The sequence below is a fragment of the Ixodes scapularis genome, unplaced genomic scaffold (genome assembly GCF_016920785.2).
Source record: "Ixodes scapularis isolate PalLabHiFi unplaced genomic scaffold, ASM1692078v2 PGA_scaffold11__112_contigs__length_91849675, whole genome shotgun sequence".
Lineage (NCBI taxonomy): Eukaryota > Metazoa > Arthropoda > Arachnida > Ixodida > Ixodidae > Ixodes > Ixodes scapularis.
Genome location: NW_024609837.1, coordinates 26,692,123 through 26,816,325, shown reverse-complemented (window position 1 = coordinate 26,816,325; position 124,203 = coordinate 26,692,123). Strand labels below are relative to the sequence as shown.

Below are 124,203 nucleotides of genomic sequence, written 5' to 3'. Positions count from 1 at the left end.
GCATGCCGAGCCTTTCGTTCGTTTTCATCCATGTCAGAAAGAGAATGTTATAGGGAGTATTCACTGGCGGCCATATCCGTGTGCGCTGCTGTTGAGCGCGGGCTGACGGCGAGCTTCCGCAGTCCTTTTGGAGCGTGCCTTTAGCACCATCAAGGTCGCCGGTCTTAGCAGGCTATTAATGTGAGCTCGTTTTGAGCATGCGCTCTAAACATCGCCCTCAAATATGGCGTCCAGTGAATACCTCCTATACGCATTTGAGCATTTGATCGCAGCGTGACATGGATGAAAACGAGCGAAAGGTTCGGCATGCTGCGGCTCAGCGTCTACGCAGACAAGCACCGCCAGAGCTTCGCCCCAATCAACATCATTCGCCACGTGGAGATGCGTTTTTTTTTTTTTTTTGTTTTGTTTTTTTTAACGGTCAAGGCTAAGTTAATTTGACGCCGACTTGGCTCTCGCGAATACCAGCCTCATTCGGTGCTAGATAAGTCATACTGAGAATTTTACGTACGCATGAAAATAAATAGTAAAAAAAATCGCTTGATAAAAAAAAAAAAAAAAAACGGATTCCTTTGGGGTAACGTTACCGACCGCGGCGGATGTCTGGGTGCGAGGTTGAAGCGATAACTACGGAAGTAATTACCTAAAAAACAACAGCCGTTCTTTTTTAAATAGTATTTGCCTTAGCTATCGCATTTAAATTAGTTACTCGTTGGCCCTCGTCATAACATACCATAACAATTCTCATCATAAAAAAAAATTCTGTTTCGCGTAATGACGTGGTAAAATTAGGCTGCAATAATAAAGGGTGCCGTAAAAAAAAAAACATTGTTTTTTGTTTTGTTTTTTTCTTTTCAGCGCCAAAATAAAAAGCGCATGCCGAACGCTTTGTCCCCCCCCCCCCCCCCCCCCCCCCCCCCCAAATATAGAGCTAACGGTTAGGACCAGATGCCAAAGTTTCAGAGCTTGCCGTTATTAGATTCAGAAGTTATAAGCAATTGTTTGAAATGTTCACTGGGAAGATGACAGCCGATGAAGCGCACGACGGTTACATGGAGACGAGCGTCACCTACCGGGAGGCTGGCGGGAACGGGCCTCATTTTCCCATGGAAAGTTTCAGAGAATAACTTATAACCAGGCCATACACTTTCCCGTTTTAATCGAAAAAAAACAAAAAACGATAAACATCCGTTGGGGCAAAAGCCCTGAATAAATTACCCCCCCCCCCCCTTAAAGAAAAAAAAAGAAGAAAAAAAAGAAAAAGCACCGATAAACATCTGTTTGTGTAAAAATTACACCCAATTAGATTTTAAAAATAAGCACCCATTTCTGGAGAAGTTTTGTTCCAGCTAAAATAGTTTTTCTCCAAACCGTACCCGCCTTAAACCGCAACTCGCATTTTTTAAATTTTTTTATTGATAATTACCGTTTTTAGCGTCCGCCAGAGACAAATAAATATACGCAAAGACTAAAAAATAAACACCGAACAACTTATAAACTTTTTTTATATATATAAATATAAATAAACACAGTAAAATCTGCGCCCTGCGTATGACTAGTGGCGGGGCGAAACTTTTTCTGAGACAGTTTTCGGACCCAAAACAAGGTTGCGTAAAGTTTCAGAAGTACGGCCGAACCGGTGTGTTTCGGATAGGTTCGGATAGTTTCGGAGCGTTGCCAGAGTGGCCAGACAACATCATTGAGCGTTGACACTTTTTTTTTTAACGAAACAATCTTTTAAAATTACATTAAATAAATAAAATTTAAAATATAATTACTTATTCAACCAAAGTAGGCTCGTTCAGATAAAATCTAAAATACGGAGAAATAAAATAACGGACAACGCGATACAAACTATCGACATCTTTGGTGTCGTTGAGGGTCAAAATGGTATCGATTTCACAACTTCCAGTCACATCGTCACGTGACCAAAACAAAGCGGGCAGGTTTACGTGAAATCGATTATCACAAATCGCAACGCTCGTTCCCATCCGCGTGTATCGTGTTTATACGGAGTGCAAGTTCGTCTGCTTCGTTTGCAGCGAGTTGTGATGACGTCAGAGTGACGCAGAGCTCTGATTGGCTCTGATTGAAGGATAATGGGTAGACCTCGAGGCAGAGCCAATCAGAGCTTGGCGTCTTTATGACGTCACCGCCACCCCTGTTCAAGAAGCAGACGAACTTGCTCTCTGCATAAGATATACTAGACACATGTAGATCTAAGTATGCAGTTGGTTCGAGAAAACTTGATAAGTGTCTCTACTCGTATGTCATACATACCGCATTTTCCGGACTATACAGTCCGCACCCGGCGTATAAGTCCGTAGGGGAAAATGTGGGATATAAAAGAAAGGTTTCGTTAGACAACCCGCACCCGGTGTAAAATTCGTGACCCGTGCATAGAGCCCGGACGTAAAAGCTTATGCGCCGTACAAAATTCGTTCACAAAATCCGTCACGTCTCGTCGATGAACGAACCTGTATATAGTCTGTGACCGAAACGTTCGGGAGGACTACATACTGCACCCGGAGCTTCGACACTTGGACACGCACAAGCTACCATAGGGTTTTGCTCTTTGAACTCCTGCTGTAAGTTTGGTCGACACTTCGAGCATCGGATCAAGAGCACGTTCCATGGGTCGACCGCAAGCCTCGGCATGGGATCGTAGGATCTACGAAGATCCCCACAGAGCGCGGGCAACCTAGTATCTATTGCTATAATGCACAAAATAAAGAAAACAAAAGAGATTGAGAGAATTTCTGTCTCATCTTTTCCTGTTTTGGTGTGGTCGAATAAACTCAGCTATTCTTCGAATTCCGTGTTGTGTTGTCCATTTCTTTTTCTTTTTAGTCTTATGGTTTTATGTTATGACGAATTTCCACACTGCAATAGAGCAATCTACACCATAGTACACACTTTCTCGGTCATAGAGAGTATCTTTTTGGAGCCGACGTCGCGCGGCAAAGGCCCTATAGCGAAGGCAAGCTAGCGCGATTTGAGTGAGCGTTTGTTGTCGGTTTTCTCGACTGGAGGTCATATATGCTACTCAGTCTCTTGCCAGCACAAGTTAGATCAAGTTACTGCAAGGAGATAAGGAGAGTTTAAAAGAAATAAGAGGTGGAGGGATTTAAAAATTGACTAGCTATTTTGCTAAGTTTTAGAGAAACAACACGTTTCTGAATTCATAACAAAACTACAATGATGACTAAGCAAATCTCTTTATATATTCGTAAACTGCATTTGAAGACAAACATTTTGATATATTTCGCGCCGTTTTGCAAGACGTTTAGGGACCAGTTTCATAATATTTTTACCAACAAACAATGTTGTTTGTTGGTAAAAATATTATGAAACTGGTCCCTAAAACGTCTTTTTTTTTTTTAGGTGCTACGTTTTTTTTTTTGCATATAATATATATAATTATAATTTTTTAATATTTGGTGTGCATGTTGTAAATTGCCTATAAAAAACATGATTTTTTTTTTTAACTGCGTGCCTGTTTTGATGTGGCATTGGCGGCTTTGAAAATTCCCTTAGTGAAACCTCGGCCATGTCCACGCCAGCTTCTCAATTTTATATCTCTCGGAAACAGTTAGCTACAGCGTTCAAATAAAGCCGAACGTTCCTCCCAAGAACATGGCTTTCCCATATATTTATTACCGAAATATAAAAATAAATATGACGATCTGATGTGGAAACACCCCAAAGTAACCAAATAGCGGAGTCAAAGTGTCACAATCCTTTTTCTTTCGCCGTTATCTCGTCGGTGGTGGCGGAGAAGGGACCACGTGCTCCGGAACGCAGAGCTGCGGGGAGGCGGCTTTGCAGAGCGCCGAGTGCACATCTCGCACGGAAGTGTGCCGAGAAGAAAGCGAGATGCTTGCATGCCTCGTCCTAGGGATTTTAGTCCTAGGGAGAGCCGCGGGCCGCGTGTTTCAGATCTCTGCTTTATAGACGTTTCCTACTGTTCGCAAAAATCACAGTCCCCACGTGCTAAATCAAAGCCTAGCCAGCGCTGGGCCAGCCAGAAAGTGCGCGTGCATAACACACAAACACGGCAGTGTGAACGCGCCCTCGAACGTTTTTATGGAAAGGTGTATAGGAACAGTTCATTGCCCACATTTGAGAATCGATGAACGCTGTTTCCCTGGAGTTGGCTATTACTTCCTGGTTTCTTTTTTCCCGTAGAAGTCCTACTGGCCCGGATAAATAGCCGCCCTGCGCCGGTGAAGCAAGTTTCTTATCATTTAGAGGCTTAAAGAGCGCCGACTGAAACACGAACAGGGTTTCCTTGTCGTACCCTTTTTTTTTATTTTTCATTTCGTCCGTGTTTTAATTCGCACTTTTTAACCCTTTAAATCGTATGAGCGAACTAGACAAAACCAAATATTTGTTTGCAAGTTCCTTGTCTTTTTGTCTAAAACTCTAAAGTTTCGCTGACGTCAAGCAGTTTACGCACAGTACCACCTCCTTCACGCATGATTCTTAAGTTTACTTGCTTACTGACCTCACGTTTTCGTGAATATACGCCCCTGATACTTTGGCTCCAAATCTTTCATGTTTCATTCGGAGAACAGAAGATGCTATGACAAAACCCAACATGTCCTGGTCTGGTGCAAAGCGTCTGCGACTGTACCGTCCTAAATCAGGTGAGAGTTCCGTTTAAAGGGGCGACGCAACAATTTTTCTACTTCGCGCAAATACCGCTTAAAACGGATCCCTGACATTAATAACCTATGAAACACGCGTTCGTTTTTCACCCCACGCCCAATGGAAGTTCCAGAAAAAAATTAAAGAAAAACGAGCAGCGTTCACCCCCTCAACTCGCAGCCAGAACAAGCGGCCACGTGATCTGGAGCCGATTATATGCCGCCAATGTAGATCATAGCCACGCGCTGGGGTTGGCAAGGCACAGGACACGCGCTGAGTTCCAGAAATTGTTATGGCTCGGCTATTGTCGTCGTTGCGGCGATTGGACACGGGCCACTACCCGAATGCTTCTCGAGCTGGTAATTATCACGAGCCCAAATCGAGTGCCCACGCAATGCTCGGGTCCAATCTATGAACAGCATTCAAATATCGTCACATGGGTGTACTGCGATCCCCACGTTACGTCATCAAATTTTGCCAAGGAGAGATTGAATGAAAGTGATTGCTTTTGTCCTTGAAATTACACTGCAACAAAGGAGTTTCTTGGCCAGCGGAGTTGCGTGCGAGTATCCTCGAGTCTCACTAGTGCCAGTAAGCTCGTGTAAAGTGAAAAACATTCCAACTGAATATCGTTGCACAGCTCCTTTAAAGGAGCTGTGCAACGATATTCAGTTGGAATGTTTTCCACTGTACACGAGCTTACCGGCACTAGTGGGACTCAAGGATACTCGCACGCAACGCCACTGGCCAAGAAAATAATTTGTTGCGGTAAAATTTCAAGGACAAAAGCAATTATTTTCGTTCAATCTCTCCTTTGCAAAATTTGATGACGTAACGTGGGGACCGCAGAACACCCATGTGACGATATTTGAATGCTGTTCATAGATTGGACCCGAGCATTGCGTGGGCACTCGATTTGGGCTCGTGATAATTACCAGCTCGAGAAGCATTCGGGTAGTCGCCCGCGTCCAATCGCTGCAACGACGACAATAGCCGAGCCATAACAATGTCTGAAACTCAGCGCGTGTCCTGTGCTTTGCCAACCCCAGCGCGTGGCTATGATCAACATTGGCGGCATATAATCGGCTCCAGATCGCGTGGCCGCTTGTTCTGGCTGCGAGTTGAGGGGGTGAACGCTGCTCGTTTTTCTTTAATTTTTTTCTGGGACTTCTATTGCGTGAAGTGAAAAACCAACGCGTGTTTCTTAGGTCATTAACGTAAGGGATCTGTTCTAAGCGGTATTTGCGCAAAGTACAAAAATTGTTGCATCGCCCCTTTAAGTAATGCTCTTGCTTCGCCGTACACCGAAGATTCCAGTGAATCTGTATCTCAAACGAAATGGGACTTTAAAAAAATAGACTACGACCTATACTGCGTTCCGTCCATAGTGTCCCTTACCATCATGCTTTTTGCTTCGTGATCAGCTTTTCGGCGTTTGAAAGAGACATAACTTTACACTCCCGCATTTGCCCAAATTAGAGCTTACTTAGTGGCACTAGCCTAGAGCCACTAAATGAGCTGCGCTTAGAGTATCGGCACTCTGTTCCCAGGCATTGTTGTGGGCGCCGCCATTTTGGGGCCTGTGCAGAGCAGACGCAACTGCCGATCGTCATGATTCAAAATTGCGACTTCCTCAGCATTAGATTCGGTGTAAGGAAGCTCAGGTAATATTGACTCTCTCTGTTTCAAATAACTGGGAAACATGATTTTAAGCCACAATATGGCCGAGTGTCGTTACTTTGAAGCGTGGCTTATTTAGTGTCACTAACCCACACCCGATGGAGGCACTGCACGTGAACAGAAACCAGACTCGCGCCAGGTAAAGCACAAGCGTAGGCGCATGCCCCGGCAGTGACGTCACCACAATGGAGTGACGTACGTCAGAGGGTTGCGTTGGCGTATGTGGGAACCCTCGGTACGGATCTTTCTTGCTCGTGTTTGCATGACGTCGCAAGGTGACCTGCAGTTCCATGGTGTCACGCAACATTGATTTTCCCGCTAAAATTAACGGGGATACCATCGTGGTGTTACGTGACCTCAGGATGCCTCACGACATCGATTTCTCCGCTAAATTTAGCGGGAAAATATTTCCGCTAAATTCCGATAGGAAACATTGTTCTCGTCTCAAAAAGCCACTCAAGTCAACCTTCATTGCAAAAAAAAAAAAAAAAAAAAAAAACAGTCGAATTAATTTTTATCGCGTTCGACAGAATGTCTATACCGTGCAGGTTTACCCTTAGAAGGGTGCTGAACCAAACATTTCATCGTCCTTAATAAGTGGCGCACGTTCTTTCCCCAAGCTAGCAGTCGCCGGCATGCGCGAGCACATGCAAACAAATCGATGCAACGAAATCGATGTCATAGCTCCCCATTCACGCTTAAGATGACAGTGGAATGTACGGCCTCCAGGGAAAAGCAAAGTGATGACAAGCTTTTCATCTGCACAGTGGGGTCTGGTATAAAACGGAAATGATCAATTGGTCTAACAAGCACGTAGCTCTTACTTGTGGAGATGAAAAGCCTGGCTTTATTCTCCTTTGGCCCGAAGCCCATACATTTCACTCTCAACATGAATGGGGGACTATGACGTCAGTTTTGTTGCGTTTTCTCGCGCAACACCGGCGGCTGCTGGCTCTTGGAAGGAACGTGTGCCACTTATATTGTGGACACTAAATTGTTTGGTTCAGTATCCCTTTAAAAGGGTTTTCACACGAGGGAGAAATCCCGCGGATTTCTCCCCGGCGAGCGCGCATCACGAGACGAAAACGCGAGGCTTTTGCACATCGCAAAAGTTTCGCGTTTTCGTCTTGTGATGCGCGCGCGCCGGGGAGAAATCCTCGGGATTTCTCCCCCGTGTGAACACCCTTTAAAAGGGCCCTGCAAAGCGTTTCTGGCCATTTTTTTTTTATTTGCATCGCGTTCGCTTGATTTAGTGGGTGGGACCCCAGCAACGCATTAAAAACAAAATAAGAAGAAATCGGATGGATTTTGAACATAATAGGCGAAAGAAGTTCAGAACTTTGAGCACATTTTCTATTGTTGACGACGTCCTTGGTCTGAAGCAATAAAGAACCGAAACGATCAGAGCGTGCAACATCCATGTGCGATCTTCCTATTTGTTGTAATTATCATGGAGTTGTGAAGATGTGAACGTCCCACCAATTTATGAGTGTTCTAAGCAAAGAATGACGCGCCTGAAAGGAACAGAATGAGTCACGCGCACCTATTCAGCTAGTCCTACCTCTAGAATTCTATGTCGTCATTATACGACGCTTTAGACTAATGTCACTAAACGCTAGTGTTTGACACTGATAGGCACGCCCTTCGACGCAGCATTTGGTTTTCTTCGGCCCTTTGCAGTGCCCCTTTAAGCTGAGACTAGAAGCTCCGTCTTCAGCGCGAGCTCGCCGGCTTCCACAGTGCTTTGGTTGCGAGTGCCTGCGCCTTCACACTTGTGTTAGCAAGGGCAGAAAGCTGGCTCTGAAGGCGAGGCTTCTAGTCTCAGCCTACTTTGAATGGGCGACTGCCGCCATTACAGTGGCTGCGTTGCGGTACTAGGGTGCTGTCAGGGACTAAAAGTTTTGAGTGGCGGATCTGGACTCTAAATTCATTCTTTACTTCTCGTCATTTGGAGACGGGAGGCATTGGCGACGTGCGGTGCGACCAAAAGCGTCGCTGTGATCGGCCTTCCACGGTTGGCCCAACGCCCTCCATGGCGTCTTGAATTTGACTATTTCTGCTTTCATCGACGGAAGTAAGAGCAAAGTCAGATCCGCGTCTTCTACGGTGTCGACTTAGGAACGTGGTGACTGGGCTTCCGCCGTGCTTTTTACGCACCATCGAACGTGTCGCTCCCTACTAATAATCTTGGCTGTGGCGTCGGGAATAATAATAATAATAATAATAATAATAATGATCATTATCATCTTCTTTATTTTCTCAGGAGCAGAAAGGCAACAACCCGTAACAATTAAGAGGGCGCAGCTGCAACATCTCGTCGCCAATAGGGAGAGGCAACTCGGGTGTTGCTTGACAACCCTACGTCTCCCCTTGAGCAACAAAGAGAACAGCGAAACTATGCGGAATATTCGTAATAATAATGCTAACGACAGAAAAACATACAAAGTACCATAGTTTTCTACGCCGACTATTTGCGGCGAAAAGCTCGCTAGGGGAGCTTTCGCTTTCTTCACTGTGGGTAGTGCGCGTGCTACCCACGCGGTTATGTTTTACCTTGCATAGTGCGTAGACACTTGGCATTGAACGTGCTTGCACCAGCAGATAAAGTTGAAGTATCCTCAATTCTACCAGGTGGCGATATCCAAACTTCTCGCCGAGAAGACATGTTCAAAAGTTGAAATTTTACGAGGGGAGGAAGACTATCTACATCCGCGGACTATACAGTACTTTTGTTTTTCTAGATCGTTCATTGTGACGAGACATGACAAATTTTGTTACTGAAAGGGTGTGTTAATGATGATTTACGCATTATACAAGGTTCTTTGTGAACTGAGAAAGCAGCAGTTTGTCAAGGTGTGGTGCGCATGAGAAGTGTTTGCTGTGTCAACCGGTCTGCTGGAACGCTACCAAGCAGCTGCATCTCTGGATGAAGAAGCGTCAGGCGGGAAGCATTGATAAAAACCAGCACCGAAAGATTCGGAATACACCAGGCACTTTAAAAAAAGGTGTCATCGGGCACTTTGGAAGACCACGACAAGGACATAAAGAGTCACCCGTGGAAATTGTTGGGTTTTCAGTTTTACATAATTAATTTTTTTTTCTTTTTTAATATTTTCTCATTAGGTAGATATATCTACCAAAAGGTTCACTTTTACGAGTGATTAAAAAACGCGCATCTAGCTTGGGACCTTGACCCTACATAGGAGCACTTTGCTAAACTCATATGTATTTTCGTAACTTAATATTGCACTAAAAGTTTTTTTGTTTTTTTTTTGTCTGGAAAAGAAAAAGTTTGATTACAGTTTTTTTTTTTTTTTGAAGGGTCAGGCTTCGCGTCTGCTTTGATAATTTCCACACCAAAAACACCATATCCTCTCCTCCGAGAACACCATCTCACTTTGCATATGTGCAAAGTGAGATGGTATACATAATACTTAGCGGACAAAATCTCAAAGCAGGCCATGAGAAGAGGGGGGGGGGGACATTTGATAGGAAACTGTAACAAAACCACTGTGTAATAAAACTCCGGAACGAGTCTTTCGAGTCTCCAAAGACATCCAACAAACCCGGTCAACGACCGCCGAGATTTTTTTTCTTCTTTTTTTCTTATCAGCATATGATTGCAATTGTCGTGCTCGGGTTGTCGTCCTACATTGGCACGACATTTGCGAGTTCCCGAGTAGTTCCTGGGACACATACGTTATGGTCACCGACGGCTTAACAAACCCGAGGGCGTGGCTTATTGCGTTGGAAGTTCTTGCCTCGTGATTGGTCCTTTGGCATTCTTATCCTCAAATGCCGCAATCTGATTGGCTAAGGAGCGATATAATGAGATTCTCGGGGCCTCGACACGCCCTGCGTTACTCAAGTTGTCGTTGACTCTATAACGCTTCATGTGGCACTGTTGAATGGTGCTCGCTAACCGCAAAAGTTGCAGAATCGCGTATGGAACAGCCATCCTGGTTTACACGGAGCAGAGATATTGCTGTCGCACTTATATACTTTGTTGCGCATTTAGGCTTATACCCGTGCCACACGGGCCACTCGAATGTCATTTACAACGAATGACATTTGAACGATCGGCCAATCAGCGCGCGACACTCCGAGCGTGGGGCGTTCCACGCGCGACAGATCGCGAGCTGATTCGTCGATCACACGAATGTCATTCGTTGCAAATGGCATTCGAGTTGCCCGTGTGACACGGGTATTATATAAACCATATCGTTATACTTGTGGCTAACATCTGCGCTTCATCGTCCTCCTGTCGTTTTAATTGGGTTATGGGGTCATTTGTATGAAGAGCACTCCGACACGCAGTAGATATATGTGGGACGACGGTCCAGGCCTTAGCTGATTGTTTCGTTCTTGATGTCACTTCGCGATAGTTCGGCTATCCTGTTTCCAGGGCCGCTTCGCTTCAACAAAAATTATCATTTGAAGCGGTTTCAAGAACGCCGCAGTCACGTAGCTCACGCATCGTACAAAGAACAGCCTGCAGACAGGAGGGAGTTTTAGGGAACCGTTTTTGCACGTCCCATATGGTATACGACGGTCCCTCCGGTACGCACTGCGCATGCGCCACAACGGAAGACTCGCGCATGCTCAGTGTGTACCGGGGGCTCATCGTACAGCATCGGACGTGCGAAAACGGTTCCCTAACCCCCTACTGTCTGAGACGGGTTTCTTCGTTGTAAGACTCTCAGATTGGTAGTATACAAAGTAGGGATGTCGCGAACCACCCTAGGTTCGATTTCGAAAGGTTTCGATATTTTCGAAGCGAACTGAAGTTCGAAATCGAAAATTTTCGATATTTTTGTACCGACCGAGTTTCGAGTTCGAAAAATTCGCGGCTTTCGATCGCAATGGAGTTTCGATATTGAAAAGTTCGAAGCTTTCACGGTTAATAAAATTTCGGGGTCGAATATTTCGAATTTTGTGTTACTTGAGGTTTGATAAATTCGGAGATTTCGAACTTTCCTAACATAAATTTCGAGATATTCGAAAAATAAAAATTTCTTGGGATCTGAAGTTCGGAAAATCCGAAGATTTCGATATCCTCTGGATATAAAATTTGAAAACTTCGAACGCTTCAAATTTTGATAGACATAAAGTTTGAAAAATCGGAGATTTCCAATTTCTTTCTACATAAAGGTCGAAAAGTTCGAAGGTTTTGATTTTCTTTTATTGCTAAATTCGAAAAAAAAAAAAAAGCTTCGAAGATTTTGATTTTTTTTTTTTTTTTCAAGTCCAAGTTTTCAAAGTTCGAAGTCCGGTTTTCATGTTCCTCCACAGTTTCAGTTTTAAATAACGTTTTCACGACTCACTGGTTTTCACGAAATCAGGTTTAGGAAAGTTAGGGTGTTATATTTAGACTCCGCGAAGTTGGTCAGGCAATTAAATGAGGCAACGACTGTCCCGGATGTGCTGGAATATTTGCCAGTGCAGAGTGACGTGTGACCATAGATCACCCGGAGGGGTCATTAAAGGTGTATCCACACGACGGACCAAATCGCTGTTTCGGTCCGCGGGCCGCGCATCACGTGATCTTACGTCACCGCTTTTTGAGGTCCGCCGGCGGTCCGCGGCCCGAGCTTCTGAAAAATGCCAAGTGACTTTTCTCGCCCGGACCTTGGCGGCGGACCGCGGTGTTTTTAGCATAATTGAACCTCTAAGTCTGGCAACAAGTTGACTTTTCTTGTTCGGATCAGAATCCAAATCGAAAGTCGTGTTCTTCTGGCACCAACTGCTGAAGACGAAGAGGAAAATTTTGTTGTTCGACGATGGCGGCATGGTGCGACGACGCAACTTTTTACTTCATCGCGCTCGTGGAGCAATTCCCCGCTCTTTGGGACAATAGATGCCTGCCCTTTTCGGTTCACTTAAGTCCTCCTCGTCCTCAATAGTCAACGCCAGGGCCACCGCGGCCAAAAGTCGCTTTCGTTCAACCTCCATCTTGGCTCCTTACAAATAGCCTCAAAGCAGCTCGTTGCATGCGTTTGGCGGAGCTGTGAGATCGAGGGTTAGACCGGCCCGTTCACTCTGTCGTCTGCTCTTTTGGTCCGCCGTGTGGATGCTCATTGCAGCCGGGCGGCCCGCGGGCCGCGCATCACGTGATCAATCGGTCCGCGGCCCGGTCCGTCGTGTGGATACACCTTAACGTGCATCACGCAGTAGTGATCACACGAACGCACTGTTTTACGATACTCATCCAGTTCGAAACGGCCAGGGGCGAGCAGGAGGTTGAGGCTCATAAAAACCTTGCAGCGACCTGGCAAACTACCTCCCCTAATGCGATCGAACGCCGCCCGAGTGACGCTCGCATATAGTAAGTTTAGTTTGTAGTTGTACTGGAGGTTTATTTTCCGGGACGGAGGAAACGCTTCGCAAAAAGCACAGAAGCCGACACAACTCGAGGTCGAGGAGCGTTCTACTATAAAAGTGGCGTCGGAAAGGAAAAACGGGAAAAGAAAAAAAAAAAAAGGGGGGGGGGGGGGGGGGGCTTCTTTTTCAGATATTTCGGACTGTTAAAGAAAACAATACGGGCAAAGAGGGCGTGGTCGAGCTTATTTTAATCTGACATTGTTTATGCATATGTATAGCTACTGTCGCTCATCACTGCATAGATCGCGTAGATGGTCATTGTCGGAAGCTCGTTGTCAGAAGGCACTTTTAAGCAAAAGCCTAAAACAGCGGGCATCTTGCACGCACGTTCGTCAACGCCTCATTTTGGTTATTTACTTTGAATATTTTTTTACGGGAAAGGCGTGCGGGCGTGCGGCTCGTGCGGCGGTGAAAGCGTAGAGTTCTTAGTGACTGCACACGAAAAATTCGTGGAACCCTAAAGCCGTAAACAGCTTCCCCGTAAAAAGAACTCTTTCGTTTGGCTGGTAAAATCGTTTTTCACACGGATGAGGCATTTAGGGTAGTATGTCTTTCTACACTATCCGGAGGGACTTTTTCAAGAGGAACTATGAAAGGCACTGGATCGTTGACCAAAGCAAAGGTCGTACTTGTATAGCACCTAATATGGAATCATGTGAACGCTGACGCGTTCACTCTACATATGAATGCGGCAACGGAATCGTAAGAAATTCTATAGGGATAAATTTGAATACTGCAAGGATACGACCCGGCTCTCTTGTCCGTTGGCATTCTGTTTTTATTGAACCAAGCAGTTGGACGGGTTTCTTCACGAAGTCCTTTTCTATCGCGGAGGTCTATTTCTTTGCTGGCCCTTTTCGAAGAAGAGGATCACATGAAAACGTTCTGAATCTCAGTTCTTAAAAAAGCGTAGTTATACAAAACCCGGAAATATCTTTTTTTTTTTTTCTCTCATTGTTGACGACAACAGCATGTTTTCAAGAAACAAACCGACTAATCCAGTATGGAAAGTACCCCAGGAAACTCGTCAACGCGATACCCTGCCGCCAATACACAATAAAGAAAAACAAGAATGTTGCGTACGAACTTATACGACAACATACATTCGATCAAACGATTTTCACTTTCTGTTTTACTTGTCGCAATAAGAACAGCTTCGCTGCAAAGTTTATCGAAACGCTCTCTCGGAATTTCTCATCTTGATTGATACGGGAACACCGAAGTTCAAACTGCGACGCGTAATCTTTTTCCTTGCATCCTAAAGGAGCGACAACAGCGCACGGTCAACAGCGCGGCTCTCAAGTTCGGCTGTCCTCCTCTCGTTACCTTCCCCCGTCGAGCAAAAAGCAACACTGAGGGTCCGTGGCATCAGTTTCCTTTTATCAAAACCCTCCACCGATCTTCCCTCGCATAGAACTCCTCCGGACCGACACACCTTCTCGCCGCCCGGTCTAGTTATCAGGCGCGCGGGAAACCGGACCGCGACCATACACTTCAGTGTATCAGCTGCTGGCAGCAAAGACGCAAGGAGGTCCGTTCTGCAGAGGTGGACAGAAGAGCATACCGGTCAGCGTCCATGAACGGCCACGAGCCAGCTTCTTTTTCCACCGATGGCGACCAAGGAGTCGCGGGTGGTACGGCGACGTTCCAGCACCACGTGTCCTCGATGGCCCAGTACCAGAAGATGTACCAGGAATCCGTAGAAGACCCTGCCGGTTTCTGGGGACGGCTGGCCCTCAAGTTGGACTGGAAGGTTCCGCCGCCCAGGGATCGGTTCCTGGGTTACAACTTCGACCCGAGGGCGGGACCCGTGAAGGTCTGCTGGATGCTGGGCGGCGTCACCAACGCGTGCTACAACTCACTCGACCGGCACGTCATCGCTGGTCATGGCGCCAAGGTCGCCTATTACTGGTGAGGGTTGTTTTTGTCTGTTCGATTGCTGAGTGGGGTAACCTGACGCTTTACCTGCTATCTTGACGGAACGAGGCGCGACTAAATAAATCCTGATGGTAGTCGAAGTTGGTGAGAAGGATCCTTTAGGAGGGTAAGGATTGTACTGGAGGCCTCCTAGTCACACACGATACTAAACCGGAGGCGATCGGATGACTAGGGGGCAAACGCACAGTCATTGACTGTCAGCGGGAAACTTATTATTTTCTTATTACTGGTGTTTTCTTCTTTTCTCTTTTTTTCTTATCGATGAATGAGGTAACAGACACTTTACCGGCTATCCCTAGGAATGTAAGGATTGCACTGGAGGCCTCCTAGTCACACATGGTTCTAAACCGAAGGCAATCGGATGACAAGGGGACAAACGCACAGTCATTGACTGTCAGCGGGAAACTTACTATTTTGTTATTACTGGTGTTTTCTTCTTTTCTCTTTTTTTCTTATCGATGAATGAGGTAACAGACACTTTACCGGCTATCCCTAGGAATGTAAGGATTGCACTGGAGGCCTCCTAGTCACACATGGTTCTAAACCGGAGGCGATCGGATGACAAGGGGACAAACGCACAGTCATTGACTGTCAGCGGGAAACTTATTATTTTCTTATTACTGGTGTTTTCTTCTTTTCTCTTTTTTTCTTATCGATGAATGAGGTAACAGACACTTTACCGGCTATCCCTAGGAATGTAAGGATTGCACTGGAGGCCTCCTAGTCACACATGGTTCTAAACCGAAGGCAATCGGATGACAAGGGGACAAACGCACAGTCATTGACTGTCAGCGGGAAACTTACTATTTTGTTATTACTGGTGTTTTCTTCTTTTTTCTTTTTTCTTATCGATGAATGACGTAACATGACACTTTACCGGCTATCCCGATGTGACAGGGTGCGACTAACTAAACCCAGAAGGTAGTCTAATATAATGAGAAGGATTCTCAACGAGGATAAAAATAGTCCCTCAGAGTTATCGACTGTCGTAGCGGGCAGATTACATAGTACTGGTGAATGTTTTCTTCTTTTTTTTCTCTTTCGACGGGGGAGGCTATTTGACACTTCACCAGCTATCTTGATGTAATGAGATGCGACAAACTAAAACACAAAGATATTCGAATCTGTAAGGAAAAAACTTTGGAAAAGTCCGCCTGAAGCTTCAGGGGCATTGGCTCTCATATCTTGAGAGTTGCTTATTACTGGTGAGCGGTGTCTGCTGTTTTAATCGCTGAGCGGAGTGACCTATTTACTGCCAGCTAGGATGTAAGATCTGAGTGTCTAAAAAAAAAATATGAAGGCAGTCGAATCTACTAGGTTCCGATTTCTGGTTGGATGTCGGACTGGAAAAACTCCCATTTTAGGCTGCCAAAAAACATCTTTTCAAGATTCGACAAAAAAAAAATATTAGAAGCCCGATTTCTTTTTTTTTTTTTTTCGGGGCACGTAGAAGCTTGGAGGGAAACTAAAAAAATTCCCGTGTGTCTACTTTCCTGCAAAGCGCTTATAGAGCTAATCACTGATGCCTACAAAAGGAGCTCGGAGACCGACGAAACATAAAACACAAAAAAAAATACATTGCGACCTTGGGTTGAAGTTTCCGATCTGACACTAGCCAGACGTGAGCATGTGGAACCTTATGCTCAGTACCATACCTCAGATGTATGTTTTTGTTTTTATTTGCCTAAATGTATTTCCACCTAATAAATTGCCTACCTTGCTTCGTAGACCGCAGTAGTTGCACATATGTGGTAATGTAGACTTAATAACATTTTTTTTTAAGTGTAGGTGTACAAGGCGTAAAATATTCTAAGGAAAATAGCCAAGACCGCCTTATTGTCGGGCTACTTTGCACTGACCTCGAGGGAATAAGGAACTATGACTGCGACAGAAGTTTAGATTAAATAGATATTGGGTCTTGGCATGAATTAAGTATAAAAGTACGTTTAGAACCAAATTATTGATCGTGTTTTGTACGTTACATGAATAAAAATGCACATGACGTGAAACGCACTTCAACTAAACTGCTTCAAGCACATTCCGTTTTCAAGTTAATTTACAATTATTTTTTAAACAATCCAAGTACCTTCTTTATCCAGCGAAACAGCAGTGTGAAATATGGCATTGCCTGAAAAACAAAAACTAAATCGAAATTTGGCTTGAGAGGCAAATGCTGCTCTTCTGATAGATTAATTAGCAAGGGCAAAACTGGAGAGATCTTGCTGGAGGTCAACAACAGTAGTTGTTTTGAAAACTATCAGGAAATTGAACTTCCAGGCACATGGAGTAACACACAATTACTCAGAGCCTACTTTGAGGACTACTTCAAGTACATCCTCATGCAGCGCTTCTTGTCGATATCACATCTGTTAAAGGTGCCTACCATATCTGTTAAGAATGCTCCCGGAAAGAGCGCATCTGATAAGAGTGCATACAGTGGTAAGAGGGCATGCCTTTGTTCAGTCGGCTGCACAACAACGTGAACTCCGTTGCAAGTCTACAATTAGCTCACACAATACTTGCATGAATCTTATATAAAATAAAACCAACACACAGCCTATATTACTAGAGTGTTCGTTTCAGTGAGCATAGCACACCAACAACTGTGACAACAGGAAGTAGTGACGACAGAAACAGCCAGCTTCTTAAATCCGTTTCACGCGCATTTAACACGTTGCCAGTTTCTCTCGTCACTATTGCCTGTGCACACTGAGAATATTTGTCATGAACGAAAGTTGAGCAGTAAGAGTAATTTTCAGCGCCCTTGCGTTGAGAAATTATAAGATGCTCGAATTGGGTCACTCATTCCCGCAAGATAGAGGGATGTGGTGTCGTTTTCTAGCCGCGGTCTTGGTTTTTCTTTTTTTTAATTAATTATGCCCCATTTACATTAGCTCGTTCGCACCCTCACTTTTTGTCCAATGAGGAACGGTGCCGTTTCTCCGTCATTTCGCCGGACAGCAATTAATGAAACGAGCGGAAGCAACGACCGCATTTATTCGGCCATCTTGCTGTGGCCCCACGTGTTTGTTCTGCGTCCTATCGTTGAAAAATATCTCGTTATGAGACCAGCGTTTATCTCTCTCGAAGGCTCACGCCATTTTGCCGTGTCTTATGATGCCTCGAAAGAGTCTGTCGCTTGAAACGCGAGCCTATCTGGAATTACGTCATTTTCATTTCCTCCGCTGCACGGAGTACGCTGTCTTAAGATACGGCCACACTGCACATGCATCATAAAAAGAACAACAAAAAGCATGACGGCAGAAACAGATTTCTTCTCTTCCAAGACTAAATTTGTGAATAGCGTTGATAGGGTAATATTTTCTGAGCATTCCTTTGAGTCCTGTGGGTGGCTAGCTTCGAGATATTTCTCTGTCTCAAAGCAGCGGTGTGCACACGGAACAACAGGGGGGGGGGGGGGGGGGGGGAATCCCGGGGATTTCCCATTGTGCCTAAGAACTCTGCACAGTTTATTTCATTCATTTTATTTCACGTGCATTGAAGGAACAATAAATTTTTTTCAAAACGGATCTTCTCCAAGAAGCATACCCCCACCTAAATATTCCACCGTCTAAAAAAAAATTGGGTTGTGTGTATGTTTATACAGCCTAGAAGTTGGTCTGCCTCACAGTGGCGACGAGTCTCCCAGCTGTAGATGAGCAATTTAGCCAGTGCAGTACAACCGCTATGCTGGGGTCTTTAACGTGCACCACGCAGTAGTGATCCACGACCGCACGCCGGTACGATGCTCATCCAGATCGAAACGGGCAGGGGTGGGGATTGAACCGAGGATCACTGGGTCCTGCAGCGCTTCACCTTCTCATCCACGTGCAGATGTGTTTAAATACATTTTGTTTCCTCGTGCGAGTGAAATTCGTAATTCGTAGCCAGTCGATGTCCGTTTATTACCATTGCAAGAAGTTTGTATGCTGCCATTGATAAATATTGACTATGTTTTGGATTAATTAGTGTTTTTTTTTTTAAAATTGCCATTTATCTTTCGGCATTTTGTCCTTGTGGGCGAGGAAGCTCAGAAAGCAGTTGCGCTTGCTCATGACGTCACGCAGATGTCTCCGCGGATTTCTTCCCCGTGTCAATACCACCTGAAGCTCCAGTCACGCTCCTCATACATCCTTCAAAGGACCCGCGGAGTCTCTCCGCAGACATGATCACAGATTTATCTGCGGTCACGCGTCAGGCGTCTTCGGAGCTCGTTTGTTTCATGCGCATGTACGCATGTGCATGGAACATGCATGTTTGTTTCATGCACATGTGCATACATGCGTGTTTCATGAGTGTGTGCACATATATGCGCATGTAAGAAACACTCCTCGGACAAAGTTTGCAGATTACATTTTGAATGATGTACTGATAGTGTAGCCGCGGCTCAAAGGACGGAATCACACTGTTCCGGTTATTTTTTTTTTTTCGCTTCTTTCGTCACTTACTGCACCGTCTTATTTTTGCGTGAATAATGTTTCGAATGAACCGTTGTGTGACGCCCATTACATACAATTCACGCTCTATGAATCGCGTGAAAATTTTAAAGACAAAAAGAGTCACCCTTTTAACTCGCATCCGGAACGAGATGCCACGTTATCTGATGCCGTGCTGACAATGTTGATCGTTGCCATACATAGGCTGGGGTTTCAAGTGCCCAGGGCGCGTGCTGCTCTCAAGACATTGTTAGAGCACGGATATTTACGGCACCGTGATGATTACACGAGAACCATTTCCCGAGTGTCAATTGAGGCATTGATTGTATATCGAGCCCACGTCGAGTGCTTCTTTCCTGAGCATATGAGCCGCATTCGACGACCCCGCGATTATATTAGCAAGCTTTGCGAAGGAGGGAGTAAGAGATATAGTTCGCTTTTATTCGTGAAATCACTTAATGACAAAGAAGCTTTCGGCCGAGTGTATCGGAAGTATTTTCTAGAGGCCATAGCTGCGTGTGCAACTGATGAGCGCGTGATGACAGCGAGCTTCCGCAGTTCTTTTACAATGTGCATACCGGACCATCAAGATTACCGGTCTTAGCAGCCTATTAATGTGAGCTCGTTCTGAGCACGCGCTCTTAACATCGACCTCAAATATGGCGTCCAGTGAATACCCTCATACTTGTGTCAGCACGACTGCGTAGAGTGCATAGCATTTAAACACAATATCGTTTTAATGCAGCAGTATAATTTGAGACGCGAAGAAGCTTATCTGTGTATTGCTTGGCAAAGTTCATCCGACTCTACTGAACCGGCGTTGATTGATGGTTCCATGAAAGTGCTTTCCAACCGCCATTCATTACTTTATGTTTTGGCCGCCAGGGGTTCCGAAACTTTGAGGCTGGTTTTGGGGATAATGATGATGCAAATGATTTGCGAATGACAGCGCAACGAGAGAGAGTGTTAGAGGAGAACTGGTTTCGAAAAAAGGGCCCTTCTGCGGTAATCCTGATTTAACTGTCTTAAATTAGTTTAGTGTAGCCCCAGGGATGCTGTTTGGCTACTGGCGCAAACTACCGCTCAATTCAAAGGAAACAGCAACCACCCATCTATCCATCCATCCACGCCGGGCCTCTGCCCTTACATGGCTGGCCAAAAGCACCGTGATACGTTGGGGGACGTGCTTGTCTCTGTCACATCGCTCTTCGTCTGCCAAGACAGACACAGCGAGACCTCGACAATCATATAAGAGACGTTCCGGTGATTGTGAATGTTGCTGCCACAAACAAAAGAAGAAGAAAAGTGCGTCAATGAAGTGGCAACGACCCGATACGTTCCTCCTATCAGCAAAGGCCAATACACGCCCGTATCTTTGTGCACACGACTTCCTCACACGGAAAAAAAAGAAAAGAAGTAGTTCGGGAGATATGCGTGACGCGTTCGCCCACATGGACACCGCACCGTCGTCCGTGCACACTTCTGAGGCCGGTTCACACATTTGCGTTTGGCTCTTAACAAGTGCGTCGCATTTCCTTACAACTATGTTATAACCGCAGTCAGTCAGTGAACGTTGTATTCTACCCTCGTGGCACAAACATATCTAACCGCAACTAAGTCATCCTTGACTGCAGTTACGCTTCACCGCAGCTAGCATACTGTGCGCTCGGACAGATATTTTAGAAGAAAGAAAGAATGTGCGTCCACAGCTATGATGTTAAAGGCCGACCAGCAATCAGAAAAGAGAAAACTCTCCATCACTTCATTTCCTTTCGAGAAAGGGGGAACCCTCCTCCTTTCTGCAGGGAGTAGCTGAGAGAGCCGCTCCTGTGGGGACAGAAGTATGCGAGAGGGAACGGAGAAAAGGGAACTGGGAACCGGCTTTCTTCCCGGCAGAGGACAATTCTGTAGGTCGGCCTTTAAGATGAAAGCTTGGGCGGTTTGGGGATAAGAGTTCATACTAGCAGCAACGGCGCGTTAGCAACAAGGACAGAAGGAGAGGACACGGGTTTGTCCTTCTATGTATCCTTTCATTTTGCCCTTGTTTGTAACGCGCTTTTGCTGCTAGTGTGAACAGCTTTGATGGTCTCTCAAAATGCGGAAGCGCGCGTACATCCATGTCTTTGACTGCATAGTCACAAAACGTTGTCCAAGGGTATAGCGTAGTAACTGTGGCTTAGTGTTACGGCAGTTAAGTGTGGCCGTGTAACAAGGGTATTTATTACACGGGCACACTTAACGGGAATTACGCTAAGCTACAGTTACCACACTACACTTTAGGAGAAGATTCGGTGACTGTACAGTCATAGATGTGGGTGCACGTACGCTTGAGCGTCTTCAGCGACCGTCAAAGCTGTGCACGCGCGCTTTTCACTTCTTGTGAAATAGCTCTCTGAGATGCAACACCAACTAGCCCAACTAACTACTGTGCTTTCTGAGAGTTTAGTAATATAGTGTGATAACTATAGTAAAGCGCATATGCAGCCAGGGGTGGCTTAACTGCGGTTAAGGGTGGTGGTGTAACAAGGGTATAACTAGGGTATCGGAGGGTACATCATAGCTATTTGATATGTATCGTAGAACTATATGATCATTAGTATGTAATCGGGAAATTAGAATATATAGCCGTATAATTAGGAATACATAACCATATAATCATTGCTGATTGTTAGCTGTGTCGGTGCTATATTGGGTACTACGTTGCTACAGAGAATACAGAAAATACCTGTCTTCGAACGCTACCATGCACTCTCATATAATCATGTAACCCGTTTAACATATTAGAATATTGACGCCATATATCCTGTGGCCCTTTAACACTTTCGATTTGTGTGTAGAGTGACTAAAGGTTTTACAGTATTCGAGAAATAAAATCTACGCACCATCTACGAGAACAAGCCGCTTATAACTTCGTCAAATTTAGTTCCACCTTATAGTGAAAGAACAATGCGAAAAAAATTAATAAAAATAATATACACTTATCTCGGAAGTGTTCCAGAACTAGCAGATGGCTGGCGCCAGTGTGTTACAAGGAAATGCGACCCCTCTCTCGATCAGTCAGACGCAAACGTGTGAACCGGCCTTAACGAACGCCGTCGTCGAAGGCTCTCCTGAAGTTCGCCGTGGCATACGAATCTACTACACACATCATGACCGCTAGGCTGGCATGGCGTTGGAAGGTACACGCTCGACGAAACCAATCGATCGCTTTCAATGAAATCACTCGACCCCGCTCATGCAAAGAGCGCACGATCACGTGACCCGAGACTGGCGGTTGGCTGGTTCAACGAGCGTGTACAGCTTCCGCCGCCCCTCTAGATATACAACCCTACGTTATATACATGTAAAAAAAAAAAAAAAAAAAAACACTGGCTAGGTGGCGCAAGCTGCCGCCCGACTCAAAGGGTTCGGCCCCATATATCCACTCATGCATGCGCAGACGGTTGAGATCGAGTGATTCCGGTTTTGTGCGCATGCGCGGTGCCCAGACACTTGGTGTGGGCGAACGCAGACTTGTTTGTCAACAGCGTGTTCTATACAAACCGAGTTTTGCGGAATGATAAGGTAAGCTCGCTTAGCATAAAAACGCTGCAAAGGGAACGGCAAATGCAAAGCGCTTGATACTCCGACTTACCCAAGTACCGTCAAGCTTTGTTCGCGGCGCTGGCGCTCTTATATTCAATGCGGATTTTGAACCTGCTGTTTTGCACGCTAATTTTTTTTTTTTTTCCGATGAAACCTTCTCTTTTTTTCTTTTTGGTATTATCACTTCGACTTCTCTATGCGTTTGAGACAGTAAAAAAGTATGGGCGTTGAGGTTGTCAGTGGCCCTTTGATAAGAGACAGAGAGGAAGCGAGAACGAGAGAGAGTCTCTGTTGCTTATATATAATCAAGCGATAATAATTAACTTCAAGCACTGATTACCATCGTTCTTCTTTTAAGTGTTTTGGGTAATAAGCGTTTTTCGTCGATAAAGTCGCAGTTTGTACTCAAAGGTCCGAGGAAACGTTCAACGTATTTAGTGCTAGCAACTATCGCATAATAATAACAGTAAAAGGCACCGCGAATGTTGTATGAAGTCAGAATATTGAACGATCCCAATTCCTGGGAAGTTCAAATCTCTCAGTCTCGAACCACTGCGACACCATAACAGGAAACATTCACAGCAACAACGACGCAAGCGTGAGAAAGGTTAAAAAGGGTGCATGCTCTTCTCCTATGTTTCTGTAGTCAGTAGTGCATCTTTCCGTTGTGCTGTGACTCTACTCTCTTCACCCTTAATCTGAGGTTAGAGGCTCCGCCTGCAGCACAAGCTCGCTGGCTTCCACAGTGCTTTGGTTGCGCATTCCTTGCGTCATCGAGGGCAGAAAGCTAAGCTGTTTGTAATCATCACCATCCTCATCGTCATCATTTACTAAACCATAAAGGCCGTTACGGGCATTACACAAGACGGGAGTACAAGCTGAAGAACGTTATATAAAGCTAAGAAACAGGAAAAATACTCAAACACTTTTAGGAAAAAAACAAGTAATTAAACAGAAGAAAGGCACAAATAAAACATTTCTACAAACACAAATCGAAATCGCTGTTGATGCAACTGCAAATGGGTGGTTAGTTGGGATATTTATTTATTTATCTATTTATTCGTTTACCCTAAAGGCCTTTCCGGGCATTACATAGGGGGGATGGTAGGAGCTATCGTACCATAATATGAATGTGTTATGACCTGTCTAAGTCACGATACTGTTAGGCAGGTTATTCCAGTATGTCATTATTAATGGCAAGGTGAAATTAAGGAACGAGACCGATGAAGCGAAAATTAGACGGTCTTTACAGACATCATCAATCTGAGAAAATATGCGAGTGGGTGGGAATAACAATGAAGTTCCGTTGTCGTGGTTATGATAGTAAATCTATCGTGGTAAATCTTCTAGACGAGAGCAGATCAAGGTCAGATTTCATTCGTAATGAAGTAATGCTGGCGTCTCGTGAGTAATCCGAAAATCTGAATCTGATTTTGCGATTCTGAAGTGCCTCTATGTTTGTTATGACTCCATGAATGTTGCCAAGAGAACCAGATGGATGACGCGTAGTCATCTATCTGGTACCCTTTCTCCTTACGTTGAACCGCAGCGGACTCTACGAGCCATTTCCGGCTAACCCAGAGCAGCAGATGCATCACGTGACTTCGTTCGCCGCGCGTCACGCTGCGCCTGTCCGGAAGGTTACGTGATGCTCACAAGGCATTGGATTGGCTGGAATGGCTCGTAGTGTTCACTGCGGTCCATCGTAAGGTGAATAGTAGTTTTACTTATGATGGTGCCAGTTTTTGGATTCCATCGAAGAGAGGTAAGAGCGCGGCTAACGTTTGACAGGATGTGAACACCAATGTACTTCTAAGATGGACACCCTGTAATTTCCTGGCTGCACATGGTGTGAGTAAAAGAGAGAGGAATACGAGCATGCGTGAAGGAAATGACTTGCGTTTTAAAAGAGTATTGACATTTTCTACTTTTTACAGCAGTCGGCTACTAGGTTAAGGTCGGCTTGTAGTGTTACATTATCATGCAGGTTGCAAGCAGATCTGTTAATTACGCAGTCGTCAGCAGAGAGTCGAATACAGTATGTTATGTGATCAGGGAGGTGATTTACAAATAGTAACAAAAGCAGAGGGTCAAGAACACTGCCCTGGTGCACTCCGGTTTATACAAAAGAATATTATGTCGAGTACTTATTAATTATAGTGTGCTGAGTGCGATTGGTTAAAAATTGTCCGGTCCATGATGTCACTGATGGACAAATGTGAAGTTGATTTAGTTCGAACATTAGTAAACTATGGGACACCTTATCAGATGCTTTAGGAAAATCGATAAATATGGCAGGAGAATGAGGGCCCGATCTCGTGCTGGTCTGAAAAGGGATGTGGTTATTTTCGAGATGCTTCGTAACATTTGCATATGTTATATGTTCAAGAAGCTTGCATGGAACACTAGTTAGAGAGATAGTACTATAGTTTGATGGTGATATTCTATTGTCTGACCTGTGTATAGGGACCAATCTGCCGATTTTCCAGCCTGTAGGGAGTTTGCAAGAAGACAAATATTGCTGTAATATAATTAACTAAAAACAGGCTAAGTGTGGTTTAGTGTTTTTCAGTAATTCGGAGTTAACTTTGTCGTCCCCAGAACTGGAAAAGAGCTGTAACCTTTTTATTGATCTTAAAATACCTGAGTAAGTAATTTCAATGACAGCTATGGGAGAGCGATGTAAGTTGTTAAGATGAGTCATGCTACTCTGGTCATCTGTCATAAACACTGAGGGGAAATAATGGTTTAAGATTGTTGGCGCTTTGATCGTCCAATAGTGGCAACCGATCATCACTGATTAGTTAATCTTTTCTGGCTAGTGGTAGTGTTGTGACTTTCCGTTTCTGTTGTGACTGCTGCGTCCACACTAGGTATACCCGCGCAAGTAATTGCAAAATAAAAGGAAAAATTTGCTTTGGCTACAAATTGGCAAGGAAGAAGAATGGGAGTGAGAACTGAAATATAACGCAATAAACATATGAATTGATGCTAGAGTTGTCAGCAAGGCAGCGATATCTGAGAAATAAATCAGACAAGTGAATCAGACAATTTGCAGAAGAGAAGTAGACGTTGACTTTCCATCTTAAGTATTGCCAGCACGTAACAGAGCACTACCAGGGTTCTTTCTTTTTCAGTTCAAAGCCTTGTCGAACGAAGACCATTCCCAGGAATTGTTTCTTATAAAGATGCCTGCCGGTGCAGAGCTTCGTCGGCTGCTTGCATTATAAAGTCAGTGATATAACAGTAGCACTGGAGCAGATGGCTTGTTGTTTCTTTGGGTTAGCAGATGGCTTTTGTGAGTACAGAGATAGCGGTTGATAGTCTCGTCACATACGAAACCGCCTCCGAACTTATAGGTTAGATTTCAAACAAGAAGGACTGCCCATATCCACGAAGGTATCTCATCAGATTGCAGCATTTACCTTGCCGTTACAGACTCGACTCCACTGAACTGCGACCGAAATTACTGATTAAAAATGGTTACTCTCAGATTTTACAAAAATGTACCTTTATTTACCTGGTTTGAGAGCAGTAATTAAAAATTAACATTCTACTTCTGACTGGATGAAGGTCGTAGAATGAATATTCTAGTATTTTCTCAGAACAGCCGTTGATTCGTTTGCTTGCTCTGCGAATCAAGAAGTCTCGACAATGTAGCCTCTTCCATCATACGACTTTAATATTCCTTTTACGAAACAGAATCGAAAAAGAAGTTCCATCCCCGATTGCTGTTTTCCTACAGGGCTCGATGGTTTGCAATTAAGGCATTGTGTATGGTGCCCCAACACGCACACAAAAACCGATATGTGCTGCGTCCTATTATTCGGTTCTCTTGTGGCCCGCTAATCATTATAACAAAACAGTTCGATCTCGTCTAGGCAAACAGATACTTATTTGTGACTTTTTTTTTTTAATTTGTAAGCGTGTGTCAAAGAGGAAAAAAAGAATGATTGATTGTGACATTGTTCGGAACAGGAATCATATCTGGGTGCCACTTATTAGTTGACGCTATGGCGGGAGATGAAAATTACTCCTCTTTAATTATCCATTGGCACTCTCGTTGTTGACAGAACATTAATTGTTGCTGCTAATAATATAGCAACGAGCGAATTGTGACAACCGCCATGGGTCTATGAGTAAAAGCAAACAGTTTAGCAGCTTTCTTACTAAAATGTGATAATATCATACTAGGCATTTCTATAACGAGGAAACGTCCACACCGATACGCTTTTACATGTGAGAAGAATTCAATTGTTCTGTGAATTCTGCTATACTGTTTTGGTACTTTATGACCAGATAGAGATTAACTAGCAACTGATTTAAATGGGAAACAATATTTAAATCGAATAATTTGGAAACTTAACAACTCATTGACAGCTCAAGGCGCGGCTCAATATCCTATCTCGCCTCTTGATCGGCAGTTTGTTCTTCAAAGTTTATGCTGTTGTTGGGTTGGTAGGAGGTTTGTGTATTCATAATAAAATTAGCGTTCTTTATGGCGCAATAAAATAGACTTTAGGGTAAGGTTTCTTCCAAACCCTATATGTGTTTCATTTTTTTTTTCACATAGATCAGAAGAAAAATCAATGACTTTGCAGACGTTTTGACTTTCCAAAATGTCTCTGCGTTAAATTTGTGAGAGGAAAATCTTTACAATGGTGGGCGGTTGGACAAAACGTAGTTTGATCGACGTGAAAATGTAAGCTGAAGATAGAAGTGCCGCGTGAAACACTTCGCAGTGTTGTTTACAAAAACAAGGTTACTTGAGTTTCCATCTAACTGTACACCCTTAAGGCTGGTTCATACATTTGCGTTTGAGTGCGTTGCGACTGACACAACCAGCTTTTAAGCCACTTACAACCGCCATACCTTCTGCTGCGCTGCCTGTCGAAGCACTCGCAAGAGGCTTCAAAAACAGGTTTATCGGAGTCGGTCGCAAGTGTGTGAATCATCCTTTAAGGCTGGTTCACAAGTTGCCACTGCTTACGATCGGAAAGGCTAAAGGCTTGCTTATACATTTGCGCACAAGTGCGTTGCGACCGACACAAACAGCTTTTAAGCCGCTTACGACCGTCATCCCTTCTGCTGCGCTGCCTGTCCTAAACGCTCGCAAGAGACATAAAAACAGTCTTTGAGGTCACAGACAGTCACAAGTGTGTGAATCAAGGGAAATTCACACACTTGCGTTGAGACCGGCTGAGTGTCAAGGTTGCTATGGCAACATCTGCGTCGGCTCGAAGCAAACGAAGTAAAAACCGGATTTGTTGGAGCTGACGCAGCTGATTCCACAGCAACCCTCGCGCTCAGGCGGACTGAACGCAAGTGTGTGAATCGTCCTGCAGCCTCAAAGGCCCGTTTACACACGTGCATTTGACTACGACGTTCCGAGACAAGGCCGGTTCTTAAGCCTCTTGCGACGGCTTACGACCGCTGCACCTCTGCGCAGCCGGTCGTAGTAAAACTGGCCTTATCTCAGTCGATCATGGTGAAACGCAAGTGTGCGAGCGGGCCTTTCAATCTAGCCGTACGACTGCTTACTACCGTTGCGCAAACGGTTGTAAGCAGACAAAATAGGTCCACAAACCACACACCGGTTTTTCGCATATCCCATCGTAAGCCAGTGTGTGAACCTGCCCTCATACAATGTTAGCTAAGATCGTGAAACGGTGATTTGAGTTGTCTCCGTCTGGTCGCTTAGCAATTTATTGTGACCGCTCAAAGCGCCCCCTGAATTCCGATGAAAATATAATAATAATAAAGCGTTATCGGCTGTTTCAAAAACAAATCAGAGGAACAAAGCGGTCTTCATACTCCAGTATCATGGAAACGACTCCCTCGTTAGTGCCCTCTCAGTAAAGTGAACTGTAGTCCCCGACAACATTAGAAACGCAGTGTGTGGTCCATTATGATTATTTCTCCGTGATAGGTTCTTGAGTGTACTCATCGGCTGATACCGCAATCTTATTGGTTACTGAGAGATAATGAGATGCGTGGGATTCCTAACGCCCAGCATTTGTTAGGCCGTCAGTGACTGTGAAATAAGGAGTATGGTGCCGGGACCTTCCTGGGTCGGCTGCTGGCGGCGCTGCAGTCGACATACCGGGCTAGGTGGCGTAAGCTACCGCCCGATTCAAAGGGCTCAGCCGGATTCATCCATCCATCCATCGGGCTATCGGAAGCAGGTGGTCAGCTCGCCAAGTTTGGCCGAGAGTTCGTCGGGGGTTGGCTAGTGTGTTGACCACACTGTAGCGTTGTCGTTATGCAAACTCTGTAGCACTTCGACGTATCGTTCGCGCGGTGCAGTTGCTCCCCTTGAGCAGTTCCCTCGCTTTCACCGGTATAGTTTTTGTGTTTGGGGTTGTTATGAGGAGTATGGTCGATTTGTAAACGTCACGTAGAAATGTCGTCAGCGAAACAAAGACGAACCTGTTGCAACGCGCCGTTGCTAACGAACTGGTATGCGGAAAGCAGAATGATGAATTAGCTTAGCGTCGTTGACGTCAGAACGACACCCAGCTCTGATTGGCTTTGATTGAAATGATAGTGGTTTGACCTATCCATGATTATAATGCAATTATTGGAAAGGGGCAAGCGAGCTGAACAAGAATGACAATAATGGTTCCCGGAGAAGGGGAACAAAGGGGACAAAGAACAAACACAAATCTTCAAACACCGCTAGGTGACTACGTGCGCGACTGAAAAAATCCTCCTGGTCCTTGTATCGAACCAGGGACCTCTCCATTTTCATTTGCGCACCAGGCACCTAGCTGTGTTTGGAGATTTGTGTTTGTCCTTTGTCCCCTTTTTCAGGAATTATTATTGTCAGACCTACCCACTATTTTCTTTTTCAATCAGTCAATAAGGGCTCGGAGTTCTGACATCCTCGCAACCCCAGTGCAAGAAGCAGACGAACTCTTGCTCCGCATAGCCTGAAGCCTGAAGCCTGAAGTTGCGGTCAAACCAATAATAAATCAAACAAAATAGCCATTCTGCAGACAGTGTATCAGGCGCGTTGCTTCTTTGTATGATAGTCCTGCCACCACTGGTTGTACATAAACCGCCTGCAGACATAGCACACGTATGTATGAAGCAAACGGGCTACGAACATGTTTCGGGCATTTCCGCAGGTAATTCTGGCATTATTGTCTGCAGCGAACGTCTTTTTAGTGATGAAGGAGCAGCGGCACTGTGGCTTAAGAAACACAAATTAGGGATTACTCTGCTCGTGCCTCTCACCTCGAGGTTGGTCCTCCGACATCGGCTAACGCCGCAATCCAGCCCTGCATTTCTTGTAGGTGACTAGATGTATATGCACATATACGCTGTTTACAAAGAAGCTGCGCTTGCGCAGAAACCAGATTCCTGAGAGATGAAGATCCTGCGCATGCGCCGTACCGACAGCAGCGCCACCGCAGCGAAGTGACATCCTTTGTCTTTTGTCCTTTGTCTAACCTCTGCTCTATTTAATTTTTATATCATGCATATCCAACTAGCCCACCTCAATATCTTAAGACGTGATGTCAGAGGACTGAGTTGGTGTACGAGAAGGGAGAGAGCAAGAGAGGTTAGGAAGAGGTGTTTCCATCGACGAAGCAGAAGGCTTACAAGAAGCACAGCCGGTGTCTGCGAGCTGCATTTCGAGCCTCGTTTTATACCTCGGGATTGCGTTCACAGAAATGGCGGAAAGGAAATGAGAAAGGAGCTCTTTTCAAAACTCAGTGCTTCTGGTGGTTCCAATAAAACAGTTTCACTTTTGACGAACTATAATGGCGGTCATCAGAACTGCATCGCCTCGGGTACTGTCACTTTCGCACATCAAAGGCAAATGACAACTGCTACTTGCATCACTGCAAAAGTTTTCTTGATTTGTTTCAGTTTTGATGGTGTGAACGTAAGAAGTGGCCAGTACAAAGCGGTGACCGTAAGCTCCTCAATTAAGATTCCGCCATCAAAAGCCTTAAGAGCCAAACTTGAGTGTAGAGATGATTGGGCCATACTCCGAAATAAGCGCTTACGTAGACGTTGTATCTAATTCGTGCGCCGTGTTGCACTGACGTCTCTAAGTGACAGGCCTCGTAAATCCTTGTCTTGGAAGTATCTTCAGCTTCTTCCTTCCCCAGCCTCAATAAGGACGCCATTAGTATGACACAAATGTTACGCACTGAGGCGATACTAGAGATCAAAGTTGCCAGATTAAATTTACAAAAGGGCTATTTCATCATGGCCGGTCCGTGCTGAGACCAGACGCACTGCCCGACCCTGCTACCGAATTTACCGCAGTACCTCAGAAACAAGACGCTCGCCGCACGAGAAGCAATGAAGCCGAAAGTAACTCAACCACAGTCCTCCGTTCCTGGGTGATCGGTGCTCGCTCAAGATTTTAAAGGGATACTACAACGAAATTTTGGCGCTTACTACTTGGTCTATTCGTGTTCAAGGGAGCAATATCACATCAGGCACACCGATCTTTCGTTAAAGAAGGCACGAAAAGAAATTTTAAAACGAACTAAACGATTAGCAAAGAGTACCAGGAGAATGTCGCTAAAGCCTCGTTTGTAATGCCCGTCTAGGAACCTTGACAGGTAGTGGCGACCCCTCTCTTCAGCCTTCAGCCTTCAGTGACGACGCCTCATATTCAGCCTATTTCTAAACACGACGGGTCTATTTAAAATTTCGTTGAAATATCCTTTTAACTCGTTGTCACTAGAAGTAGCTCTGGAAGCTTCAATCTTGGGCGACTTATCGTATGACATCAATATATATATATATATATATATATATATATATATATATATATATATATATATATATATATATATAGTCATCTCCTGACGAAGCCGAGTCTCTCGGCGAAACTGTCGATTAAACTTCCTCTGTTTGTTGTTTTTCACCGTGAGTTCTCCACTTCGTTATATATACGCCTTCGGCCCCTTGGCTCCTATGCCACCATGCCCACTATATATATATATATATATATATATATATATATATATATATATATATATATATATATATATATATATATATTTATATATATATATATATATATACGCAGACATTTCGGTCGTGATGTTCAAACGAAAACTTTATTCACGGTGTAATCATTCAACTAAAAAGAACTAGTGAATTCTCAGTGTAGACATCGCCTCCAATACATCAACAGATCACAATGTCACTGCACACGAAACATAAAAATTACAGTATTTGTTCACTGAGTCAGTCTCCGAAGCATGTTGAGATCCCAGTCTTCATTCTTGAAACCACTTATAAACAAATATGAAGGTGATTTTACTCCACATTATCTCCATCCTTTCTCCATTCAATATAATAGTCATTAGTTGCGAAAGAATAGCGTAAAATTCTCAAGACAATGAAATTAGAACATGCTACTTTTTATTCAGTTTCACGCACGACATTCCCTACATAAAAGAAAACATCATAACAATCACTAAACCAAAAGCATTAACTTAATGCTAGTACGGAGAAAGTTGCTAAGATTTCAGAAAAACACGGAGATATTGCCAAACTTGAATATGTCATGACAAAAGCAGACAACAACAAACATAACCAATATTATTCACGCTATAATATTTAAAGCTGAAAACATTAATTATGTTAAAGTCTAGTACCTGCAAGCTCAAATCGTACAAGGTCGCATCTCCGTTGGTTTTATTAGTGACATCAGAATAAACCACAAAAATACCACGAGCAGCTTAAAAAAAAAAAAAAAAAAGAATTAAAACGCCGAATTTGCCGGACGGCTGCTACTTGAACAAGGTAAAAAAAAGACAAACCAGGCAAGTATCAATACGTGAGATTGTTGCAAGATTAAACATTTTCAACCCGAGAAAGAATTAGAAACATGAGACAAACCCACAATGAGTGCGTTCAGTCTCAGACTCAAGATACTAAATTCCCGTCAACTCAGTTACAACGCTCGTCGAGCCAAACTTATATGTTCTCACAAAAGCACACACACGCGCAAAAAAACAACAAAAAAACACTGCTAAAATAAAAATTAAAAAAACGCAGGAAATACGCAGTTACAAAGAAGATTTTTACTTTTGATGTCATTAAAACGCTTTGACAAGCTTCGCTATTCGTGACATACGAAGATCTTGAAAAACACTAAAGGTGATAAACGAAGGAATGAAAGTTCACAGCACCAGAGTGAAATAGCCAACGACGACGAGAAACACTCGAAGCATACATAGGGAATGTCTGTAACACATCATGAAAGGAGACTATCACACGTTCGCAAATCCCGATTGGAGGGGCTAAACCGATGACGCACAGAACAAAACAACGTAGGATTCTGGGGCGTTTCATCTGTACATTATTATTTCATTAACCGTACAAAGAAACGACGAGCGCCATGACGGTGCACCTTGGATGCTGCTTGATTGGCTGTATCGCATCGCCTCAATGACTGGAGACGGACTTAGCGTGAAAATGGAGTGTAGTACAGTTGCCCGAAAATTAAGAATCTTAGAATCATATTATTTTGATTCTAGTGGCTTTATTTTGACCTTTACGCGTTGATTTCCGCTGCCTCCGGTGGCGTCCCTGATTAAGCGACCTCGATCTGGAGTAGCAAAACTGGGCCGCCTCGACCAAGAAAACCACCAGACCGAGTCCCATGCCCATCGCCCAAACGAGGAAATAGGGTCGGAGATCGTGGATGGTCAGCGTACTTTCTGTTTCGGGCCGGACAGAGTTTAGATTCCGATTGTAACCTTCTTTGAACTCCTCCAGGGATCCAGCTCTCGCATAAAGTCCGAACATCACCCCGTCAAAGATCACTCTGCCAAAGTCCTTAAAGTACGCTGAAGATGCCTGCATGAGGGGTCCCGCGAGCTCGGACAGAGCTTCGCGCCTGGTCTCGACGAATTTCAGACCATAAAGCTGACGGCGCAAAGCTTCGTACCGACCAAAAGGAAAATATCGGATAAGAAACGAGTCTCTCCCGTCGTCCAGGATATTGAACGCGCCGTTGGTAGTACAGTGGAGGTGCTTCTCGCCTTTCGGAAGCGTCCTTGGGAGGTAAGATTGATAAAAAAATCCCAGGTGGCTAGTTATTATGCACATTCTATAGCCTTGTCGTGTTAGAGTACTGATAGACCAGTAAACTGGAAGTTTCCCTCTGAGAGGCACGTCTCTGAGAAGAGATACCAGGCAACCCTTAAACGCGGTGGCCATAACTAGAACCACAATAGACCACACTCCTAAAAGTAGTCTAAAAGAATGCTTTTTCATCAGCTCCGATGAAGGCGGTTCGCTTTGCTGCAGGAGAGTTGAGAAGAATGGAGAAACAACATGAGAAATTTTGACAGAGGTGATGTGAAGCGCTCGGGTGACAACTGCTGCGCACAGGATATACAAGGCCATAGACAGCAGTAGGGCTGCCCAAACCTTTCCGGTGAAGGGCAGAATCAGAACTTCCTCTTTCGGTATTGGCTCCAGGCCCTTGACTAAGAAACTGTACCCGGTTGTGTCATAGAACTGCGGCATCCTGGTGTGAGCAAAGTCGTTCCAGAAGTGAAACTGCTGCGAAAGTTCCACGAACACATTGCCGTAGCTTAACGCGTCCATGGCGTGCTCTGTCTCGCGCCAGTTATCTTCAGCCTGAATAACCTTCACCGTAGCGTTCCTGTGCCTGAGAGTATCTAGTAAAGTTGTGAAGGTATACTTCGAGCATGTGTATGTCACGGTGCACCACCCAACAAGAACGGCCTGGTTCACTTTTAGATTTTTCCTCAAATCTGGAATCTGATGAAGGTATTCGCTCCCTGCGCAGTTTAAACATCCTTCCTCATACTCGTCTTTAAAGACAATCGTATTGTTAACCACGGTCAGGTTGATGCCTGGATGACGAATGATATTTGACGGAATCTTCAACCTCGGCTTAGTATTTCGGTTTACATACTTTTCTGGAATGACGTACAGTTTCATGAAGTGATGAAAAAGCGCGCGCTCCAATGAATCATCTGCCACATGAACACTCCACGGAGTCTGTTCACATACGAGTGCTACAAGGTTATACATTTTGAACTTAAGCGTGCCGTCTCTACCTCCGACGCTACTTGCCCTGATGTCAGTGAAGAACCGGACAGGGATGGGTAGGTTCTGGAGGAATCGTCGAATTGTTTCTTCATTTCTGCCGAAGCATTCTACCGGAACGAGGACGTCTAAATTGTTCTCGTGGGCAAACTTGGTCAAAACACCTTTGAAGAGTGGCGAAGTGAAAAGTTCTTGCCAGGATGAGTAGTGTCGCTGATTCTCCACTTCGAATGTCACTTGTCCAAAACAGAGCACAGCCAGAATCTTTACTACGTACATGCTGGTTTTCGAACAAGAGATGTGCTGCTTTGGTCGCTACTTCAGCTTGAACTTGGTGGTCGTTTTACTACACCAAGCTAGACCATTACCAAATCTCGATACCAAACAGAACACTAATGTTTTGCAGCTCACTTGTATTAAAAAATATGCTACCTGACCTTTTTTAAAATCGTTCGCCTTGAGGTTCAGATAAAAGACTGCGGCACTCGTTGCAGAATTTGTGGTTTTTGGGGATGTTCCCCTCTTTATCCTAGCCTGAAGCGTGACAAATAGAAAAGATTTGGGCGGGGCATCGGCATCTCCTTGGACTGTGATTGGTTGGACTCGCACTCATTGACGAGGAATAATGTTGTCACGTGACACGTTCTTAAGGTCTGATTGGATAAGACACCAGTTCTTCTGCTGTTTAATGTAATAGAAGGCTTACTATTGACCACCACCTGGTCAGCTCCTTAAGTGATTCACGCCTTAATTATACTCACCTAAACTTTGGAGGAGAGGTGCGGTTCGCACACGTGAGATCAAAATATAATCCATCGTCTGGTATGAGATACAATTAAACGGCAATTGGCACGAACGCTCCATATAATGCGGCGATCACTTCTTGGTCAATAAAATTGCATGCCTTCGTAAAATAAAAGACAAGTAACAGTCTTACATTGTGATGTGTTCGTCTTCATTAGTGTCGAAAAGAGGCAGCCAAAACTCCTGTTGCTTCTTTTTTTTTTTAAGGTGCTGTCTTTGTTTCTGGTGCTTGACTACAACGTTGATCTTATGCGTTCGGGCTGCTATCAACACTTCCAAACACCGCCCAAATTAATCTCCAGAAGACATCTTAAAAGTCTGTACACCCTAAATACATATTTTTGGTTCGATATATCTGATTGGTTGCAAATTAGGCCTTAGCTTCGTTTTTGTCGGGTGTGGCCACAAGATTAAGTCCGCCTTCCCTGGAGGTGGAACTCGCTCTAGGCAACGTGGCTTGGCTGATCTATTATCAGTTTTTGTTTCTGTTTAAGCGGAACTTCAACGTGACGCACGCTGCTGTTAGTCTAGAGTCTAGACAATAGCTAGTTGAGTGCGGTGGCAGGGAGGAACACATTAAAAACAGTTATTAAAAGCATTACTGTAAACTGTGAGCCGCTGTGAATTAATCTCTGGTGGTTTCGGAAGCTGTCTTGGTGTGAGGAAAGTGCAAACAGAACGCGACGCTGGTCGAAGCTGGCCTAAAGAACTTAGTAAACAAGTCTTAGGTTCCCTCACAGCGGCACAGCGTTTCGCGGTGAGACTTAGCTGCTCCAGAAGGTATGTCCCTCAGAGAAATGTCACAAGGTTTCTTTTTAAAGTTGGTAGGACAAGCCACGGAACCATTTGCGACCACCCAGGTAGCACATCAAAGCTAGAAACGCCTATCTTCGTACAAGCTACAAAATCCTAGGGGCCTACTTCTAAAAGACTAAATTACGTATACACAGAATTATGTTTGGCTTAAATGGCATTTTAGGAGCCCGTCTGATAGAGGAATAAATATTCGGTAACCGGACGAGAGCTCGCCGGACAAAGTTCCCAAGGACTAAAGCTCACCCATTCTTTCATTGACTCGCACAAATGCTCACCTTTCCTTTTGACTACTCGGCCCAGAGCTCTCCAAGCGAACCACATAATATAAACGAAATATAAAACATACATATGTTTTACATTTCGCAGGTTCGGATATCGGGTTTCTTGGAACAGTCTGAAGATCAACTTAGAAAACTGTGCGGAATGCTGGATGGCTTGGCGTTCCTCACTCAAACGTTTGAACGACTGAACTACACTAGGGATACCAACGACATCGGCGACATGATGGACTAGTTAGAGTCTACACATGCAAAGGGCCCGTACTACTACTGCTGAGGCACCTGCAACAAACGCTTCAGTGACCGTAACAATGCGCCGACGACGGGCGGAGTTTTTCAACAGAACTGTGAAAGGTGCTCCTGACCACACAGCCAGACGACGACCGAACGAACAACGCCTGCAAAAGTTGGAACAACAAACTCCTGAGGATTGTGGGACACGCCTAAGCAAGCGTCTGGAGGTTGATTGAGTGTCCTCAACAAGACCAGGCACTCGTTGCCACAGCTTTAATAGAAGCATAGAGAGGTGAGTCACCGGGGAGGTTGGTTCGATAAACAACTAAGCACGTTCAGAACCACTTGAAGAAGATGTGCGACCACTTTCTGTTCCACATGGAGCTTCTAAAATTGCTAAAGGCGGTATTCCTTCCTAAGAACAGATAAATGAACTTGGGTTCAATCCTATTAAGAAACTACGTGCATGTTAGCCATAGGCCTTAATTGCTTCTCGATGTCGACTACGTGCACCAAAGTGGTATTAGCTCTTGTCAGGACCAAGTAAAGCATTCTCTTGGTCAGCTTTTCTCTGGCCTCCTGGAGAAAATGGTGAGCATTTGTCCGGGTTTGTTGAAAAGCTGCTGAGCATTTGTCCCGTGAGCTCTCGTCCAGTTAGCTTTTGTCCAAGATTCAAATATTCGCCTGTAATTTTTTTATTGATGTGCGAATGCTAGTTTCACAAGTCTGTATGCGAAAGCAGACGATACGCGGTGTCGGACAGACGCTAAAGATGTACACATGCAAGTCTGTCTCCTGACTTGGAGAGGCCGTCTTCTTGTCTGTGAAAATAAGATAAGAAAAACATCCGTCTTTGATAAAAGGTGATACGCTCGTGCTTATCTCACGTCTGCGTAAATAAGGCGGTTTCGGCATTTTCCATTATCACTCAACAAACATTGCGTGACAACTAAGATAGCACGAAAATACCTACTAATAAAAACACTGAACGTGCTGTATGTCTATTTATTCATTTCAATACCTTCAAAGTCCAAAGCGCGTTACAAATGGGAGCAAACCGAAAATGCACGAATTACCAGGGTGCATTCTTGAAATAGCTGACAAACAAATGTGCAGGCCTCTTGTCCCGTATTCCTGCATTTTTTTCTATTTTGTTAATACAATATATGATATTTGCAAAGAACGGCCTGGTATGACATGAAAACGCGAATTTAAAATCTTATTTTTATTATTGTTTATTATGCTTCATTCATGAGACTCTTGGGACAAAAATATTCACAAAGTAATAACCTCACTCCACTAAAACCTTAAAACAGACATATAAGTTATAACCCATAAGCACAGCGGGAAAAGACGGACAAGACATAAACTCGGAGGGGGATCAAGTATTTCTTAAGCCAACACATTTCAAATAGGGTCACAAACCTAGCCGTAGTACACACTGAACGATTAGGGCAACAAGAGAATCCACGAAAAAACTAGGAACTAGCAGCCAAGAAACAAAGAGTATCAAGGACACCAGCACAGGTGCACAGCCTTCCAACCGAACAGAAACCAGCTTGGCGGCTACGCTACCGAACACAAGTTAAACGGATAAAAAAAAAAAAAAAAAAAAAAAAGAAAATCATTATGAGCACGGAAATGTTTTAAGAGGATAGTGAAGAAGCACTAAAAGGTTGATAAAACAATAATTCTTGTTTCAGCAACAGGTATGTTAGTGCCAAAGTCTCTCTAGTGAAACGTTTATGCTTTTTTTCTGTTTTTTGTTTGGCTTCCCATCGTTTCGTGGAATTACGTTTCGTGGAAAACTTTTTGTGCACACACGTTTCATGGACACACGTTTCGTCGACACAAACGTGTCATCGACACTCGTTGCGCGAATAGCACGTTGTAGGGACGTTTCGTCAAGCGTGTATCACTGGGGTGCGCGATAATCCCCCTCCTCTGGCCTGCATTCAAGCCCCTTCGCGGCGACGGTCTGCGGCGACTCATTACAAAAATGTTAACCCACCTGACCGACCCGTACACGACGCTTCGCGGCGACCGTCACAAGCAGCTTATTACAGAAAAAAAGCTAATCTCAGCTGTCGATGAAACGATTTGTCGATGAAACAACCTGTCGATGAAACATCGCGTGTCAATGAAACGATCTGTCGATTAAACGTCGTTCGATGAACTGATTGTCACTTGCTATGGCTGCCATGTTTGTTTCTGTTTAAGTTGCGAGTTTTATTTGTCTTGGTGTCCTTGGTTGTCTTCTTTCCTTTGTAGTGTCTAACGTTCGGTTTGAACTTCTGTCATAGGCGTATTTAAGAACGTTTTGGATAAATAGGATTTGAGTCGTGTCAGAGTTTTGTGTTCTCCGTCCCATTAGTATCCTTGAGTTCCAGCTGAGTTAATCTGTCTGGCTCAGACCAACTCGCCTGTGCTCTCGCTTTAGCATAAAGCATATTGACAGAAAGAACATGCACGCTTAAATTTGTCAAAGTCACGTACTTACTATTTAACCTGAGGGTGCCACGCAAAACTGCTGCGACAAACTGGAAGAAATGCCACACACTTCAAAATTTACCAATCTCAAATTTGGAATAATTATATGAAAATTCAAGTTTACAGTACACAATAGCATCGCCATTTTTATTGATTAAATACATCAAAATAAATGTAAGAAATAACAACACACTGCGCAGGTAGCATGACATCGTTGAACTCCTAAATCTACGAAATGCGCCCATTTTACTGACTATTGGACAATTCGGAAAGAAACAAACTGACAGCGAATATTACGCAAGGCAAACGATACACCGTTGCACATTTCACCCCAAAATGTAGGTACGAACATGAGGTGTAGCTGGAAATACCGCAGTCAATCTCAGATTCAAGACATTTAATTTGTCTCAACTCACTTACAAGGTTCACCGAGAGGAACTTAATCAGTTTTAGCAATAGCAATATCACCATAACATAAAAAAACGAACAAACATACCGAACAAATTTATGCTCCAGCTACATAGAAGAAAAATGTTTTTATTAACACTACAACACTTCTACAAGTTGCAACACTTATCATTATTTACTTTCAAATACTCCCAAGGTGATGAATCAATGCCTGTTTACACAACATCAGATCACATAGACCGCGACGATGAGAAACAAGCCAGCCATATACATAAAAATGTCTGTAATATAGCGAGTCCCTTACGCACGCAAGCACTGATGAGGGGACTAACTAACTTGTCTCTACCCTTAAAGTGAAGCTCGGTGTTATAATGAAGGAAGCTGGGAACCAGTGAATGGCCGTCAAGATAGAAGGTGCGGACGTTTCTTTCTTTATATATCTGCGAATGAACACTAAACGGTCCAATAGGGTTGCCGGTAAAGTCAGAATAAAAGAAACAGAATAATTTGATTCTTCCAGCTTTTATTCGCCTTCTATACTTTGATTTCTGCTGTCTTCGTGGCGTTATTGATTTCGCAACCTCGGTCTGGAGTACGAAAACAGTGCCGCCTCAATCAAGAAGACTGCCAGACCGAGCTTGATGCCCGTCACCCAGACGAGGAAATAAGGACGGAGGTCATAAAGGGTCTGCGTACTTTCCGTTTTAGGCAGAACAGAGCTTCCACTTCGGTTGAAAACTGATTTGAGCTCCTCCAGGGATTCTGTTCTCGCATAAAGCCCGATCATGACCCCATCCCTGACCCCTTTGCCAACGCCCTTAAAGTACAGTGAAGATGCCTGCATGAGGAGTACCGCGAGTTCGTTCAGAGCTTCGCGCCTGGTCTCAACGAACCTCAAACCATGAAGCTGACGGCGCAAAGCTTCGTACCGGCCAAAAGGAAAATATCGGATAAGAAGCGAGTGTCTTCCGTCGTCCAGGATATTGAAAGCGCCGTTGGTAGTACAATCGAGATGCTTTTCGCCTCTCCGTAGCGTTTGTGGGAGGTATGTCACATGAAAGAATACCAAGTGACTAGTTATTATGCAAATTCTATAACCTTGTTGTATTGTGGTGCTACTAGACCAGTAGTCTGGAAGATTTCCTCTCAGAGGCAAGTCTCTCAGAAGGGATACCAGGAAACCCTTAAACGCTGTGGCCATAACACGCCTAAAAGAAGTCTGAAAGAATGCTTTTTCTTCAGCTACGAAGAAGGCGGTTCGCTTTGCTGCAGGAGTGTTGAGAAGAATGGAGAAGAATGGAGAAACAATGTGAGACATTTTGACAGAGCTGTTCTGAAGCGCTCGGTTGACAACTGCTGCGAACAGGATCTACAAGGTCATTGGCAGCAGGCCCCAACGCTTCCGGTGAAGGGCAGAATCAGGAGTTCCTTTTTGGTTTTGGCTCTAGGGCCTTGACTAAGAACCTGTACCCGGTTGTGTCGTAGAATTGCGTCATCCTAGTGTGAGCGAATTCGTTGCAGGAGTGAAACTGCTGCGAAAGTTCCACAAACGCGTTGCCGTAGCTTAACCCGTCCATGGCGTGCTCTGTATCGCGCTCATTATCTACAGCCTGAATAACCTTCACCATTGCCTTCCTGTGCCTGAGAGTATCTAGTAAAAGTGTAAAGGTATAATGCGAGCATGTGTATGGTACAGTGCACCACCCAAAAAGAACGGCTTGGTTTACTTTTAGATTTTTTCTGAACTTGGCATTCTGACGAAGGTATTCGCTCCCTGCGCAGTTTAAACATCCTTCCTCAGACTCGCGTTTAAAGACAATTTTATTGTTAACCACGATCAGGGTGGTGCCTGCAGGATGCCGAATGATCTTTGACGGAATCTTCAACGTCGGCTCTGTATTTTGGTTTACATACCTTTCTGGAATAACGTACAGTTTCATGAAGTGATGAAAAAGCGCGCGCTCCAATGAATCACCTGCCACATGAACACGCCACGGAGTCTGTTCACATACAAGTGCTACAAGGTTATACATTCTGAGCTTAAGCGTGCCGTCTCTACCTCCGATGCTACTTGCCCTGATGTCAGTGAAGAACCGGACAGGGATGGGTAGGCTCTGCAGGAATCGTCGAATTGTTTTTTTTCATTTCTGCCGAAGCATTCTACCGGAACGAGGACGTCTAAATAGTTCTCCTAGGCAAACTTGGTCACAACACTTTTGAAGAGTGACGAAGTGAAGAGTTCTTGCCAGGATGAGTGGTGTCTCCGATTCTCCACTTCGAATGTCACTTGTACAAAACAGAGCACAGCCAGAATCTTTACTGCGTACATGCTGGTTCCCGAACAAGAGATGTGCTGTCCTGATCGCTACCACAGCCTTGAACCTGGTGGTACTTTTACTAAGTCAACCTAGTCAGCTTGCCTATCTCGATATCAAGCAGTATGTTAATGTTTTTCAGCTCACTTATATTTTAATTAATAGGCCTGACTTCTTTTATAAGAACACTCGCCATGACTGTCAAACAGCACACTGCCGCACCCATCGCAGAACTTGACACATTTAAAAAAGTACTCCTCTTCAGCTCAGGACCAAGCCTGAAGCGTAAGAAAGCTTTTGGGCTGTGTTTGACTTCCGCGCAGGGCTGTGATTGGATGAGGACACAATTACATATAGACTCATCTTGAAAAAATACAGTCACGTGGCATGTTCTTCATGCCGTTTACATAATACACGCTTTTTGTAGGTTAGGATAATAAAAGACGAACTACTGATTGCTCTTTGCCGTGTTATTGACTAAGAGGCGCGGCATGAAATTGGAAGATCAAAATATAATTTATCATGGCGTGAGGGGGCGCAATTAAACGACAATTGGCACATGTGCTCCACTTTAAGCGACAAACACTTCCGAATCAATAATTAATTAAGCGACGGTTTCATAAGGGGCGTGTAATGGTCTTACATCGTGATTAATTGTGATGACCGAAACTTTTCTTGTGTTTTGGAAATGGAGTCTGTCGCTAAGGGAGACGACACATCGACGTTCAATTTAATACGTCACTTGTGCATAAGAGGAACTAGCATTCTTTCTTATTTAACCCAAAAATGTCTAAAAAAGGTTTTATTTTTTAGGTAGGAGGGTGAGGGAAGCATAATTTTTGTAAAATATATTAGGTTAATCACATTGGCGACAGAGAAGCTTTTTTGGTCAGTGGCGTGGCGTGCGAGCATACCTCTGCACCACTGTTGCCAGTAAGGTTGTGTAAAGTGAGAAACACTCCTATCCAATATCGTTGCAGACCCCCTTAAGAGTTTGCCTTGATTTTTTAAAGATACGATTATCTCGACATGAGAGAACGCCTCCTCTAGGAAGATGCCTGTCGGTGACTCGCCTTCCCATAGTGGCCGGCCTGCCTTTGAGTTGCAGACAAGCGCCACGCGGTGGCGCCCGCCTCCGACACTGCTTAGAGAGCCTAAATTGTAGAGATTTCAAACCAAGGGGGAGCGTTTTCACATTAATGGCGGCCGCCTCGTGTGGAGATTGGTCGCAAGTGGGCATTCGATTCGTTTTCGTGTGACAAGAAGGAAAGCAGGTGGAAAGACGGAGACACACGCAGACGACCAATGCGTTAATCACCTCCACGCAGCCAGTATTGCAAACGCGGCTCATAATCATAATCCATGCGACTCCGATGGAACACTTGGACACTCGCTGTAATACAGGACCTCTAACTAAACCACGCTATATCCGCGCCCCGTTCTTAGGCGCCCGACGCGGCTTTTCGCTTGTACTCAAACCTGATGCGCGTTTTTTTTTTTTTTTTTTTTTAAGGGATCATGCACAATAGCTTTTTTCCGTGCTGACTAGATTGTGCTGGTGCAGCTGGTCGATTCTTAATGCTTCTGTAAACGATGTAATGTTTGCGAGTAGGTACTTTTCGCGACTTGGAAGAGCTCATATCTCTCTCTTAATGCCGAAATTGTGTGCCCGCGAAATATTTCCGAAACCCGCCCTTCGCAAAATGCTGAGCCTACCAAAAATAAGGTCGTTTACGATTTATCCATTCATGCGCCAATACTGACACGAGGGAATCGTTTATGAAAACGAGTTTTTAAAGTGTTGCAGCAACTATGCAAACTGTGTTTTAGGAACTACCGTTTACGGTGCGGTTTTCATTTCCGACACGGATTTTACATTAAAGAAGATGTCGAAAATACAAATTTACGCGCCTTGCAAAACTTTATCCGAGCATTTATGCAGTCAACATGTATAGACCATTCCATTTAGCGCTCTCTGGGCGGCACCATTTTGTTCGACCGCAGCGCCCTCTCCACACATCCGGGAAGTTCAGCGGGTTCGGCGGGGTAAAACGAGAGAGAGGGCACACCGCCGACTCCGCTAGCAGACGACAAACCGGGAGGTTGCCGTTCTCCATCTTTGGGCTGTATCGGCGGGCTCTACCGAACACCGAACTCTCGCTCGTGGCTGCCGTTGTGAAGTGGTTCGCGTTCTTAGAATAGTTGTGGCGACTCCAAAATCAGCCTGTAGCTCTCTGTTGTTCTATTTTGCTACATGATATACTAGCATATCTTTTCTCCGTTACTTAAATAGCAGTTGAGTCAGCCGGCAGTACTACCCTCAACTACTGCGTGTATTGCGGCAGGAGAGCACGTTTTTATTTATTATTTCAGACCTCCACTCATGGTCGCTAAAGGCCTACACCAGTACGAACTTTTGTATAGTAAAAAAGGTACAGCAACCGGATTTTCTTTTCGCCAAAGAGACCGGCTAATCTGACACAGTTTTCCCTATTTTTGCTTTTATTTGCACGCAGGTAACAGCGCAATTGGACCCTGTGAGTCTTTTTATCTAGCATAGCATTACACGATAACTGGCATACCAAAATCTGCGCATCTGCGCTTGAAAGTTCCAAAATGACGCGATTTTAAACAGAGTTTGCACGGCAGCCGGACGCTAGCTACAGCCCACTCGGCGGAGCGCACGGCTTGCGGGGGAGAGGGGGAGTGCATTTTTTTTAATCTTTTACCCTCTCTGCTATGACCCTAATGGAACGGTCTATAGGCGCCAGATGATTCCACAACTTCAACACTTTGCGGGATAGAGGTTTCTAGTCTAAAAGACTCACGGCAGCATTCCTGTCCGTCACTTCCAGGCCATAATTGCTGAAGAGGGTTCATCAATTTTTTGGTGGTGAGTTCAAGGAGGTACCAACCGGTGATCTTTGTCCTGATTCCCACAAAATTCGGCGTTGTCGCGGCGTCGCAAGTCAGCGCCTCTGGCGGCGGTTTCGGCTGTTTGGCTGAGGGTAAAGGTCTGAGACCACACAGGCGACAATGGCACCGCCGTCCGGCGTCCGAACACGAGGGGGCCACATTGGCCTCCGTTTTGCGCACATAGTTCATTTATACTAGCTCTAGAGGAAAAGGTCCGCCATTTTCCCATATGTTTTGGCTGCCTCAAGAGGCGGAACATGGAGGCCGACCTTTGGAGTTCCACACATGGTTACCAACTGCATTCGATTTCACGAATATAATTATAATTACAGAAGTCTCGTAAACTTCAACAATCCACGTAATTAACAGTGGAAAGATATTTTGCGTTCCTTTTGAAGCTTTCCTTTTGCGTAGCGCACAGGTATACAGCATCGCGTCAACGCAAAACTAAACCAGATTAGCAACTTCGCCCAATGGTTTTGATACGCGCACCCCAGGAAAAGGAAACCGCGTAACCACCAGATTTCCGAGATTTCAACAGGGGTGAAGTTAATGAAGCGTAATAACTATATCACTTTTTATAAGTATTAGAACAGCTCAGAATTTTGTTTACAACGTTAAACTATCACTGTTTTATTTGCTGAGAGATTTCAATCTTCGCGATTACCATTGCTACTGTAGTCCTTCAGCTGACAACATTGATTTCTTTATCTCGTGTTCTGTCGTGCTCTTTCGCGATCTTTCACTCGGGACTCCAGATGTCGACGCACAGGATTTGTCACTCATCCTCACCCACCTTTACCCTGCCTTGTTTTTGCGGGCGTTACAGTCGCGTGCCAGCACTGGCCCTCGCGATCGCGCGCGCTCCTTCCGCGGGATTTTTCGCTCTTTCGTTAGATTCTTCCGCTTCGACTCTCATCTTTTGCATATCTCAGCATCGAAACCGCACTTGCTGCCCACATGGTAGGTGTCCATGATGACTTGGTGATCAGCGTGAATGGGATCATCCTAGCCTGCTCGTTGATTTTGCAACGTCGCGGCGCTCAGAGGGGAAGGAGGCGCAGGTTTTGGGCCTGGCCGAGTTGGTGCTACCGAAACACCGAGGGACAGGTCAGTGCTTTGCTGCCCCGGCTGCGCGTCAGAGATGAAGGACACTTTCGAGAGTGTCACCAAATAAACACGACATCCGTCACAACACACGAGACATGCAACAAGTGACACGGAGAAATTCACCTGTAACCCTGAATTCCTTTCTATATTTTCCCAGCGGCTGTCCTTAGCGTCCTTATCGAGGTAGTCTGGCTGCCTCTTGCCATATAAAAAGGGAAACGGTCGCGCAGTTTTGGGGAACCACTCAATTGGGAAAGGCATTGGGGGAAATAGGGATAGCAGACGAAACGAAACCACGCTACGCCCCCTTGCAACGTGAGAGAAGGGGCTTACGTGTTGCCATGACATCGAAACGCCACTTTCTACGCCCCCTCCCATTGGCGCCTTTCTTCCGCGGCGAGGAACGGCGAGCTCTCAGCCGCATGGGCCGGTTGTCTTCGCGGTGCCGGCCGGCGCGCCTCTGCGGGCGAAAACTGGTCTTGGTCGGCAGCCCGCGGCGGCCAGCGGCGCGCGGCAAGCCGCCGCGACGCTAATGTGGCCGGGTTTTAAGCGTAGCGTCGGCTGCGGTTGTATTTAAATTATGCAAACGCATATTTTTCGAGGAAGCTACCACCACATAAATATTGGCACTTTTCGTCCACGTACAGGTTGGTTTAAATGCAGCTTTGTTTTCCCTCGTACCATTGAAATTTGGGATTTGTTGCCCGGTGATGTCCGCTTCTTTGTGAAACGGAATATTGAGACTGTTGAGAAGGCGTTCGATATAGTACATTAATAAATTAAAAAAATATGAAACTGCCTTATCGTGGGTTTTGGATGTTTTGACCCCTGTGATCCTTGACACGTACATTGCTGGATCGATAAGACTACATCTTCGCCATTAGGTACGATGCTATTTTGTATGAAACAATATAGCGCGAGTGCTATATTTGCCCAATATCGCAAAGATATCACTGCTGCTTTTTTTTCTCGACTGAACTTTCCTACATTGTTTTTGCCAGAAAGATAAGCGCCCCACTTAGAAAGCCAGGTCTCTCAGACGGAAACTGTGCCTTTCATACCCCAGTCTCACGGGCTAATTTAGTGCACTTCAACCGAGTGCACTTCGCTTTTAAGGCCCGTTCACACTCTTGCGACTGCTTGCGACCTCTTAAACCTGGGTTCCTTAAAACTTCTTAAACCAGAGAACACACTGGCGCCATCTATTGGGAAGCAGTGTAAACTCGGCGGTCCGGCATATTTTTTTTTTATTTCTCGCGCAATATCCTTTCTTTTTTGGCTCGAAAAACTTTTGTCAATGTTATAAACGAGCCTTTCTATGGGTATTACGCACATTTGACCTCGGAAATCCCGCAAAACCTTCGCTTTTGTGAAATGCAGTTCTAGGGTCACCGCATAGATGGCGCCACAATGTCAGTGTGTCCCCTCATTCTAGAAACATTTAAGAAGTTGTAAGAGATCTCGTCTCTCTCAGTCGTACTCGGTCGCAAGAGTGTGAACGGGCCTTTAGTGTCATTCGTGCAGAGTGCCACACGGCTTCTTTCTGAAGAACACACTCGGCTTCAATGAGTTTGACGAACTTCAGTCGATCGAGTGCGTAGCTTCGACACATCTAGGAAGACCTTTAGGGCGAAATGAAGGACGACGTTAGGGACGGCGTCTGGGACTACCCCTAGGACGACCTCGAGGACGCCGTCTAGGGCGACGTCGAGGATGACGTCCTACAGGAGACGTCAAGAACGACGTCAAAGACGTCGGGTTTTGTCCACTCCTATGGAAACGCAGCTAAGTCACCGGTCTTCAAACAATAGGGCGCACTATTCGCTGCGTTGCCATAGGAGTTAAGTCTTTTGTTTTTTTACCTTTTCCTCGGGTATGTTTGCTGTTTGCAGATTTTATAAAAAAATATGCATCATCTGTGGGCAACGCTGCACAAAGTCGTGACGCGATAGGTTGAGAAACTTGTTTTTGCGGTCAATTTAAAGAGCATGGCCGCTATTTGAGACACCCTGTACATCGTACAAAAGACGGTCTGCAGGTATTGTCTGATGCGTGTTTCTTCTTTGCATGACAGTCCGGCCACATTGGTTGTACATAAACTGCCTGCAGACATAGCACACGTATGTATGAAGCAAACGGGCTACGAACATGTTTCAGGCATTTCCGCAGATAATTCTGGCATTAGAGAGTTTTCGTAGACCGCGTTTCCCCCTCCGCTAAGCCCTCTGCAACGAAGCAGCGGCTACTGCGCCGGCGTACCGATGGCCTTGACTGTAGAGTTCCGACTAGCGTAGCTGGTTGCGGAGAGCGTTGCGGGACAGCGGAAACGATCTACGAAAACTCCCTGTTATTGTCTACAGCGAACGTCTTTTCAGTGATGAAGGAGCGGCAGGACTACGGCTTAAGAAACGCAGTGCAGGGCTTGTCAGTCTCATGCCTCTTGCTTCGTGATTGGTCCTCCGACGGGTGTAGCCCGAAACAACCAATTCCCGTTTGAACCCGTCCCATTTTGACCCATTCCCGAAACGACCTTCCTGTTTGAACCCGTCCCGTTTCGACCCATTCCCGAAACAACCTTCCCGTTTGAACCTGTCCCGTTTCAATCCGTTCTCGAAACGCCCTTCATATTTGAACCCGTAGCCAAGACATATTTTACGTTTGAATTCGTCCCGTTTGAACCCGTTAATTGGTATAAAACCCCGCGCATCTCATCCTCGTCACAAAAAGTGTCCATCGTTCTAATCCTGGTTTGCGCAGTTTTTCTGCTTAAGAATATGTCCCGAAATCATGTTAATGCAATTAATGCAAAGGTGCAGGCGAGCAATTCAGTTATGTTGTGAAATATTTTTGCTTGTAAACGTATTCTTAAAATATGCAATACTTTCAGACAAGCTTCAAGGAAATATATTTCTACTTGAACCACTTAAAATGTTTCTTTCAAGATGTTCCCCATACTGTGTAATTACGAAATGCTACGTACACTGCGCGACAACGTTACCACGAACACGATCTTGGCGATTTTTCGAATTTTACTTCGAAATGGTATTAGAAGGTACCACATTTTACCGCTTAGGTTAGTGGCCCAGATGAGCACTTTCAATCACATTATAATATTGATGGCAGTCTTCTGATAATTTTTTTTTAGACAAACAGCTAAAACCAACAATCGCTTGTTCGCGCTAACGGTTTCGCGCTCTGTACAATAACAGGGAGCTTTCGTAGACCGTTTTCGAAGTCACGCGATGCTCCTCCGCAACCCGCTACGATACTCAGAACTCTACAGTCAAGGCCATCGGCGCGCAGGCGCAGTAGCGGCTCCTTCGTTGCGGAGGGCTTAGCGAAAGGGGAAACGCGGTCTACGAAAACTCCCTAATAAAGTGTTAGAGTAACGCAGTCAAGCACTTTGAGTAAGCAAAAATTAGCGTTGCCTAAGTTTTCATATCGCGACGCTACTTTTAGGTTACCCAAAGCGCTTACGTACGTTATTCTAAAACTTCCTTATAGTGAACCGGATACTTTTTGAAAGTGATAAATCAGACAGGCTGACGGGCATATGATTGCGACTTCATTTCCTTACAAGTTCAAACACAGAACCGTCGCGTACACAGCCAAAAGTCATAAACCACAAAATGCTGTCGCCTTGGTTGAGGAATTCGAGAAGGAAAATCGCGCCATCAGAAAGGTGGCACTCCAATTGTGATAGTTCGCGGCGGTCACCTGGTCCGCACGGCACCACCATTTGCAAGCTGCTGCAGCGATATCCTTCTCACGGATCATCCCGTTTGCAGGTCGTTGAAGTTGTAAATGTTCGGGTGAGCCCTCCCTGACACAGCGTTTATCTTATGGTGCCATGTCTCCGAGGTTGTTTCGGGAGAGAGAGAAGTAATTTGAGCAAGGAGAACAGACACTGAACACTTGAACCTAATCAACTGTTAACGAACAATACAAACGAACCGAACGATGGCCGAAGCGGGAAGGTTGTTTCGGGGAAGGGCGAAATGGGAAAGGATGAAACGGGAAGGTCGTTTTGAGACGGGTCGAAACGGGAAGGTACAAACGGAAAGGTTGTTTTGGGAATGGGTCGAAACGGGAACCACCCCCTCCGACACCGGCTGACCTTACAATCCAGCCCTGCGTTTCTTGTCGGTGACTAGATGTATATACACCCCACACGCTGTATACAAAGAAGCTGCGCTTGCGCAGAAACCAGATTCCCAAGAGATGAAGGATCTGCGCATGCGCCGTACCGACAGCAGCGCCACCGCTGCGACGTGGCGTCAGAGAAATGAGCTGGTGTATAGACCTTTTCTGCAAGCGCGCCGCCATCTTGAATTGTCGTCACTTCCAGTATGGGCGAAAACATTGTTTTGCCGTCGCCACACCAGTAGAAGACACTTGGGATATAAGCGTAACCGTCACACATTATCGTTTTGCCTCCCCCTTATATTTTGACTAGTTACAGGTTGAAAGGTTTTAGTATTTTTTCGTCGCCCATACCGGATGCGCCTATTAGGCACCTGGGGACGAAAGTACACAGAAAAGGTATATACACGCACGTGAAGGGTGGGAACAGGAGAGGTGCAGTAGAGGAGTTTACATCGACGAGACAGATGCATATACGAGGAGCACAGCCGGCGTCTGCGAGCTGCATTTCGAGCCTCGCTTCATCTTTCGGGATTGCGTTCACACAAACGGCGGAAACTTGAAAATGAGAAATGATATATCTTTTCTTTTCTTTTAATTCAGTGCCGTCTGGTCGCTCAAATAAAACAGTTTCACTTTCGACAAACTATGATGGCGGTCATGAAACCGCATCGCATCGGGCACTTTCCTTTTCGCACGTCAAAGGCAGATTACAATTGGTTCTTGCATCGCTGCAAACTTTTTCTTGATTTGTTTCAGTTTCGATTGTGTGACCATAAGAACTGGCCAGTACGAAACGGTGACCATACGTCCTTCGATTAAATTTGCGCTATCAAAAGCCTTTAGAGCCAAACTCGAGTGTAGCGAATGATTACACCATACTCCGAAATAAGCGTTTAGGCAGCCGTTGTATTCAATTCGTGCGCCGTGTTGCACTGACATCTCGAACGGACAGGCCTCGTATATCTTTCTCTTGGTGGTATCTTCAGCTTCTTCCTTCAACAGCCTCAAGAGGGCCGACATTGGTATGGCAGATGTGTTAAGCACTGAGTCAATACTAGAGATCAAAGTTGGCAGATTAAATTTACAGAAGGATTAATTCTTCGTGGCAGTCCGTACTCATACTAGGCGCACTGCCGACCCTGCTACCGAATTTACTGCAGTACTTTATTAGCAAGACGCTCGCCGCACGACAAGCAATGGAGCCGAAAGTAACTCAACCACATCCCTCCGTTCCGGGGCGTTCGGTGTTCGCTCAAGACCTTAACTCGTCGTCACTAGAAAACAATCTGGAAGCTGCTATCTTGAGCGACTCCTCTGACGACATCAAAATATATATATAAAAATACAGACATTTCGAACGTAATGTTCACACAAAAACTTTATTCACGGTGTAAACATTCAACTGGTAAGAAGTAGTGTATTCTCAGACTAGACACCGCCGCCATAACATTAACGAACCACAGTGTCCTGCACACGAAATAGCAAAATGACAATATTTGTTTATTAAGCCAGTCTCCGAAGCATGGTGAGCTCCCAGGATCCATTCTTGAAACTAATTACAAATATATATGAAGGTGTTTTACTCCATATTATTTCCATCCTCTCTTCCTTTAATACTATAGTCATTAGTTGCAAAAGAACAGCGTGAGAGAATTTTAAGGACAATTGGAACTTGCTACTTCTTATTAAGGTTCACGCACGACATTCCCGACATAAAAGGCAACCTCAGAACAATCACTACACCGAAAGCCTTAACTTGATGCTAGTACGAAGAAAGTCGGTAAGATTTGTGTAAAACACGGAGCTATTATCAAACTTGAATGCGTCAGGACAAAAAATACCATAACAAACATAACAAATCTTTTACACGCTAAGCTTGTTAAAGTATAGAACTTTAATTAAGTTAGAGTGTAGTTCCCGCAATGTCAAAGCGTCCCAGGTCTCTCAGTCGTACTCAGTTTTAAGTGTGTGAACGGGCCTTTACACGTTTTTAACCCGAGAAAGGATTAGAAACATGAGACAAACCCGCAATGAGTGCGTTCAGTCTCAGACTCAAGATACTAAATTCCTGTCAACTCAGTTAGAACACTCGTCGAGACTAAATAACATGTTCTCTCCAAATCCAAATAAGTACTAACATAATAAAAAATTAAATACACAAACAACACACGCTCCAGCTACAAAGGTGATGATTGCTTTTGGTTTCATTAAAACGCTTTGACAAATGGCGATACTCGTGATATACGTACATCTTGAAAAACACTCAAGATGATGAACGAAGGACTGTACGTCTAGAGCTGCAGAGGGAAATAAACAACAACGACGAGAAACAATCGAAGTATACACAAGGAAGTGTCTATGCGTTCGCAAATCCCAATTTGGAGGCCGGGGGGGGGGGGGGGGGGGGCTAAACCAACAACGAACTGAATAAACCACGTAGGATTATGGGGCATTTAGTATGTACGTGATTGGTTTAGTTGGAAAAAACAAACGCTCAAAAATGACGAACGCCTTGACGAAGCACTTTTGGTGGTGCTTGACTGGCTTATCGGATCACTGCAATGACTCCAGACGGACTTAGTGGGAAAAGGGAGTGTAGTACAGTTGCCCGAAAATTAAAAATTTAAAAATCATATTAATTTGATTATTCATTTCGACCTTTATGCATTGATTTCCGCTGCCTCCGGTGGCGTCCCTGATTTCGCGACCTCGATCTGAAGTAGCAGAACTGGGCCGCCTCGACCAAAAAGACCACCAGACCGAGTCCCATGCCCATCGCCCAGACGAGGAAATAAGGTTGGAGGTCATGAAGGGTCAGCGTACTTTCCGTTTCGGGCAGGACAGAGTTTATACTCCGACTGTAACCTGCTTTGAACTCCTCCAGGGATCCAGCTCTTGCATAAAGTCCGAACATGACCCCGTCAATGATCACTTTGCCAAAGTCCTTAAGGTACGGTGAAGATGCCTGCATGAGGGGTCCCGCGAGCTCGGACAGAGCTTCGCGCCTGGTCTCGACGAATTTCAGACCATAAAGCTGACGGCGCAAAGCTTCGTACTGGCCAAAAGGAAAGTGTCGGATGAGAAACGAGTCTCTTCCGTCGTCGAGGATATTGAAGACGTTGTTGGTTATACAGTTGAGATGCTTCTCGCCTTTCCGAAGCGTTTGCGGGAGGTATGTCACATGAAAGAATCCCAAGTGACTAGTTATTATGCAGATTCTATAACCCTGTTGAATTATTGTCTGGCTGGACCAGAAGACTGGAAGTTTTCCTCTGAGAGGCAAGTCTCTGAGAAGGGATACCAGGCAGCCCTTAAACGCCGTGGCCAGAACTAGAATCACAATAGACCACACTCCTAAAAGTACTCTAAAAGAATGCTTTTTCATCAGCTCCGAAGAAGGTGGTTCGCTTTGCTGCAGGAGAGTTGAGAAGATGGGAGAAACAACATGAGAAATTTTGACAGAGGTGATCTGAAGCGTTCGGGTGACAACTGCGGCGAACAGGATGTACAAGGTCATAGACAGCAGCAGGGCTGCCCAAACGTTTACCGTGAAAGGCAAAATGAGAACTTCCTCTTTCGGTATTGGCTCTAGGCCCTTGACTAAGAAACTGTACCCGGTTGTGTCGTAGAACTGCGGCATCCTAGTGTGAGCAAAGTCGTTCCAGACGTCAAACTGCTGCGACAGTTCCACAAACACATTGCCGTAGCTTAACGCGTCCATGGCGTGCTCTGTCTCGCGCCAGTTATCTTCAGCCTGAATAACCTTCACCGTAGCGTTCCTGTGCCTGAGAGTATCTAGTAATGTTGTGAAGGTATATTTCGAGCATGTGTATGTCACGGTGCACCACCCAAAAAGAACGGCCTGGTTCACTGTTAGATTTTTCCTCAACACTGGAATCCGATGAAGGTATTCGCTCCCTGCGCAGTTTAAACATCCTTCCTCATACTCGTCTTTAAAGATAATCGTGTTGTTAACCACGCTCAGGTTGATGCCTGGATGACGAATGATATTTAACGGAATCTTCAACCTCGGCTTAGTATTTCGGTTTACATACTTTTCTGGAATGACGTACAGTTTCATAAAATGATGAAAAAGCGCGCGCTCCAATGAATCATCTGCCACATGAACACTCCACGGAGTGTGTTCACATACGAGTGCTACCAGGTTATACATTCTGAGCTTAAGCGTGCCGTCTATACCTCCGACGCTACTTGCCCAGATGTCAGTGAAGAACCGGACAGGGATGGGTAGGCTCTGCAGGAATCGTCGAATTGTTGCTTCATTTCTTCCGAAGCACTCTGCCGGAACGAGGACGTCTAAATAACTATCATGGGCGAACCTGGTCACAACATTTTTAAAGAGTGACGAAGTGAAGAGTTCTTGCCAGGATCTGTAATGTCGCTGATTCTCCACTTTGGATGTCCCCAATAGGAAACAGAGCACAGCCAGAACCTTTACTGCGTACATGCTGGTTTTCGAACAAGGGATGTGCTGTCTTGGTCGCTACCACAGCCTTGAACCTCGTGGTCCTCTTACTACGTCAAGCTAGTCCGCTTGCATATATAAAGATCAAGCTGTATGTTAACGTTTTTCAACTCACTTATAAATACTCTGCCTGATTTCTTTTTAAGAGCACTCGCCATGACGTCGAAACAGCAAACTGCCGGACCCATCGCTGAATTTGTGACATTTGGGAAAGTACTCCTCTTCAGCTCAGCACCAATCCTGAAGCATAGGAAAGCGTTTGGGCGGTGTATGGCTTCCGCGCAGGGCTGTGATTGGTTGAGGACAAAGTTACGTTCATTTGGAAAGAATACAGTCACGTGGCATGTTCTTTATGTCCGATTGTATAATACTCTTTTTTTTTTTAGGCTAAGACAGTACAAGACGAACTATTGATCGTTCATTGCCACGTAATTGGACCTTTAGGCGAGGCACGCTTTAAAGCCACTCCTAAAGTTTGATTAAGAGGTGCGGCATGGCAATTGGAAGGTCGAAATACAATTCATCATGGCGTGAGGGGGTGCAATTAAAACGCAATTGTCGCGTGTTTTCCATTTGGAGCGATAAACACTTTCTTATGAATAATATAATATGCCTCGGCTTCGTAAGGGCGTGTAATGGTCTTACATTGTGACAAATATTTCTTAGCGCCAGCGAAACGACCGAAACACTTTTATGTTATGGAAATGGAGGTAGTTGCTAAGGAAGACGACGCATCAATGTTCAATTTAGAAGGCCATTTGTGTACAACAGGAACTAATTTTTTTTTTTTTTCAAGTTAGAGAAACAAAGTTGTAATTTTTCTTTTTTTTTTTTAAATTAAGTAAATCTGATCGGTTTCGTTATTTCGAGCAGATTGGTTAGATTTAAAACACTGTAGCTATAAAATAGTAATTATCCCTGGATGTACTTTGAAACATGGCAGTCAATGTATCAGTCATTCCAACCGATCACTGAAAACAATAGGAAAGAAAATAATGACTAAATTTAAAGTAAGGTGAATTAATTTTGTACTGAGGAAACTCCGCAAAAGCACGAAAATAGCATTATTTGTTTTTGTTAGATACTAAAAAGCTGTATTTTGCCGCGTTGTGATTTGCTCTAATAGGATGTTATGGAACTGGCGAACCAAGAGAAGGTAGAAATATGGGTCATCGTTCCTATATGCTCAGAAGACCAATTAGCAATTAATTGGAATCGTGTTCAGCATGGGATAAATCTTTCCTGCTTTTTTATTATTTAGATACAAACCAGATTCACATAAAAAGTATTAAGTAATATACAAACGGTAAATATAGATATAATATATATTATGATTTTTTTTTTTTGCGATAAGGTTTGATTTAAATCATCATTATAAAGCCGATCGTATTTAACTCGTGATTGAAATTGTAAACTAAATCACGATTGAAATCATCTTGATTTGAATCCTTAGCCATGGAAATAGGCAACAGCTCTTCGCAACAAAACCGGTTCCTTGGTCGCCTTTTTTTTTCTTCTTCTTTTTATTGCTTTTTATTGCGTCGGTCAGAAGACAATCTTTTCCTTCAGCTTGAATACGAAAAAGGAGGTTGAGCTTCCTGGCTGAGATCGGCTTTAATAATTGTTTCTATTTTACGCCTCAAACTTTGAAAACAACGGAGAAACATACTTTTAGGGGAACTTTTCCTTGGATGTGGGTGGGTCAACATAGTTAGACATGAGGAAGATACATAGAAAGGGGGGACGGACAACGAAGACTTCCAACTAGCAACAACATTTATTGACCCGAAGTTTGCATATATAGGTGAAGGAGGGGAGGGTGAAAGACGCTACACTGGAAAGTGGGAAAGCGATGGGAGAGGGTGTAGAGCCAGGGAAATGAGGGACGATCCCGTGGGGTAGACATCTAATCGCTTGGAACCGCGGAAACGAGGGACGTCAGCTCTGGCCCCAGGAAGTTTATCTCCCTCCTGGATAAGCCTATGGACGGGGATCCGAAGTTGCTGTGACTGTGGTGCATGGCGAAGGCCTTCGGGTCAATAAATGTTGTTGCTAGTTGGAAGTCTTCGTTGTCCGTCCCCCCTTTCTATGTATCTTCCTCATGTCTAATTACCGTTACCAACACGCTCGTTTTGTTCTTAGGTCAACATAGGTTCTCACTTAAGTGTGAACTATACCAAACGTCCAACTTTCCATGGCGAGGCGCAGTGTACCTACAATCGTGGTTCTGATTATGCGCCGTACTTTTCAAGGACGGGCAGTTGTTGACCACTACCGGCTAATCTTTTCGTTTTAGAGCCTGGCTGACCGCACGCAAACTCAAACTTAGTTCTGAGCAGCTGTCGCCATGCCCCGAGCACTTCTTGGATAAAATCTCCTCGTAATCTAATCGTACCCTACAGTCGCCTCTCTTTCCTTTCTTTTCGTCTATCTATCCAGGGAGGGCAACAACCCCAAAGACCGAAAGACCATCACATATGAGGAGCTGTTGAACGATGTCTGCAAGTTCGCCAACGTGCTCAAACGAAAAGGTACCGTGAAAGACACCTCCCAGCATGCACGAGCCACCTCGCAACTGATGTCATCGTTACGTAGGTGACGGAAACGTAAAGTCCAAAAGAAGCACCAACTCGAGGAGGGCAAGAGATTTCCCTACCCCTGTTCTCTTGTGGCTATTGTTCACTTGTGAATAGGGCAGCGCTACGTCGACCAGTGCGCTGTATGACGCATCATAATTTTATTTCATACTTCCATTGGTCAAATACGTAAAGGCTTGTCCAGGGAGGGCCCTACTGATTTTTACTCGTAGGTTTGGACTGCCCTTCAACCCACTGAAAGCATAAGCCACCAACTGCCGAGCATATCGAATTCGGCCATGCATTAGACCGGCTGCGTCACTGATTTCCAACCCTCGTACGGATTTTCCAACCAATCCCTGAGGTTGTTCCAAGTGGAAAGAATATAAAACCAGTCATCCACTCATTTTATTAATTTTTTAGTAAATATTATTTTTTATTTTCTTTATATTTTTTATTTTCGTTAAGGAGGATGTTTTTGTGTGGGCGTGTTTGCTTTTATGTGCGTGTGATCTATATGTTCTTACGCAATACATGGCATGCACGTGACTTAATCGCCCCGTGCTGGTTGTCACTTTGGGTTATTCCTACTTGTTGTTACCGGGGAAAACAAATTCGGCGAAGTGTACGCTGCGGAAGGTACGCCCCGAGTCGCGAGGCCATTATATTGACCATCGATGAGCCGTCAATTGCAAGCCATGGATTTCTTTCGCTCATGGCCTGGTGCACGGCAAAGTTGACCGGCTGGGGACAATTGAGCACCATAATATTTCAAAATAAATGAATACATAAAGCACTTAGTTCAGTACAATAGCCCGCCATTTAAAGGGTGCTTGTATGTGCGCGGAGTACACATCATATGGCCTCACACGTGACTCCGTCAGAGGGCCTTGTGAAATGGACTTTACAACCAGAGGCGGTCCAAGAGGGAGGGGGGGGGGGGGGGGGGGGGCGAAGGGGGCGACCGCCTTCTTCAAAGCCTTTTGCTCGTTTTTTTGTTTTATTTAACATTTGTTTTCAAGAATACGGGAGCACTCTTGTTCACTGGAAGTGGCCAGTTGACTTCGACGATGTACACCAACTGCACCTCACAAGCACATCTAAAGTTGTGTCATCTTCCTTTAGAAGAAAATGTTAGCCGTCGCTTTGAAGTCACTTTGGTTTAGGCGACACCATGTGACACTGCGGCAACGGCCGTAACATAATCTCCTGGAAGCCGTCCGCCGCGACTTTCATGGTCCCTGCCGCCACCTAAATTATACCCCCCCCCCCCCCCCGTTTCCGCGAACCGATATCTGGAAATAGACCTGCCCCCCCCCCCCCCCCCCCCCCCCCCTTCCCCCTAGGACCAAGGTCTGGGATCGCCTCTGTGTACAACGCAGCTCGGTATAGATTCTGATACCATAAAGACGCACTCGGACTTTGTCGCAAAGAGTTTAGAACGCGTCTTTCATGTCGCCAAAGTTTGTGCTTGCGTCCTTGTTTGTGCGCCAACGTTCATCAGTTACAATGCATTTGCTTCCAAGTTCCCTTTCAATCGGAGACTTGGTGTCCTCACAAACTAATCTCATGTGATGCTTATCAAGATGGCGGACGCAGCGTCGTATCAAGTACGGAATTCCCACCACTGCTTTCAGGTGTCTGCCAGGGACACTTAGTCACCATTTATCTGCCCATGGTGCCCGAGCTAATCGTCGCAATGCTGGCATGTGCAAGGCTTGGGGCAGTTCACACTGTCGTTGTGAGTACGCTTTTTTTTTTTCTAGTTTCAAGCAGTTTGCCTGGAAAATATTATTAGGATTATTCCGCGTGTGCTTGTGGACTTTGCGGTGTGTAGGTTGGCGTGCCATGCTACGCCAGATTCTATACGATATTAGGATAAAAAGACACAAATAATATGAGCCTTAATTTCAGGGAATGCTGACTTACCTCGGAAACATAAATTGTCTTGAAATTTACATTGCAGACTTGGAAAAGTAGGTGCAAATATAAAGACACTTTTTTGTTTGGTTTTCAGCGAACATATGCGGTGAAGAGCGACGCATTTTGTTTCATTTAAATACCTTAAAAACTATCTTTGAGGTAGCCTTCGAGGTAATTAAACTCGTTCATGAATTGAAATGTATAGTTTTTATTTGCATTTATTGGCAAAAATACGTTGATGAATAAACATTCGGAAGAGCTGCCCATGATGACGGCACACTTGGTTAACCACAGATTAAAAAAAAAAAATATGTAACTAGTGATGTACACAGGTATGCACCAAGTATATCTAGGGTTTCACAAGACAGAAAAAAAAATTATTCTGACACTTGTGCCAGCGGATCGGACTGTCATGAGAAATGACGACGCAATGAATTTTCGGAGGGTTTTATACCACAATACTCTCAGGCGATTCCCGGGCTATGAAACACCTACAGTCGGCTGCAGGTTAAGAGTTCGGGGGAAGCTCCTCCCGCCCTTGTCAACCTTAGCAGATTGAACGCTGGAAAGAAGGCGGCCTCCTTTCCAGCGTTCTCTCTGCTAAATCCTACAGAACTAGGAAGAGCTTCCTTTAAAATCTCAACCTGCCGCCAATTATAAGTGTTTTCGACGAGGCGACGAGTGCGATATTTCAATTCGGCTCATTTGTGGCCCATGTTTTCACCTTATCTACCTTGTGTAGAAGTGAAAGAAAAGACTCGCTGATCTCGCAAAACGAACTTAATTAAATCCGTTCATGCAAAGGTCATCCGTCTTCTTGCAGTTCGCTGGTTACTCAGCCGAGTCCTTAGCCCAACGGATGTTCGACACGCAGTCAAGGATACTGGTCACCGCTGGTGAGCTTCCAACATTTGGTTGGGAATTGTTTATTGAGGAATACAGTATAAGCTAGACGAACTGGAACTTATCTCGGTCTTGCAGATGGATGCTGGAGAGGAAAGAAGCTCATTCTGCTGAAACCCATCGCGGATGAGGCCATTGCGATTTGCGCCAAAAAGTACGCAAAGACTTCTCAGAATCGGTGTTTGCTTTGGTCGTGTCGTTTGTGCCTAGCTGAGCCGAATTGCAGTAAAGGACGACATCTAACTTCGACCTTCTGCAAAGCAGAACATTGACGAGTTATGTCCTCACAGCTCTTCCGAGCTGTGAGGACGTAACTTCGCGCTCTCTCCCCGTGTAGGGAGGGATTTCAAATCTTGATACAAGAGGGCTGAAAAGAGAAAGATAATATTAGAGATGGGGAGTCCAGCATGTGGGAAAAGTACTAAGCCAACACTCCCTAGACAATACCGTAGTGCTGAATTTTACGCGCATCTACCGCAGGCCAGTGCGGGGCATATGTTGGGCACCAGTGCTATTTCAGTGTTCGGCTACAAATCGCGCTCATTCAATCACAACACGAGTTCCACCCTGACGATGACACAACACTCGTATCCAATATGTCACCTGCACGGGGACTCAGTATGTGATGTAGGGAATTCAGCACTATGGCTAAATTAACTATGATGGTGAAGTTGACCAAGTCCACGCGGCTCTATTTGAAAGAGCGGTTTCTGTCCATTGAGAACCCTAAGAACCACGACATCATACGGTTGTCTAAATTGTTCAGATGGACAATATACAATAGTGATATTTTTTTCGGACCAAGTCCCTGTTGAGAAAATGTGTTTTCTCATCCAGTTTTCTTCTTTCAGGGGTCATGCGGTGGAGTCTTGCATCGTTCTTCGTCATCTCATGTCAAGCGAGACCCGGTGTGGAGGCACTCTGCTCAATGGGGTATCGAAAGACTTCCTAGAAATCGTAAGTCAATTTAATCTCAATGTCACTCGCCAGGACCGCTCTTTTCATTCGATATCACTTTGGCATGGTTAAACTCCAGGTCTAGCAAAAGATCACTGAATGTGGAAAAAAAAAGTACTTTCACACTTTTTCGCATTATCGCAATACCAGGACACGACCACGGACAGCATCTACAGCTGGTGGCACGACGAGATGCAGGTTCAGTCCACAGACTGCGACGTCGTCTGGGTAGATTCCGAAGAACCGCTCTTTCTACTGTACACGAGGTAAATGTCCACCTGGCAAAGTGACCTCGAGGTTTAGTCCAGACACGCTTTGGTTCAGACCACGACATATTTAAACCACTAACATCCATACAGAACTACATAAGACACACACGAAAACAAAGTAAGATGATGCAACAACATTAGAGACAAACACCACACTTTTTCATTTTATTTATTTACACCCAGTTAGGCTTTACTTTTGTAACAATCCCCAATGGCCTTCATACAGTAAACCACGACGCTCTAAAAGAAGGAGGATTATCTACGTTTCCTTCCTGCTGCCCTTGTTTTATTATGCGATTCCCATCTTTAATGTTTTGAACTTTTCTTTACCGGTATACAAAAACAAGTGTTGCTATAGTACTTGCTTAAGGTCAATATATGTGCAGCACATATTTTTTAACTGGCTTTATATTCATAAGAACCTTAAGCATTGGGAAAACGATGGAAATATTTACGAGATTTTCGAGGACAAGCTAAAACATTTAGCGTTCCACTTGATAGCATATGAGTTAGTAAACACGGAAGTTATACTTACCATAAAAAGACAAAAGAACTTAGCTTTTTATTATTTCCTTGTCATTTTAAGATCTTTACTATGCCTCTCAGGTGTGTTTAACTATGTTAACCAAGAGCTTTTCTTTATTAATGTGTTCGTGCAGCGGTTCCACGGGACGACCCAAAGGCGTCATCCACACCACGGGAGGATATCTGCTGTACTCTCTGGCCACCGTGTACTACACCTTCGACTACCGGCCAGAGGACATCTTCTTCTGCTCGGCTGACGTGGGCTGGGTTACAGGACACACGCACGTCGTCTATGGCGTCTTAGCCAATGGAGCCACCAGCGTCCTGGTGGGTTGGACCATAGCTTCTATCTTCTAAGGACATCAGTGTATTTCACAGTTAAAAGTGTTTTCCCGTTGAATTTGTTTTGTTTCTTTACTGGTATGCGTCCCGGGTGTATCATCGCCGAATCTCTGATGCAGTTTCGTTTAAGAACAGGCTCTTGTTGTTGTCTTTTTTACAGCGACAGCCGTTTTTCGCGGGATTTCAGATCGGACCCTAGGGTTGGTTTTGTGTATGTCGTGGCATGACTTAACCATGACACGTGACCTCATGGTAAGTTTTCCCCCTAACTTTAGCGGGAAAAGTTGTGAGAAATTACCCAAGGAGCCACGTAACGTCACTTGAAGCCGTGACATCGCATGACACTGTGGCGTCAGATGACGTCATGGTCAGTGTGGAGTCTGCGTGCAGCAGAGTCTGAAGCGCCGCAGATGTCGCCACAGTTAATTCCCAGGACACGAGAGAAGGAATAGTGGGAGATTATACGCATGGTTTATGAATTGCAAGTACGCTTTCCTCAGACTTGCGTTCAGCGCTAAAACCTCGCACATTTAGGTTGCTCGAATCATTCCTGCTACATCGGTCTTCCAATCTGTATAAGCCAGATAATTGTTTGCCTCTTCATATAGTTTAAAACCAGCGATCGGTACGTAATAATTTAGACGGTAATGCAGTAATAAAATTGTAGACCGGAAACGTGTATGTTGAATTTTTTGTTCACGGCATCCCAGAAGACACTCCTTGCACATCATGGCATTCCCTTTGCCGTGCCTGGACCGTGGTCGAATCCTTTTCATTGTTTGGTGTTATTGCAGACTATCGTAGCAAATTTATATAGAGAGGTACGCCACGGGCTTAAATATTTTGATAAACCACAATTCCGCCATGTTTTCTAGGTCAGAAAGGAGTTGTAATGAACGTGCTAATCCTTGAGATATTAGTTTTCTCTTCTTGGCTGGGTGCTAACACAAGCCACTAAAAAATATTGTTCTTTCGTTTTGTTTTCAGTTTGAAGGTATTCCTTTTTACCCTGATCCCGGTCGCTTTTGGGAGGTTATCGACCACTACCAGGTGACCAAATTCTACACGGCGCCAACGGCGATACGGGCTCTTATGAAGTACGGTGATGCCTTCGTGAAGAAGTGAGTGCGTTTAACTCTTGTTAAAGACCGGTCAGAACACTCTTACTACTGCTTATATCACGTCCCATGGGAATCTATTTCGATTGATTTGGCATGCTCTGACACAACCAGGCACAGCCGCAAGTCCCTGAAGCTCCTTGGAATCGCCGGCGAGCCGATCGGCCCCGACGCTTGGTTCTGGTACCACCACGTCGTCGGAGAGTGCCGCTGCACAGTCCTCGACACCTACTGGCAAACCGAGACAGTAAGTCATATGGTTACCACTCCTCATAGCAACGCGTATGGTCTTAAGGGATAGTGGAATGACCCAAACGACACGCACACATTCAAGAGGAATTTTTGTAAACATATCCTCGAAGTAATCTTTGGGAAAGTCCTGTTCATGTTCAGAACCGAGGGGTATGGGTTTCTTATTCGGAAGCCTGTCCAGGAAAAAAAAAGGCTCCCGTGAATTTTCCAGTCAACACTTTTAAACACTGAGGAGACACCATAATAAAATAGTACAATATTGTTGTTCTTTTCTGAATTAGGTTAACGCAGTTGCGCTTCAGTACAACCGAGAGCGTCGTCATCGCTCGTGACCAATACCGACGAGCGGCCAATCACAGATAATTACAACACGCTAGCTTACTGGCGCAATCTTAGCCCTGGACCTGCCTATTCTAGACTGAAGGTTTCGCAGCATTGGCTGAGAAAATCTACGCAAGTATCTATTAGAAATGAAACAACGGTTAAGGTGCAGGCGAGCTAGAGTAAGCTATACATGATGATTGAAACCCGAGACAGTGGTTTGAAAAACGAAAACTCGTGAAGGAAGAAGAAAAATGGACAGACAACGTCTCAAACGAGACAGACAGGGTTGAGGTCTTGTCTGTCCCTTTTTCTTTCGCCTTAACGAGTTTCCGTTTTTCAAACTAGTCTCAGGTTTCGATGATCATGTATATCTATTAGAAATGGCCGCTTATAACATTGTCAAAAGTTTCAGGTCTACCAGACACATGGCACCAGTGTTGTTTCTTGTCGTTAGCAGCCATAAGCGGTTCTAACACACTTGGCCATACTTTGACGCTAATGGGGTACCAGCCTTGGGGGCTTCTAGGGCTGTTGAATAACAAGTGCAACTCTCGCGAGCTTTCTTAAACATGTCCTTTACGTATGACATCTTCGTTTCAACCAGGGTGGCCAGATGATCACCCCTCTGCCCGGGTGCACGCCGCTGAAGCCAGGAGCAGCTGTGAGTAAGCGGTGTTCCTTATTAGTCGCTCCCGCACTGCGGCTCTAATTCCCTTTCCTTCGCTTCACGTTTTGGCCGCCGAGCCGCGCCACTTTCCCTCATTAAAGCGTGTTCAGCCGTTCAAACACTTGCAACCGATTAAGACGGAGAGAAACAACACCGGTTTTTAAGCTTCTTGCGACGTCTTAGGACCGGATGCGGAAGAGGCTTAAAAACTGGTCTTGTCTCTCTCCATCCTACTCGGTTGCAAGTGTGTGAACGGCACACTCCCGCTTCTCTCCTTCGCGACCGAGTAAGACCGAGAGAGATTAGACCGGTTCTTAAGCCTCTTGCGACATCTTAGGACCGGATGCGCTGCAGCGGAGCTGGTCCTGAGAGATCGCAAGAGGCTTAAAAACCGGCCTGGTCTCTCTCGGTCTTACTTGGTCGCAGGCGTGTGAGCGGGGCCTTGAAGGTTGCAAATCTGTTTTCATCGGAGCTTTTTCAGCGTTAGGTGAACATCGGGGGAGGGGCGAGAGTGGTGAGCTTATTAACTCGGTTACTACGACGCAGACGCTGCCCTTCTTTGGCGTGATGCCCGCCATACTTGACAAGGATGGCAACGAAATCAAGGGACCCGGAGAAGGATACCTGGTGAGCGCGCTGCCGTCAGCGTACACGCCAACGCATCTCTCTGACGTCACGCGATTGCGGTGGCGCTGCTGTCGGCATTGCGCATGCGCAGACGCTTTTTCATTTGCGATTCTGGTTTGTGCGCAAGCGCGGTGCCCACGTTATGTGTTTGTGGGCGAACCCGCGAGCTTGTTTCTCAACAGCGTGATGGTGTGTTTCTGAATCAATTCCTGTCTGTCTCGCCCCGTTAATGGTTACTTAAGAGTGAAGTTGAAAATATTATTAAAAGAAAACTGGCGGTGGGGAAGCAGATAATCATATTTTTGGTGTAATTATCTCCATGTGACATCATTTAGACCTCAGTTCAAGTTATTGTTAAGGACCATTTCGATGTTTATTATGTGTGTGTGTGTTTTTTGCGTGCTATTTTGGTACGTTAAAGGTACACTGACAGGGTATTTATGCTCGCCTTGGGTTTTATTTGAACACGACCTATAAGGGCCCGACTACCCAGAACACAATTTGCGGCTCGAAATTCGTTCAAGCTTTGTGTCAACGCAACGAGCAATTTTGATAAGGAAAGAATAGCTAACTCTTTAGCGCAGCGTCCGATAGAAATCATGTAGGGGTCATTCCCACATTGACTCGCTTGTGCTGAAAATTCATGGGTTCAAAGGCACACATTTAATATTAAAAATAGAAAAGATTATGAACCCCAATTTTGTACCTCCAAAAAATTTGCAAATACGTTGATTGAAAAAAAAAAGTTTTACAGATCACAGGAAGTAGATGTACAAGTCATTCCCAACATGACGACATACCGCGGGCTGGACGACGCGATGGCGGACGTGGGGCCGCGACTTCGAAACTGTCGTTTGTGGTACCGGCCAATCGATCTTCAAGAGCAGAACATCGAGCGGAAGGAATATAATCGCGAAATAGTCGCACGACAAACGGTACACGCAACCTCGTCGATGTCGTCGTCTGCTTCAAATGCCGGAGAAGCGGAGAAAAAACATAAAAAAAGCTCGGAGGTTACATTTAAGCATTTCTTATGAGTTGTGAATGCGAAAGCATGCAAGCCGCTCGTCCGCTCCTTTTGTCGTCTGCTCGTCCGCTCTTTTAGTCGTCTGCTCGTCCGCTCCTTTTGTCGTCTGCTGCGTACCAGCGCGCGCGCGCTTCGGGATCTGGGAGGCCATGGCGCAGCGGCCAATGGGAGCCCCGTCGACGCGCGCCAGCCAATGGAACCGAAGGCGAATCGCTCCTTTTGGGATCGCGGAAACTAGGAGCCGCTTTCGCGCTTCACACTGATGACGTCAGCTCGCTCCATGAGACAGTTAATGCTTTCGCATTCAAAAAACAAACGCGGTCGGGTGTAGTTATCGTGACTTCCGGCCATATACTCTAAGAAATGCCTGCGCGTCTACTTACCCGCAAAACATTCAAAGAGCCAATCTCCGCAATCTACGAAATCAGCTCAGCGAATGAACATCAGTTAAGACCTAAAAATGAAGCCTGCGTTGTGGCATTACGCAATGCCAAGCGTCATGCTTGCAGTGCGTAATGCCACAGCGCAGACTTCATTTTGAGGTCTAAACGGATGTTCCACCTTATCATTCGCTCAGCTGACTTCGTAGGTCGCAGAGATTGGCTCTTTGAATGTTTTGCGGGTAAGTAGACGCGTAGGCATTTCTTAGAGTATATCGCTTCAATGCTCGTGTTTCGGTTTTGGGATCGAGCAGTTGATTTTTTTTTTTATTAAAAATATACGTGACCCTGTGGAAAAATATTAATTGGATAGTCTCCTAACAACCCTATTAAATCACTCAGCAAAAAACAAAATTGGGAAAAAGGGGTGTCAGTGTTTTTTTAGGGTGTTATTGTCTACTATACTTACGGCAAGCCGACGAACCGGATTATTAATGGCCAGAAGGTAGTACTTGTTGGACTCTTTTATAAGGGACGTCGCAAACACCACATGACTCTTCATTCTGAGAAAAGAGGGTTTAGTTGAGGAGAAAAAAAAAACGATTGGAGCCCCATGAACAGTTATGTGTAAACACCGTTTACACGGTGTTTACAGGACACATGCAAAAAGTCTGAAGTGTCGGTTTTTAGCACAAGTGAGCCAATCTGCGAATGACCCCTACATACTTTCGAATGCTGCGCTAAAGACTTAGCTATTTTTTAATCAAAACTGCTCGTTGAATTGATTCTATAGCTACTGAGAAATTAATAAACGCCGGGTGGGGCGAGCATCTGATTATCACTTTGCAGCGAATGAAATTGCAGTAATAGCCAATACGAACGCAAAAAAAAAAAAAAACGAATCGCGAATCTAAAAGGGATATTAACCGCCGAATTCAGAAAGCTCACTCAAACTACACTCAAACTGAAGGGCCCCTCCACTTCCTCGAGGAAGGCGCGAGGGCCGGCGCCGGCCAATCGCGAGGACGGATCAGCCGTCACGATTGGCCAGCGCCGGCCCTTGAGCCTTCCTCGAGGAAGTGGAGGGGCCCTTCAGTTTGAGTGTAGTTGGAGTGAGGTTTCTGAATTCGGCGGTTAGTCCCACCCTGCGTTACTTACGCTGAGACTTAAAGGAAAATTTTAGAACGCATTTTAATTTCGAGAGTTTCCTAACCCTGAGTTCTGACCTCGCAGGTGATCAAGAAAGCGTGGCCCGGGATAGCTCGTACCCTGTACAAGGACCACGACCGATTTCAGAAAAGCTACTTCACCAAGTTTCCCGGCTACTACTTTACGGGAGACGGTATGCAATGCCTGTTCTACAGTCCTTGGTGACGGCCGCCTGATGGCGGCTTTACACTTGCGGATTCACGGGCGGATCCGCACCAGCGGTGAGTGAATTTTCGGACCCGGGTGGCCAAATCCGCTCTTCGCTGGCGGAAACTCTGGATCGGTCCGAGACCGCATATCCAGATTTTCCGACAACGAAGAGTGAATTTCACCACCCGGCTCAAAAATCCGCTCTTCGCCAGCGCGGATGCTCCAGCGAATCCGTAAGTGTAAACGCGCCCTGAGGCGGGAGCGGAGTATTGTGCCAACCCCCGACCTAAAGGCCCGTTCACACACTTGCGACCTCTTAAAACCGAGTGTCTTGGAACCAAATCTCTTACGACGAGAGGACACACTGGCGCCATCTATTGCGTGGCAGTGTAAACTTGGCGGTCCGGCACATTTTCTATTTCCATCGCACATTATCCTGTCTTTCTTGGCTCGAAAAACTTTGCAAAAATCCCGCAAAACCTTCGCTATTTTGAAATGCAGTTCCAGGGTCACCGCATAGATGGCGCCAGCGTGCCAGTGTATTCTCTCCACTGATCTCTATGTCTATTTGCTGGATCGCGTTTGACCAGCTCCTCCTATGGACCGGAATGCGGTCACTGGCGGCCAACTTTAGGTAGAGTTATATCATCTCTAGCCATCATAGTAATATGGCGGACAGCGCAATGGCGGCAGGCTGCCATAAAATAGCCGTAGATCTAGTACACTGTACCGTGGGTGACATTTCGTGCTTGATTGAAGTTGTTCGACGAAGCAGATACTTGAAACCCGGCGTGAACGGTAGCCTCATCTTTGAGGACCCGGCAAAAGTTCTACGAAAGCGCAACACCTGGGGAAAGCAGCGCAGCTCGCATCAAAAGCAGACTCCGTACCGTCGTCTGCTTTCGATGCTTCTTTCGATGCGACTTTTGATACGTGCTGTGCTGCTTTTCTCCCGGTGCTGCGATTTTGTGAAACTTTTACCAAGTCCTCAAAAACCGGACTACTGTTCACGCCGGGTTTCAAAAACATGTTTCGTCAAATAATTTTAATCAAGCACGCAATATCACCCACGCTATTTTGACCGCAGCCTGCCAACCCACCTGCCAAAACGCTATCTGCCATGGATGGATGATAGCGGCTGCAGCAGCTTACATTGGCTAGAGGTGATATAACTCTACCTAAAGATGGTCGCCAATGACCGCATTCGCGGAGCGAGCAAACGCGATCCAGCAATTGTCATAGAGATCAGTGATTCTCTCGCCCTAAGAAATTTTAAGAGGTTTCAACAAGTCTCGTCTCTCTCGGTCGTACTCGGTTGCAAATGTGTGAACGGGCCTTAAGAGGTCATCCACGCCAATTCAGCATTGAAAAAGTAAAAGTAACACGTAAGCAAGTTTTGTTTTTCTCTATAGCTTCGTAGAACCGAAAGGTCACGTGATATGCGTCCGGGACAAGATTGGTGCGGGCAGTGAAGGTGAACATGTAAAAAAGGATGGCGCTGCTATTGTTGTTGTTGCATTTTCTATTTTCTTCTCTTTGTGATGTTGGTGACGGTGAATTTTTGCACCCAAGCCTTCTCATAAGGAGGTATACAACTCTTCCACAAGGGAGCAGCCATCTTGAATGTCGTCACTTCTGGTATGCGTCAAAAACATCATTTTGATATCTTCGCCGCTGGAAGGAGTTCATGAAAAATGTATGATTGTCACACATTCTTCTTTTCCCTCACCTATATTTTCTCGGATATTCCAGGTTAAAAAGTTCTATTATTTTTTCGTCCCGCATACCAGATACGAAACTCACGTGACCGAGTAGGCAATGCACTCTAAAAAAGTTACTGAGTTTATTTCCCTACAGAACTCAGAGGCAGCCAATCGAGTTGGACAACAGTACTGGCCCAGCGAACGACGGAGCTCACAATACGATTAGACTAAAAAACGCGACGCTCGCAGGGGTATTAGAGATTTTTCAGCCATCGGCGCGCAGGCGCAGTAGCGGCTTCTTCGTTGCGGAGGGCTTAATGAAGGGGGAAACGCGGTCTACGAAAACTCTCTACTATTGGGCTTGTCGTTTCACTCACCCGTTGTCCTTGCGCCCATCGCATTTTTTAGATCTAGTCGTATTCTGAGTTCTGTCATTCAATGGGATCACTTTATTGTTCACCTATAGATTAGCTTTCTCGTTGCTCTACTCGTAAGCTAACTCGCAGGCGTTTTATAGAGTATGATTATCTGCCTGCTCGTTGAGGACCGGGATTGCTTAATATTCAGCTATGCTGTCAGACACTGTTCGCTGGTCCATTCGACGTCATTGAGCCTGGGACCGTTTCCGCGGAGATGCGGGTGCTGGCGTCACTATCGCTTTTTCTGTTGTGGGTTCACACGGAGGTACGCTATAACATTCCCCTTATTTCATCACACGTCATCTAAAGGTACGGCTTACCTCTGCAGGAGCCAGGCGAGACGAGGACGGCTACTACTGGATCACTGGTCGTGTGGACGACATGCTGAACGTTTCGGGTCACCTGATTTCGACGGCCCAGATCGAGTCGGCACTTCTCGCCATTCCCGACCTTTCCGAAGCCGCCGCAGTGCCTCGACCCCACAAGGTCAAGGGGCAGTGCCTCTACTGCTACGTCGTTCTCAAGGAGGTGAGTACATCGAGTTCATTAATATGTTTTAACTTTAAAAAGAATATACCCAAGAGAACTTGCTGCTTCGAAGTCCATGGTTGCAACAGACCATTGGGGGATAATTGCTCTTTCAGCGTTCTGTTAAGCTAACGAGGATTCAATCATAAAAGGGGGCTTTGTTAACATCTTGGACAGAAAGAACGACGTGCTTCTCGTTGAACACTTGCCAGCTGGTCGTGTGGCCAAAATCCAGGGGTCGACTTTCAGAACAGGCCGTAAACATCTTTGATGATTACAAGCCTTTATGAGAGGCCCTGGGCGTTGTCGGGGCTGACAACAAGTTATTGCACAAATTAGACGTAGTTCAGTATATAAAAAGAATGTAAATTCACCCAATCAAACGAGAAAAAAAACATTAACACGTTCAAGCGATGTTGTCTGACCATACCCTGCACACGGGTCAGCACAAGATATTATAGTGAAGCTGAAGAAAACATGATGACAATCTGCGAGCCCCTAAGGTTTACACCTTGTTGTAGATAGTAACTACTTAATTGTAAACGGCTTGTTGAGGCTTAACATGCAGGTGACCTCTCTCTATTTTAAGGGCAAGACATTCACTGAGGACCTGAAGACACGGCTCAAGCAAAGCGGTATGTAAGCCATAGCTTTTTCATTAGGCTTATTAAATTTCCATTACGTCCGAGTTTGATTTCGAGTTGCCAAGCTCGCATAGGTATGCCCGGAACCTAAAGTATGTTTTCTACTCGATACCTTTAATAAACTATATGAAAACTGCGTTTTCAAAGACGCAAGGTGCTTGGAGTCGGAACGGAACCTCCAGCATACGATACTGATGGTTCTTTGAAAGCGAACTGAAAATTTGCCCGCTCTATAGTCTTCAAGTTCTTCAGGTCTTTCCACGCATTGTATCCTATAAATTAAGAACAAACTTACCGCATATAATTCAGAATGAACTAGTTTGTGAGAATGTCTACACATGCGGCTGAATCGACTCGATGAACGATTCCCTAAACGGTTGTTGCTCTTTGTTTACGATTGGAAGCCGCTTACTTCGTGGGACCCGTGTAGAATCCGCAACCCAGCAAATGGCCACCGCCGATAAAGCAAATCATTGCCGTTGATGTCTAATATTATTGTTGTAGATATAAGGGGCTTGCAGTATTATGTCATTCAGCGAATGTGACAACCAGGCGGCCGCTGTGTCACGTTTCGCCTCACAGTAGAACGCAGAAACACTATACGGGCCACCGGAGCCACTCGAAAGCCTTGGGACTGTCACGTGACATTCGTTGGGGCGCTTAGTCACGTGATGCGTTCCTAGCGATGGATTGGCTTGGGTTGGCTCGTAGTTTCTGCTGCTGTCCTTCACGCAGAAGACGCAGATATATGACCAGCGTTTCTGTTGCAGTGAGGTCCAAGATCGGCGCCTTCGCCGACCCCGAATACATTCACAGTGTGGAGCGACTCCCGAAGACCAGGTCCGGCAAAGTGATGCGTCGGATCCTCCGCAAGATCGCCTGCAACGAGCTCGAGTTTGGCGACGTGAGCGCGCTCAGCGAACAAGACGTCATCTCCGAACTCCTGCAGTCCAAGTGCTTCATCCAGAACAAAAACAATCGCTAGGTCGTTTTTTTTCCGCACTATTGCGCAACTTTGGGCTCGTTGGCACAGGGAATCGCAGCCGTCCTTTTTGACAATGAAGGCTTTTGGGGAACCCTTTTACGAACCCGTGATCGCTCAAAAACCAGGAACATCACTGGACATGCGCGGTTTATGCGAAGGTCATCGGGCGACGCGTGGTGACTGCGACTTAAAAGATGCACTCATTTGAATGGTTTGCGAAACTGTTCTCAGAAATTCGCTGTTCGGAATTTTAGGAAAATATGTGGTTGACGACGGCTTGGGTTGTGGCCCTTTAGATCTTCCATGGCCGATCGTAGCTTCACTCGGCGTCTGAGCGATGCAGAGCAACGGTGCCTTACCGGTCGTGGTCCAAGTTTGATCGTCTACAAAGTGGTTCCCCAAATTCCCTACTTGCTTCCGGCGACGCAGCTGGAATTAAGCGAGGCCTCATGGAAAAAGATATCTCAGTTCTAAAATTTGCAACTTTAATGGCAAGTTACCATCAATGCCGGATGTACTGAGTGGCAAAATGATGCCGCTATTTTTAATGCTGTAGCGTTTAAACGTTAGCCCTATCTGTTTCTGTGTAACCTAAACATGACAAAACGACAGTTTGAACATGAATCTATAGTGTTATTAAAATATTGTGTGAACCTTTCTAGGCCGCCATCATGGCAGTAAAATGTGGCTTTAGAGATGCACTGCAATTTTCAATGTGACTACATGCTACGAGAGAGCGTCACAATAGTGATAAGCCTCATTTCGTTATTTGCAAGATTAGGTTCTTCACCTCAATGTCAGTTTCGGGTGGTCACAACGCAATCCGAAGTGCCTTATGCAAATAACCATTGGGTTTCACATGTATTGTGTAGATGCGCTTCGCCAGGTGGCACCACGAGTGTCTTGCACTTCGTCTGGTCTTGCGAACCTACTAAACAAAAGATGTCAACATTTAAAAAATATATATTTACGAAATAGATTTTAGGTGTAAGAAAATACAAACTATATTCACGTATTGTCTTATATCTATACCTGCTGAACTTCATTTTAGATTGGTCAGTCGTTTGCTCGGAAGACAATGACAGTGCCAAATTGAATTAAGCTGTTTTATTTGGTGACCGTCTTGTGATGCCGACAGCTATGTGAAAGCCAAATAGCGATCTTTTTTTTTTTTTTTTTCTGGCAGACAAAAAGTACACTGCGCGTACTATGTCCTGTTAGATTAAACTCAAGGCACCCACAGTCGGACGGCCTTAACGAAATGAGGCGCTAATGTTGAATATTAAACATATCCAACATTCTGTTTAACCCGTCACTCCTATATTTGTTGCCTTTGAAACTAAACCACCTTTGTTTAACCATTGATGTATGATGGACAAGGTTAAATATGGCGTTTCTGTTCTCCTTGTAGCACCCTCCAAATATTTTTTTATCTCTTCATAGCAACTTTGTTAGTTTCCATGAAACGTTTTGTAGTTCTGTGTGTAATCACGTAATATTATCGCCTCTTGTTCCCTCTGCTTTCTGCTGTCTCTTTTCTCGAAAAGTACGCGGGCTGTGTTCAGATAAGATCATGCACGCGGGTCCGGACGTATTTTTTGTTTTGTTATTTTTTTTTTTATATGTTTCTCTTCAACATCTGTAGGGAACGTAATAAAAAGAGACTTATCGAAAAACATATTATTTAAATAGAAAAAGAAATGCCGATTTCGCCAGAACGACATATTCAATTTTTTTTTTCAAGTTTTCGTTTATGCCATGTTTAGTGACACCATGTAGAAAACTACAAATATCATAAATCTAAAATATTTTGCAGTTATAATAGGTTATGGAAACTATTGAGTAATATATGTACAGTATTGTGGAGGTCATATAATATCGCGTCAAAAATTCGCAAACGCGGCTCACGTTTCATCTCTAGATTCCTGAGCTGTTAGCCTTAGGAATTTAATATCTACAATATTAAAATGTATGTCAAATATTGCTTGTAAAACGTTCTTTCGAATGATATATATATATATTTTACGGGAAGTAGTTAAAAAAGAAGCCATTTTAGGTGCAAGAGTTTCGAGATTCTAGTTGAGCAAGAGTGCATGCCCCACGTTCTAATGCCTCATTCTCAAGATTGAGTGTTAATCGATAAATCGATAGGTTACTCAATGAGGTACCCACCCCTACCCTATATTAGGGATCAGTGGATTGAATCGATGCAAGCAGTGAGCACACTCCCTAACCAGGGAGTACAGAATGGATTGTCGATGATCTGAGCACATGTATACGTGCGCGTGACGTCATGAGGTCACATGACTGTGACGTCACACGCCGACAGGGTGACGTTTTACCTCACGGTGATATCATAATGACATTTGATATGTCACAGTTCTTCGGGACTGCTCTATAACAGTTCCAAGTGACGGTTCTTTATTACGATTTTCGAACATAATGCGACTGATAAAACAGATCCTGGGCTAAAAAAAACGTAGTTTCGAAATCAAAAGGTTAAAAGGGCGATGCCGCAATTCTTTGAACTTTTGGTAAGGACCGATTATAAGTATCTATCGGCATTTGTAACCTAATGTAACATGCGTTAATGTTTTCTCTATATGCAATTGCAGTCCCAAAAACAATGCGAGATAAACGAGCAAAGTCAGCCCTCCCCCCCCCCCCCCCCTTTTCAACTCGCAGTCAGAACAAGTGGTCACGTGATCTGCAACCGATAATATTCGCTCTTCCTCGCGTGAGTTCAAACGTGATGGCGCCAGTGTGCAAATAGCTCCCGACCCCTCCCGGTTCTGAATGAGACGGCGGGTTTTCTTAGTATTTGCGAAATCAAATATGCAATTGCTACCTTCCGGAAATGGCCACTTATAGCACCGTCAGGCATAATTCACTCTTGTGATAAAATAATGTTTTTTGTTTTTTTTTATTAGGAGATATACGTGAACCGGAAGTTTGCCTGGAATACCCAATAGATTGCGTTACTGAGTTTGCTGCTAAACAAAAAAGGGCGCCATGTTTGGGGGTGCTGTTTAGAGAGTTTAGTGGGTCGTCTAAAGCGCCGTTCACACTCTTGCGACTGAGTAAGACCGAGAGAAACCTGACCGGTTTTTAAGCCTTTTACGATTTCTTGGGACCGGATACGCGGCAGCGGAGCTGGTCCTAAGAGATCGCAAGAGGCTTAAAAACCGGTCTGGTCTCTCTCGGTCGTACTTGGTTGCAAGAGTGTGAACGGGCCTTAAGGCACACATTCAACATTCAAATAGAAAGGATATTACCCCCTTTTTTGTACCTCCAAAAACCTGCAAATACGTTGATAAAAAAAATGTTGCACAGGTCACAGGAAGTACTTGCACATGACCTTCTTAATATGGCGACGTACCGCGGGTTGGACGACGCGGTGGCTGCGCACGACGAATCATCGTGGGACCGCTACTTCGGAACTGTCCTTCGTGGTACCGGCCAATCGATCTTCAAGCGCAGAGCATCGAGCGGGAGGGATATAGGTGCGAAACAGTCGCACGACACACGGTGCACAGAAGTTCCTTGTCGTCGTTGTCTGCATTACACGCCGGAGAAGAGGAAAAAAAAAAAAAACGAAAAACGAGGTCGGGTGTAGTTACGTGATTTCCGGCCATGAGCTTCCGTGCTCGTGTTTGGGTTGCGGTTTTGAGCAGTTGAGCTTTATGGCTTCCATGTACGCAACTCTGCAGCAAAATGTTTATTGCGTGTTTTCCCAACACCCTATTGTATTTCCTGGCAAAACAAAATGGTTTGGGGGGGGGGGGGGGGGGTTCTCTGTCTCTTTAAGTGTCTCTTTAAGGTTCGGCTAATACCACTATCGCAGCGATTAGGCACAAGCCACCACCTTAATGCATGTTGAGACATTGGTTGTTATGAACCCAAATCGAACTATCATGCAGTGCTCCCGTTCTTTGATTGGGCCGCGTTTAAATATCCTCACGGCGCGTTTTACAAAGCTTGCAATCCTGAGGATCGCACTGCTGACAACGCCGAGAATGGGATTCCCATAACTTCGTCATCATGCTTTGCAAAGCAGAGACTCTAAGAAAACGCCCGCTTTTATCCTTGAAGTTACGCGGTGACAAAGAAGAAAGGTGCAGCTCGTACCAGTTGTTGGATACTGCGCTATCACGCTCAATAAAAGTCAGTTGTGAGTCAGCGCTGTCTGTGTCTCTCTTCGTCGAGTCTCTCGCCCTTTGCGCTGTTTTCATTCTCAAACAAGTAAGCTTTTTTGGTCGGTGGCATGGCGTGCGAGCATACTTGTGTCCCACTAGTGCCAGTTAGCTCGAGTAAAGTGAGAAGCATTCCTACCCAACATTGTTGCACGGTCCCTTTCAGAGGTTACCTTGACTTGTTTCAAAAGGAACATGAAACACATTTGGTCCTATAATAAAATTTTGATTATATTGTTCGCACATTGTTTAGTGGGGAAAAAGGAAACGATCACACGAGGTTAGAAAACCGAGAGTCTGTTTCTTTTTTTTTTTTTTGGTGCGTAAATTTGAAAATACTGTATAACGGGCTACTTCTTACCTCCTTTCATACGGAAGCTCAACGCCTTTTCATTGTGATGCATGAGCGGTGCCCAAGCGCATTAGCCGAACCCAGCCCACGCATCGGACACGCTCACTGCGTCACTCGGACGTATGCGCTCGTCAACAATCGATTCGTCGACGAAGATTTGAATTCGCGTTCGTGGCCAATCAGTGCCGTGTGACGGCACTTATCCATCACAAAAGCCGAATTCGGGGGTTTTACGTGCCAAACCAACGACGGGCATCTGGCACGCCCCAGCGGAGGACTGAGGATTAATTTGGACCACCTGGGGATCTTTTGACGTGCAACCGAAAGCTCGGTTACACGGCGCCTTCTCCGCAATAAGCCTCCGTCAGATTGCGGGCACCTCGGCCGGGATTCGAACCCGCCACATGGGGATCCGTAGGCCAGCGCTCTCGCCTCGGAGCCACCGAGGCGGCTACTTATCCATCACTTGAGAATGACAAGTTCCATGGCGTGCCTAAAAAGCAGAGTCGAAGCTCGGAGTCAACGTCTCCGGTGCCAATTCGCGTCACGACCACGTGCTTTCTCATTTCGGTTTTGAGTTGAGGAATAAAGCTAAGGAAGAAGTAGTTGAAAAATCATTTCATGGTCCCTTTAAGATATGATTATCTTGAAATGGGATTATAAAAAGCAGGTAGGTTGAACGTCGCAGCAGCAAAGCTTTGTAGAACGTAACAAATCGAGCGCATGGTAGGATTCAAGTATTTATAAAATAAACTGTTCAGCCGGAGTGCCATTCTCTCGTCGCTGGGGCTCGCGCTTGCGCTTGGATTTCGTGGCAGGATTGTCGTCCGTGGCGTTGGCCCGCCGGCGCCGGTCACATCGCTGCTGTTCTCGGCGTCGTTCCAGACGAGCGATCTGCTCTTCCTTCGCAAGGTATTCGGAACCACTCGACGCAGTGGAACTCGACGCGACAGTGGCTTCGCGGTGTTTGCGCGGCCATTCGCGCTGCTGCAGCACATAGCCGCTCCTTGCGCTCCCGCTCTTCCGAACGAACCGCACGCGGCCAACCCATCGTGAGTTCAAAGGGCAACTGATAAGAGCGCTAGCGCGATCTTGACGCCAGGGGACACAGGACACAGACCATTCGTAGGTGAGACGATGACGTAGGGTGACGGTGAACTGGCTCGAGTTTTGTGTCGACAGGCCGCTTGTCCGCGGACACGATATGGGAATTGCTAGTCCTTTAAGCCTGGTTCAGACAGTTGCGTTTGACTGCGTTTGACTGCGTTGCGGCTGCGAGAAACCAGAACATCCCTGCTGCTTATATTGCGTGCCAAGATGATTCCTTGAATTGGATTCTACGCTTCATACGAAGCATAGATGGGCCGGTGACTCGCTTTCGGTTCTCGACGCAACGCCGTCAAACGTACTCAAACGCAGGTGTCTGAACCGGCCTAAACAGCTTTGCCGTAAAAAGATATCTACCTAAGGCGAGAACACTTTGAAAGCCCAATTATCCAGCCGAGTAAACACGTTACCACTTGAAGAAAGCTCCTGACGTAAGCGTTTATATAAAGAAAACACACATTAAAAACGGAATTTTTACGGGGAAAAATACTTCAACAAAGTAAGCAACACGAATCACCTGAAAGGATAAACGTACCTGAAATTGCAGAACAAACCCACGGTCAAAATCTGACAGATCCTGATGACCACTATGAGAAGATAACCTTGTTAGAGAAAGATTCTAAAGTGTTTTCGGAAGGATGTCCCCAGGTGTTAATCAGACAAGTTTAATACCCATGAAGTTAAACTGAGGTTAACATGGGTCAGTTAATGCTTTCGGATTAATAAGAACAACATAACGAAAAACATCGAGCGCGAAGCAGCACCGTGGTAGTCACGTCTCGTGCGTCTCTCGCGCTAGGCACAGGCGGTACTGTTGTAAGCAACGCCACATACAGCACTCCTCCACGCTAGTTTAAACTACATTACATAATCGTGGTGCCGATTCGGAGTGCCCCAAATTTGTACCACGATTATGGTACAAGGATGGTCTGAAATAAATAGCGGACCATTGTCGTTACTATCATATCGGGTAGCCCAAAACAGCCAAACAGCTCTCTCAACTTGCCAATGGTGGCCTCTGCTGTGGTGTTGCTCATCCGACCTCTTCGGGCCATTTAGAATGGGGGTCGATGGGAGTCGATGGGAGTCGACACTGGTGATAAAGTTATGTCCCTGGAGCGGCCCTGCCAAGTCTAGGCGCAGGCACTGCCAGGGACGAGTGAACCAAGTCCAGGGTGAAAAGGAGCTGGTCCTGAAACACCCCTCTACTGCTGACAGGCGTCACAGAGCTTGACACACTGTTCGATGGCTGCATTTATTTCTGCCCACCAAACGTAACTGCGTGCGTCCTCTTTCATTCTGGGCGTCCCTGGATGCCCATCATGGAATTCGTCCAACACACGGTTACGCAAGGTTGGAGGTACTATCAGCCTCATTCACCACAGAAAACATCCTTGGTGTCGTAACTCCTGTCTTCGACGACGGATCTTGAAACTTGACTGATTGTTGTTGTTGTTGTTTTTTTTTTCTCGCGAGTCATTTCTTTGCTGTTTACTGGAAAAGAGCTGAGACGAAGGCTGTAAAATGTGAAAACGTCATCGTCGTTCTCTCTTGGTTCACTCCGGGGTGTGGGCACAGGGAGGCGTGTGGTCAAGAAGCGCGGTGGAGTGTGGGCAAGAAGCACCGCGTCCCGCGTCAACAAACCATTAGATTGTCACATTGTCCATGTCTGTGTGAGTCTCTGTACTCTTTTTCGTGTTAGAATTGTCGATTCTACGTCCTTGTAGCAATGTCTTACCACCTTAGTCATCTGAGCGAAATTATCACAGCTCGTTTACGCCGCGAACCATCGCGTAAATAATTTGACGCGGCGATTCATTCGCGTGAACACAGCAGAATGGACACCAAAACGATGATGAGATTCTTCTCACTATTTTCGGTCGCGACGTCGCTCGGGCTGCAAAAGTGTGGACCTTAGCTGAGATGGCCGACGTCGATACTGAAGATCGGAAGCGGAAACAGACCAAGTAAATCAGGCGTAACAAGTCGGTGAAAGCCACTGGTACTTATAATAAACGTCTTGTATATACTGTTTACACCGAGCCTATACACACAAGTCTTTTGAGGTCTGCAATTACTTCTTATTGCAATCACCTGGTTAACGTTTGATCTACGGGCCGCTTTTGTTTTAATGAGCAGACGACAGAAAGCAGACAAGTTTGAAAGAGCAGGCGACAGTTCAGACGATCAGGCTACCGTTTGAATTTGAAGAGGCACTGAACCCGCGGGTCCGGACAACTTCGCGGTTTTCTCTCGTTCATGTTGAAACAAAACAAATAAATCTGACGGCCGTAAGTATCCGTAAATTCAACCCAAAGTGTTTCCCGCACAAGCAATTGTAGTTCGTTCAGGGGATTTTGGCACACGGTTTGATTGTGTCTGACAATCGCATTTCCAGGAAAAACGGTGTATCATATTTTCCCGATATGTTTTAATGCGAAATCATTAACTGTTCCATTTCACGCCGCCGGCGTTGTTTGTGACCGCGGATAGCAGCTCTTTTCACGGCTACTGTCCACGTTCTCGGACAAAGGGAGGAGGCAAAAAAACACATGAAGACTGATCTTCAAACCTCTCCTGACTCTTTTGGTAAAGCCCCCACCGTGGCGTTTTGACGAGAAGGCAGGTTTTTGTCTGGTTTCTTCCAAAGAACTCAGGAATACATGCCTCGCATGGTTACTTCCGCCCACAGCCCCAGACCGGAAGTGCGCCCGACGCGCCACCACCGCGGCGTGACGTAACAGGGTTGAGTTCGTGTATAGAGAGAATTTGGCCATTCATCGGGAACTCTATATCCGCGCTGTTTCATCCAAGCATGAATTAACAACTAGCCCAAGCATCCACATTATCGAACTATCGGAGGCAAACGAGGAGTTGCCATTGGCCGAAAGCGGGCTGGGCGTGTTCCAGGCCTTCTTCACAAAGTCGAATGTGACCAACCAGAAGCCGGGAATAATACCCTGGCGGTGGTCGTAAGAAACGAAATTAATAAGTGCGTCAGAGTAACTCTCAGTGACTGAAAATATGGTACACATGGTGTTTCAATCACGTTCATCGAAAATCGTGGTGCAAGAGCGCGACTAGCGGAACAATCGGCTTAATCCGTACGCCAGGCGCCGAAGGCCGGGAATCTGCCGTCCGAGCGGTCACACCCTGCCCGAGCAAAACAGGGTTCGAGGCGGCACACTCGTTTCTTACATCTTTTTGCATTATCATAATCGAAACATCACATGCACCATAATTTCAACCATGAAGAGTTACTACATTTAAGTTTACGTATTTATTAACACTGTTTCTCGCTACCACCGCTAGGGGATTCTTTTCGGCTTATGGTTGTCCAAGAGAGCATTACAGGCACTCTGTCTAACTGCATCTGGTGCTCGCCCTGGCTCTGCCCGTTCCTATCATTGGCCACAGAGCCGTGTATGTGGAGAGTTCGGCCATTCGTTGGGAAGTATAGGAGACAAATGAGGAGGCGCCATTGGCCGAAAGCGGGCTGGGCGTGCTCCGGGCCGTCTTCAGAAATTCGAATGTGACCAACCAGAAGCCGGAAATAATACCCTGGTGGTGGTCGCAAGAAACAAACCTGATAAGTGCTTCGAAGTAACTCTCGGTGACTGAAGATATGGTAGACGTGATGTTTCAATCGCGCTCATCCATAATGATGGTGGAAGAGCGCGACTAGCGGAACGATCGACATAATCCTTACGCCAAGCGCCGAGGATCGGGAATCTGCCGTCCGAGCGGTCAAACTCTGTCCGAGCAAAACAGAGTTGAGCGGCGATTTCGTTTCTTCATCTTTCAGCATGATCATGATCGAAACATCACGCGTACCCTATTTTCAACCACGAAGAGTTAATACACTTCACTCTTACCCGCTTATTAAAACCATATACGAGCATATCCCTTTGATCAGAACTGTTTCTCGCTACCACCGCTAGGGGATTCTTTTCGGCTTCTGGTTGGTCAAGCGAGCACGCCAAGCCCTCTTTCCGAGTCTAATGTACGCCCTGGCTCTGCCCGCGTGTATACACTGCTCTGATTGATCACACCCTTCCCATACACGGCTCTGCCCTAACTTATTATAATATCTACCCACGGCATGTTAACGTTTAATACATTGATCTGTATTTCGCCTAAACCATCGCACGACCCCTCCGTTCTTCAGAGATATAAAAAAATACAGATATTTTCCGCGCTTATCACCCAGGCCAAAAGTGCCGACTCACAGGCGTTGTGGACGCATACGCTGCGTCTCGTGTTTCGTGGAAAAGGGCTACAGCGCACGCCCAAATCACGCTCAGCAGCGCAGTGGACAAAGATGGCGCAGTACCCAGAAGACGACTATTGGAAAGGTCCATAGTCGGTCACCAGTTAAGAATGCGACGCCAAACAAATACCACCCCGTATACCAGCAACCACCTTGAATCTCTTCCTCGTACCAACCAGGAAAGGTAGTCACCATGATTGTTTACGCGCGGAAGACAAATGCGAAAGATCAGTGCGTTAATAGCCTGGGCAGCGGACTATTTGCACATCGCGGAGGAGCAGTGGCTGGCGGTAATGAGGCTGTTGGAAAGGCATTTGGGAGAAACGAACCCATATAAGTTTCTGCTCCTTCTCTTATACCTTTGGCTCCAAGTGCGTCGCAAATGTACTACAATGTGCTTACAAGCGCAATTCGGCCGTAAAAAAACTGAAGAAAAGAATGGTAATTTTTTTTTTTCTGAAATCTACACTCATAAAATCTGAATACGATAAATGCACAACCTAAAGACACCTTGGCAAAAAGTTTCAATGCATTCCGTTCATTGGGTTATTTATACAAATTCTTTTTACACCCGAATATCGTACAGATACTCATAGACTCATATACTCAAATAGACTGCTTTAATGCGACGAAAATCAGGAGTGCCTGGGTTTTTACAACAACAATAAAAAAAAATCCCCACAGGCATCCATTAGTTAGTTTGCGCGTGTGTAGTAATAACGCGACGTATTATCTGCTTTTCTCCTTCATCGAGCGTAACTACCACCAGGGGGACCTAGTGACCGAGCTGTGATCGCAGGACCTCGTCGCCCACACCGGGGTGCCCGTCCACGAGAAGACACAAGATGAACTATTCCTTGCTATCATTCGAAGCACGTTTTTGGAGGTGTCCCGTTTGACGAGGACCAGAAGTCAAAGCGCAAGGACTCAAAGGTCAGGCGCTGGGAAGTGGCCACTTTCTGTCGGGACTTTGCTACATTGCACGCGACAAGTCCTTCGGAAAGCGCGTGCTTCATTTACCCGCGACAAGTAAACAGCATGCTTGGAGTGATGATTTATGTGGAACGCCCTTGTGTGCCAACGACGACCACCCACGACGTGACCGCCATGCTGATCGCTTCTTTTTCTTTTTTGTTCCGGTTTACGTGCACTTTCACCGCCGCGGTTCAAGCGGCGCCCCTGTTGCTCTCTTGGGCGTCGTCTTTCGTTGCCTAGATAGACGCGTGCAATTTATAAAATTAGCACGTATCTTTTTTTTAGCGCGTGTGTTTGTAGTGGATAGAGACAGTCAAGGTTTTCAGGATACTTCAGCTCATCCTCGCTGGACGGGTCCTAAACTGAGCTCTCAAACACCGGTAGCCAGCTGCGTATACTTACCTCACCGGCCGTATGCGGAAAGCGTACGGCCGGTGAGGCCGTACGCTTTCCAGGAGTTACGGTGAAGTCAGAACGACGCCGAGCTGTGATTGGCTTTGACTGAAAGGATAGTGGACGTAGACCTCAATGCTTGATGCCTTGAGGCCTACCCACTATCTTTTCAATCAGCCAATAAGAGCTTGGCGTTCTGACGTCATCGCAACCCTTGTGCAAGAAGCAGACGAACTTCCGCTCCGCGTTGTCATCATACAAAAGGAACGCGGCGTTCGCTGCGGACCTGGTGACGCGCCTCGCGCTCGTTCGAAGCACTCCTGCTTCATATACGCATCTACGCTTCGACCACGAACTATAAACTCGTCAAACACAAAGTTGGGGCCGAAGTTTACGGAGCGCACCCAGTGGACTATCACGACGATGACTTCGAGCTTTCGTTGCCGGCGTCCCATCGGCGCGCTCCACGAACTTTTGGCTCCAACTTTGTGTTTGACGAGTTTAGGGCCCCATGTGTGCTCGACTGTCTTTTGTGCGATTTGTTGGCGGTGTGATGAAGGTTCTAGAAATCTGAAGCGCCTATACTTTCCGGCGAAGCGCTAGGAAGAGCGAAAGGCGGTCTACAATCTATGGAGGGAAACATCGGCGAGGGACGAGAATGAATATGTGTTTAGACCTAAGAAACAGCCTACGCTGTGGCACTAAACAGGGTAAAGAGTCGTGCTTTTTTTTTTTCTTGCTTTTTTTTTTATAAAACAGTGATTTGTTTAGGTGCTATTTACAGGTGTATACTTCACTCCCAGCTGGTTTATCGAGTAGTAACACATCTCTGGATCAGTGTAGCAACTAGAAAATTACGTTGTGCCATAGCCTCCTCTTTACTGACAAAGCCTGGCAGATCGCCACGAGACGCGGCCGCCGAAAGTGAAAAGGTAGAGCAGCAGTCAAGAGGCACTGATCTCTATGACAATTGCTGGATCGCGTTTGCCCGCTCTGCGTATGCGGTCACTGGCGGCCATCTTTAGGTAGAGTTATATTACCTCTAGCCAAGGTACAGCTCCTGCAGCCACTGTTATCCATCCATGGCAGACAGCGTTTTGGCAGGTGTGGTGGCAGGCTGCCGTCACAATAGGGTGGATGATATTTCGTGTTTGATTGAAACTGTTTGACGAAACATGTTTTTGAAACTCAGCGTGAACGGTAGCGCGATCTTTGAGGACCCGGTGAAAGGTTCACAAAATCGCAGCACCGGGGGAAAAGCAGCACAGCTCGCATCGAAAGTCGCATCAAATTTAACATCAAAAGCAGACGCCGTTACGGAGTATGCTTTCGATGCGAGCTGCGCTGCTTTCCCCCGGTGCTGCACTTTCGTAGAACTTTCTCCGGGTCCTCAAAGATGAGGCTACTGTTCACGCCGGGTTTCAAGAGTCTGCGTCGTCGAACAACTTGAATCAAGCACGAAATATCTCCCACGGTACAGTGTACTAGATCCACGGCTATTTTATGGCACCCGGCCGCCATTGCGCTGTCCGCCATATTACTATGATGGCTAGAGATGATATAACTCTACCTAAAGATGGCCGCCAGTGACCGTATTTCGGTCCATAGGCGGAGCTGGTCAAACGCGATCCAGCAAATAGACATAGAGATCAGTGTCAAGAGGCATGTAACGAGCGCCCCGCTGCGTCGAGACGCCGAAACACACTTGCCCCGAGCGATGGAATGTACGCTCGTGCTTCTGGCGTTCCTCGGGCTACCGCTTCTTTTCTCGTCGGATTTGAAAACCTTGTTTCGGGTCCTCGCCGCTGCAAAAGCTGTGCGCTGAATACCAGACCCCCCGAGAAATGTTTTGTGCTACCAGATCCTCGCGCTCCAAATCTGCTACCGGGCACCCTATGGCTCCGTCGTCGAACTGCCAGGCTTTGTGCATATAGGGGAGGCTATGGTTGTGTGTATGTTTATACAGCCTGAACTTAGTCTGCCTCAACGGGTGGCTTGTCTTTCGGCTGTATAGATGAAAAATTAAGCCTGTGCAGTACAATCACTAGCCTAGGGGTCTTTAACATGCACCACGCGGTAGTTATTACATGTGCACGACTGCACGTCGGTTAACGATGCTCATTCAGATCAAACAAATCAGTCGTTAGTTGTTTATACAGCAGGAGTTTAGTCTGCCAGAACATGGCGACATTGTTACCCACTGTAGATAAGCAATTTAGCTAGTGCAGTACGACTCCTAGCCTGGGGTCTTTGACGTGCACCACGCAGTAGTGATACACGACCGCACGCCGGTACGACGCTCATTCAGATCGAAACGGGCAGGGGTGGGGATTGAACCCAGGATCCCTGCAGGTTCCGCAGCGCGAGCTTTCGCTCCACGTGATCCGAGCTGGTGTGCGCTAGCCCACCGGCAACTTACTCCTGCGCCTCTTGGACTGTCATATTTCCCGTATCTTTTTGTTCCGAAGTTTTCGCGCAGTGTTGGCAGGTTTTCTCTGACATATATCAATGGCTCACAAAAAAATGTGTGTTCAGGTTGAGCGTACTCGTGTACGGTTTTGTAATAGCGCATCTGTGTCAAGAATGAACTGCGGTTCATTCTTGAACCGCAGTTCTGGGGTTGGGGGGGGGGGGGGGGGGGTGGGGGGGAGTAATATAGTGTGACGGAGAGAAGAAAGAAGAGGTCTGTTTGGGTAGAGGCAACATGGCTAGGCAAAGGGAACAGGGGGCCGGAGGACACCGGGAATGAATGAATGAATGAATGAATGAATGGGATCAGGATGCATGGCGCTCTGGCCTATTTGGAGAAAAGGAAGGTGTAGGAGACCGTTTTCAACCCTCAGGTTTTGCTGACGAGTTCGGCCGCCTTCGCAAAGGTCCACAATGCGAGACTTCTTTTATTTAGTATTGTTCGTAGTGTATATTCAGTCTTGGAGAGTTTGGACTCCAGGTGGTTTGTGGTTGTTGCGAATGGCTTCCAGGGCCGGACAGAACCAAAGTAGATGGACTATCACATTAGAGGTTCTTGCCGACACTGCATGCAAATGAGTTGATCGGGACGGATGTGTGTGTTTTTAATGCTCCTTGCAACGTCCCCATCTTGCGATGATGTCCTCAGTTCGGTCATAGCCGGAGCGAGCTTTGGTAAGGAGGACTTGTGCCCCTCTTGGAATGTGTCTGGGTATGGGGCAGTGGCGTCACTATACTTCGTTTCAGCTTCGGTCCAGACGCAGCCGATGCTACAAGCGCGAGCATGTGGCCCAGAACACTGCTTGCACTGTACGAGCGCGCGTGCTTGGCAGGGACGCTGAGAGCCCGGAGCTCGCGCTTGTAGCTTTGGCTGCGTCTGGACCGAAGCTGAAACGAAGTATAGGGTCAGCGGCACCCGGGGCGGTGGCCTGCGAAGACACCCCCTACCCCCCCCCCCCCCCCCTGAGTGCTGCACCCGTGACGGTCCGCCCCCCCCCCCCCCCCCCCCCCCCCCGCACCCCCCTGTGACGCCACTGGTATGGGGTGTTGCAACCTAGGTACGGTATGTCGAAGCTTTTCCTATATAGTTCTTTTCTCTCGGTTTCGTTGCTCTTCCGGAGCTGGTTTGTATTGGAGGGCCACGATGCCTATACTTGTGAAAGTATCTACCAATAAACAGGCCCACCAACGAAGCACGTATGTACAAGTTAACTCCTGGGACATGCCCTGAAGAGCGGAAGATCTTCGTGAACGGATCATGACATGAGGGCGGCGGCTTTCTTGCTCTAGCTGCAGCGGACGCTTTCAGAATGAAACGTACATAGTGCCTTTTTATAACCGACAATCTCCACTATAGGCAGCTCGAGGTGCAGGCTGTCTTCCAGGGAATAAGGAGAGTGGCGGAACTCATGTCCTGCAAGGAGAACAACGGTACCACCTGAGCAGACAGACTGGAGGCTCCATAAGCACGACGAGGGCCCCGCACCGACGGAACTCCTCTCCCTACCTCACTAAAGTACTCAGCAAAAGAATCCGTAGGGACCACAACGTCGATACTCAACTTCAGTGGATACCAGGCCACACCGGGAACGTAGGCATCGAGGAGGCGGACAGACTTGCGAGGTTGACTCTTCCCAACCTCCTCCCGGACACTAGAAATAAAGCCTTACATTGCATTCCGTTTTCATTTTTTTTTTTTAGAAGCTCTTTTTCTGAATGCACACTGACTAGCACGAAAAAAGGAAACTTACAGAGCAAAACTTGCAAATAAAGTGTATTAAGGATGACTACTAGCATACATTGACGAGATCGAATTAAAAAAAAACTAATACGGAGATACATCTCAGACAAAACACACATCTCAAACGAAACACACGAAGTAAACATTATCAAAAATAAAAACTCGTCATAAGCGTCGCCACAGCAATGCTGTTGCTATGGCGACGGTTACGTCGAGCCAATCGGGAGGCGCTGTGCTGCAGCGCCTTCCACAGCGCGCAGCTCGCTGACAAAAACCCTACAATCATCAATCATATATACAGGATGTTTCAAAGAACTCAGGCCAAATCGCTCCTGCAAAAACTACTCATCGCAACGAAAAAAGGCTTGTGTCGTTTTGGGCCTGGGCCAGGGGCCCATTTAGGAAAATTATTAAAGTCCGAGATAATTAAGTTGTTATTAATTTTTGCGTAATTAATTGTTTTAATATTGTGTTTAAGGGCATGGTTTTGATTAGAAAATTGCTCAGCGTCGTCGAAAAACACTAAATCAACAAATTGCAGAACGATAGAAGGCACGCGAAGCATTTTACGGCTTTCTGAAAAACCGCTCATATTCGACGGGCTTTTAAGTTTCGGTTTGCTATCGGAGCGCATCTCAGCCCCAGCGGCACCGCGCCCCGTGGAGAGATAGTGCAACCAGGCTCTGCTGCGTCGCGCGATGACAGCGCAGCGGAGGTTGGTTGCATAGAGTAATTGTAATAAACGCTAGAGGCTCAGCTGGCGCTAGTGTCTACGGGACTTCCGGTTGCAAATCGAAGCAGACAGCATGCAGTCTACTTTTCCAGCCTCCCTGTGTATTCCTATGGGAAAACGCGCGTGAATTTTGTCTCTTCGCCGGAAAATAACATGAATAACGCTTGTCATTTCGATTGTACCGTATAGTATGCACCTTTATTACTATTGTGAAAGTGTAATTGCTTTAGTTACAGCATTTTTTTTTACCACTGAACGATGTTAAACGTCGCTGTTTTCAGGCCCAAACCTCTATTCCATGACAGGTATGTAGAAACGACCGACGATTCTAAGCAAAATAACGATCGAAAGTAATGTAGAGTGTGTTAAAAGTCCGCCAGCATTCCGTTGGTGCTTATATATTGCTAATATGCATGTCCTCTCACTATAAGAAAATGACCCCGTCGTGCATCTTTACGAGTGGCTAAAAGAACGTTCGAAACGTAAAGAATAAAGCACGGGCTACGAAAGTTATGTTTTCTTATTGATTCCTATGTCGGGCAGTTTTTATCGCGCACCTGTTCTCTGGCTTCTCCCTATTTGCAAAGATTTGGAGCGTGCGGGTGATGATTTGAGCACAGAACAAGCATCTTCGCACATATTCATGAGCAGAAAGAATAAAGCAGTACTTATTTATTGCAAATCGGACTATATTACGTGACTTTCAATTTATTTTGATCGTCTGCAAGCACAAGGAGTTACTTATCCAGTGTTACTGCGTAGTTCTTGCCGTCTCTCTTGGTTTTCCACATGTCCTTCGTTCGTTTGGCACGTATATCCCCCATGCTGGAAAGCGCCGACGCCGTGTTCGCGCTAACAGTGTCCGACAGTGCACATAAATACATGTGCCAAACAGTTTGAGCACCGTTTTTCATGCCACGATTTTAAAATAAACACGCCGTAACTGACTAATTATTTCATTTGCGTGACTGGGAAATGTTCCAATGTGCCTAGTCGGTACGAAATATTCGTGATATTTGCTCTTATAATCGAGCGCAGAGAGGAAATGCACTCGCTTTTTTCCATAGAAATACATTACCGGAAGTCAATTTCGGACTGCTTGCTGTCTGCTTCAATTTGCAACAGCACACTAGCGCCAGTTGAACCTCTAGCGTACATTATAATAACTCTATGGTTGGTTGCACTATCTCTCCACGGGGCGCGGTGCCGCCGGAGCTGAGATGCGCTCCGATAGCAAACCGAAACTTTAAAAACCCGTCGACTTTGTGCGGTTTTTCAGAAAGCCGTAAAATGCTTCGCGTGCCTTCTGTCGTTCTGCAATTTGTTGATTTAGTGTATTTCGATGATGCTGAGAAATTTTCTAATTGAAGCCATGCCCTTAAACACAACATTAAAAAAGTAATTACGCAAAAATAAATAATAACTTAAGTATCCCGGACTTTAATAATTTTCCTAAATGGGCGCCTGGCCCAAGACCAAAACGCCACAAGCCTTTTTTCGTTGCGATGAGTAGTTTTCGCAGGAGCGATTTGGCCTGCGTTTTCTGAAGCGCCCTGTATATATATATATATATATATATATATATATATATACATCGATTTGAGATGAAATCTCCCATGCAGGCTGAAAGGGTCCAATTTTTAATTTTCACGAAAAAAATATATGTTTTGTGGGCATTTCTCAAATGAATGAGGGCACAAACCGCATGTTCCCCAGATTTTTTGTTCTCGAGTTACGAAGCGTAGAAGCCGCAGTGGCAGAAACTATAGTCGGTTGCAAGCTAAGAAAAAACCGGAAATGCCTCTCAGAGCAAAATGTAATCCTACGCCGAAAAACGCCAGCCAATCGTTTTCATGACGTCACAAATCCGTGGACCAATCGCGATCCTTTTGAAAAAACAAAAAGCTCAACATGGCTGCTGGCCTTAGCAACGCGATGCTATAGTTTCTCGTGACAATTATTCTGCTTTTTTGCACCGTGTTTTACGTGCCCGAGGTTACGCCACGAAATCTTAATGGTATCGGCTTGCGTTTGCAGCAGTTTTTGCGCGACAACGTGAGAATCCAGCGACGCTTTCGCCAACGAAAATTTCGAAGCGGGCGCGAGGCTTAGCGCTGCTGAGAGGTATGTTAGACGGTATGTTAGACAGTATCTTAGACAGAAAATGAATTGGGAAGACGGTACATTGGACATGACTTTCTTTACTAAACAGCTATTTCGTTGACAAAAACATATTCCAACTTATTTAAATGTCCTGAATGAATTAAATAAATATTGTAGTAGTTTAAGACACGTTTCCTGGAGGAAGAAAAAGCAACGTTGCTAGCGAACTACTTTCTCGACGGCGGAGGCACTTCAGATGGGCGCAATGCGCTTGTGGGTGGAGCTAAAAGATTGTTCTCAGGTTGCATCCGACTATAGTGTTTTTGCCTACCGTCGCAGGTCGCGTGTTTGACACCCTCTGCTGGCGCTAGTGTTTTCCTACACCCGTTTAACTTGTCCCCCTCGTTTAATATGTACTATAAAGATACCTTCACGTATTCAAATATTTCAAATAATTTGATTTTCTGAAAAAAATGTCAAACGCGTCACTCAGGTCGAGTTTTGGTCAACTTTGACAGGTCATTACTTTGTCTGTACTTAAGGTACATTTTATTTCTTTGGCTCTATAGAAAGCCCTAAGCATGCCTAGTATAGATATAGTAATATCATTATTATCTGCTGAGTAGCCGCTCCGCTACCTTCACGTAAACGTTGTGAAAAATAACAAATGTTCACAGATTTCACGTGATTGCGGCTCAAATAGGGGACATACAACCAAAGTATTACAATTTTAGATTGTTTTTTCTTGTAATCGACTAATATATCTAAAAGTATTTTAAAAATAAAAATTTACAAAATTGGGGTTTTTGAGAAAATCGACCTCGAACTGTCAACATTTGTTATTTCTTACAACATTTGCGTGAAGGTGGCGGAGCGGCTAGTCAGCAGATCCTAATGATATTATTATATTTATAATGGACTTGCTTTGGGCTTTCTGTAGAGCCAAAGAAAGAAAATTTACCTGAAGTACAGACAAAGTAATGACCTGTCAAAGTTGACCAAAAAGCGACCGGAATGACGAGTTTGACTTTTTTTTCTTTTTTAGAAAACAGTCAAACTCCTAAAAATATTTGAAAACGTCAAGGTATCTTTATAGTACCTATTAAATGAGGGGGAAAGTTAAAAGGGTGTAGAAAAAACACTAGCGCCAGCAGAGGGTGTCAAACACGCGAACTGCGACGGCAGGCAAAAACACTAGTTTCTGCCACTGCGGCTTCTACGCTTCGTAACTCGAGAACAGAAATCTCGAGAACATGCGGTTTGCGCCCTCCTTCATTTGAAGAATGCCCCCAAAACACATATTTTTTCGTCAACATTTAAAATTACACCTTTTTAGCCTGCCCAATTTGAGATGAAACCACGCATATACATATTTCTTTCTTTATTTATTACCTCACATCCTTATAAAGTTTTTCCAATTTCTTTCCCAAGCTCTCTAGAATGGATCTAAATTGAAAACGCCTACTCGTGAAGATGCCGAAACTATTGAAAATCAAGGTGATTCCGGTTAAAAGGGTTACATTTATAGCATCCTTCAATCTGTACCGAACTGTCACTACCCACGCAGAAGCCCTTCAGCTTATGCGAATATCTCGTAGAACAAAGACAAAAAAAAAAAAAAAACGAAAGAAAGCGCATTCAAGTGAAACAATATACCAGCCGCCACCCGTTTCTCAATAGAAAGGGGGAGGCGGCGATAGAGAACAACGGTTGTTGTCGCTGCTTCGTTCCCCCCACGCCGAGAGAGCACGTCCGGCGACAAAAACCACAAAGACGACGCGAAACACCGCCGCGGCGCCGTTGCCGTGACTCCCACCGCTGACGTTCGCAGCCCTGCGGCGCATGCGGCATCAGCTTGCTCCGTATCACCTTGTCACGGCCCGTGCCAGGCGCCGCTGCGCCCCTATCGAAGAGCACGTGATACTCACGCGGCCTCCAATTGGCTGTAATGACTTGTAGGGTCATCTTTGGTCCATCGTGAGGTGAAACGAGCGAAGACACGGTAATACAACTAACGGAACAGACACAGCGAGCGATGAAACAAGGTTCTAGGCGGGCACTACGGCGTGTAGAGAGAGGTCTGCAATCCGGACATGTCGCTGCGGTGTTTCTTTGGTTACCCTGTTTTATAATCACCTCTCTCGCTGACCATCTCGTCTCTCTCTCCTTGGGTTCTACACCAGTCGCTTATGTATTATGTTTTTGCTGTTATCGCCGAGGAAGGAGTGTTATGTTTCCAACGTGTATTGCATGTTTTCCCCTTATTAGATTCCTCCGTTGAATAGGGGCGAACATTCCTTCGTGCCAAGATTCACCCCGTTTTTGGCTTCTGCCGGCTGCGGTGATTAATGCCGCCTCCGACAAAAAAAAAAAAAAAAGAAAACAAAAATTAAGTGGAGTTTGTTGCTACGGGACCTACAGAAAGAAGTGCCGACTTGCGCAAGCAATTCAAGAGCAGCTTACGACTCGAGGCTTATGGCTAAGACAGCAACAACACCATTCCCTCGTGTAAGCTGGACTCTAAAGCCAGAAAAAACAAACAAAAAAAAAAAAAAACAAGAGCGGCATAGAGTGGAAGCTGTATAGTGCCGCCATCTCTTGAAAGTACAGCGAATTGTGTGGCCTTACGTTTCCATCCCAGCCTTTCGTAAACAAGTCGTTTCGTACGTTCCGTGGAGCAGATAGTGGAAGATGTGAATGTTACCCTAAAGCCGTGCTTTGACAACCATCTTCGTTTGCTTCGTTTCTGCGTTGAAATCTCAGAATGATCTTTTAAGCCGTCGTTCACGCCACCGTTACGTAGGGAGATACTCGTGCCCGTATCATCTATGCCAGTATGTGCAATATCATCTCCCAAAGGTTCCGAAAGTCATGGACACGTGGAAAGTGCACCAACACGGTCGGGTTTTCTCGACAACAGCATATATAACAAGGCCGCGGTACCTCGCTACTACTCCTTCGAAATTTGCGCTAGCTTATCACATTATGTAAATAGCATGAGCTGAACATGGGATAACGCTACTTTAATACAAACAAGGAGAGTTCATTCCCTCTCAAGGTTAACGAAGATCTTTAAAATCCTAAATTGATCGTAAATTACACGTTGGAAATGCTATTCGCATCACGACGCTTTTTGTTCCAGCTTTTTGTTTTTCTCAATCTTTTGTTTTTGAAATAATTTTAGCATCAAACGTTGTAAATTTTCTCGCACGTGCGTGTCATCCGTTACATTCAGGTTTCTACCAGTTTTTGATATCGCGGATTATAAATTATATGTGCCCATAACTGGACACAGACCAAAAACAAAATGCTAGCAGACGACACGGTGTCGCTGGTTTGTGCGTGGAACGTGGCGCCACCTCGTATCACTCGCGTCAAACAACTTGGCGCTCGCCGCCGCCCTCGTCGTCCCAGCTGCGTCGTGGTATTTTTAGGTGCGTTTTTCCACGGGCGCTGTGGTCTGAGCCGCTCCCCTTGCCAACGTGCCTGCTTGTTTTGTTTCTTCTCTGTTGCTGTTTGTTCTCTTTGTGTTCTCTTTTCCTCTTGCGAGCTTTCTTTTTATTTTATTTTTTTTCTTCCGATCCCGACGGGCTCCCAAAAATAGCCGGTTGCTCCTTCGGCTCTCCGTCGGCTACGCATCGCTCTTCTCCATTGGGAAATTTTTGCCGGTCTTCCTGACTCCGCCAGGTAAGTAGAAAACAACTCGCATGTTCCGTCCATTCATACGATCTCCTTCGCGTTCCTCTCTCTCTCTCTCTAGCGACGTGGCGCTTCTTTTCGAGAGTATTATAGGAATGATGCGATATCGCGTCTGGCGTGTCTCTCGACTTGTGTCGACTGTCACGGATTTGTTTTCGAACTCTGCACGCGGTTGGCAACAGGTGAAAAGCGAGCGAGCGTTGTCGTCCCCGGTTTCGCGCCCGGCGTCGAAAAAAAAAATCGTATGTCTTTATTGACACTTGTGGGATTTCAGTTGTGGCATTCGTTTTAACAATCAAGTACCCGTATGACAGCCATCATAATACTAAATACGTGACACGAGGCGTGTCGAATTGACTCGTGTGGGACGTTAACGATCGCGAACGAAACTGAAACAGTAATATTATTCCCGGTTTCGCACGAGATGCACATTCCACTATGCCAACGGTTTTCCTTTTTTTTTTTATGTTTTGCGGTTATTTTTTACACAAGGGGTCTCCGAATTCCAGCCTGCGGAGACGTTCTGTCTGGTGGCCCTCGGATGTACGCGGTCTTTCGATTGACGCCTGGCCCGCGACCCGCTGCTACAAATGTAAAAATAAACGCGCTCAAAAAAAGAAAAAAAGGCATTGCGATATGCATTGAAAGCGCGCACGACGGTATCCGTAAGAACGAGAGAAAACTGCATCAAAACGCGGGATCTCTCGCCATAATATTGTACACTGTCATCCCCAGAATTACTCTTGTAGTTCTCTGCTTCGTGTCTGTGTAACTATAATACAATTCACTTGGCGTTCTCATGAATATCGGGCTTAATGTCCCGCGTATAACTCTCGCATATTGTCATCAGCAGATCTACCATTCTCACTAGTGTGGGCCCCGTGTGAATATATATAGTGAAGTTCCTACGCGCCTTGATTCATGCCTGGTGAGTTCTTTGGTTTACAGTTCTTTTGTAATATTATAATTAACAACATCTGAAAAAAAAAAAAAAAAAGTCTATGCGTTCATTCACCTTGCATTTCTTTTGGGATGTTTCCTCTAGTTTAAATTTCTGCATTTAAATGCTCCTTTAAACCTATTTTTTTTTTCGTTTTATTGTTATATATCTTCTGGCCCTCGAGACTGCCACAATCCGTTGGCCAACAGGTTTGGAGACACCTTTCCAACATTGTGGTCCGCGACGCGATCAGAACGACAGGGCGCCTCTTTCGAAAGGCCGGCCTCCGGCACCCGCTCGTCGCGAAGCCTGGCAGTTCGACGACGGAGACATAGAGTGGCAGGCCGCAGATTTCGAGCGTGAGGATCTGGTAGCACAGAGCATCAAAGAGTCATTTCTCGGGGAAGCTGGACGTCAGCCCACAGCTTTTGCAGAGGCGAGGACGCGAAATACAGTTCTTCGCTCGGGAGAAGTGCGTTTCGGCGTCTTGCCGTAGCGGGGCGCCAGTCACGTGGCTCTCCTCTCATCCATTGTCTGCCACTCCGCCTTTTCCATTTCGGTGGCCGCTTCTCGTGGCGATCTGTCAGGCTTGGTCAGTATAGGAGCCTATGCATCCACTCACTGCTGTTCTTATTTTGGCAGGTACTATTGATACGCTCTTCAATAAAAAGTCACCAACCTTCGTAATTTTTTATTTTTTTCTTTTAGAATTTGGGAAAAGCGAATTTTGGTTACTTCATTGGTTGCTTCAATATCTCTATAACTTGATCTGTATTTGCGCCTCCGGTACGGCGGCGAGATATATCTATGTTATTCTGGTGTTCGCCCTCATTCTCGTTTCTTTTGTCCTCGACTGTCCGTACCTCTCGTGTGTGATCACTGAAACAGAGGAAGCCGGAGTGCCTGTCCGTTACTTCCTTACAAAACATACCCGTTAAAAAAACAAAAAAACTTCTTACAAATAAATCTCCTATTGTTTTTAACATCCTTGCATTCTATTCACGCGTTGCATTAAAAAATTAAAAAGAGAAGTTGCGATATTGTGATAGTGTCTTTTTTAATTCCTGGCACTTTTTTTAACACTATTTTAGTTTTATTTCGAAACATAAAAAAAAGCGCGTAGACGAGGACAAAGTGTTAGGTAACCGATATACCACAGCCCTGACTCTCAAATGAAGTTTATTCATGTTGGCAACTACAGTCGGTGACAGGTTAAAAGCAAAGTGGAAGCTCCACCCACCTCTTTCACTTTAGCAGTGAGAACGCTGGAGAGGAGGGGTCGCGCTGTTTTTGTTCTTTATTATGTACGTAGTTAATCTGTTAGTTGCACTCACGTGGTGTAAGTGCGCCTTCTAGAGTTGTCTATTCGACATCTATCCCAAGAATCCTGCAATTTCCCTAGGAGCACTCGAAGAGAGCTTTCCCTGATTACTTTTTTTTTTCTTCATTTTTCTATTATCGAGTTAGCTATTATTTTCCTTGTGCATACTATCGCTTCCAGTTTCCGCAGGGGAAAAAATAGTTTGTGACGTTGTGGCGGCAAAATTTAATTCTCGGCAGCGTCGTAAATTCTGAGAACTTACCTCAAATTAAAATAAGTGTTCGTCTTCATTTTTTGTTTTTTTTTTATATACACCAGTTCTTGTTTTATTTGTGTGAATTTATCCAGCGCATCGGTAACTCTCTCAAACTACTTCTACGTCCACGAGATGATATCACACGTGTTTATCTATTTGTTTTTGTATTCGTTTATTCCAATTTCTCAATAGTCGCCGTAGCCCTTCCGATTGGTCTGTTTGTTAAAAGCGAATGAGCCAATGCAAACCCAGATAAATACCTTTGCAGTTTTTTCACTACGCTTAATGTCCTGTCTGCACGTTAGCACGCATTTGCGGGCCATTTTTTTATTTTTCTTTATTTTTTTTAAGCGCATGATATAAAGGTTTGAACATAAGAAAAAGACTGTGTGAGCCGTGACAACCAGCAACCACTGCTCACACAAACACTCAAATAAATTTTTTTTTTTTTGCTGGTGAGTTATTAATTAGACAAAAATTACTTTGTTGTAAAAATGAAGTACTACAAAAGGTTGCCCTTTATATCTAAAATGATTATTGTTGCCGTATCCGCGAACAACAACGCCTAACCGAATGTTTTGTCGTCTTAATGAGAGTATAGGCTCTCACTCTTCAAGCCCGCGGCCACGTCGCCGCTTTGGAGCTTTTGAGCCATTGATTTTCGTTTACCCCGAAATTCCAACGTGTGGATGATTCGGGCTTTCTCCTCTGCTTCTTCTCAGTTGTAATCGTCGCTAGGATTTCGCGGAAACGAGAAACGCTTCTTTCTTTCGAGGGGAGCTTCCGGGAAATCTGCTCCTGCACCCCACGTGACAATCGTTAACTGCCGCTGTCTTTTTCATAAATATTTTATCGTACTTTTTTTTTTTTTGCATATCATGGACGCGTTTGCGGGTCTTGAAACGGAAGCCCGTGAGCAGAGGCTAATCTCAAATGAGACCTTATCGCGTAGTCCCGACTTGGGCAGGGTCCAACGTGATATCAAGATGATCGGATAAGTCCACGCCGCAGTACGAAGAACGGGACTCTGTCCTGTTCATTGCGGTGCTTCTGTGCAGACAACGCCAAAATGCATCGATTTATTTTATCTCTTTTATGCGTTAGCCTTAAAACGTTTGTTTTCACCAAAACCCCGCCGGTGTCCGTCTGTTTGTCAGCGTCATGCATGGCGTCGCGAGGTGAGTGCGGTGGTGAGGAGGTATCGTGTTTACGTTTACGGATTCAATAGGTCTGTTCGATTCGGCCAGAAAGTTATGAACTAATAATGGTCCGAGTTTGTAGGAGTCTAGGAGTCGTGCAGCGGCGGTGCAGAACCAGTGCAGCCACCGCGCTAGGACCGGCGCTGTGATCGGCGTCCGGAGCGGAAACGCGGTGTGTCGTCTGCATCTGTTGGCTCTTGTTTCTCCACCCAACATCGTATGCTGCATTTAATTTATATTCGCAGTTTGATGAGGCAGTTCGCGTTTTCTTAGTTTTAAAATATATAAGAGAAATCTTTTCTGTGAATATTTCCTTATTCGAGCGCACTACATACGTTTTCTGCACGAAATGCGTTTCTGTCTGCATTTTTAACGACCGTCCTCTTCCTATCGTTTCTATAAGCATTGGTTTTCTTCACATTCGTTTAACAATGATAGATTAGTTTCAAGTCTTTAGAGTTTCGCATTTCGACGATATGTTCGCGGCATCAGGGTGATTTCACGTCGGGAGTTAAGGGCGGCAGCGCGCGGTATAGCGGTAGCGGTCACTTTGAAGACGAAGGCCTGGCGAGAGCGTATCGGCCAAAACAGTTATCGACCGTCACTTTGACGTCAAGTTGAAGCGTTTATTCTGATTTTCAAGGAATGTCCACGTGGAACAACCAAGTGAATGCCGATTCCCGGCGTTTTCTCCCAGGCCCGTTAGTGGTCGGCCACAGATGCAGCGGACAAAGCATGCTGTATTAAGCTCAGCTATACGGCGCATGCAAGTGCCAATGCACTAAATTTCCGACCTCTGCAAGGTATCGGGATAGTCAGCCTGCATTCAAAAGCTTCTGAAGGCGGGGGCTATCAAGAGTCTGATACTTTTCCTGTGTCTTTTGGGAAGAATATGAACGTGGTACCGCGTAGCATCAAAAGTAAACAATTTGCGTGAGCCAATCTTTCAATGCCTACCACACGGAGCAATACCCGCGCGAGCAGGTGAGTAAAACGTTTTTAGAATATCATAGTCGAGCAGATTTTTACAACAAGACTGGCAGATACGATTAAATAAGGCCCAGAGATTTGTGCATTAATTTTAACAGTCATAAAAACATTCTTTTGGCAATATTAAATGGGATTTGTGAAACAGGAGATATACGTAATAAGATGAAGGTGTCGGGTAGTGCGACCAATTTATAAAAAAAAGGAAACAAAAAAGATGTTTCCAATTACAGGCTCATTGCGTTGTTGTCGGCCATTCATCAGATAATGGAAAGATTTATTTTAAAAACTATGACCTCGCTCTGCGACAAATTCTCGTTAATAAATTACTCTTAGTATGGGTTCCGGAAAAATAAAAATGCGTCACTATCACGCGAAGACGTAGCGGATTTTATTAATGAGAAGATAGACAAGAATATCAAATTGTGCTTGTTTTGTTTTTAGATTTAACTAAAACATTTGATTCAATAGATCATGATATTCTACTAGATAAACTAGAAAGTCTGCGATTCAGAGGACCGTTCCTTAGATTTTTCAAAAATTACTTCACCGGCCGAACACAAAAAGTAAGAATTAGCAATAATATTAGTGATACCATCAACGGTGTACCCCAAGGATCGGTATTATGCCCCATGTTATTTAATATATACATGAATCACCTCGCTTCTTTGCCTTTAATATCAAATATATATCAATATGCAGCTTTAATTCTAGCAAACGAAAATTATAGTATTGCGGAGTCCGCTTTACAAGAGGGCATTAAACAAATAATGAACTGATCTGTAAAGAACTTCATTTTTGTAAATGAAAATAAGACTAGACTTATGTGCTTCAGAACCCATCAAACCCGTATTGACCTCACAGAACCCATCTTTGTTTCATTCGGCGGAATGCAGGAATTGTTGCTGTTCACCACTAGCATACGCAACAGCAACAAAATACCTAGTAATTTACTTTGACGAACATTTATCCTGAAATTAGCACACAGATAACCTGATAAAGCAGTTGAGGATGATTTCATCTTACCTATACAGACTTCGTAGTCACCCGGACATCATATTAAAGAAAAACAGTTTACCAAATGTTAGGTGAATCAAAACTAAGGTATGGAATAACGATCTACGGATTCTGTTCGAACACCAATAAGCAAAAAATCGATAGCATGATAAAACTAATGGTAAAGAACGTCACTTACAGAACCCGGCTCGAGCACATCCTATTCGAAGAACAGCTTACCGAACTTAATCTTCTGACGATGGGTAATCCGAGGAACTATACAATCACCACGTCAAACTACTTCACGACTGATTACAATTCAATTCAAATCAATGTTTATTTACCATTTTTTACAATGACAAGACAAGGTCAACTACACAAAAAAAGCTTAGGAGGACCGAGAAGCATAATATTCCGAGAACATATACGGATTATAGAACACGATCAAGAAACTATTATGTTCCAAATCGATCTTTAATCAACTTCCCGGCAATTTGCAGGAAATCAGTTATTACGTACAGTAAAAAAAGAAATATTGAAATGGTGTCAAAGCAGGTCGATTTTTAGATGGAAGTGTGCCCTTATATTTTATCCATGATCTCGCCTTGTCACTCATGTCAAGCAATTCTTGTCGCTTCTTTGCTTATTACTGATTCATGGCAATTCATGGCCGCTGCATGCGTGGGTTTTTGTTGTAATGACTTTGCTGTTCAATATTTAGTCTCGAATATTTTCTTGTTGCTTTTGCGTTTCATTATCTGCTTACTATATGGCTGATTTACGACCAATGTCTACAGTATTTTTTTTACATATTTATATATTGTAGCGGTGCTGCTGAGGCGCGTGCTAGAACCCACCGAGGACAAAGACGAAACACGTACAGACGGCTCGTGACACTTCTAATCTGGTCTAATTTGGCTGTGGACGTCCTCTTGTAAATTAAAACGCAACATTTGGTGTCAGAAGTGGGATTTCTGGAATAGCGCCTCAAGTTACCTGGAAATCCCCCTCTCGGGAAGATCATCCTCTGCAATGTGGTCAGCGCCGGCGTCTCATAGAGCCAATGGCTGGCGGCTGGATTGCCTCACGCCTCAACTCTTCATGCCGGAACCACCACGAACGATTTACCACTTCGCCATGTTCCCCATGACTATTATGTGGCCGTGCAATGAAGGTCCATGCGTTGGCCTATGGCCACATTAGCATCCCAAAGCATCAAGGCATCGAGGTGCGTAAGTGCGCGCCGGACTTAATGCTTTTCTGACTGTCGTTCTGGACATTCGGCGGATGAGGTCGTGAGCAGCAACGTTAACATAACGCTCCATCTTCGGGACTTTGGCCTTGCCGGCACATTTCATTTTCGCTGTTGGTTTTCAAAATGCGCAAATGTGCAGTGATGCTTTGCACCGATATGATGTGTGCCGGCATCAGAGTTCTGATCAGACATGTCACCAGGGGGGCTATGTTGCGCTTTTTGCACTCCCAGGAGACTAGGGAGAGGGAAGTGACGTCAACGACACAGCAAACGCAGATTGGGTGTTGATTTCGTTTTCTTCTGTCAACATCCAATCTGCATTTGCTTTGTCGTTGACGTCACTTCCCTCTCCCTAGTCTCCTGGGAGTGCAAAAAGCGCAACATAGCCCTCCAGGGGTGACGAAAACAGGAGCTAGCGGCGGCCAAGTGACAAGTCCCGGGCATCAACTGCAATAAGCGCCAATGTGCTGGATCTTGGTGTTGCGGAGGAACTGTCGCGATGAGCATCGGCGGCGAAACCTGCAAAAAGAACTGTCTTTCTTTAATGGAACTTGGCGAGGTTGTTTAGCAAAATGAACCAACCTAGGAAGAAACATCCCTAAAAACTCAGAGGGGAAATAGTGTAGCGTTGCTGCTGGGGCGCGTGTTAGAACCCACCGTGGACAAAGACGAAACACGTGCAGACCGCGCGTGACACTTCTAATCTGGTCTAATTTGGCTGTGGACGTCATCTTGTAAATTAAAACGCAACAATATTTTCCATGATTCTTTTCGGTCGGATAGAAATTTTTCGTGTTGAGCGTTACTTGTCTTTTTTTTTTTGGTTTTCGCTACTGCTGCATGCGGTGTTTCTTCTTTTTACGCGAGACAAATGTAACTGATACTATTTTATGACGACGTAAAGCTCAATCCGCAATGTCTTAATGATTGTTAGGCTACCGCATGACACACCTAGAGTACTTGCAATTTAGTTTTTGTTTTATTCTTGTTGTTTTCCTTTATTTTCCTTTATTGGACTGCCCGGTCTCACACACAAGCACATATGTGCTTAAGTGAGACGAATTTGGAAAGTGTATTTTGGAGGAAAGCCTTAATTAAACTATTCTATTTTATTCCGTTAAGATCTTGATTTGGCGTCCCCCACGGGTACATTATCTTAATGAATGAATGGAAATGCAACCTCCGTTTCTGCGTTATTGTGAAGCATCGCAGACATTTGAACAAGGGCTCCGAGAAATGGCACCGCGAGCAGAGACGGACGAGGAGTGTCGTCTACTCTTGTCTTCTGCTTCTGCCGGAACGCTGAACTGACTTTGGAGCCGGTGCAAGGTTTTGAGGAACTGGGTCTGAACTCGTTCAGAGCTGGGATGAATCGAACGTGCCAGTGCAGCGTCCGTGCAGCTTCCGGTTGAATCGAATACGCCAGTTCCTGCTCTGCTGAACTAGTTCAGCCAGTTCAGGCGAATCTAACAGACCTAGTGTCTCACCATGGCGGTGGGAGAGAGGGAGAAGGTGACGCCCACTGACTTCAGCGCTTCGGACCAATACGAGTGTCGCACAGCTGGCGCGGAGCCAGAGACGAACAGGAGGCGCGCCGCCTTGGAATGCGGCCCGGCTCAGTTGCCGCTCCTGCGACGGATGTGGTTCTTTCTTCGAGCGATATGGCTGACCGTATAAAAGAGCAACGAGGGAAGAAAGCCGAGGCCACACGTCGGCTTTCTTCCGATAAAAGAATCGTTTCCATCGTCGAACTTTTTTTTTGTCAATGAAGCAATTTGGCTTATTGATCAGCAATTTTGTTGATTAAATTGATAAGAACTCTAATGCTTTTCTAGCGCATACCACTCTAGCACAAAATACAGTGTTACTGGACTGTGGAAAACGATGATATTTTTATTTGTACTTTGAAGCATTAAAATCACTTTATCAGCAAAAAAAAAAAAAAATGTGCCGACAACTTCTTTTGTGTTTTTTGGCGTTCCGTTCACTTAAAGCACCGTTCACACTCTTGGAACCGAGTTCGACCGAGAGAGACCAGACCGCTTTTTAAGCCTCTTGCGACGTCGTAGAACCAGCTCCGCAGCAACGCATCCGGTCCTAAGACGTCGGAAGAGGCTTAAAAACCGGTCTGGTTTCTCTCGGTCTTAGTCGGTTGCGAGAGTGTGAACGGCGCTTAAGAATTTCGGCTAAACAATAACGCAGCCAGCGCTCATTTTAGGCTGTGCAATCTACTTATTTCGCTGAGCTCCTGGTATAGACGCTTTGCAGCAGCTGTGCATAGACGCCGCCATAACTGACCTTCAGTTTTTGTTTCCTCTTATTTCGTTTATTTCACTTCATCATTACCATAGCAGGCCAGGCTATTGCCAGATTAGATTCAACAGTGTCCTTTTCTAAAGCATCGGCCTTTGTAGAGGATCGTCAACTACCGTTTCAGTTTATTTATTTATTTATTGAAAGTACCCTCAGGGCCCGAAGGCATTACAGAGGGGGAGAGCACATACATGAAACAAAGATAGTAATATAGTAACAAGTCAACAATATTAAATATACAACAAACAAAGAATAATAATAATAATAGGTCATGGGTCACTGCTAAAATAGCTAGTGATGGAATTTCTGAACAAGTTAGTATCAGTTATAGTAGCAATCAAACCGGGGAGGTGGTTCCATTCTTCGGCTGTGCGGGGTAAAAAAGAAGATTGAAATGTTGTGGTAAACGAACTTGGAACTCCAACTTTATGCTGATGGTCAAGACGGGATGAAATGTAAAAGGGGGGAGTAATCATCCGATTGCGTAGGAGAGGGTTATGAAAATACATTTTATGAAATAGACATAGGCGTGAAATTTTACGTCGCAAGGAGAGAAGTGGTAAACATAAACTATTTTTCATTGATGTGACACTAGCAGTACGATGGTAGTTGGAAAGAATGAAACGGGCTGACCTATTCTGAATGGATTCCAATGCAGTGATTAGAGTATCGTGACCGGGATCCCAGATGGAGGCTGCATATTCTAATTTAGGCCTGATTAATGTTTTGTAGAGGATCAATTTTAGTGAAATAGGTGCCAATGAAAAGTTGCGTTTTAAGTAGCCCAACATGCAGTTAGCACGGGTAGTAACATACTGAATGTGGGGTTTCCATGAAAGGTTATTTGTTAAGTGAACACCAAGGTACTTGTACGTTGCCACTTGCTCCAAAAGGTTGCCATCTAGGTGGTAACAGGGGCTGTTGTTAGGCTTGCGGGACACTCTCATCTGTTTACATTTACTAGTGTTTAGTTTCATTAGCCATAATTCACACCAAGAAGAGACAGAGTTAATATCAGACTGAAGTGTAGACAGGTCAGAATCGTGACAGATTTCACGGTAAATTACACAGTCATCGGCAAAGAGACAAACGGATGAAGACACATTAATGGGAAGATCGTTAATATAGATTAAAAATAGTAGTGGGCCTAAAACCGACCCTTGAGGAACTCCAGAATTCACAGACACAGGAGGAGAATATTCGTTGTTAATTGTTACAAATTTTTAAGTATAGACAATTTGCTCGGTATCTCGGTAAGACAAGAGAAGGTCAGCAATGGCGGCTGTAATTTGGCGCGTGTGTAAAGCGTCTATACTTAATGTAGACGGTTAGATGAATGGATGGATGCATACGGCTAAACCCTTTTTATTGGGTGGTGGCTCGCGGCAGCTACCGCACGACAATAGCGCCGCCTTTTGTGTCTGCTTACGAGCGGGCATTCACTCGATGGTATATCGCTTAGATCGGGGCACAGTATAGTGCTCAAAGGAACTTGTAAGTCCCGCTTATTCGTTTTTTTTCCTATGCGCACGCTGTACGAGCGTGCAGCCGAATAACATCGTGCAAAGCCGTATGTTTATATCTGCCTTTTGGATACCCCAATGCTTGAAAAAGCGCCGTCACAACAATGATGGACCTAACCCTATACAAAACCATGACAACGACGACCCTTTTTTTTATATATATGGGGACAGCGTTACGTGTTTTTACGCAGGCTTGGAGAGTAATCCGTTACAAGTAACAGGTTTCTTATAACGGTTACTTTTTCAACTAATTTTGTAATTGCCACCTTACTTTTTTTCGGCAATAATTTGTAATGTAATTTCGCTAACAAATGTTGGTAACTGATTACTTTGAGTACTCGTTATATCTTTTTTTTTTAAGTATGAACGCAATACGAAATTGAATTAATACGAGCAGGCAATCCTACAGCATCAAAATTGCAAACTAAAAAGAAACAAAAAAAAAAGCTACGTTGAGCGAAAGCCATTGAGAGCCTCGTTCCTTGATGACGCGCGCCAGCCAATGGGAGCCTATCCATCAGAAATCGGCTTCACTTCGCTTCAATGGGAGAGGGGAGTTTAGGTGCCGTTTGGCGCGGCTTCAAAGCTGATGACGTCGGTTCGCTCCATGGGACAGTTAAATCTTTAGCGTTAAAAGGAACCTAACGCCACGTGAAGATGAAATTTTATAGACGGCAGGCGGCTCGCAAGTGGAGGGAAGCCAGACATTAGGTGCCGCGCAATCGGGCAACGTAGAAAGTAATTGGAAATGCGTCCGTCGGCGACCAGAATCTTTAGCGTTTTTGTGTGCGCGAATGTTAGGATCAATGCTTTGTTGTGTGCCGCGGTGTCGGAAAATTTATGCCGGAGAAATGAAGGGCCACATATTCTCCTTCCCAACCGACAAGCAACTGACGACCAATTCAATTAATTAAGGTAATTCCGGGGAAAGTAGGTCAAGTTGCGAGCTCTTCGAAGGTATGTTGGTTTGGGAGATTTTTGTTTTATCCTTGCACTATTCTACTTCCGAATTGTCGGTGTGCCCAGAAGAACGATAGTATAATAAATACCTCCGTTTTTTTTTTGTTTTTTTTTGTATTCTCATAGAGGCATTTGGTATTTATTTTTAGAGCGAGTTACCACTTCCAAAGCGTTTTGAAATATTTTGTTGGTTTTTGCATGCGAGTCACCCGCGCAGAGTATTTTGCTTTGTGTTCCAGCTTTTGCATTGGACATCACCGACTATGATTTAGCAGCGCTGTTTATCCAAGACTCCTATTCTGACCTACGTAGCTGGATACTTCGCCTCTGCGATCGTGAAAACATATAAGTCCGAATACCGCAGATGACTTTTGGTTTTGGACAAGATACTTTCTCTCGATGCATGCCGTAATTCGTCGTCTGACAGATGCTTTCAATTGAGGGGCACTGCGCCTTTCGACACATCAGGTCATCAGTGTGGTAATGCATGCTGAAGTTGTTGTGGACAAGCTTATATCGTCCCAGCACATCGCTTAGTTGTTGCGGTTACGTTATCAACGAAAAGTTGTCGGGGACCTGACACTATAGCTACGCTGCCCGAGTTCGAAAAGTTGGAGATTTGTACAAGGGAGTCGACAAACATTCTTTTCAACAATATCTGCAAATAGAAAAATGATGCCTTATGCAGGATGCAATGTCTGCTCCATCCAAAATGCAACTGTATGTTTTCCCAAAAAGTTAAAGTTGTTAAAAAAAAAAGTGTGAAGAAGCCACGACATTTCTGTAGACCGACATACTAAAACATGAAACGGAGGCAAAAAGGAAGTTGTCTCATGAGATGAACTATCTTCTTCAACAAAACAAATGATAATAATTGAAGTTGTGTGGATATTTCCACTGCGTGTAGTTGGGCAGCCATTTTAAAGTTGCGACGAGTCACTCGCTGTAGATTAGCAATTAGGCCAGTGCAGTACAACAGTAAGCCTGGGGTCTTTAACGTGCATCACGCAGTAGTGTTACACGACCGCACGCCGGTACGATGCTCATCCTGATCGAAAGGGGCGGGGATTGATCTCAGGATCCCTGGGTTCTGCAGCGCGAGCTTTCGCTCCACGTGCTCCGAGCTGGTGTGCGCTAGGCCACTCGGCCACCGATCCCCCTAAAACAGATGACACCTTAATGAGCGAGCCGTCACTTATTTTCGCACATTTAAAATACAAAAATGGCCGTCCAACCGTGTGGTGGGAGGTGGAGAGCGTGCTGTTTCTTTTATTTTATCTTCCAGAAAACTACCCGGAAAACGCTAGGCGTAAAATATTATTTCAAATACTTTCTAGTTGTTAGATGAGCGTGGACGTCAAAATTATGTTTCAAATTAAAACATTTGTGATGGCAGAGCAGCGCTTTAATTTTACGAAGGATAATAAGTTCAATAATCGTGGAAAGGGCGCAGTAGCTAATATTAATCATGAGCATTTTCAGTCATCGTAACTTAATAGACGAACTGTGGAAGTAAAGAGTTGTTACATATGATAATATAAACTTAAAAGTCTAATTCGATTAATTACGTCGTTGGCACGAGCGGGGTAAGTGACATTCGTACAATATTTTCAATCAAAGTTACAGGCTGCCCCGTCAGCGCGTTGGCACAGTGAAGCCCAGCGCCCAGCCGACTGTCGCTTTTCCGCTCGCCGGCCTAGCGACAGTGACGTCACGGAGGGGGTGCGCAGGCCTTAGTTTCTAGAAGGTGTTGCTCAAACTCGAATCCTCACTGACTGAACACGAGTTTCAGTCGAACGCTGACGCAGTGGAGCTCGTGCCGGCAATCTGTATTGCACGCTGGCCTCCGATAAGTGACATATACAATCTACGGCCTTAACTGCCGACGTTCAGCCGCAGTCGGATCATACGGGTGGACGGACGGGTGGTTGGCAAAGCCGTACATGTAGAGAGTTTGGTCAATGGGAGGCGCGGGTAGAGCCAGGGTGTGCACCAGACTCGGAAAGAGGGCTTGGCATGCTCTCTTGACCAACCAGAAACCGAAATGAATCCCCTAGCGGTCGTAGCGAGAAACAGTTCTGATCAAAGGTATATGTTCGTATATCGTTTTAATAAGCGCGTAACAGTGAAGTGTGTAACTCTCCGCGGTTGAAAATAGGGTGCACGTGTTGTTTTGATCATGATCTTGCAGAAAGATGTAAGAAACGAATGCGCCGCTCAACTCTGTTTTGCTCGGGCAGAGTGTGACCACTCGGACGGCAGATTCCCGGCCCTCGGCGCTTGGCGTAAGGATTATGTCGATCGTTCTGTAAAGTCGCACTCTTCCACCATCATTTTGGAAGAGCATGATTGAAACATTACGTGTACCATATTTTAAGTCACCGAGAGTCACTCCGATGCAGTTATCAGGTTTGTTTCTCGCGACCACCGCCAGGGTATTATTTCCGGCTTCTGGTTGGCCACATTCGAATTTCTGAAGCCGCCCTGGAACACGCCCAGCCCGCTTTCGGCCAATGGCGTTTTCTCATTTGCCTCCTATACTTCCCAACGAATGACCAAACTCTCTAAATATACGGCTCTGGTGGTTGGATGTATGATATTGACTGTACCGTCTGTAACAGGCGGTAGCTTGCGCCACCTAGCCGAAGAGGAGGAGACATGCCTTAGACAGTGTATGCAGACTGTCTTTGGTACGATGTATTCGAAGTGTGACCGCAATTTCAGGAAAGTTGTGAAGATCTTTTTTTTTTTTTTTTTTTTTTTCTCCGTCCCGCAACGCTTTTTTTTTTTTTTTGTGCAAAACCCTTACAAAGACCGGAACGCTGCAGACAGGGCTAGCGGCGCGCATGCGCAGTAGCGGCGTCTTCGTTCTGGAAAGCGCATAGCAGAGGGGAGAAACGGTCTATGATACCTCCCTAGAACCGTGGCATTTTTTATTTTTTATAGTTGGAGCTGCCGCTAGATGGCGTTCTCCTCTGACAAAAGGCCTCCATTCCTTCCACCAACTGACGAAACACAGTGTTGACAACGACGACCATACCATTACGAGCCTCCCGCCGACATATTCATTATAAGCGGAAGTTCGTTATACACGTGCGTGGTGCAGACGCGTTAGGTGCGCCATGATTACGGTCGTGGCGGCGTTCGCTCTTTAAAAACAGACGCTAAGCTGTTGTTCGCTCGCCTCACGAACAAGCCGCAGTGTAGTATTTCTCACACTAACCGCCTCCGTTCTTCTCTCTGGCCCCTCTTTGTTAATTAGGCGGCAGTTAATTGCACATTAGTGGCGGAGGCGGCGGTGCGAGCTTGCTCCCTCGGCAGCCAGGTGCCGCTGACGGCGTCCTAAGTGGCCGCCATTTGCTGGAGCGATGCTGGTGACACCTCTCGCCGGGTCCTTACACTTTTTGTGGGACTGAGGGAGGGGAATCGGCGAAGTCGGAAGGACCTTGATGCGGCGCAAACGCTTGCAAAAAATATTCAAACGCGTTTTTTTTTTTCTCTTTTTTTTTTTTTTTTCACGGGGAGTGAAAAAAAAAGGGGTTGGGGGGGTGGCATAGGTATGAATGTATGGCCAATATGTAAAAGTGTAATTAACTTGAAACTCGGGAATTTCGCTTGTGGAGTTTGTTGCGTCTACGCCGTTTTCTAAAATGCTTCACAACTGTGTAGATCGGGTGGCGGAGTAATGGTGTTACATGTAATACAGTGATAGTTACTTCACATATCTCAATTGCATGCTAACGGTTACTTTCAATTACTAGTTTGTCCCATATGATTTATTTAGCACTGAATTTATCACTGGCACAGTTTGTGCAGAGAGATCGCGCGGCAGGGCTACTTGACATAATTTGCTTTTAACTTGATTCGCAGAAATTGACCTTGCGAAGATTTTGAATGAGTGGGTCACTGAACGTCACTTTAATATTTGATCAGATGTTCAATGTAAAATTACGTATTATTTTTTTTTTGACGGGAGGAGGAGGAGGAGGAGGAGGAGGAGGAGGAGGAGGAGGAGGAGGAGGAGGAGGAGAAGAAGAAGAAGAAGAAGAAGAAGAAGAAGAAGAAGAAGAAGAGGGAGGAGGGTGGACGGGGCGGGAAGAGATTTCTATAATTTAATTCTGTCTTATGAAGAGGCCTTTTCGTGCATTACACCTAACTCTTAAATAGCCCGCGTGTTGCACCAAGCACGATGCCACAAAACTCTGCCGCGTCGCGCGCGACCGCTTCGTCGTGTTATCTTCCCGCACGTTATGTTCGGTACGCGTATTAGTTTGTTTCGTGCTTGTCTCTTATAATTGTTCGTTACTTTAGTTATGTTGAGAACATTGTACTCAAACCAAATTCGGGCACGGTGCGACGACAAAAAAAAAAAAAAATGCGCCACGCGTCGCACGTCGAGACCCACCATCGTCCCACGAAGCTGATTGTTTTTTAACACTTTTTTTTTCTATACTTGTATAATTGGGGACGCTAAGAGGTTTCCTCTTCTCCAGAGTTGGCTCTTCTAAAGTGGAAAGAGGTAGGAATAGCTTCCCCGAGCTTTTGGTCTGCCACAACTGACTATGTCCTAGACCTGCGAAAATTTACGCTTGCCCCTGTTTGTTTTAATGTAGTCAGTTGGGACTTAATAACGTAACTTCCTCCCTCCAGAAAAAAAAAAAGACAAAAAAAAAAAAGACGTGCACGCGGAAAGACGGCGGAAATGTATGACCCGCTCGCGCCTTGCTTTGGCGGCTGCACAGTATCCGCTCTATACGACTCATCCAGCTTCTCGGCGACGTATACCATTTACAACATCATGCGTCTTCTTTTTTGTTGTCGCTGTTGTTAGTATTCCTGGCGAGCAACACTGTGGCATCCAGCGGCGAGTGCCCAGAATGTGCGCGTTAAACGGTTCTTTTAATGAAAGCCGCGAGCAGCTAATGGAAAATGCCTCGGTTTTCTCCGTCTTAATTGTCTTTTTTTCCTAATCTTGCGTGGTTGTCAGCGTGGCGTTATGATTGTTCTCTTGTTGATCTTGTTTGCAGGCGGGAAGGCTCGCAGGTGGTAATCACAGAATCGATAATCGTTTACGCCCGTAATTAGCCGGCGGCCACCCGCGAGGTTCCGGGAAGAAAAATTGTGACGTCATGAATCAAGATGAAATGAAAGGCGAGTGGGAGAAGGCACAGAAAAGAGAGAGAATGAGAGGGAGAGGGGCGGAGAGTTTAGCCATGGCTATCCTGGATCGGGATCTCGCGAACTTCTGCCGAACCTCGAGGTTCGATCGGTTTCGGCAATCCTTCTAATTTATGGCAATGTACGGCGCAAAGTTCGATTTTATAACAGCGTTAAAGAAATTGTATTTGTATCAGAGTGCCGAACTTGGTTAGTTGGATTAATAGTTAAACGTAATAGAAATACCAGCTACAAAAAAAAAAAAAACGAAAAAAAAACGATTATTACAAAATCATTATTAGCGACGGGACACCAGCGTTCGCTGGTTTACCCCAGTTGCATTTGGAACTCCACGCATGATACACATGCGTAAGTAGTCGTTTGGTGAGTGACGTCACTGCGGACACCGAGCTATACGGGTTTTACCCACCCCCGCCTGGCTGTGCTTGGCATTCCGCGGCCGTGTCCGAGTCAAAGGACATCCTGGTGGTTGAGCCGAGCCTGGGATAGGTCTGGACCCTTCGGGGACTCCTGGGTGAAGCAATCACCACTTCGGCGCCCGCTTCTCGCAAATGGGAGTTCTGGTAAGGCCCGGACATAATGGTTCAGTCAGTCACCTTTATCCACCTCTCCCTTCTTTCAACTCTCTTCTCTTCTCTCATTTTGTTTTCACTTTCTTTGGCGGTGAGGGTTAACCTTAGGTGGCGATGGACCTCTGTCTGGAACCAGATGTAGTTGCTCACCAGCAGCTCTGTTAGAGTAACGTCTCCAGCAAAGCCTTTTCGTTATGGTGCGTTACCTAACACCTTGTTGGGCTCGGTGGTGGGCGATGCACCGCGGATTCTGAACACATTTTGCCCGCCTATAGCGCCCCACTGAATTCAATTCAGGGCAAACATTTAAAAGGGCCTGTCCTGAGCAACTGACTTTAGAAACAGATTCCGACTCTAAAACCGTCACAAAGTGTTTTAAAGCGCAGTTCTTAGGCGCCCGTTTTCGTGTTTCGCGGCGTCGGCGTTGTCGTCGGCGTAACCGCGCTAAATTTAGCAGAAAAATTTACATCACGTGACCTCAACAGCAACTCAATTCCCCGCTTAATTTAGGGGGGAATTGAATTGGTGTTGAGGTCACGTGACGTCGATTTTCCCGCTAAATCTAGCGGAGAAACTGAATTCGTTCATAGGTGAAGTGACACCAAGTCGTGTGATTTTTCCCCGCTAAAATAAGCGGGGAAACTGAATTGGAGGAGTAGGGAATGGAGGATGAGGAAGGGCATACCCTCCCCTCCGTACCCTCCCCTCCTCCTCGCCAAGATCTTCGCTCTAATTTCGCAATACAGAGATCTGTAAACGTCCTTCTTTTTTTCTTTCTTTTGTAATTTACTTATTAGATGACTCTAAACACTTAGCAAGAATGTCAACTATTTGTTGTAGCAACCGTTTTTAAAAACCTTATTGTGTATTCAGAAAGCCAAGAATCTCCCTCTGGTGACCTCCTAGTCGAAGTGAACACCAAGAATCAAAGTCAAGCACTTTCTAAAATGACGCACACTGTCAACATCCAGGTGACTGTGAGCCCACGCCGCCCACATGAATACCCTGCGAGGTGGACTTTCTTTGGACGACCTCCTTGATATTAGCGATGAGTAAATTCTCTGGACATTGGACGTTGTCGCTTTAAAGCGCACTGTGTTTCGACGGGATGGTATTGAAACCCCTACTGAGCACCTGAATGTCACCTTCGGACGAGACACCCTCGCAGTAACTGTCACCAACAACTGCCGTGTTCAGCCGTACGTGCCAAACCCTCAGTGGTGCATCCGTTGCTAGCGGTGTGGTCACAGCTGGAGGAACTGTCGTGGTAAGGACACCTGTGCCATATGCGGAAGCTTAGAGCACGTTGCAGACATTTGCGAAGGAGCTGTGAAATGCCCCAATTGTAGTGGCCCGCACCCAGTGTATACATACTCCCGTGGGTGCCCCATCTGAAAGCAGAAGAACATCCTTTCCTTAAAAGCAAATGGAAATATTTCTTACCTCTAAGCCAAGAAGCGTTTCTCCTTCCTTTCGAAAGGTGGCCTTCGAGTCTCGGGACACCCATGTCTTGTCTGAAACCCTGGACCCAGCCCAAGCCCTCAACTCTCGAAAAGTCAGAGGTGGATCTTCTGCACCTCTTGCTCCCCCCCCCCCCCCCCCTTCCTCCTCCTCCTCCTCCTTAAGGACAGGCCTTCACTCAACGTGCCCGGTTTGGTCCTCAGGTCTCCTACCAGAAGGACGGAGTGCATTCCTCGCTCTAGCCCTATGTAGAAGACTCCACACCCACGGAGCAGCACGTGCTGTCTCGTGCGGCGCCTGCTCTTTCCTCTGAGGAGGAAACAATTGAGGTGGCTGACAGGCCACCCACGCCACCAATTCCTTCAGATTTGTCAAAATCGACAGAGCACCCACGAAACCCAAACCTAAGGCGTCTCCTCCCATGCGACCCCAGGACTCGAATATAAAGTGTGCTTAGTTTCAATGATCGATATATCTTATTCGTGAACAAAATTGGTTTCATTCAGTGGAACGGCCGAGGTCTACTACAAAACATAGATGACGTTAATTTTTTTCCTTGATGAGCTTCTGGGAATTTCCTTGCTGATACCCGTATAGGAGAATAACACGACGCACGTCAATAACAGCGGCTCGTTGTTATTGATTCGCTGTCATCGCCCGCACCGCGATCCCAAGTGCACCCGCGCTGCGTCGGCCTTTTATCAGAGGGAGAGGCGGCGCGCCGCTCGCGTGGTTCACTGTACTTGGGCCCCCTCGCGGTGGGAATGACTGTGGACTATTTGGCATGCGGTCCACCTGGTCCAACGCTTTAAATCCCCATGTTGCCCACAAGCTGCAGCCAATTGCTGTTTGTTTGCCGGAAACTCGTCTTAACAGTAGGTACTCACTCAGATCTTTTAAGCCGTCGCGTTTTTAGAGAAAGTCGCTCGTCAGCCCAGTTTTCTGGGGGTGTCGTTGTCATCGTACGGAAATCTATAGCATGCGCTGAGGTCCCGCCTCGTATACCACTTGAAGCGGTGGAAACCCGTTTTTTAGTATACCATCTCACTGCCGTTGTCTTTATATGTTCCACCGCATTTACCACTACATATTCATAAACTCGGAGGCCCTATTGATCAACTATCAGAACCCTTTCTAAGTTTAGGTGACTTCAGTGCTCACAATCCTAACTGGGACAGTGGCCGACAAAGCTCCCTTGGCAAGGTCATAAAACGTGTTTTACTGCCTTCAAGCCTGTGCCTTTTAAATAACAAAGAACCAACATTTTACAGCGCAACTCGTAACTCTTTCAGATCCATCGACCTGTCTATTTAATCACCCTGATCGTTTCCTTGTTTTTCTTGGAATACTTTAAACAGCCCTTTTGGGAGCGACCACTTCCCGGTCATTTGAAAAAGCAACGTCGCACTTCCCACTATCTTAAAATGCCTTCCATAGGTGGAAACTAGAAAAATCAGACTATGATTCTAAATTAAAAGCAACACTTGACGCTTCACCGCTGGCAAGTCTGTCTCCAGAGGATGCCACATTATATGTCACAGAACATAATCTAAGCGCGGCTTTAAGGGCTACTCCACAGACTTCCGAAAATATTCCAAAGCAGGGCAAGCCCTGGTGGAACAACGGCTGTACATCTACAACAAAACAGCATAGCCTTCAGATAGTACTCTATACTTCTTTCAATAGAGTAGAGTTGAGATGGAGAAAAACAGAATCTCGATGAACCAGGAAACATATTAAACGGGGTGCCTGAATGGAGTAGTTGCTCTTCAACAAACAGTTGTATCGCCCAGAGAAGTGTGGGACCTGTTTCGGAAAATCAGGAGTGATTATCGTTCATTCGTCATTCCTCTTTTTAATTCTCCTGCCGACTCGCTAAGGTATGTCGCTAGCGTCCTTGGAGAGCGCTTCCGCAAAGTTTGCAGCCCCGATAATTACGGGGAAATATGTAAGCAATTCAAGGCTCGTGCAGAATGTCGTCGCATCAATATATATGTCTGGAGGAAATTCTGCAGGGCCCAAGCCTTTCACACTGGATGAACTTACTCTGGGTTCTAGTCTTCCTCTGGCAGGCTGCCTCTGGCAGGGTTCATTTTGAGATGATTTGTCAACCAACCCCCCCACCCCCCCCCCCCCCCCCAAAAAAAAAAGAATCTAAAAGTTTTTTTTTTCTTTCTCCTGAGCACAGGCGTCTTTTCTTTAAGTCTGGAAGCAGGCCCATGCATGTGATTTTCAAAGCAACGGTTGAAAGCATGTTGTCCCGCTAACTTTCTTTAACATGCTGAACCAGCGGGGTTGTTGCTAGTCTCTAAAGGAAGAAAAAAGAGCGGGACAGTAACAGTATATGGCACATCGTTTCGGTGTCAAATGTGGACACCTTTCCTGCATGTGTATGATCACTTTAGTGCGGTACCGCGGCTCTCCAGGTTGGATAAGTTGACAAAATGGTGATCACACTGATTGGTGCTTCAGGTGTGTCGCAGGGGAGCAAGCGTGCATGCATTCCACACCCGCACGAGCACGCATGCGCGAGCACAAACACACGTGCCAAAAGAAAGACAGAGGCACACGCACAGGCAGACAGCCACATACACAAACACGTACACAAGCGCATGAGCGATTCCACACACACATGCGAGCACATGCATAAAAACACGCACACAACCATGCACGCACATACAAATGCACACAGTAAAAACTGAAAGGGACTCTTTCGTAGTTTTAAGGAACAAACGACCCGCTGAAACGTGCTCCGGAGTCTGTCTCCGCGGTCGACATGATCGTTCGAACGGAATAATCTCCCACTGCCATTCATGGTCCCGTGAAGCGAAAGAACGACAGCCAGGGGAAAAAAAACTAAACAAACACAAATGGCGGAAAAAATTTCGAGTGAAGTCAAGTAAGAAATTTTGAAGCGGATCAACTTAAAAAGTTGGTAGTGGCCTTTAGCTCTTACTGTTACCGACGGCTAGATAAACGATTTTAGGCGTAAACAATATGGTAGCGGTCCTCACTCCTTGATTGTGTTCTTCGACATTCTGATCGGCTGAAGCCGTAATCTGATTGGGTACTGAGCGATACTTCTATGCACGAGATTCGCCACGCCCTTTGTTCCTGAGGCTGTGAGCGACAACAGTACGCGGCTATGGCGTAACGCCGCTGCGATTAAATGGCATGCAGGTTTAAATGGGACGCGGTATACCGCAAGAGTTCTCGAAAAGAAGAGCATCTTTGCTGAACAAAGCCAAAGCAGAGGCCGTGAGTATGCCGGACCGTCAAAAGCTCGCCTCAAGTGTTCGCACAGCGGCTGACCTGCCCGTGCAACAAGCATCCATGGGTAGCGTACAAATGAACAAGCCTCAAGCGACAATGAGTTTACGGTCAGTGCGTAGGCGAGCTGGTGGAAGTTTAGCATGATGATTTTAACCCAAAACTGAAGCAGAATAATTTTTTTTTCTACAGTGGAAGAGAAAGTAACTTTATCGTCCACTGTAAAAGAAGAAAAAACATTTATTTTGCCTTAGTTTTGGGTTAAAAACATCATTGTAAACCTTATGAGATTAAATTTTATGGGAAGAACTTTCCTATATATGTCCCTAAGACGGGCTTAATGGTATGCAGCTTATTATAATGCTCTTGGTCCCACTCTTGATTGCCATTTTTGGAAAATGACTGCCTTGAAAACCAAGTGTAGTAGGTCTTGATGTGGCAAGTGCGTAAATATTTCGGCAATATTCTCGGAGGAAGCCGCGAGCCGGACTGTTTTCTCCTTGCCGTTAAGCCCAACATGACTGGGCACCAAGGAAAATCGTGTATCGTACCCATTTTGTAGGCCTTTGTTAGTGTTTGCACGCGCCAGTTCAATAAGATTCTTTTTTTTTTTTGTATCTTTAGCGGAGCTAATTTCAATGAAGAGACTGTGGGAATCGACAAACAAAATAGCCTTCGTGGTTCGCCTTTCAATGATATAATCTACAGTTATTAAAAACAACTTGAAGTTTGGCAGTAAATATGCTGGCGAAACAACCTAACAGTTAGTTGATTGCTAGTTATTGATTCGGAGCACACATCAGATCCGACAGAAGATGGAGCCTTTGCCCAGTCGGTATAAATATGGGCACAGTTATGGTATTTCTTTAATACCTCATGGAACACCTGCTGGATGACCATTCGAGAAACGTTATGGTTGTTGAAATCGGTGAGAGCCAAATCGCACCTGACCGGCATCATCTCCCAAGGTGCAACACTGTTAGTCCTTTCAAGTCGGTGGATCCCCTCTAATTCCAGACAAACATATTGACCAAGGTCCTCAAGGCGAAGATCGAATGATCGCACACTACTACGTTTATTTTGAAAAATATGGGATAAATTAGAGATTGCAGCCAACAATATCTTGAATGGTTGGGGTCGGACAAGGTTTTGTAGGCGTAATTTTGAAACTAAAATATCCTTGATTTTCTTTTTCAGCGACATTTGACTTGTTTTTACATATTAAGTGAGGGTTGGTGATGTCCGGAAGCCGCCGTGGCATGTCCAAGGCCAAAGCACTGAAGGGGATCCAACATCTTAATGCATACGGCCTTGCCGATTTATACACTATTAGTCCGTACTCAAGGTGGGATCTGACGAGAGAATTCTACAGGCGCAGCAGACACCTTCTAACGATCCTCATGACTTATGTGATAAGTCTTTGAGGATATTAGCAGATTTGAGGCATTTAAGTTCCAGCTGTTTCAGATAAGAAATAAACTTTTGCTTCCTGTCTATTCGGTGACACCTTTCGTATCGGATACTTATGGGAGTTAATCTATTGATCTCCAAAGCCGGATACTGGGTTATTCCCCGTCGATGTGAGAAAGGCACACACATTGTTTTTTTTTTTTTTTTCAGGTAAGAGCCGGAAGCCATTTTCGTCCTCCCACTTGCTCATTTTGCTTATTGCGAGCTGCTGTTGGCGCTCACAGCTGGGCAGATTGCAAGAAGAAACCGAAATCTGAGCGTCATCAACGTATGGGGAGTGTGAGGAGTACCTTTGAAAGAGAGTTAACCGTTACGGCAAATAATGTAACGCTCAAGGCGTTGCATTATCTGTGGCACCTCATTCCCATTCTGCCTTGTGGCACCCCATTCTTTTGAGTAGATCGGATTACGTAGCACTTAGTGTATAACTGGAAAGGTTCGATCAGAAACTAAAGATTTTTTACAACAAAGCATACAGCTGCGTAAACCGCGTGCGAAAATGTCCCTAAAGCCGATGTCACATTGCTCTTGCATCACACAAAAGACAGTCTGCAAATAGGAGTCACCATAATAATCGTGGTTCGAATGCCGCGTGACAAGTTTTCTCCTTAAACTCATTGCCATGCGGCATTGCAAGCACGTATATTGTGGTGGCGACTGGCGTTTGAATCTGTAAATAGGCTGTCTTTTGTGTGATGTTCATGCCTGAGTCCCACGAGGCAAACATAAGCAAAGGACAGCGTCAAGCCTCGAACGCATGCAGCACGCTCGCGATGGTACCTTTAGTAGCGGGCGTTTGGTCGTTCGTTGCTCGTGAAGTAAGCAGAGGTGATTGCAAGCCTGCCAAAGATATCCTCGTGTGCATGATGCTCGTGTTTGAGCATAGCCTCCTTGATTCTACAAAGTCTGTCAAATCGCGAAAGGCTCTGGTTTGAGGCTAGTCGCTGTCGTTTGTTTCTGTTTGTCTCTCTATAGTGGGACTCGGGCATTGGTTTGCCGTGTTTGCATCTTAAACCAGCAAACTCGGGAATTAAAAAAAAAAAAAAGAAGAAAGAGAACAATGAGCAACATATAGGTTACACAAGAAAGTGAGGAAATGCTAAAGAGACAGAGAAAGAAGGAGAGGGAGGACTGAGCGGACGATTCACCTTTCAGTGTCACGCTTGGGTGACTTTTGACGAGGGATTTGGGTGCGCAGTTGAGCAGATCGAGCCTCGTCACGGCGACCATCCCTTAGCTTTCCTTGAACGCAGTTGGACGGATCTGCGACGCTTGCTCTCTCACTCGTGATCTCTCAATTACTCTCGATACTATTGTTTTTAAATAAGCTATCGTTGTTTTTTGGCAGCGTTATTTCTTGCTGTGGTTGGATCGACTCTGTTCTTGTTGTCTTTAAATAATCGTGCTTTTTTTTCGGCTAGTCGAAAGCAATGAAATTGGTCCCCGGCTTTCCCACACTGGAAAGAACGGAACGAGCATCTTTCGAGTCGTTGACCAATCTCCCGTCTCGCCACAAGCATCCCTGTACTTCCAATACCGTGTAGACAGCAAGGCCGTAGTTCTGGGTCTTTTACGTCACGCATTGGAGGCCGGCGTATTGGGAGTGCCATGTCGGCGTTCGGATGAAACTCGCGTTCAGTCACTGAGGGAGCAGAAGTCACATGAGACGCCCCTGCCCCGCGTTGGCCCTCAGAAGGTGACGTATAAAACTGAGCAATACGGCCTTGCGGACTCGGTTGTGTCGGGGTTCCTCGATGCTTTTGTTGCTTTACCCTGCCGAACAATCTTGACCGAGACTTAAATGTGCGCGGCTACATTAGATAAGTGAAGCTAGTGTGTTCATGTGGAGAATTAAAGAAAAAACAAAAAAAACTTACCTTTAAAATCTAATTAAAGTTGAGTTCGGGTTATCTGCTTTGAAATGTAACTAAGGGTACACGGATGCAGTTACCATCAGTGACAAAATGTTACTAAGTCACTTTGTTCAATTACTTGACGTCGATGTGTGCGGCGACGGCTAACCGACGGTTGCAGTTTCCAACGAGGAAAATACATTATCGCAACTTCGTTTTGATTTGGCTCTGCGGGTGGGTTTGAAGTGGGGACAGTATAGAGCGCCGATGTACAGGATCAATCTGAAATTGATTATTTGATGACAGTCTAAAAACAAATTGCACGTTTAAAAAAAGAAAAACTAATTTGCAGTTACATATATCCTGGGATTCTATTGAAACCTGGGAAACATTTAGATAATGATAGTCTATAACTAAATTACTTAGCTTTAATACCGTGTCGATTCTAACGCGTACCTGTTGTTGCCGTTGTTATTTTCACACTAAAAAAAATATACCTAAAAACTGCGTGCGCGTTGCAAACGGATAAGAATAGGGTGCATATTAGAGTCCTTATTCTTGGGCGCAAAACACAAACAAAAACTGGGTGTCCTCTAGTGTCACATAAAGAGGGTGTTTTCCTATGAGTTTGTTTACAGTTCTAACGTAATCACAAATAAAGACATTTAGCAAAAACGAAAACAAAAAACAGAGTGGGGGAAACAAAGCTTAGGACGCGAGTTACTTAAACTGTTTTTTGTAAGATTTCGTCTGCTTCTTTTGCCGGGGTTGGGATGACGTCAAACGCCCAGCTCTGAGGCTCTGATTGAAGGACAGTGAGTAGACCTCACGGCAGCTTGCTTCGAGGTCCACCCGCTATTCTTCCAGTCGGAGCCAATCAGAGCCACCGCAACTTCTGCGCAAAAAGCAGACCAACTCGCGCACCGCATAGAGATGACTCGTCATGGCAGCCGACGAATTAGCTGTTCTCCTGTTTCGCCTTCCCTCTATACCGCGGGATGTGTCCCGCCAACGTTCGGCGCAACGACATATCTGACCGCATTTGCCATATAGCCCTTCAATTACGAGCCTACGCACGAGGGTACTCTTCGTTCTCCCTCCTCCTTCTCCTAGTTATTTTGAACCAGCAAACGCACTTAAAACGCGTTCGTTCGTTCGGGACCCGCGAAGCGAGCAACCCTATATGTGCTGCGTTTCGCCGTACACGACGGACTGCGCGGCGGGCTCTGCACAAGCCATCCCGGCCAATCAGCGCTACGCGTGTATATTACGTGACAACGAGGTCCCGCACGCTGCTGTGCCTTTCCGGAAGGGCGCGTGCCACTCGCACGTGGCTAGTGACTGGCTCCGATGGCTGGTAGCGTCCTCTGCGTTGCACCTCAAGGCGAGAAACTGAGTGAACCTCTTGTTTGTACGAAGGAGGCGGTGTTATATGGGACCAGCGCTAAAACCAACGTTGACGGACTTTTATTGAAACTGCCACTCGAGGAGGGGGATACAGACAGACAAAAAAAATACAGGCAGAAAAAAAGTTACCTAAACATTTCGAGCCTTTCCTTTGATGTCAATGTAATGCGTGAACTCGGCTGAAAACAACAACCACAACTACAAAAAGTTCATTTTAAAGAGGTACTCTGCGGTCTCCATTACACCACTAACGCTCTGCTCCACCGGTTAATTATATCAATTAGCGATCCATCTATTAGTAGCCGACAGAAAACTCGGTCTACTTCGCTCGCGTGGGTTTAAAAGAAAGAAGAAGAAAAAGAAGAAACCAAAATATACTCCCACGTGTTTTGCGGAGTTCGTTGACCTTTCGCGGTCGTCACTTCCGGCGTTGTCGGACAAGCGCCCAAAGTGAATGTCCTTGCCATGCTGCCTTGACCACCGCAAATGGACGCTCCTGTCTTTTGTCCGAGCTGGACCGAGAGCTGTGCGTGTGTCCAGCGGGCATCACTCGGATGCGCCCCGTGTGGCGTGGGTTGACTTGGCGTGGACACGGCGCTTGATTCTCTCGCCGACGTTTTCTTACGTGTTTTTTTTTTTTTTTTCTTCTTCGCTTTTACGTCTGCTACTTTTGGGACGTTCTGTTTCCAGCGTTTGATTTGAGTTTCTCGGCGTCTCCCGCGCCTCGGCCAACCATAAACTTGGGTTTACACCTTTCTGGCGCTTATCAGCCTAACTTTAAGAAAAAGAAGAAAACGCAAAGTCATTCAGCTGGGCATGCGTGCGCGGCGTGTCATATTCCGCTGAAGAGAGCCAGTGCGCATGCTCAGACCACGTGGTCCACAGCTCAATGGACGAAAATGGCCGCATGCAGAAGACCATTAGTGGAATTGTATGTATACGTTATAGGCTATCGTGACACGGGCACTTCAATTCGTTGTGCACGGCACACGTCGCAGCTCTGATTACACCAGCGCGCGCGCGCCTGTATACGACTCTTATTCCGGTCGCAACGGTGGTGTGATCGAACCTTGGGATTCGTAATATCGCATTTAGAGTAGGAAAACGTTCGCTATGATCTCAGTAGACTTGCACACCTTAACCGTGTGCTATCAAACTAGATCAGTGTATTCAACCTGTCATTTGTTCGTATAGCGTCTAACTTGCATTGTGACGTCTCGAGTGTGTAACTTGTCATATCCTGGGTTCTCGCTTGCCAGCGGACCTTTCTGTCGCATGTAAACATCATAGCCCTTCATCGCTTAACTGCATTGCAAAACAGAGAGTCCTCATTTTATATTTTGAAGTTTGTTGCGGGGCATTTTGCGTGGTGCTTGTTGCGCCTATAGTGGCTTTGAACTTTGGAGCGATACGACAGTTTATTCTCAAATACACAGGTGTAAGACCGTCACCACTAAGATGGCAGCCCTTCCAACTGGCCGCAAGACATGATTTGTAAACTCGTGCTAATGTAGATGTAATGTTCTCGGGCGTTGTGTTGCTGGCCGACATAATTTGCTCCTTGACAAGGAATATTTTGGGTGTAAAAGTGTTTTTGTAAGTACGTTTAGACAGCCGGGAGTTCGCCCTAATGCACCTGTCTCACCTGTAGATGAGAAATATAGCCAGTGCAGTACGACTGCTGGCCTGGTGTCTTTAACGCGTGCTTCGCGCAGGAGTGATACTCGGCCGCACGCCGCTATACGATGCTCATATAGATCGAAACGGACAGGGGTGGGGATTGAAGCCAGGATCCCTGGGTTCTGCAGCGCGAGCTTTCGCTCCACGTTATCCGAGCTGCGTCGCTTCAACACGCTCGGCTACCAGTCCCCCACCCCCCTTCGGGCTTTGAATGTAGGCGTTTTGATAATATAGTTAGGGTCCCGAGGAAGCTACGCTTGTACGCCTTTACCTGCGAAAGAACTTGTATAGCACATCTTTAAGCATCACCGTAAAACGAAAACAGAATGGCGTTTTGGGGGGGAAAGGGGGGGGGGGGGGGTCCTTTCCGTCTTCATCTGGAAGCACGGAGTAAAGATGAACCCTGTTATATATATTGATCACAGTTTGTATGCTGTGATGCTGCATTGGGTCCAGTACCAGTTACACGAGAGCTCTTGAAGGCTGAACCGCACGTAAGCGATTTAGCGAGCGATGAGACGAGCGTTGGCGTCATGCTTCGAGAGTCAGCGACGAGCCACGGAGATTTCTCGCTGTCGCTCATCGCGTCGCTCGGTTTTGGGATTTCTAGAAAACTTCGCTCATCGCCTTGGTCGCTTGCTCCCGTCGCATTTCATGCGTTTTGCCTTGTCGCGCTACTGACAGAGCGACAGCGGGTCCTCGTCGCCGTCGCTTTGTCTCGTCGCTCGCCAAATCGCTTACATGCGGTTTATGTTTAACTCTCATTGAGCCAACGACAGTTGATTTAATGGCGCTCGGTCGGAGTTACACGGCTGCGTCCTCTTTCATTGAGCCGCTAACGACAGTCTGGTTTGACCCAGCTGGCGGACCTCAGTTAACTGATGAGCTGGCGGCGTCCGTCGCATTGCTGCCGATGACCAGCGTCTGCGAGGCACTTACTGTTGTGGAAGATTGGGGGTGGAATCCAGAAAGTATCGTAGCAGAAAATATTGTACGAAGAGGTATAATACGGGGCCAGAGCGGCAGCAAAAACGGCCACGTCATGTCGCGGAAGTCTACGCTCGGCGAGCGCGGCCATTGCGATGTCGGTGCCGATGATACTTTGGCTATGTCTCTCTTCAAATCAATTCAAATCAAGTTTTATTTGTTTTCACATCTCCTTGCATGACAACAAGAGACTTAGGACGAAAAGCTGCTGGGTAGCAGCTTTACGAAGGTCCCAGCCCCCGTGCAGCTCGGGACAGCACGCTCTCAAGAAAAAAG

General features: G+C 45.5%; 1 protein-coding gene across 1 annotated transcript; it reads left to right on the top strand.

Annotated features, from left to right (window-relative positions):
* Nucleotides 1-14,155: 14,155 nt before the first annotated feature.
* Nucleotides 14,156-74,243, top strand: LOC8026642 (acetyl-coenzyme A synthetase). Its single transcript, XM_029989264.3, has 16 exons — nucleotides 14,156-14,622; nucleotides 57,176-57,267; nucleotides 58,950-59,053; nucleotides 60,059-60,131; nucleotides 60,217-60,292; nucleotides 60,990-61,095; nucleotides 61,246-61,361; nucleotides 62,024-62,216; nucleotides 63,219-63,352; nucleotides 63,464-63,596; nucleotides 64,530-64,586; nucleotides 65,139-65,219; nucleotides 67,860-67,968; nucleotides 70,436-70,635; nucleotides 71,225-71,270; nucleotides 72,050-74,243. The coding sequence occupies exons 1-16, from the start codon at nucleotides 14,288-14,290 to the stop codon at nucleotides 72,262-72,264; spliced, it is 2,070 nt and encodes a 689-aa protein (XP_029845124.2). The 5' UTR covers nucleotides 14,156-14,287; the 3' UTR covers nucleotides 72,265-74,243.
* Nucleotides 74,244-124,203: the final 49,960 nt, after the last annotated feature.

What these genes read in the sequence shown, in the direction of transcription:
- LOC8026642 (XM_029989264.3), top strand. Translation starts at nt 14,288, where the DNA reads ATGAACGGCCACGAGCCAGCTTCTTTTTCCACCGATGGCGACCAAGGA. An exon ending in GCCAAGGTCGCCTATTACTG is followed by an intron (nt 14,623 to 57,175) that starts GTGAGGGTTGTT and finishes CTATCTATCCAG; the next exon opens with GGAGGGCAACAACCCCAAAG. An exon ending in GACACGGCTCAAGCAAAGCG is followed by an intron (nt 71,271 to 72,049) that starts GTATGTAAGCCA and finishes TTTCTGTTGCAG; the next exon opens with TGAGGTCCAAGATCGGCGCC.